Here is a 144,179-nt window from a genome sequence, read left to right as displayed (position 1 = left end):
CCTTGTTGCTGATGCTAACAGTGTTTCCTGGGAAACTTGTCTGGCATAACATTATGCCATCTCCTTGTTGCTGATGCTAACAGTGTTTCCTGGGATTTTTGTCGGTCATAACATTACACCATCTCTTTGTTGCTGATGCTAACAGTGTTGCCTGGGATACTTGTTTGGCATAACGTTATGCCATCTCCTTGTTGCTGATGCTAACAGTGTTGCCTGGGATACTTGTCTGACATAACGTTAAGCCATCTCCTTGTTGCTGATGCTAACAGTGTTGCCTGGGGTACCTGTCTGGCATAACATTATGCCATATCCTTGTTGCTGATGCTAACAGCATTTCCTGGGATACTTGTCTGGCATAACATTATGCCATCTCCGTGTTGCTAATGCTAACAGTGTTTCCTGGGGTACTTGTCTGGCATAACGCTATTCCATCTCCTTGTTGCTGATGCTAACAGTGTTTCCTGGGATACTTGTCTGGCATAACGTTATGCCATCTCCTTGTTGATGATGCTAACAGTGTTTCCTGGGATACTTGTCTGGCATAAGGCTATTCCATCTCCTTTTTGCTGATGCTAACAGTGTTTCCTGGGAAACTTGTCTGGCATAACATTATGCCATCTCCTTGTTGCTGATGCTAACAGTGTTTCCTGGGATATTTGTCTGTGATAACATTATGCCATCTCTTTGTTGCTGATGCTAAAAGTGTTGCCTGGGCTATTTGTCTGGCTGACACTGGTCCAGCTGGTGCAACCACTCCTCCCTGCTGTCCAGGTTGTGCTTCTGTGGATGTTTTGTCAAGGGTGCATGATCATGCAAATCTGTCTCCTCTGTAATTATCTCCTCATCTACCTCTTTCCAGCCTCTTTTATAATTCCCTAGGCTGGGGATGGGCTCCTAATATTGCTTCTGATAGGTTATGGCTCTTTCTGGTTTGAATTCAGAAACCTGACTGCAGCTCTTGTGTTGGTAACCTTTCTGATAACCTTTACGGTTGGTAATGAGAGCCGGCAAGGTTTAAACCTGTTTGCGGCATGCAGCACCATCTTGGAAATCCTCACAATGTGGAGAGCGGCTGTGTGGTGGTCAGAGGCTGCTCTGGTCTCCTGGTTTTCTGTTGAACTGTGAGTGCTTCCACATGCGGTCTGCTCGTCTTCACTTGCCTGCTCCCTGTGATATAAGCGATGGGCATTCTTACCTGGTGGCTGGCAAACACTGGGGTTTCACGGATATCACTGTTTTTAGAGTTGCGAGTCTCTTGCTCTGGTTCCTGTGGTGTGGGGACCCTTTACAAGTCTTCCTGGGAGTTGGAGTTTTCTAAGTCACAACATCTTAGCAGGGCTCCTCAGAGATACTACCATCTCTAGATCTCTATGGGGGTCGGTAGCCTGTGCGATCCCTCCTTATCCATTCGGTGGGAGGCACATCAGGGAGAGGCTGTACCAGCTCGCTTCCTCCACATCTGAGGATGGGGGGTTCAGACTCTTCACCACACCACGTTATGCTCATTCAACTGTCTGGTAGGTGTGCATTGTGTGTTGTCTGTGCTGCTTCAATGTGTGGTCTGTGCTAAGATTCACTCTGAATGTAATGTTTTGTGGGTGCGTGTTGTCCAGTCATATTGGCTTCAATTGCACTCTAGTTTGTGCCTGTTGCCTGTGGACATTGTACATTATTAAGCACAGAGTGTTGCATTGTAATTGTTTATTTATGCAGCGCTTAGACACAGGTGGAGAGCTTCAAAGCGCTTCAAGGCGGGAAGGGAACAAGGGAATACAGTACTAATTCTTAGACCTTGAAGCTTCGGAATGATGTTAACACTAAACTAGAATGCCAGGCCTGACGTCGTTTCTCCTAGTGCAAGTGCATGAAGTGTAACAGTTTCAACACAGATAGGGAGGGTGGACAGAAAAAAGGTGGGGGGACCGGGACAGACGAACATTACTAGTCCTAGTACATATAGGTAACGCATGTGTACAGACAGAGGTGCAAGGAAGAGGGGGTGGGGTAGGAACAAACGCGTCCAGCCCAACAGGGCCCTGGGTTGATGCAGAGAGGTTGACTCGCTAATAGAGTGTGAGCAGAAAGTGTAGTAATGCTGAACATAGTGCACTGGCCCAGAGGCAAGTTTAAGACTGGTGGGGGTGCCTGACAACCAGTCAGCAAAAACTGAACGGAGTTAGGGGGAGAAGGAGGAAGGGTGGTGGAGAAAAGAGCATAGGTTAACAGGGTAGAGTGAGAGAGAAGGAGGAAGAGAAGAGGAATGTCTTGAGGAGTTTCCGGAAATAAAGGTGCTCTGGCTCTAGACTGAGAGAGTCCGGGAGGCTGTTCCAGAGTGAGGCACCTGCAGAGGATAAAGACCTGCCCACCAAATCTATGTTTGTTGAAAGCGGCTCACCCGTAGAGAATTGGAGGAGGACGAGCGAAGGACGATAGAGGGAGAGTATATAGGAAGAGAGCGACACCAGAAAGCCTTGTGGATTATACAGAGGGTCTTGAACTTGATCCTTGTAGTCACGGGAGCCAGTGCAGCGATTTAAGTGCTGGAGATATATGGTCCCTGGGCTTGAGGCCAAGGACAAGTCTCGTGGTTCTGTTCTCGATGAGCTGTAGAGGACGGACAGCAGAAATAGGAATGTCAAGAAAGAGGCTGTTGCAATAGTCCAACCTGGAGAGCACCAGGGCTCTTGAGGTGGTGAGCCTCTGGGAGAAAGTGAGAAAGGGTAGAATACCTCTGAGGAGGTGCAGTTGGTAGTGGGACTTTTTGGGGGTGTCTTACATGGGGAAATAGGAGGAAACAGTGGAGTCGAAGATGACTCCAAGAATTCATACCTCATCGGTAGGTGAGGGCACAGGGCCAAGGCAGGCCGGCCAGTGTGAAAGTGGGACAGCGGGAGCAGGGGTCCAAATGAGGACAATCTCTGTCTTACTGGCATTCAGGCAGAGAGCGTTAGCAGCAAACCAAGACTGACCTCCAGATAGACAGTCAGGAATGAGCGAGGAGGAGGCCAAGGGTAGCTTGAAAGAGAACTGCGTGTCATCCGCATAACACTGAAAGTTAGAGGTAAAGGTACAGATCCTGTGGGCCAAGGGGGCCATGTAGATATTGAAGAACCAGGGGGACAAGTTAGATCCCTGGGGACACCACAAGTAGAGAGAGTGACAGAGGGCCGGTCAGAGAGAAAGGAGGCGAGCCACGCCAGGGACCTGATCTGTGATGCCCAGGGTGTCATGGAGGCGGGTGATCAGGATGTTGTGGTTTACCGATCGAAGGCAGAGGAGAGGTCGAGTAGAATGAGGACAGAGGGAGAGTTAGAGTCAAGATTTGAGAACAGGTCTTCACGGGTGTTCAGAAGAGTAGTTTCCGTTCCTCTGGATGCTTTAAAGCCAGACTGATGGTCATGGAGACAACCAGCAGATTCAGTGTGCAGGGTAATTTGGGTGATAGCCAGCTTCTCCAGGAGTTTCCGCAGGAAAGGGGTGATGGAGATTGGGTGATAGTTTGTCAGAAAAGACCGGTCATTAGAGGGTTTTTTGATCAGAGGGTGCACAATAGAGTGCTTGAGAGGAGAGTGGAAATCTCCAGTGCAAAGGTGAGGTTAGAGAGTGTCAATATTGTCCTTGATGGTTTTGGAGGGGCAAGGGTCCACCTGTTTAGAAGAGGCTTTCATAGACTGGTATAGTCTAAAGACCTAATCAGGTGTGACTGGGGAGAGGGAGGAGAGATGAAAGGAAGGGTGGGGGCGGCTGAAGGGGGCTCAATAGATGTTAATGCAGGAGGGGGAGTGGAAGAGAGTGAGGACAGGATGTCCTTTGTTTTGGTGGGGATATGTGCGGCCAGGGTTCATCCAGATGTTCATTCCACACCTGCTTTTGCTCTGTATTGTTGTTGGCTATTTTCTGCATTTATGGTGGGTGCACGCATTTGCTCCATGCTGGCTATAGTTAGTTTTGGTGTTTCTTTGTGCATGCCTCATCTCCACCGTTCATATTGGTGACTCAGGATCTTCTGCCCATGTAAAAATCTATTAATTATTCTTTTTTCTTAAAAAGTGAATATCTTAAGTTCTCACAGAGTCTGCATTAATACATACATTCTATGCTTGTTCTACGTTGTTCTACCTATTCATTGTTGTTCCTTTCTACATATTGATGTCCGTAGCATTCTGTGCATATGGTGCGTGCATGTATTTGACCCATGCAGTTTTTTTCTGTGGTGGTGGTGTCTATTTTGGTGACCATGCCTCACCTTCAACCAGCATATTGTTGATTTTATGACAAGACGGAGGCGAGCATTATGCTTTAACTTCTTTAATTACTGCTCCCACAGCAATTCAACAAAATAATATATATATTTTTTTTTAACTTGATAACACTGTTGTAAACTTCCAGACTCTCTGGAAGCTTCCCATAAACATAGGGGTATCACAGTCAGAAAAAACAAACCACAGTCCTTCTGAACTACCAATACCCACAATCCTGTGTGCCTAAGTAGTCCTGTAAGCCTCTCCTTTGTCCAATCAGGACTAACCCAGGGCTATAAGAGGAGAACCAGACTGTCCCCAAATCCTCTTTCTTTGTTGCTGCTCCCATGAGATAAGTACATTTCATGATGCAGCGTTCTTTGTTATTTCTATAAGTTTATAATACTTTATACCTTAAGCGCGTTTAGCCTGCTTATATGGATAGTTACATGCGCTAACTTAATGGTACCGAGGGCGGGAAAAATGCTGCCCGCCGTGTAAGCTTCGCGTGAGAACGTTCGGTTTCCACAACATCACTGCCGCGGCCCGAGAATTTCCTTTTTTCTCGTTGTTAGATTGGAGGAGCCGGGGTCAGAGCCGCAAATGAACGCACTCGCACAATGCCCCCGGCCCCACCTCCTCATAGGCTGCATATACGGGCGCTCGTCGAGCGCCCCGTCCCGCGGTCTCTAGGACCCAGTGGGAGCTTTTGAGCAGGCAGGCACGCCCCAGCAGCCCCCGCGCGTTGCGCGAAGCTTCGTATTACGGGTAGAAGCTCAGGAGGAGTACGCACATTCACAGTGGACAGAGTTTCTTAAGAGTTTCTTAAGAAAACTGCAATTTAGAACGGAAAGTTCCAGGAGAGTCGTTTGGGCATAACATTGAAAAAAAAAAAAAGAATTTTGGTAAACGGGCTCATTAAAAAAAAAAAAAAATCTATACAGGGAGTATAGAGGCCTTGAGGTCCCATTGGCATTATTATGGCACACTTTAAGGAGCCCAGATCCAGGTCTACATCACCAGAGTGGTCCTCAGAGGAATGGGTGGAGGAGAACATTCAAGAGGATCAGGACCTTAGTCTGAGTTTTAAAAGGGTCCTAAGGGATTCGTTATCCCAGGCGGTCTCGGAGGGGGTTTTCCCTCTCTCTCAGAGACTTGATCAATTGGAGGCTATGCTGAACAAGCAAAGAGCCGAGCAAGACCAGTCCATGAAGAGAAGGGCTCTGAGCCCTGGCTAGGGGACCTCAAGGAGACACCCCAGTCCCGGGGTTGATCAGAAGGGCTGTAAGAAGGCTCGGCAGAGCAGAGACTCTGTGACGCCCCCGAGCAGACCAGAAGAGATAGGCGTGATACCTCAAGAGCCAGTTGACCCAGTCAGTAGACTGAAGGAGGCTTTTCTTAAAAGGTCAACAGTGCCAGGCTCTCGACCCCCAGCCCCAGGGGTGTACAATCTAGGGGACAAGGAGGATGCCGGATACACTCCAGACAACGAGAGCGGGGATGAGGAGATCACCCCATGTCAGCCCGGACCGCAGGATCAGCTCCCAGAAGAGGAACCCTTGGGAGACATGTTCGACCCAGAGTGATAAGGCATCCTAGGTCTACAGACTGGTACCATCACCCAGAGTCGCCCAGTATATGACTCTCCACATCAGAAAACCTCTTGATCGAGAGGTAAGATCAAAAATGCGGGCAGAGTGTCCCAGACCAGAATTGCCAGGCAAAGTCACTGATACACTGGACCTCGACCCAAAAATGGTCACGTTCGTAATGAAAACTGGCAAGGATGTCAGAAAAGGGGTGGACAGAGCATGGCGAGGTTGCCAGGATAAGTTGCTGGACCTCTCCGGGCCCCTCGCAAAGATCATGGACTTGGCTGAAAAAGCCATGGACACAGGCACTCCGGTGGATCCCCAGATCATAGCCAGCTAGGCTCAACGCGCGGTCTGTTTGCTAGGTAACGCAAACTGCGCTCTCTCTTCAGAGAGGAGGCGCGGAGTTCTATTAAAGGTCGACAGTAAGTTGAGTGACCTGGCTTCTTACGAAGCAGGAGAAGGGGCGAAGGGTATGTTGTTTGGGGACGGGTTCACGAAAGAAATGAACCAATTCGTAGGAACATACTCAGTCCTTGAGAAGGCGCAAAGCTCCATCAAGAGGATCTTTCCCGGTCGTTTCCCCTCCAACAGAAGACCTCAGAACCAAAGGTCGCAGTACTGGGAATCACGGCAGCAAGACAGTTTCTTCCCAGCGAGGAGCCGATTCCCGAGAAGCAGGAGAGGGAGAGGAGCATACAGACAGCAGGGAGCCCTGAGTGGTGAGTTTTAAATCAGTTTCCGGTTTCCGTCAGAATAGGGGGCAGGACAGCCGAGTTTTGGCAAGCGTGGCGTGCGATATCCAGCGATGCGTGGGTTCTCCAGACAGTATTGGGCATGCTCCTAAAGTTTATAGGAACTCCCTCTCAAGCGCAAGCTCCAATTCCTATGTTCAAGTCCCAGAGCGAAGAGGCTCAGCTCTTCAGTGAATTGCACATCCTAGCGGCCAAAGGGGCTATAGAAAGAGAGCTACAGGTTTGACCGGGCTTTGTCAGCAACATGTTTCTCGTGCACAGAGGAGAAAAGGTCAGGCCTGTGATAAATTTGAAAAGTCTAAACGAATGGGTTGTATACAGACATTTCAAGATGGAGGGTATTCATTTCCTTCGAGATCTTCTCAGAGCGGGAGATTGGCTCGTTAGGCTAGATCTCAAAGACGCCTACCTGACAGTGCCGATTGCAGAGCATCATCGGTGCTATCTATGCTTTCGGTGGGGAGCCGAAGTGTGGAAGTTCACCTGCCTATCATTCGGTCTTGCGTCCGCCCCGTGGGCCTTCACCAAGCTTATGCGCCCGGTAGCAGTACCATCCGCAAAAGGGGCATAAGAATTATTATCTACCTAGACGATATACTGATTCTGGGTCAGAGCGCCGCACAGCTACAAGTCCAAGCAGAGTGGGAATGCACCCTAGTGACATCCCTCGGCTTCATAGTCAATTCCGAGAAGTCAGATCTCCGCCCCGCTCCGAGAATAGAATTCCTGGGTTTCTTGATACCAAGAAAGCAGTCCTGGAATTGCCATTGCAAAAAGTGCGAGCGATCCGGAAGGAACTGAAAGGGGTTGCAGCGAAGAAAATTATTTCGCTTCGCAATCTAGCTCGCATAGTGGGTCTGCTAGCAGCCTCGATCCAAGCCATATTTCCAGGTCCCTTACACTACAGGGCCCTTCAACGTCTAAAAATCAGGCACCTTCGGGGAGGGTTAGGCTATCATCAGCTAGTGTCCCTAGACCAAGAAGCCATAACAGAACTCCAGTGGTGGTTGCAGAACATGGAAGCCTGGAACGGCAGAGCAATCTTCGGAGATATCCCAGATTTAGTAGTAGAGTCAGACGCCTGCAGAGCAGGCTGGGGAGCCTGCTGCGGAGACCTCCAGATGGGAGGGAAATGGTCTCAAGAGGAGCTGAAGCTCAACATCAACTGTCTGGAACTTTTGGCAGGTTCCTTTGCAGGTTCCTTTGCAGTAAAAGCGTTTACCAGAGACCGAGTCAACTGCTGTGTCCTTCTCAAGATGGACAACATTTTGGCGGTTCGGTATATAAACAAGCTGGGCGGAACATCTTCCAGAATGTTAGCGGAGTTAGCAAAGGATTTCTGGTATCACTGCTTACTCCAGCAGAAATCGATATCAGAAGAATACTTACCAGGAGCTCAGAACATTGTAGCGGAGTGGAATTCACGATATCTGGTAGACTCCAGCGATTGGAGGTTACTCCCATCCATCTTCGACAGGCTTCAGCGTCTGTGGGGTCCGCTGAGCCTAGACCTGTTTGCATCCAGGCTCAACACGCAATTACCCTACTTTCTACAGCTGGAGGATAGACCCGGAAGCAGTAGGGACGGACGCCTTCCTCCAGCAATGGACGGGAGGAGTCCTTTACGCCTTTCCCCCATTTATCATGCTGACGAGAGTGTTAGCGAAGGTGAGGAGAGATCAGGGAGAGCTGGTTCTAGTAGTCCCAATGTGGAAATCTCAGCCATGGTTTCCAGTAGTGATGGACCTTTCTACGGATTTTCCGAGAGTGATTCCACACAGAGCGAACCTACTGCAGAGCCCCGACGATCAGTCTCATCCGCTCTTAGCGGACGGTACACTGACGCTACTGGCGTGCAGAGTTTCAGGCGACGTTGGGAGTTGCCAGGCATTTCGCAGTGCGCTGCAGATTGTATCAGGAGCTCATGGGTGCCTTCCACCATTAGGAGCTATGGTTCCGCTTGGGATCGGTGGTCGGCGTACTGCTCAACCATCGGTTTTGATCCCGTTTCGGCCCCTGTAGTGCACATGCTGAACTTTCTAGCTCAGAAGTTCAGCGAGGGCTGTGCTTACAGGACGTTAGGAGTGCTCAGGTCTGCCATATCAGCGGGTCATGACAAGGTAGAAGGACACCCGATAGGGGAACACCCCGCAGTGATTAGGCTCTTGAAGGGAGTGAGGCTAAAGAAGCCACCAGAACCTAAATACTCAGTTTTATGGGATGTACGTGCTGTATTTCTATTATTTACGTCCTGGCCAGATAATAGGGATCTGTCTCGTTCTCAATTGTCAGGGAAGCTAGCCATGCTTCTATGTCTCATAGCGTGTAAACGAGATTCAGACATGAAAGCCTTGGAGATAGATAGAAAGATCTTCTACCTGGACGGAGTGGCTTTCAGCATAGCAAATAGAACGAAGTCAGACTCTTCCGTTATTTCATATCCCTATTTTCCTAATAATGCTAAGCTTTGTGTAGCGCAGTGCATCAAAGACTATGAATCAGCTACAGCGTCTCTGAGGCCTAGAGGAGTAACGCAGTTACTGATTGCGCGTAGAAAGCCTTTCCACGCAGTAGCGACAGCCACAATTGCGAGATGGGTTAGAGAAGTTATGCAATGGGCCGGAATAGATTTGTCTCAGTTTGGCACGCATTCAGCGAGAGGCGCTATGCAATCCAACGCATTTGCAGCGGGCGTATCCTTGCAGGACATTATGAAGTCAGCCGATTGGTCTAATGAACGCACTTTTAAAACGTTCTATTTTAAGCCTGTATCAGAAATTGCTAATAGAGTAATGAATGACTTTGAACAAGCATAATGCTCGCCTCCGTCTTGTCATATAATGAAGATTGTCCAGGCTTAACAGCTCAGGCAGTCTTGATTCTATTAAAGACAAGGAGGCGAGCATTATATCCCACTCTGTGGGTCATGACAGGGCATGAACTGTTATATGATCTTGTGTTGAGTAAGAACCCCCCCCTTTATGATCTTGTCTCCAATTGATTGCAGGGGCAGACCAGAAGCAGACATGAATACAGTTTGTGGTTCGAGAAGAATAAAGTTTGTGAGTGAAAATTGTGCAGCATCGTCTCTGCGCCAGAGGTTCGGAGAGAGGAAGGATTGCAGCCGCACTATTTGTTGAGTTCGCATTGACAGTGAAGTTTGGACTAAAAGACTGGTCGCCAGCCAAAGAAAGAGGATTTGGGGACAGTCTGGGTCTCCTCTTATAGCCCTGTGTTAGTCCTGATTGGACAAAGGAGAGGCTTACAGGACTACTTAGGCACACAGGATTGTGGGTATTGGTAGTTCAGAAGGACTGTGGTTTGTTTTTTTCTAACTGTGGTACCCCTATGTTTATGGGAAGCTTCCAGAGAGTCTGGAAGTGTACAACAGTGTTATCAAGTTAAAAAAAAAAAAAATGTTATTTTGTTGAATTGCTGTGGGAGCAGTAATTAAAGAAGTTAAAGCATAATGCTCGCCTCCTTGTCTTTAATAGAATCAAGACTGCCTGAGCTGTTAAGCCTGGACAATCTTCATTCAGGACCTACTGCTTTTATGTAAATGTACTGATGCAATTCTTTTTTTTTTAATTAAATGTCTCGAGATTAGCCAATCATTTTTTTAAATGTTTTGCTGTGTGCAACAATTCAAGGTAAGGGCTAGGTGTGTGATAAACATTTCAGAATTCATAGCAGACAATTTTAAGATATGCATCCTCAAAATGGGTTTTCATGAGTCTATTTAAAAAAAAAATGTTCATGCAAGTTCACTTCTTGGAGCGTTAGTGTTTGGATGTGTCCAGATCAGATGCTTTCTACATTTGTTGAACTTTAACTTTCATGGATGAGATTAGAAGTTACAAAGGAGAACTGTTTTTGTTGTCCTATTAATTTGGCAAAATACATGTTCATAGCTAGTTTCTCCTGCCTGACATTATACACTTGCCATCCTTAAGACATTTAAAGGAGCAGCTGTCATTTTTTAATTCACATTTCTGGTCATAGCAGATACATATGCATATATGTCTATAATCCATTGAAAACAAATACACTTTTCTACAAACATTCTGAGAACCTATGGACTTTTAAAATATCCCAAACCTCCCCCTTTGCCATTTAAACAATTGAAGTGCGGTCAAGGAAAAAAACAAAAAAAGATGAATAACTTATCTTCCAGGTTCCTTTGGTACTTCTCCAGACTGCAAATCATTCTAAATCACATTCTAGAAAACCGCTCGGTATACTGTTGAAAGTTTAGCTTTTCCTCTGCAAACCCATTACAGTTCTCTCAATATTGCAAACAGAGAACATTTTCTCCAACCACGCATCCTTAGTTGGAAAGATTGTAGATTTCCAATTTGTTAGATTGATACTTTTTGCCACCATTAAAGATCTCAAAATCCAAGTTACTTGATGGTATGACATTTCCTCTGGATCTGCATCTTCACCTAGGATAAAAGTTCCAAAGTCGCATTCCCTGTCCACTCCTAGGACTTTATTCATCACACTTGTTATATCACTCCAACAAGATGTAACCTTATAGCAATCCGACATCACATGCTCCAGAGTTCTTTTTTTCTGACCACATCCCCAACAGGCTTCCAAAAGCTCCTCTGCTACCTTCCCTTCTGCCTTCAAGCATGCCACTATCATCCCTATCCTGAAGAAACCTTCTTCTAATCAGCTTCTTGCATCCAATTTCTGTCCAATCTCACTTCTTCCCTTTCTCTCTAAAATACTTGAACGCCTAGCCTAATCTCAGCTCTCAGCTTTTGTCACTAACCTTTCCCCCCCCTCTCAATCTGGTTTCCACCCTAAACACTCCTCTGAGACCGCTCTCACTTACATTCTTAACTCCCTCCTCACTGCTCGCTACTCAAAGCAATCCTCAGTCCTCATCCTCCTCGTCCTCTCTGCTGCATTCGACACTGTCGATCACCCATTACTTCTCATATACTCTCTCCTCCACTGGTTTCAAGGGCTCTGTCCTCAACTGGCTCTCCTCTTACCTATCTCACCGCTCTTTTGCTGTCTCCTGGGGTGGTCGAACCTCCCCTACTCCCCCTTTGTACTACGGCGTTCACCAAGGCTCTGTTCTCAGACCTTTCTTATTCTCTCTTTACACCTCCCTTCTTGCCCCTATCATCTCTTTCTTTGGGATTTCTCACCATTTCTACGCCGATGACACCCAGCTTTTCCTTTCCTTCTCTTCCTTTACTCCTGACCTATACCTTAATCTCTCTTCCTGTCTTACCGCCATACAAAATTGGAAGTCATCCCACTATCTCTCTCTCAATACTGGTAAGACTGAAGTCTTATTCTTTCCCTCTAACACGCTTCCTCCTCCCTCTCCCCCTCCTTCTATTCATTTCCCCCCTTCTAATCTTCCCATCTCTAACCATGCTCGTAATCTAGGCATTCACTTTGAGTCTTCCCTCTCCTTTAACCACCATATTTCTCTTACCTCTCACGCATGTCGCGACCACCTTTTCAATATTCGTAAAGTCCACTCTTCTCTCACCTTCCATGCAACCAAACTTTTAACCTCCTCCCTCATCTTCTCTCATCTCTTCTATTGTTCTTCTCTCCTCATCGGACTCCCTACTTCCCATCTCGCCCCCCTCAAATCCCTCTACCACTTTGCTATCCGTACCCTCTTTCTTCTTTCTCCTCACAACTCGATCTCCAATTCACTCTCTTACCTCGGCTGGCTTCCCTTCCACTCCCAACTTAAATTTCACTTCCTCTGTCTTGTCTTTAAATCTCTTCATGACCTTGCCCCCCCATATCTCTCCTCTCTTCTTTCATTCTACACCCCCTCCTGCTCCCTCTGATCTGGCGATCTCTTCCTACTTTCTGTTAACCCGCCCCATGTGCTTCTTCTTGTTTCCGCTCCTTTCAGCTCCTTGCCCCCCTACACTGGAACTCCCTACCTCTTTCTATCCGCTCCATCCCCACCTATTCCTCCTTCCGTGCCTCCTGGAAATCACTCCCTTGCCATTCCCCACCCTGACCCTCTTATCCCACTTTCACTGTTCTATCTCTCCCCCCTCTAGTATCCCCTTCATACTTCTCTTTACCTGCCCCCTTTCCCTCTTGCGTCCTCCCCTCCTCTTGCTTCCTCACTCTATTCCCGATTCTCTCTCCCTCTTCCTCCCCTTCCTCACCCTCTCCTTTATTGCTTATCCTCATAGGCAAATTGTTCTACATACTGTTTTACTGGTTTGATTCATGTTTTGTAAATTGCTTCTACTGTTATTATTTTCTATGTATTCTTGTTGTTAAATTGTAAAGCGCTTTGGAGTAAAGCGCTATATAAACACAATAAATACAAATACAAATACAAAAGACTCAGGCCTTGCTTACACATAAGTTCTGGTGTCCAAAACACTCTGGTCAGCAACTTCACCTGTCGAGCCCTTTCCCCTATGTTGATCGACATTTGTGGAATATTTCCACATAATGCCTCCCATCTTGATGGTTCATCCCCTCCTGAAGGCTATTTGTTCAGGAAACCATGAGATTTGTATTTTCCTTTGAACCATTACTCAGGAGTTTGTACATTGTCAATGCCATATGCTCCTGGCTCCGCATGCGAGCAATGGTCATCATTAGATCAGAGCCGCTGAGCTCCGTCAGAGGTATAGCAGCCCTGAGCGAGCAATACTCTCCAAATGAACAATCCACAAGTCCATATTTGTTCTTCAAGGCTTGAGAGGAGAGCCAGGACCATTCCTCAAACAGGTCATCAATTTCTTTACACCTTCCAAATACCAATTTGGCCAAAACAAGGTTTTGCTGCTGATTTTAATCAAAGGATTTAGCCATAAAGATGCAAAGCCCATCAAGCCTGGTTCCATGTTTAAGCACAATGCAATATACTTCCAGGTAGACCTTAAATGTTCTGATAAAAGAGATTTCTCACCCACCCTTTGCTTGTGGTGGAAAGCAAAGACAACCGCTGCAGTGGACCAGCCACACTCGTTTTTTGCAATCGACCAGTCATGAAATGGCTCTCTTAAAAATGGGATAAAGTGCCTTATCATAAATGCCTGGTGATATCTTGTAAAGTCCGGGATGCTTAGTCCCCCTCTTTCATTCTGAAGCTGTAGCTTTCAAAGTTTCAATCTCATTGGTTTGTGACCACATAGAAATGATTGTAGCATACTATACAGCTTTTTTATCAACAGTTTACTTGGCGGAAGGGGGATCATGCGCATGAGATAACTGATCTTTCGTGCTGCTATCATTTCCAATGTACTCACGTTGCCCTCTGACGATAATTTGAGTGATTCTCACTGCTCCAAATCTGCAGATAATTTTTCTATTGCTAATCTTAGGTTCAAGTCCATCATAAGAGCCACATCTCCTCTAAGGGATATACCCAGATACTTCATCCTCGTTTGGCACCATTGGAAACCAAGGCCTGAGCTATTGCTGACTTGTGAGCAGGGCAAAGCTTCCCATTTTCACCAATTGATTTTTATAGTTTGAAACTCTACCATACTTCTTGATTAGATCCATCAAACCCAGAGTAGACTCTGTCAAGTCCTGTAATACCAGAGTAAATCGTCTGGATAGAGCCATAGTTTCTGTGTTACTCTGTGGAAGTTGATCCCAACTATCTTGTCCTCTGACCTGATTGCAACAGCCAATGGTTCCAAAGACAGGACAAACAGCAAAGGTGATAATGGACACCCTTGACAAAGCCCACAATGTATTTCAAACATTGCTGAAATTGTGCCATTAATTAACACTTCCGCTGTAGGGCTCATGTATAGTAGCTTCACCCAGCTCATAAATTCCCAACCAAAATGAATTCTTTCCAAAGTCCCAAACAGAAAATCACAGAGCACTCTGTCTAATGCTTTCTCTGCGTCCAGTGAAAGGATAGCCACCCCTACCTTTAGCTTCCTGGATTCAGACAACGGGCTTTATTATAAGTTTGGCAGTCACGAAATAAGGGTGCCGGTAGCAATGTACCAGCACCCTTTCCGGACGACCATACTACGAGTCTGCCGGCAGGGGCACCATACACCTAGCAGGCCTGACCTGCCGGGAGATCAGGCCCCTCCCGGCAGTGTTTTCACTGAAGCACCAGCACCGTTAGCAACGGTGCCGGTGTTCCAGTGTCCCCATTCCTGTGGTTTCCTACAGGACTCCATGGAATGGGGATTTACCGTTCCACCACCGCTTATGATTTCCCGGTGGCACTGGGATGTCAGGTGGTGTAAACAGTGTTACGAGGTCGGCAGTAGCCTACCAACCTCGTAATGAGGCCCAATGTCAACAAATGTTTTCTCATATTAGTTGCGGAGGTACTTCCGTTTACAAATCCTGCCTGAATGGGGTGTACCAGTCTTGATAAAACTCTCTCCAATCTGTTTGCTAGGACTTTTGATAAGATTTTACAATCCGAGTTTATCAAGCTGATTGGCCTGTAGCTTCCCAGCTCTAAGGGTGGATTTCCTGGCTTATGCAGGACCGAGATAGTAGCATGTCTAATTGAGGTTGGAAGTCTACCCTTGTGTTTGCAATATGTGTAGGTTGTTTTTAACAGATTAAAGACCCCCTCAGGCATTGCCCTATGCAGTTCCGCAGGCATCCCATCAGGACCCGGGCACTTCCCAATAATAAAAGCATACATAGCTCTCTTGATCTCATCCAGCGTCAGCTCTCCCTCAAGTAACATTTGGTCCTCCTCCGACAGACACACCAAACATTGATTTCTTAACAATTCATCAATTGATTCTCTATCATCCAATACTGTTTCCTGATAGAGCCTCTAACAGAAGTCTTTGTTAATCTCCACAGGGTCATATGTAACACGACCTCCACTCTTCTCAATTGCACAAATACCCTTACTACCAGCAACCACTCTCAGCTGATGTGCCAGTAAACAACTAAATTTTTCTCCGCCTTCATAATAACTGCACCTTATTTTAAGAAAGTGCACTTTCAGCAAACTCATTTTAACTGCAGGATTTACAGGAGTCTAAAGAGCTGACGAGACCTTGGAACTAGAGACACGTGGTATTCTCTTCCAATGGCACATGCACAATGATTTAGCCTGGTCTAATGATCAAGAGGAGAGATCCCTAATATATAGAGTGAGATTACATTGTGTGCCCTTGACCTCGGTACCTGCCCTTTGGACAGGACATGTGGCTGAGGGTGGGTTGTTTATTGTGCCGCTCACTCAGTGAGGACCTATTACACTTTGCGTTCTTGTGTCCCGAATATGACCGCATTAGAGGCAACACATTGAAATCTTTTTTGCGGCAAACAGCGGTTATCCATTGTTGTGTTGCACTTCATCATTTATTTAAGCTGACACTCCATTGGCTGGTTGGACTTTGTTAACCTACCATAGACATGCTGCAAAAACCAGGACTCGTTAATTTTCTCTTTTTAACTGATTTTAAATTTGCAAACATCTCTATTACCAAATTTCATTTTAAATGATGTTTTATGGATATTTTAATCTGAAAAACACTTGAACTTGTTGTTCTTTGTAATAATATTAAGGTGCTCTTACACGGGGTGAAGGATGGAAGGCTAATGTGGTCCTGCTGCAGTATTTAAACTTGCAAAATGCAGGCTGCCCACATGTCAAAGACCAACACTTTACTCGTGTAGCTATTTTCCCTTGATGTAAAGCCGCAACACCATAATAGAATCTATAGAATAAAATCACAAGTGGAACATCCTTCATAAAAGTTCAGGAAATGTGCAATAAGCCCATATATCAGCACCTGGATTCAGTAGAATTCCATTACACATCCAGCTCATTAGCCAAATAGAACAGAAAAAAGTCACTTTTGAATGTTTTTTAACTGGAGAAACCTTCTTTATTGAGTTAGTGGGACCATATTACTCTCCATTGCCTGCAATTAAGTAGGTGAGTTATAAAACAAGCTATCACATTATATTTATAAATAGGCAACTTTAGTTGTCAAATAAACAATGACAATGTCAAAGAAATACATTTGTTTCACAATGCACACTTCCACTTCAACACAATGTAACACCACCATGAGTACACCACCTGTTCTTAAACGAAAATGGCATTTGGTGGAAAAGACTAGGCTTGCCTCTTCCATCATGGATTATTGTGGTTCAATTCCGCCTATGAATCTTTCTTCGCTAGTTCAAGCCTTTGCTGTTACTGCTGAATGTTTAGTTCCACTCTACCTGAAAATGAATCACTGTCATCCATCGAGCCCTGGTTTTACAGCAATCTGAAAGACCTGCCTCACAAATGCAGGCAGGGTGAACACAATTGGCCTTCTTTGTACTACCCAAATGCTAAATTCGAGGTTAAGGAAATCTCTAAGTACTACTATGGGGTATTCGCGAAGCTAACCGCCTTTATACAATGCAGGTAGAACCCCCCCTAGTTCTGGCTGCCGTAAAACAAGTGCTGATAGTGCCACAATTAACCAAAAGCCTTTGGACCCTATGATCGCAGCCAATTTTCATCCCGTCTCTCTTTTGTTATTTCTTATGAAACTCATGGATGCTCTTATTTCCCTGCTATTGAGTTCTTTTCTTGAAAACTCTCTTTTCTTTGGCTCAGTTTGGGTTTAGGCCTGGCCAATGCAAAGAGAGTGTCCTTGTGTCGGCTGTGGATGACCTCACACAGATGGCAGACCAAGGTGGAGGTGACGGCTTGATTTTGTTACATCTGTCAGCCGGCATTTAACACTGTTGATCACTCCACCTTACTAGACCGCCTATCCATGGCAGGTCTCTCGGGGCTGGTTCTCACATGGTTTTGACCTTTTCTGTCTGATAGAACCCAAATTCTTTCTCCTGCTTCTTTCTGCTTCTGCTCTGAAGCTCTCACTTGTGCTGTTCCCCAGGGGTCCGCCTGGTCTTTGATTTTGTTTATTATCTACATTCAGCCTCTTGCCAGTCTCATCCCCTTCCAGGGCTTTCATTGCTACACCTATTATGACGATACCCAGGTTATTGTCCAGCTTATTCTGAGGGACTCTAATTATACATCTCAGTTTAGGGGTTGCTGGAGGCCTTTTGGTGTTGGATGGGCAACGTTTGCCTGAAGTTGAACAGCAAGAAGATCGAAATCCTTGTGGTTGGGTCTCCCTCTGTCACGTCTTTGTGGTCCCTTGCTTTCTGACCCTCTACACCTGGTCTCCTTCTTGTTCCTGCTCCTGAGGTTAAGGATCTTGGGGTAAAGATTGTTTCTTCCCTTTCAATGGAAGCTCAAAGCAGAGCTGTTTGCCAATCCGGACACTTTAATCTCAAAATTCTGAGGAGAATTCTGCCTTCCCTTTCAAAAGCATTACATGCTCCATTGGTGGCGGCACTGGTACTGAGTAGAGTTTACTATTGTAATTCATTACACTCGGCTCAGCCCACATATTTGTTACATTGTTTACTGCTTTTGCAAAATCTGGCTGCAAGTGTTGCTACTGGCACTCGTTTTGGGTCTCAATATCTCTGGTTTTCCATAAGCTCCATTGGCTCCCAGTTGAGAAACGGGTTGCCTTCAAATCACTTTGCATTGTTCATCATGCATTTATGGGCAAGGCGCGGAGTATCTGCAATTAGAATTCCTACATTATGTTCCTGGTATGTGCATTCACTCTCAAGATAAATGTATAGTTCAGGTCCTTCTTTTTAGATTAATGAGAACTGGGGGTCCAGCTTTTTCTATTGCAGTTGCAAAATTATGGAATCCCATACCGTATTCGTTAAGGTCTACAGCTAATCACTTAGAGCTTAGACGTGCATTAAAAACGTTTTTGTTCTAGTTTTAATCCTAGCTTCTGTTCTAGTTTTGTGTGGTTTAGTCCTGCTTATTCGCTAGCGCCTTGATACCTTTGGTGAAAGTGCACTTTATGAGTATGATTAACATAACATAAAATAACTGATCAAAATCTGCCAGTGATACTGTGAAAGTTTGAGATCATCCCTCTTTACCTTCACAAATGTTATTGAGCAATCAGATTATTTTTCAATAATGTCTTGCACTATTATGCCCTCCAACAGTTTCCGAAAACATGGTTAATTTGGTACAGTAAACATCATGAACATCTATGAGGCCAAGATATTGTCTATCTCCTATACATGTTTTGTGATCCCTAAACACTGACCAGAAAAGGGGATGTGACGAATCTGGAGGTTTTGACCCTTCTTTCTTGGGGGGATACACCCCCTTTGAGGTTAGGGCGGTGAGGAGCCTGATAAGCAAAGTCTTCCCTAGGGATTTGGGAAAGTGGGACCACACTGGCAGTGACTCCCCACCAGGGGACAGGGACTCCATTATGGTAAGGAACTCCCTACAACTGAGACATTGTCTGCATATATAGGAATACCAGAAGTGGATCTGATTATCAGCTGTGGAACTCCAACTAATGTAGAAAGTGCATTTGAACAGTTGGCTCAAAGCAATGCTTGCCACTCAATGGGCTTGACAGTTAAACACACCCCATTGTTGTCTGGTAGCAAGAATAAAAGGACTTTCCCCCTAGAATAGAGGAGGAGAAGCGATATGCAGAGATGAGTCTCAACGTACCAATGTCATTGGGAAGCAGAGCCGCGCTGCCGAACGGAGCCGGCTGTGGCATGGAGAAGGACCCAGAAGGCGGTCCAGAGTGAGACCCAATGAGAAACCGGGAGAGAAGCCCGAGAGAACGAGAAATGTGGCCGATGAGGTACAAGGCTCTGCCCGAGTGAAGACGTGGCCACACAGAGGATGTGGTGGACCTGGAGCCCAGGAAACAATGCCGAAACCAGCGAGTGAGAGAGGAACGAGTCTCCCCCTCGCACTAAGTGAAACCAGAGAGAGAGCAACATAGCGCTGAGTAAAGAAACAGTCCCGCTTGCATTCACAAGAAGATGCCCATTTTCACTGGGCTGAAGAATGTATGTGGGCTGCTTACAGTAGAGGGAGCACAGAGACCAGACTGTTAGAACAGGAGAAGTTTACGAAGCGTCTAGATCCCAATGAGGGGCAACCGGCTCCAGAGAGGGAGACAGACATAAATAATAAGAGTCATTATGGGAGCACTAAAAACCAGAGACTTCGAGTCATCCAAACGGCTCAAAACCACACTCAAAAACCAAAGAGAGAGTCAATTTAGGAGTGCATACACATACCCCTATGAATCAAATGAGAAACTGAGATAAAGAGAACCAAGGGAGCTAGGAGGGCCCCATAAAGCAAGTAAGGAATCAGGAGGGCCCTATAAAGCAAGTAAGGAATCATCCCAAGGGGAATGCAGAATCAAGCAACATTGGAATCACGTGGGGAGAGACCCATGTAGTTGGTGGAGGGTTAAAGAAATATCCCTTCATCTATGACCACTGAGAGAATTTACTTTTTCTGTAACTTGAGAATTTATGCTATATACCTGACAAAAACCTTTTCTTTATTCAGAACTCTGACAAGATGGACATGACCTGTCTCCTATTAAATACATGTGGGAACTGAAACTAAGAGAGACTCCTGGAAACACTGGGAGATGGCAGAGTAAAGAACACTGACAGCAACCTATATTGCCCCCTTTCCCTTTCAAGTTACTTTTCTAAGTAGTAGGGCCAGTTTATAAGTTAGGATTTGTACAGAGGACAAGGTTTCTTATTTTGACTAATTTTGACAAGCACCCTTACTTTAGTTTGTTACGCAGTGGGCTTCCCTATTAGTCAATAAGGAGTTTTCTTTAATTTAAATAAAGCTCCTGTAGTAAAAGTATGTCTTCTGGTTCGAGTCTTTCTTCTGGTACACCAGAGAGGCTAAACTGATTCTCTCTTCTTCATACTCATAGCAGTCATGTATGGGCAAGTTGATAAAGAACAACAACTATGAGTAAATGCCCAAGAGAAAAGATTTGCAAAGTCCAAATCAAATCATTAAATTAAACTTTGGCTCCAAATCTTGAAATATTACCACACATTTTGCAACTAGGAATCTAGAAAACCTCATTTACCTATCATTCACAAATGCTGACCTCACACATGTCATCCCAGACGATTTCACAAATAACACAATTGATGGCATCAGAAAAGGCATCACAAATAACATCAACAATGGCATCATGGATGGCAAAACAAGTGAGATCATCAATGGCATCGCTGATGGTATCACTCTACGCAGTTCCTATTTGTAGTTTGCAAATGTAAATATTCTTCGACTTAACAGTATTTAATATCTACTACTGACCCAGCTTTGCCATGCAAAACTAGCAAAACCTTTGAGTGAGGAGAATAAAATGTTATGAGCAGTAGAATCAAAAAATGTGTATACTAGAGCTAGTGCTAGCAAACATGTACAAACATTCCAATTTAGAGACCGTGTACAGGTGACAGGTGAAATAGATGGAAAAAACATATCTGAACAAAACAAGCAAACAATGGGCCTCATTATGAGAATGGAGGTAGCCATGGTGCTATTAGCGCCATGGCTGCCTCCATACCGGGCTCCAATACCGGGTTCCTTCAATGAGGAATAACCGGTCATTCCAACATTGGAGGACCCGGTAATTCCTCCTTGAAGGAACCATTCCCCATTCTCATTTGAGCATCCATAGGGCTCAATGGGAATGGGGAGGGAGGTAATAACGGGCACGTTACTAACGGGCTGTTATTACCTCCCTCTACCCCTCGCGGGACCCGGAGAGGACGTCTGGTTTTACCAGACGTCTGTTCCGGGTCCCGCAAAGGGAACCTCGTAATAGGCGCTCCCGTAATGAAGGGTGCCGGTTCCGTACCGGCACCCTTGATTACGGGAGCGCCAGGGTCGTAATGAGGCCCAATGAGTTCATATCAGGTTTATCTGCAGAGAGCACGTCAGTATTTCATATGCATTCATAGATCTGGAGTAATATGAGCTTCTTTGGAGGCCTTTTAAGTGATAAGAGAGGTGGAGGAAACATGAGTAGGATTAGTGAGAATGCAATGCACATTCAAGAACATCTCTTGAAAAGCCTCCCACATATGCATGAGCTTCATGGTTCCACCCGTCATCAACTGATTGAGGATGCGATTCTCAAAACTGGAGGTCTCCCAAGGTGCAGCTCAAGCACATTGTTTGGCTGCAGGATTTGTTATTTCTTGCATTGGTCGTTTTCTTCCACAATCAAGAGACTACTGAATTATTTACATTTTTACCAGCAGGATTGGGTGATTTTCTCCTCCCCAGTGACCCGACACTGACATTTCCATATCAGATGTCATGTCTGTCATAGCAGAATCTAACTTAGGGCCACAGATCTTGTGAATCAAGGGAAGGTTGATAGCTTAATGAGTCTATCCATACCAGGAACGTCCCTTAAGGGGACAGGGCCATGATTTTGCTCCTTGTAACAAGCCACTGCAGAATGACTGGGTGCAAGGAATTGCCATCTTGCAAGGGCATGGAAGCCCTGGCTTTTTTGATTTTTGTTAAGTAATAAAATGAGCAGGTAATTTCGTTGTGAAGTACTTGTTTGTGAGTGTGTTTGGTAAGGAGGGAGATGTGTTGTGAAGTACTTGTTTGAGTCTGATGTGGCTTGTCATGTGATTGATGATGTCATATGAGTGCCTGTGGAATGTTGATGTATGAGTGGGAGAATGCTGTGGTGAGTGTTCTATGTTAAGTCAGTTGGTCCCTCCCTCCCTGGGTGTTGGGTGCCGGTGTTATATTGTCTTATACCTGATATCTAGACCTTGTAACATGTAACTCAAGAACCTGAAGTAAACCTATAAAGAAGCAACTAAAGCAGACTGAATTGTGCTTTATTACATTGGCGACGAGGATGTCTTAAGAGAAGTAGAAGAATCCATGTGCAATAGGATGCTGGTGACCTCTGCTGGCTGAAAATGGTTTGAAGGACAGAGATTCAAGAGAACTTCTGCGGGGGGTGCAGAAGATATCAGGAACAGGGAAGAAGAAAAAGACAACACCGCCCCCAAGTAAGAATACCCATCATCCAGGGCGGATAAGGGAGGTTGAAAGCGCCATATCAGACAGGACCAGCAGCCCTTATGTACTTGGGAGTGCTAGGTCGTGGGTTCCCAGATGATAGACTGGTGTCAAGTTATGGGAGCTTAACTCTGGAGTTGCTCTTTTAACATGATCAGAATAAAGGATGACTATAAATAAATAACAGAATAAAGGACTGTGATACACAAGCAGTAGCAGCGCCAAACGTAATCAAAGTATAAGGGATTGAAGAGGTCGTGTAAGCAACGGGAATGCCTGTTAAAGATAGTGTACTTTAATGCGTAACAAAAGTATTCCCCAGGATGTTACATAAGCAGCCCAAGAATGGTTTTTAGCACTGTCCAAAGGCGGTACTGGCGGAGTGACCATTATTCCAAGAGACAGTGCAGCGGTACCTTCATCATCTGTGGCACATTCAACATCCACCTGGATGCCTCCTGTCCCCCCTCTGGACACTTTCGCGACCTCTGCAACTCTCTCTCACTCTCTATTCTTCCATCTGGGCCGACTCATTCTGCAGGGCACACTCTTGATGCTCTGATCTCTTCTGACCTTCCCCTCTCTGTCCCTCTCTCCACTCCTCTCTCCTGGAGTGATCACTTTCTCCTATCCTCCCACCTCACCTTCCCGACCCCTCAGGCAAAGCCACCTTTATCACTGCCACCCTCCTTCTCGGTCATCCGACCCATGAAGAGCATGTCAGTTGAGTCTTTCACCGCCACTTTCTCATCCCCCCTTACCCCTTCGGCTGACTCCCACCCTGTCACAGCCCTCTCCACTCTGCTATATCTGATACTCTTGATATCCTTGCCCCTGTCATGAGAATCTGCCTGAAGCCCAAAGCCAAATGTAACTCCTGGTATGAATCGGATCTCGTCACCCTAAAATGCAAGTGCAGGGTGGCAGAGAGGAAATGGCGTGCTTCATGTTCATTCTCTGACAAACTGGCCTGCCGCCTGCTCCAAAGGCAATACCGGCTCTCCATTCTCACCAAGAAGAAAGCCCTTATCCAAGCCCGCATCTCTGGGGCATCTAACAATTCAGCTGAACTCTTTAAAATCTGCAAGGAACTGGCCAACCCTGCTGCAGTCTCCACCTCTCCTGCCCCCCCCCCCCCCAGGCCCTCTGCACGGCACTGGCCTCTCACTTCATTTAAAAAACTCAGGACATCCTGTCCTCACTCTCTTCCTATCACATCCCTCCCTCTATTCCCTGCTCTTCCTCTGGCCCTTCTGCAGCCACCCCTCCTCCCTCCTTCTCTGCCTTTCCCCTTTTCTCTGCTGACGAGGTTTCCAGAGAAGTCCAATCTATGAAAGTCTCGTCAAAACAGGTCCACCCCTGTTCCCCCAAAACTATCAAGGACCACATCGACTCCCTGACTCCTGCCCTGGCTGACTTCTGCAATCACTCCTTCGCCTATGGAGTCTTCCCATCCCCCCGTAAGCACTCCCTTGTGCACCGTCTTCTTAAGAAACCCTCTTCCGACCCCTCCTGCCCGGCTTACTATCGCCCAATCTCCATCATGATTCTATGTGGAAAGTCATGGGATAGCGGTTGTGCAACGTGTGGTTGAGAATATTTACTGTAGTTTAAGCATCACACTCTAATGTGGAAGTAAAATACGTTACAAATGCATTTTGAAAAATAGCGATGTAATGTAATAGAGGGCACAATGGCACGTGAAGTTGATTCAGTATGAGTGAGTGTCAGAGTAATTTTACTAAATGCTTGAAGGACGGTTTGGCCAAGTGTGCTGTGAGTGTTAAGTAAATGGAAGATGTAAAGTTAAGAAATTAACAACTTGTTAGAGTTATGTTGTGGTGTGACTGGTAAGTAAAACTATGCAATATGTTAGGGACTTAACATATTTCAAGGATTTACAGGTATATGGACGTACTAGTTAAATTGTGCATAGCTGAATGCAATGCAAAGTGCTGCTGCAATGTGAAGCCTATTTAAGTGTGATTGAGCTAATATAACATTTTGAGGATTTTTAGGTTTTAGGTTGTTGACGTAACGACATGGACTTTTAGACACGTGTAACTATCATACAGCGATATGCAGGAATATTGCATGAGCTAGGTATGAGGTGTTAGAGTTTAAACTTGTTAAATGAAGAAGAAGTAGAAATGTCACAAGTATATTCGCTTAGTTAAGAAGGATGGAAGTGAAGAAATGTCACAAGTATAGTTCTTATTTAATAAGTATGGAAGTGAAGAAATGTCGCAGGTATATTTTTTTTAGTTAATAAGTATGGAAGTGAAGAAGAGAATGAGTGGTTGTGACATTCCTTTTTTTATTTGGTGTGACCTTCAGATATTAGGGAGGTCTCCATTGAAGTTGGCAGGAGGTAGCGCCTCTGTGTTGAAGTATGAGTATTGATAGGTGGTAGCGCCGTCTATAGTGGTTTCCTCCTTTATTAGGCTTAGCTTTGTGTGGTTTTCACTATTGGGTTATGGAGGTAACATTTTGTTAACTAGGGTGAGGAAGTTTTGAGGTAATATGTGTGATTCCTGTGTAAGTTGGGCAATTTTGTCAGGAATATGACCTAGTGGAAATGAGAGATATGCACTGTGGAAGATGGAAGTAGTATGTTTAGTGATTATAGGGGTAGTAGTGGTGCATTTGTAGTAAAGGTCGACTCTTATCTTGATGTAAGGGATAGATAACCAATTTAGATGTAGTAGTGGTATTTGTAAGGGACGCCTTCGAGTAATCTTTGGTGGATGGTAAGTGGCCGTCTAAGTTGAAGAGTCAACTGTAGATTGTATTGCTTTTTGTGTTGTTTGTAAAACCTGGCCATTGTGTTTGAGGTCAGGGTTCCACCATAGGACTGGTTAGTGCTGCCATTGAGATGAGTGTTAGATTAACTCCTTGTTTGGTTCGTGGTCTTGAAGATGGCTGGCCAGCATTTTCAATTTGTTGGAGGATCTGTATATCATGGCGTGGTTAGGTTTTGCTCGATTGGCTTAGTTCATCTGTGTATTTGTGTATGTGTGGCATGCATATTGATGGGTATTTTCTAGTGGTGGTTGTAGTGTTTTACTGAGTTTTCTGTCTGGTTATGGTGATTCTGTTGTCATCCTGGATGTCTAGTGATGCATGAGATGGCAAGTGGTACTTCAGGGTGGCAGCCTGAAGGCTCGCCTGTGGCGGGGGCGGGCGGATGGACAAAAGATTCTTTTTGTAGGTTATTGGATTGTTGGGTAGGTATAGCCTTGGATCTCGGCTGGTATGTGTCTAGAGTGTTAGTCCAGAGTTTGCCCGTGGCAGTGGCAGATGGAAGGAGATTAGTGTTTATAATGATTGTGTTTGGAGAAGTTTAGGGGTAGTTTCGGAATTGCATTTTGGGATTTTCTTGTAGAATATGCACAGTAGTTTGGACTGGGTGTTATGCGTGTAGGTGTTTATGTGATTACATGCTTTGTGAAGTACTTCTCTGTGCGTATGTTTGGTAAGGAGGGAGATGTGTTGTGAAGTACTTGTTTGTGAGTGTGTTTGGTAAGGGGGAAGTTGCATTGTTAAGTACTTGTTTGAGTCTTATGTGGCTTGTCATGTGATTGATAATGTCATTTGAGTGGCTGTGGAATGTTGATGTATGAGTGGGAGAATGCTGTGGTGAGTGTTCTATGTTAAGTCAGTTGGTCCCTCCCTCCTTGGGTGTTGGGTGCCGGTGTTATGTTGTCTTATACCTGATATCTAGAACTTGTAACATGTAACTCAAGAACCTGAAGTAACGTATAAGGAAGCAACTAAAGCAGACTGAATTGTGCTTTATTACAAATTTCATCTCAGAAAGAGTAGCCTGCTAACTAGACCCCCACCCACTTTCATTAAGCTTTATGCCAAAAGCATAGTGTCAACTGTGCCCATCTGCATCGGTCTCCTAATCTGCAGTACCAGATTTCCATTGGCATAGACCATGTTCAAAATTCACAGCTGGGTGATAGCAAAGTCACTTCGGCACAGGGGTTGCCCTTAAATCCACACCTCTGTTAAAAAAATACACAATTATGAGGAATGGCTATCCTAGTGGAAGTTCAATCTTTAAATATAATCTATACCTGAGTTTGGGGCATGGTGACTGGTAATTCACATAATTATGAAAGCCAATCTGATCTGTGTTTTACATGTGTTAACACTGTGAGCCCAAGACAGCCATGCTCAGGCTTTGTGTACCTCCCTACACTGGCTGTCTTTGCTGCAGCCAGCAGCACCAGAGCCAATACCTCTCCGTTGACCCTTTGTGAGTTCAGGTAACACCTCTCTCCAACAGGACAGCCCTTAAGAAGGTGCTATCATGGGTAATAGGAATCAAAGGATACAACCTATACAAAGGGATTAGCCTCACACCAGGGTGTTGCATACCAAAGAGCCTTTGAAGCTATAGGTCTGAGAAGGGGGCGCAGTGAGAGTAGTCAAAGGGAGCTCAGCAAAATTGGGAAAGGATTTCACCATTGTGTGTGTCTCTGTGCCGCTCCTTCCTTCCTGTGTCCTTCACTTCCTTTCGCACAAAACACTTTGGGTATGATGCAAGAATACAAAGACCACTTGTCACAAGGACAGGGATTGAACCCAATAAAGCATGCATGCTTTTGCCTAATCACCTGTGGAATTTTCTTATAAAAGAGGGGGGTCTCCCACCCCTTCTTGGATTCATTCCTGTACTGCAAGAAAAATTCCTTTTGGACATCTTTTGGGATAGGTGACCTTTCCAGTGCCCTCCGTCAGTAGGGTGAAGATTGAGTGTTTCAAGGCAGAGGCAAGCTCTGCTCCCAATGCCCTCCCAGGGCACATTGAGGATGACCTGCTGTTGGACCAAGCCCTGCATCATCTTGGGAGGATAGCTCAGGGGCAACACGCTCGCCTTGGAAGCAAGATGACGCAGAGCAACACAGGTCCAATTCCCGGGTCTGTGCTTAGAAACCTCTGAGTATTAATTGTGCTATAAATAACCAATTATAATTATTATCTCTGTCAGCTACACCAGTACCCTGCACCTAACTGGAGGTGAAGGACCACTGCATGTGTTTCGCAGGCTCCTTCTGTTGGGAGCAAAAGAACAAGGAGCTTCTCTGGTCCCCGAACCCCTTTACTTGCACTCACAGCAGCTGACTGATAGTCAGAACAGCCAGTATCCCTGTTTTTCAAAGTCCATCTGGTTCAAGCTTTTTTCATATATGCTTGAAATCCTCCAAACCAACAGGACCTGTGGGATTTTCTCAGGAGGGGGTAACATTAGAGGGGTGTCTGAACATTTTTAGATAGCTTATCATTTGAAAACATCTGGAAAACACATTTTGGATCAGTTGTTGGTGGAAAGATGTGCTGGGAAGTGTGGGGAAGTGGAAAAAAGATGATATGGGGCTGTTTTTGTAGGTTGAAAAAGGCTGGGCAGGTGCTGTAGCTGTGAATGGGGTAGCTTGCAGGCAGCGTGCTGAACGGAACAGCTTGGGGAAGACATTTGGGTTTATTTGATGGCTGAAAGAGGCTATAGGAATGGCAGGGAAGTGGAATGAAGGTAATGTAGAGCTGTTTTATAGGCAAACAAGGGTTTGGAAATGCTGCAGGGTCAATTTCATGGTCCGCGGGCACCATTTCTGTTGCAGGGTGTAGGGGTGAGTTTCATTAGTTGACCGTGTATGATACGTACTTGTTATGCATTTAATTGTGTTGTGGTCGGTGGCTAGATTCTGGGGCATGGCCACATACCATGCCCCCCAGAATATGTGCACTGGGCACAATGACTGCAGTAGTGTATATTCTAATTATAGGTAATGTACTAGGATAAGGCCAGAGCGATTATTGTAGGAATATGTGTACAGTAATTGTCCGTAATGTAGTGGGGCATAAAGTGTTTGTAATTTGAGGTATTATGAAGTTGAGTCATTGTGAGAAAAAAAAAGTATTGGATAAAATATAAACTAAATAGAAATATTACAGATAGTTGCAGGTAAACAGTTGTGAGACACTTATGTAAGTGCACTGCATGTTCAAACATATAAGCGTACTGTTACATATTAGTGTGCAATAATACATGCATTGGTCTATGGCACTCGCCTTACTCTACGTACCCTCCCATGTAGTATCAATAGCAGTTGGCACCTGTGATGGTGTGCTTGCAAGGGGACTGGGTGGATGGAGACGTTGAAGGTGTGGCACACCTTGTGCACCAGAAAGGTATCTTATGGACTGTGACTATTCTGCAAATGGACACCACATTGTTGGTGGCTGCAGACTCCCCTTCGAAGACCTTGTTTCTGCAATGAACATGTTTATGAGTCCATTGAATGTTGTCCTAGGCCTATTGTGCTTACCGCATTCTCATCGTCCTCTTACTTTTACCTAGAAGCTGAACGTGTGTAGAGCAATGGTACTTTGTAGGCTGTACTATTGCAACAGCCCCTTCTTTAATGTACCCACTTTCTTTCACGGCCCACTCCAGGTAGTTTGAATTAAGGCTGCCAGACTTATCATTGGCCTAAAGACCAGGGACCGTATATTTGACCCTTGGTATTCAACCTTTAATTGGCACCTGTTGCACACCTAATGTCTACATTTCTATGCAACTTTAAGTGTTATACGGATGACAAGCTTCAAGCTGTGTGCTCCATCCTCTCCTGTCCCACATCGCTTATTGCTGACTGTGTATGTTTGAATTAGGAATGGTGGGCATCCAACAATGTGCGCCTTAATGCCAGTAAGGCTGAGATAATGTTTATTAGACGCCTGCTACTGTTTTCCCTATTTTACTCTGGCTGTCCTCTTTGGGTCCAGTACCTAGACGTTCTGGTGAGAAAGAAAACCTTGGTGTTATCTTTCACTCCACCCTGTTCGTATGTCCTCACATTATGGATGTGTTGAAGAAGTTACACTACCAGCCGCAGCCACTAAGAGGTATTGTTGCTTTTGTCACTTTGTCCCAGAACCTCACTGTTACAAGAGCTATAGTTTTGTCTAGGCTGGACTATTGCAACAGCCTCTTTGTAAATGTCACTGCCTCTACTCGTTGACCTCTGCAACATATCCAGACAGCACTGCCATACTTGTGCTTGGCCTTAACTGAAGGGAGGATATATCTCCTGTCCTAAATCTTTACACTGGCAGCAATTGGTAGCTGCAAGGATCAATTTTAAGACTGTCTGTATTGTTTACGAGGCTTCAGGGGCCAGGGACCACAGTACTTGCAAGTTTATCTTAAGTATTTTTGTTGTTCAGCTGGTTTCTCCTGCACGCCCAACTCTTTGAGGGTTAGGGCCTTCTGTAGGTAGAGAGTGGGGGTGGGGGGGGTTCTAAACTTGGGTGGTGAATTCCTCTGGATCAGATTCCCTGCCTCTCTGAAAGTAAGACAGGAACACCTCAGGGTCTGCAAGTAATTGACGACTTTCCTTTATACTTCGGCTTTTTGTGTGTCTCTCCCCTGCTGACGGTTTTGTTCTGTTCTGTTCTGTCCTGGCCACCCGGTAAATGTTATGGGGACCACGTCACCAGCAGCTCCATGCACTGTGTCAGGGCCCACTATGCACTATGGATTGTATCTGCAAGCACATGGTGTCATGCCTATTTGCACCTTCTTATAACTGGGCACCCCGGCATCACTTACTAGAGTTCGTCATTGCACTCTGACCTTACATCCCCCTGCCACTTCTGCTCTCTTTTTCTGTTGCACTTGCATGTTATGAAAGACTGAAGGCTTAGTAAGATCATTTATTCTGTTTCTTTTTGTTGTTCCCTTGCTTGTGAAGTGAAGTTGCGCCTGGAAACACTTGTGTACAGGTGAGTTACAAATGACTTACTTTTGTGGTTGCAGTAATGAGGAGCAACATGGTTGCATATAAGTTCTAGAAAAGTACGGATGTGAAAGTGTTGCATTTATTTCTATTTTAAAGCAGTAATTTCTTCTGCATAATGGAGTGCCATGTGCACAGATTATTCATTGGTTATGGAAAATAATTTTATGTGCAGAACGCAAAGACTTGCATTGATGTATTGATGATCGGATTTGGCAGTAGACGAATACAGTTGATAGTTTCAGTAAAAATGTGAACGCTGCAAAGTTCTGTAGCTATGAAGTGTGTTTGAAAAAGTTAACAAAGTTTTCATGGACTTAAGTGAATATTTTATCGTTGTGTCAAAATGAAAAGTATTTATTACAGTCCCCACTATTGATGTTTTCTTGAAAATAAAATGTTTACATCATTTCCGTAAAAAAAAGATTAAAGTTTTGTGTTTATTGTGGATGTTTCTGTTTAAGTTCCTTGTACTGTGTAACGTAACTTTATGACATTGGTGATGACCGTGTATGTTTGGCTATGCTGCCCACTAACATCATTGAAATAGGTGGAGCTCATACTGAGTGTACAGTGATGTTAGCGTTAAGGGCGGGCAAATGTAATCAGTGCCGCATGGCCCTTTGAATTTCAGCTGATAAAATGTTATTCAGTTTATCTACTTTATTGATAATGTAACATAGATGGATTTTACAATGTTATCTTTTAAGTTCTATTTTTTAACTGTGAGCAGTGCTTCCTAAGTGACCATTCTTTTTTTGTGTGCAGGAAAGGTCACACTGTAAGGTGGGGTGGGAAATGAGGGAATAGGCACCAAGCAGTAATATGGAGGGGCAGGTGGACAGGGGACGTTGTTGCACGTGAGTTACCTGTATGCTAGGGGGCAGTGTTTTTCATGCTCTTTGATTACAGCTTCAAAAGTACTTTGAAATTGCTCCCCCCTGCAGAGTGGTGTGTTGCAGTATATACAGAGGACTGTTGTCTTGGAAAAATATGGATCAACAGCTTATTTTATTGCTTGCAAGGTACGTGGTGGGATTTTGTGTGCCACAAATGTAAGCTTTGTGGTTACAGTACTGGCTGCGCAATACGAGCTAGAGGAAGATAGCCTTGCATTTGCTAAGAGAGGATCAGCATTTCTGAGACTATTGTGCTGGTTGGATTGGGTGTGGTGGCAGATGGATTTGGTCCCGTACAAGTACTAGCCAGGCAGTCCGTGACTAAGTATAATGGTGCAATCACAGCGTAACTGTGGTACATTTTCAACAGTGGTAAAGAACTGCCACACCCATGATTCTCTCTTGGTGCTAGAGGAAGGCACTTCCTCTACCTCCTTTTCTTGGTCGTCTTTATTGCCTTTTGAAGTGCTGCGATTTTTTTTTTTGTGTTCGTCCTGCAGCTGGTAGTGGTGATGGTGGCTCTTGGGGAGGAGGGATGGCAGTAGATGATGCCATTTTTTAAGATAAATAGCAGTTTTGCTAATATTCTTCCAAGTATGTGGTGTGTGCTAGATTGTTAAGTGTGCTAGATTGTTAATGGATAATCAGTAAGAATAGGTGTAGGAGCTCTGCAAGGGTAGATTTTGAGTTTGAAAGTTCCTAGATCAGTCGAAAGTGCAGTTTCGAAAAAACAGTGGAAAGTGGAAAAAGTTGCAAAAAGTTTATAGAAGTGTTAAAAATGATGCTAGAAAGTGAGAAATGGCCGAGTTTTAAGATGAAACTTTGTAAATTGAACAGAAATGTTGAGGTAAGTATGATATTAGTAAGTTGTAGGAAATTAGCATGCACTGGTAAATACCTAAGAAATTCACTGAAAAAACGTTGTTAAAGGGACATTATGGTTAAGTTGCACTTATGAAAACCTATGAAATTCAATGTTGTTAAAGGGAAGTTATAGTTACGAGAAAAACTAAAAAATCTCAGAAATTCGCCAGTTATGGTAAGCTAAGCAACCATAACTCGTGCCAACACTGTGCACTGCTAAGACTAACACCCAGGACATGGAATAAATAGCTAATAATTCAAAACATACTACATACTTGTGTAAGTACAAACAATACATATGAAGGCCCATAATGCATACAAATCAGTAATACATATGGGGAAACTGAAGTAAGGAAGAAAGAAACAACCCACCAGAAAATGTCAATAACATTACATTTCATTGTCATATATACAAATGAATTGTTTGTTTGAGGCCTGCTTATTGCCCTATGTATGTGCACCAGGAGCTGAGACCAAACCCTAAGGAAAGTACTTTAAGAACATTTAAGATGGTTAATGTTTAGATATATAAAACATTTTAAATGTTTAAATTCTGACTGTTAGTGAACAAACAGCCTGCTGTATATATGTCAGTGAACAAAAACAAGTGGCCCAGATATGTGGTCATCAGTTGTGTCATCAATGACATTTGTGATGTCATCTTTGATGTCCTGGGTGTTAGTCTTAGCAGTGCACAGTGGTGGCGTGAGTGATGGTTAGCTTACCATAACTGGCGAAAGATCCATTCAAAAATATAAAAGTTATTAAATAAAGCAAAAATAACAAAAAGAAAGTTGTGGCCTAGTCCCCACTCATTTTACCATAGACAGAAATTGTCAATTTTTGCTCCACCGCCCAGCCCAAACCACTGGATGGATTTGGACCAGGTGTGAAACAACTTGGGCACGAAGCATTGACTGGCAGTCCTTGTGTGGTTTGTGGTTATTCTGTTCAGTAGTTTTTTAAATATTTGATGGAAAATGGGGTTCCCCCCTTCTTCAAAATAGATAGCTATATCTTGGGTAAATTGCAGAGAAACCAGGTGTTTATAAAAGAAACAGCCATCTTTTTGTTCCCTCGATGCAAGCGATAGTCACAGCTAGGGTATCGGAAAATGAAATGCAGAAAACAGGCTTTGCAAGACAAAAAACATGCAAATGCCATCAGGCTAGAGTTGGGTTGGGGGGTGATGAAATTTGGGAGATGGGTGGGGTCTAGGGACTGAGTTTGCAACACACATTATTCTGTAACCTCGACTATCGGACAGAATAGCCACAAATAGACAACATCTCAAAGCAAATGGCATCAAGGAAACAGTGTTTGTTGCGGGGGGAATGGGGGAGGGCAGGGGAGGTGAGGAGGCCATCATGCGTATGTGGGAGCAGGCACAGAGGAGGAGCACACTTGGTGAAGGCCTGGGGCACAGGAAATCATTTTTTGTCAGCAGTTTGCCCAATATTTGTGGAGTTAATGACTACAGATAGCCAAGGGTAATGTAGTTCTGTAGCCACGGCTATAGAAAAAAAGTTTTAAAAAATAGATATATTAATGCAACATCAGGGGTGAAAAATCACTGGCCCAATAGGCATTCAGGACTACTATCTATGCAGTAACGGGGACTGACCCTGCTGAGCTTCAAAGCGAGGAAGCAGCTAGCCCCCTCAGGCCATGTTGTCTAATAAATTAGCCCAAGTTATAATATCATTTAGAGCAACATGTCCTGAAGGGGCCGGCCTGAGTGGGACCTTTCCTTGCTTTGAAGCTAAGCAGGATTTTTTCATGTTTCTGCACAGATGGGAGACAGTCCACAGTCTTGGATGCTGTGTGTTTTCTTAGATTTAAATGTATCATAACCGTTAAGAAAACACAGGGCCTCTGCATTGTTAGATAAACCGTGCTACGGTCAGACCTTGCAAGTATTGCACGCTAAAGGTAAAGCTGCACTGAGGCCAACAGGAAAACAGCAGGTAATTCTGGGTATGGAGCTGTAAATACATGGAGAATTGCAAATCCAGCTTGCAGGTGCAAGGCAAACAAGAATATCCTTTTTTTCCTATATATAATCTGCCCCAATATAGTTTAAAGATATGTTGCAAGTGCTCACTGAGAGCTCTGAGAGACCATTTGTTTGCCTTTTGCTGAATTGCATTAGGGTATTTGTAGTCTGCTAGCCAAGATGGGGGAACAATGCAACATTTGTACACTTTTTTGATTGGCATAGTCCTTTAAGGATTTATATATTTCAGGGACACAATAGTATGTTTATTTTTCAATTCATCTTTATAAAGCAGTGTACTGTTGAAAGCAAGACATGGGGGTGAGGAGGAAAAATTATGAGAGGGCAAGTAAATCATGAGTATTTGCCCAGAATATGGCAAGAGAGGTTGTAATCCTGACACTTTTTTTGTATCTCTTATTGTGGCTGCTTTACAGGGCAAGGGTAAAGGACACATGTGGGTGGACAGCATAATGTTTTTTCAGAGGGCTGACGCAACACCTGGGTTTTTTTGAGGTTGGCAAATTTACTGAAGTATTTGGCTACCAGGGTTTTACTCAGGTTGTCATGTTCCCAGTGAAGATGCTTACCCACAAGACCGAAAGCACTTGTCCCTTATAGGGATTTTGTTTTCCAGGGAATATTTCACTACAGATTGCTGGGTTTAAAAGGTAAGCACATTTTATATTTTTTTGTAGCATATTTATTGGAACAGTTCCTCTCTCAGGTTATTTTTCTGGTGTTCATTACTTTTTTTAAAACGTCCAATGCTACTTTGTTTTGCGCACTTTCTACGAAGTGTAAGGTCAATTGAACTACATTTGTATATATCACTTTAATATATATGTTCACATCCTGTGCGTATATTCAAGGATGCCAGTTTTTTTTTGCTATGGGGGCAAGAGTACCTGGACATTTGTTATTCTTGCAGCCGGCCATTTTCATCCCTTTTCGGAGCTGTTTAAATGTGGTTAGTTGGGGATGTGTGATGTATCACCAAGAGACCGGTCATAAAACAAGGGGCTTGCAGCATGCTGCTTAACCAAAGTGAGTGATCCATGGCAAATATATTAATCACACTGGCCTTGCCTAAAAGAAAATTGAGTTCTTAAGGCCTGCCATCTTTTATACATGACAATACCACTGTCAAAACAGGTCAAAATCAGTCTTTGCTTGATGAACTTCTTTGAGCGATGGGTTGCAAGTGTTTTAAACTATGGTTATGGCCAAAGGCTGTGCAAACTGGGCATGGCCAGAGGCCAATGCTAGAGGTCTGGTTGTGTTATAAAATGGACTGTCAACCATGCCCACTGGCCATGGACGAAGGCCATGGCAAGTGGTCTGGTAGTGTTTTAAATGGACAGTTCTCAAAGCCTGCCATCTTTTATACATAACAATACCACCATCAAAACAGGTCAAAATCAGTTTATGATTAATGAACGTCTTTGAACGATGGGTTGCAAGTGTTTTAAAATATAGAGTGGGCATGGTGAAAGGCCATGGCTAGTGGTCTGGTACTTTTGCAAAATGGACAGTGGGCACGGCCAAAACCTGTGAGTACTGGCATGGTCTGGTGGTGTCCTAAAATGTACAGTGTGCATGGCTGAAGGCCGGTCATGGCTAGTGAACTGGTAGTCTTCTAAAAACCATGGATTGCAGAGTTGATTGTTTACATGTCGGGCATTCGTCTACCATTTCCTCTACCAGGGCATCCAACTTGGGGAACCACACCTTTTGTCGCAGAAGACGCTTCATTGACACCTTCTGTGTCCTTCATGTGCCAGCCTGACTATCTTCTCTCGTAGTGGCACTCAAATGACCACTTTGCAGCCTTTTAGGACGATGTGGCATCCTTTACTAGGTCAAGACACCGAATTTCATTCCAGATGGACTTGTTCTCGTTTCTGCCTTGATGTGTCTGATGAGAGATTCTTTCCGACTTGATGCAGTGGGTTACAATGCTGAGGGCTCTGTCCTGCTTGGATGCGGTTGTGAGGTCAGCCCAATCCACCAGGAGTGGCTGTAGGTGGTGCAAGACATAGTTGATATACGCATCTGCAATGGATGGCCCGCGTAGGCCAGGCCTGTCGGGTGATGGGAAAGACAGTCCGCTGGGTTTTCCTCCTTGCCTGGGCAATGTTTAACGTCGAACCTGTAACCCTGCAGGCGCAAACCCCATCTGGTTATCCTGGACGGCATTCCGGCATTTGGGTCCCCATAGATTGTTAAGAGTGCCTGGTGGTCTGTTACGACCGTGAATGCCTTCCTGTACGAGAACAGGTGGAAATTCTCACATGCCCATACCACCGCCAGACTCTCTTTCTCTGCCTGAGAATATGCCTGTTCCGTGGCCGTGAGGCTCCTGCTGGCATAGGCTACTATGACTATGTTATAGGGGTCGGCAGGATCTCTGTGTGTCAGGATTGCTCCCAGCTCCACGGGACTGGTATCCACTATTACTTCGGTCTTCCTTTATGTGTCGAAGTATGCCATGTCCTCGGCCCAGGCGATGTTGTTGCAAATTGTTTCAAATGCACTGTGGCAATCTCTTGACCATTCAAATGGCTGGTCTTTGTGGGTGAGTAGTCGAAGAGAGTTGTTTACTGTGGCATAGTCCTTGAGATATCTGGAGCAGTACCTTGCCAGGCCGAGGAAGGATTGCAATTCGGACATATTTTTAGGGGGTTCTGCCGTGTTAAGTGTTGCCACTTTGTCAGGATCTGGCCTCATTCCTTTTTCTGAAAAGATGTGCCTGAAGAATCAAAGCAAACCTTGTCCAAATTCGCATTTTGCTTTGTTGAGTGTTAGGCCTGCTGCCTAGAGTGCGGAACACACCCTGTCCAGGGCTACATCATGTTCGTCTTTGGACTTCCCGAACATCAGGACATCGTCCAAGTAATTGAAGCAGTTGGGTACATGTCGTATGACCTTATGGATCTCCTCCTGAAATATCTCAGCTGCCTACGAGATGCCGAAACTGAGTCTTTGGTATTGAAACAACCCTAGGTATGTTACGAATGTGGTGATGTATCGAGACTTGGGCGCTGTCTCGATCTGGTGATACCCTTTCGTGAGGTACAGCTTGGAGAATACCTTCGCTCCGTGGAGTAAATGGATCATGTCAGTGATCCTTGGTGCTTGGAGTCGTTCACACTCGATCGCTTTGTCGGCTTTCCTCATGTCTACGCATAGTCGTATAGACCCATCCAGTGACTTTTTGGGTCCGGGACTATGAGTGAAACCCCCGGGGTGGGGGCGGTGACTGGCTCGATCTCCTCCTCCACTTACCTCTGTATATTGACAAGGATGCTCCGGTAATGTTGGGCCACTGGACGAATCTCAGGGTTAATGTGCAATTGTATCTTCCTGTGTTTCAGCTTTCTGGGCCCTGACCATGGATAGTGGTCTGGTAGGTTTTAAAATGGACAGTTCTCAAAGCCTGCAATCTTTAATACATAACAGTACCACTGTGAAAACAGGTCAAAATTGGTCTGTGATTGATGAACTTATTTGAGTGATAGGTTGCAAGTGTTTTCAAATATAGAGTGGTCACGGCCGAAGGCCATGCCCACTGGCCATGGCCAAAGACCATGGCAGTTGGTGCGGCATAAATCTATAGAATATCAAAACCCTTGAAATTCAAGGAAAAACATTAGTTGCAGGGACGTTAAGGTGAGAACTTAACGCAACAAAACCCCTGAAATTCAGCTAAAGACACCTTAACTTTCGGCCACCTGTTGTGCAGCTATGACCACAATGATGAAACCACTGGTGACATCACTAATTACATCATCTATGACTTCACTGATGTAATCTCTGATTATGTTACAACACTAACTGGCCATGACCTTTGGCTGTTCCGACTTTATAGTTTAACACATTAAGGGTCCACTAGCCATGGCCTTCATCCATAGCCAGTCGCCACATCCTTCGGCTGTGCTGTGAACTCTAAGGCGCTCGGGGTCCACCCGGCACCCTACTCCCATACAGGCTCTCACCTCTGCTGAGAATAAGAAGGCAGTAGACAGAGCAGTGTTTCATGTGTCCACTTTATTAAAACACCATAACGGAACTGCCATTCCCTCTCTGCCCACCTCCTTAACCCCAACATAATTTCTCTACGATACGGGCCAAACACGGGCCGTCACACACAACGATGGAGGATGGCTGATCAGTTGCGCTCACGACATGGCATCTCCCCCCTTTTTAAGACAATTGATCACTCACAGTTTATCAGCCCATTTCCTAAAAGTCTCTGAGGCTTCATGTGACATCTCTGAGGCCTTGTGGGATGGCGAGTTGCAGGCGAGGGCGAGGGCTCTCTCCCCCAGCCATCATCATCTTCAGACTGCTCTCCATCTCTGAGGTAGAATTCATCTGAATGTCTCTCATCTGGACTGTCATATGTCTGTTCCCACCCGAGGGCCAGAGAGGCCATAACCTTCTTGAAATGTTACAAGTTTCTCATCACTGACGATTGTCTATCCCCACTGGCAGAGATCATAGGGCCCTTCTTGTGGGTCACTATCAAATGTTCTGGCGCCATGGTGGAGTCTTCCTTCTGACCCTTTGGTTGGCGTACTATTACCTGGTATCCTGGTTCAATGGTGTATTCCCGGGCCCGCGTTCGGGTGTCGGTGCGTTCCTTCATCTTGCTCTTTGCTTCCTGATCTTTGTCTCTCGCTTGCTGTTTGGGCGGTGTTTGACGAAGCCTGGGTGGGTCCTTCTGGTAGCCTCGTTTTGACGTGTCTCTGAAACACCTGATCTGCTGGGCAAACCCCTGTGGTGCTGTCAGGGGTATGGCGGCATTCCCACAGCAGCTGATAGGGTTTGTTTTGCTTGCTCAAAGGGTTTGTTGAGGATGTTAGCTATCTGCAGAGTCCTCTTGATGCTCGCCATAAACCTTTCGATGATGCCATTGGCTTGAGGCAATCGCAGGGTTAACTTCCTGTGCTGGAACCCCATGACCATGCGAAGTTGTGAAAGTCCTGGCTGGTAAACAATGGGCCATTGTCTGGTTTTATAACTTTTGGGACTCTGTATGTCGACAGCATGCGGTCCAGCACTGGGATCACACACGTGGCAGACGTGCTCTCAACCAGCTGGGCATCCGGAAAACGGGAGTGTTGATCTATCAGCACAAGAACCTTTGCATTGCGAAGATGGCCAAAGAAGTCCACCGCCAAGTCGTTGCAGACATTTTTGGGGAGTGGGGACATTTGTAATGGATTGGGGTGTGGATGCAGAGTTGATTGTTTACATGTCGGGCATTCGTCTGCCATTTCCTCTACCAGGGCATCCAACTTGGGGAACCACACCCTTTGTCGCAGAAGACGCTTCATTGACTCCACCCCCAGTGACCTTCATGTGCCAGCCTGACTATCTTCTCTCATAGTGGCACTCGAATGACCACTTTGCAGCCTTTTAGGACGATGTGGGATGATAGCGGGTCATCCTTTACTAGGTCTAGACACGGAATGTCATCCCAGATGGACTTGTTCTCGTTTCTGTCTTGATGTTTCAGATGAGAGATTATTTCCAACTTGATGCAGTGGGTTACAATTCTGAGGGCTCTGTCCTGCTTGGATGCGGTTGTGAGGTCAGCCCAATCCACCGGGAGTGGCTGTAGGGGGTGCAAGACATAGTTGATATATGCATCTGCAATGGATGGCCTGCGTAGGCCAAGGCCTGTCGGGTGATGGGAAAGATAGTCTGCTGGGTTTTCCTCCTTGCCTGGGCAATGTTTAATGTCGAACCTGTAACCCTGCAGGTGCAAACCCCATCTGGTTATCCTGGACGGCATTCCGGCCTTTGGGTCCCCATAGATTGTTAAGAGGGCCTGGTGGTCTGTTACGACCGTGAATGCCTTCCTGTACAAGAAAAGGTGGAAATTCTCACATGCCCATACCACCGCCAGACTCTCTTTCTCTGCCTGAGAATATGCCTGTTCCGTGGCCGTGAGGCTCCTGCTGGCATAGGCTACTATGACTATGTTATAGGGGTCGGCAGGGTCTCTCTGTGTCAGGATTGCTCCCAGCTCCACGGGACTGGTATCCACTATTACTTTGTCTTCCTTTATGTGTCGAAGTATGCCATGTCCTCGGCCCAGGCAATGTTGTTGCAAATTGTTTCAAATGCACTGTGGCAATCTCTTGACCATTCAAATGGCTGGTCTTTGTGGGTGAGTAGTCGAAGAGAGTTGTTTACTGTGGCATAGTCCTTGAGATATCTGGAGCAGTACCTTGCCAGGCCGAGGAAGGATTGCAATTCGGACATATTTTTTGGGGGTTCTGCCGTGTTAAGTGTTGCCACTTTGTCAGGATCTGGCCTCATTCCTTTTTCTGAAAAGATGTGCCTGAAGAATCAAAGCAAACCTTGTCCAAATTCGCATTTTGCTTTGTTGAGTGTTAGGCCTGCTGCCTCGAGTGCGGAACACACCCTGTCCAGGGCTACATCATGTTCGTCTTTGGACTTCCCGAACATCAGGACGTCGTCCGAGTAATTGAAGTAGTTAGGTACATGTCGTATGACCTTATAGATCTCCTCCTGAAATATCTCAGCTGCCTACGAGATGCCGAAACTGAGTCTTTGGTATTGAAACAACCCTAGGTATGTCACAAATATGGTGATGTATGGAGACTTGGGTGCAATCTCGATCTGGTGATACCCTTTCGTGAGGTACAGCTTGGAGAATACCTTCGCTCCGTGGAGTAAATGGATCATGTCAGTGATCCTTGGTGCTTGGAGTCGTTCACACTCGATCGCTTTGTTGGCTCTCCTCATGTCTACGCATAGTCGTATAGACCCATCCAGTGGCTTCTTGGGTCCGGGACTATGAGTGAAACCCCCGGGGTGGGGGCGGTGACTGGCTCGATCTCCTCCTCCACTTACCTCTGTATATTGACAAGGATGCTCCGGTAATGTTGGGCCACTGGACGAATCTCAGGGTTAATGTGCAATTGTATCTTCCTGTGTTTCAGCTTTCTGGGCCCTGACCATGGATAGTGGTCTGGTAGTTTTTAAAATGGACAGTTCTCAAAGCCTGCAATCTTTAATACATAACAGTACCACTGTGAAAACAGGTCAAAATTGGTCTGTGATTGATGAACTTATTTGAGTGATAGGTTGCAAGTGTTTTCAAATATAGAGTGGTCACGGCCGAAGGCCATGCCCACTGGCCATGGCCAAAGACCATGGCAGTTGGTGCGGCATAAATCTATAGAATATCAAAACCCTTGAAATTCAAGGAAAAACATTAGTTGCAGGGACGTTAAGGTGAGAACTTAACGCAACAAAACCCCTGAAATTCAGCTAAAGACACCTTAACTTTCGGCCACCTGTTGTGCAGCTATGACCACAATGATGAAACCACTGGTGACATCACTAATTACATCATCTATGACTTCACTGATGTAATCTCTGATTATGTTACAACACTAACTGGCCATGACCTTTGGCTGTTCCGACTTTATAGTTTAACACATTAAGGGTCCACTAGCCATGGCCTTCATCCATAGCCAGTCGCCACATCCTTCGGCTGTGCTGTGAACTCTAAGGCGCTCGGGGTCCACCCGGCACCCTACTCCCATACAGGCTCTCACCTCTGCTGAGAATAAGAAGGCAGTAGACAGAGCAGTGTTTCATGTGTCCACTTTATTAAAACACCATAACGGAACTGCCATTCCCTCTCTGCCCACCTCCTTAACCCCAACATCATTTCTCTACGATACGGGCCAAACACGGGCCGTCACACACAACGATGGAGGATGGCTGATCAGTTGCGCTCACGACATGGCATCACCCCCCTTTTTAAGACAATTGATCACTCACAGTTTATCAGCCCATTTCCTAAAAGTCTCTGAGGCTTCATGTGACATCTCTGAGGCCTTGTGGGATGGCGAGTTGCCGGCGAGGGCGAGGGCTCTCTCCCCCAGCCATCATCATCTTCAGACTGCTCTCCATCTCTGAGGTAGAATTCATCTGAATGTCTCTCATCTGGACTGTCATATGTCTGTTCCCACCCGAGGGCCAGAGAGGCCATAACCTTCTTGAAATGTTACAAGTTTCTCATCACTGACGATTGTCTATCCCCACTGGCAGAGATCATAGGGCCCTTCTTGTGGGTCACTATCAAATGTTCTGGCGCCATGGTGGAGTCTTCCTTCTGACCCTTTGGTTGGCGTACTATTACCTGGTATCCTGGTTCAATGGTGTATTCCCGGGCCCGCGTTCGGGTGTCGGTGCGTTCCTTCATCTTGCTCTTTGCTTCCTGATCTTTGTCTCTCGCTTGCTGTTTGGGCTGTGTTGACGAAGCCTGGGTGGGTCCTTCTGCTAGCCTCGTTTTGACGTGTCTCTGAAACACCTAATCTGCTGGGCAAACCCCTGTGGTGCTGTCAGGGGTATGGCGGCATTCCCACAGCAGCTGATAGGGTTTGTTTTGCTTGCTCAAAGGGTTTGTTGAGGATGTTAGCTATCTGCAGAGTCCTCTTGATGCTCGCCATAAACCTTTCGATGATTCCATTGGCTTGAGGCAATCGCAGGGTTAACTTCCTGTGCTGGAACCCCATGACCATGCGAAGTTGTGAAAGTCCTGGCTGGTAAACAATGGGCCATTGTCTGGTTTTATAACTTTTGGGACTCTGTATGTCGACAGCATGCGGTCCAGCACTGGGATCACACACGTGGCAGACGTGCTCTCAACCAGCTGGGCATCCGGAAAACGGGAGTGTTGATCTATCAGCACAAGAACCTTTGCATTGCGAAGATGGCCAAAGAAGTCCACCGCCAAGTCGTTGCAGACATTTTTGGGGAGTGGGGACATTTGTAATGGATTGGGGTGTGGATGCAGAGTTGATTGTTTACATGTCGGGCATTCGTCTGCCATTTCCTCTACCAGGGCATCCAACTTGGGGAACCACACCCTTTGTCGCAGAAGACGCTTCATTGACTCCACCCCCAGTGACCTTCATGTGCCAGCCTGACTATCTTCTCTCGTAGTGGCACTCGAATGACCACTTTGCAGCCTTTTAGGACGATGTGGGATGATAGCGGGTCATCCTTTACTAGGCCTAGACACCGAATGTCATCCCAGATGGACTTGTTCTCGTTTCTGCCTTGATGTTTCAGATGAGAGATTATTTCCAACTTGATGCAGTGGGTTACAATTCTGAGGGCTCTGTCCTGCTTGGATGCGGTTGTGAGGTCAGCCCAATCCACCGGGAGTGGCTGTAGGGGGTGCAAGACATAGTTGATATATGCATCTGCAATGGATGGCCTGCGTAGGCCAAGGCCTGTCGGGTGATGGGAAAGATAGTCTGCTGGGTTTTCCTCCTTGCCTGGGCAATGTTTAATGTCGAACCTGTAACCCTGCAGGTGCAAACCCCATCTGGTTATCCTGGACGGCATTCCAACCTTTGGGTCCCCATAGATTGTTAAGAGGGCCTGGTGGTCTGTTATGACCGTGAATGCCTTCCTGTACAAGAAAAGGTGGAAATTCTCACATGTCCATACCACTGCCAGGCTCTCTTTCTCTGCCTGAGAATATGCCTGTTCCGTGGCCGTGAGGCTCCTGCTGGCATAGGCTACTATGACTATGTTATAGGGGTCAGCAGGGTCTCTCTGTGTCAGGATTGCTCCCAGCTCCACGGGACTGGTATCCACTATTACTTCGTCTTCCTTTATGTGTCGAAGTATGCCATGTCCTCGGCCCAGGCAATGTTGTTGCAAATTGTTTCAAATGCACTGTGGCAATCTCTTGACCATTCAAATGGCTGGTCTTTGTGGGTGAGTAGTCGAAGAGAGTTGTTTACTGTGCCAGGCCGAGGAAGGATTGCAATTCGGATGTATTTTTATGGGGTTCTGCTGTGTTAAGTGCTGCCACTTTGTCAGGATCTGGCCTCATTCCTTTTTCTGAAAAGATGTGCCTGAAGAATCAAAGCAAACCTTGTCCAAATTCGCATTTTGCTTTGTTGAGTGTTAGGCCTGCTGCATCGAGTGCGGAACACACCCTGTCCAGGGCTACATCATGTTCGTCTTTGGACTTCCCGAACATCAGGACATTGTCCGAGTAATTGAAGCAGTTGGGTACATGTCGTATGACCTTATGGATCTCCTTCTGAAGTATCTCAGCTGCCTACGAGATGCCGAAACTGAGTCTTTGGTATTGAAACAACCCTAGGTATGTTACGAATGTGGTGATGTATCGAGACTTGGGCGCTGTCTCGATCTGGTGATACCCTTTCGTGAGGTACAGCTCCGTGGAGTAAATAGATCATGTCAGTGATCCTTGGTGCTTGGAGTCGTTCACACTCGATCGCTTTGTCGGCTTTCCTCATGTCTACGCATAGTCCTATAGACCCATCCAGTGACTTCTTGGGTCCGGGACTATGAGTGAAACCCCCGGGGTGGGGGCGGTGACTGGCTCGATCTCCTCCTCCACTTACCTCTGTATATTGACAAGGATGCTCCGGTGATGTTGGGCCACTGGACGAATCTCAGGGTTAATGTGCAATTGTATCTTCCTGTGTTTCAGCTTTCTGGGCCCTTTGAACAACTTCAGGAATGATGCTTCCACATCTTCCGGAATGGCGAGTTACTTGTGGGGCATTAGCTGGTGTAAAATGTGTACCAGCCCCATGCCGACCACCGCCCTGAAGTTGAGTATGCAGCCACTGTTGATTTCCGTCTTTAGTACATGTAGTGGGATCTTTGCCGCGTGAGTCTTATGAGTGTACCAGGCCATTGTGATGCCCTTGCATGGTAGGGGTGTGGTCAACCCATACGGGTAAATGTCAACTGCTGACTTTTTGAGCTTCGAAGGCCGGGCAAGGGCGTTGTAGGACCCTTCACTAATTTTGACTGTGTCGCTATGTCAATGAGAAATTGTAGTGGGGTGCCATTGACGTGGAGTGTGAGGACGGGGCTGTGTTGAGTGGTGGTAGTGTTGCTGAGAGCCCACATGTAGCGCTTCTTTCATTGATCGTCCCCTGATGACGGGGAATCACTGCTTGATGGATCTCTAATCTCTATGTATTGGACAAATCTTCTCCTGCCGCTGCACCTGGAACCGTCAGAGGGTCGACGGTCATCTCGAGTGTACGTGCTTCAGTGTTTTCATTCTTCCTGCCTCTGACTTCTGGGCTCATTTTCATGCCTTTTGCCTGGTGGGCTTGCTCAGGCGCTTCTCCGTCGTTCTTGAAACCTTTGCCTGCTGGGCGTGGAGACTGGTGCATTCTTGCAGTCAGCCCAAAAGTGGTTGTCTCCCCCACATGCCGCACATTGCTTTCCCAGGGCAGGACATTCGCCTGTGTGGGGATACTTGTACCTATACCGGAAGCATGTGGCTTCTGATCGTCTGCCTCTTTGGTTCAGTGCAGTGGACAGCTTGTTTATGGCATCTGATTCTGCAGGTTTGTGCTGGATGGTGATTTTCCCGGAGCTGTCAAGCCGGGACTCCACCGCCGCCTGCATCCGAGCTAACGGTAAAATGTCCTCAAGCAACCGTTGTTTCTGAAGTAGCTTCTTCCTAAATGTTTGTGACTCGCAGCCAGCAATGACCTGAGGCTGCAGGGCCACTTCGTTCTAATACCAGTGGAATTCACAGTACTTGAGTTTTATGCAGAGCCTCATGTTGAAGTTATCGAGGGACTCCCCTTTGTCCTGCCGTGTTGTATGAAAGATGTGCCTCTCATAATCGATCTTGGTGTGGGGTGCGAAGTATTCAGACAGTTTTTCATGTAGGTTGCGGTTTGATGCGGTTTCGAGATTGAGAAACTCCCCCGCAAAGTCTTGTACAGTGGGTCCAACTGCCATGGACAAGGTTTTCTTTAAGCAGGTGTCGTCCGTGAGCCCTATGGACCCACATAAAACTTGGTCCCTTAACCAGATAGCCCATCGGGCCCCAGATTAGTGGTATCTCACAGATTGAAGGCGTGGGGCAGGTGTAGTACCTCTGAGGCGCACCTGGATGGGTTTTCCAGTCCTACAGCACCTACCGGTGTGCCATCGGCCGATGTGGAGGAGACCTCCTAGTCCGACATGGCGGGTGGCTTTGGAGGCTGCACTTGGGCCTGTACTGTAGCTTCTTTTTCCTTCTGGCTGTTGTGTGCCTTGTGTTTGACTAGGACCCAGTGGATTTATGAATACACTGGTCCACTCCTAGGCCTGGGGCCCTGTGGCCTACTTTCTTCCTTCCCCTCTTCCAGCATCTCTGCCAGCTGCTGGGGGCAGCTGCAGTGTCCCCTGCAGGCATCCGTGCTGGGCATAATGTCTGGTGGCCATGTGGGGCCCGTGATGAGGAGGGAGGGTGCTTTCCTACCCCCCACTTGTCCGTGTGGAGGATGTTGCTGCTTCTATGTGTGGGGGAGGGGTGGGCCTACTCCTGGAAGGCATGCCAATGCACGTTGTAAATGCCCGACAGCACCCTCAAGGCCCTTCACTAGCTATGCCTCGCTCCGGTGAAGCTTCCTTTGTGCCCTGCGTGCGTTCATCGGCCTCATCGACAATACGAACTCTGAGACGCTCAGGGACCACCCAGCGCCCTACTACCATACAGGCTCTCACCTGCGGTGAGAACAAGGAGGCTGTAGACGGAGCAACATTTCATGCGTCCACATTATTAAAACAGAATTACGGAACTGCCTTTCCCTTAACGCCTGCCTCTTTAACCCCAACGTCACTTCCCTTCGATATGGCCCAAACGTGGGCCGTCCCACACAACGATGGAGGATGGCTGATCAGTCGCACTCGCGACATGACACGTGCCCTCTCTATACATCATTAAACTAACAACTCACTAGCCATGGCCCTTGGCCATGGCCAGTGGTCACGCCCTTCAGCCATCCCCTGTATATTATAACACATCCTGTATATTATAACACATTAAGAGGCCACAGCCATGCCCACTTTATATTTTACAACACTCACTAGCCACTAGACATGGCCTTCGGCTATAGACAGTGATCCAGTCTTCGTCCATGCCCACTGCGTATTGTACATCCCTAACCAGCTACTAGCCATGGCCTCTGGCCATGCACAGTGTCCACAGCCTTAGCCATGGCAAAGGCTACAGCCTAAATTGTTATTTAGTTAATCAAAGTTTTTATTAGCTAAGTCATAAATGATATTATGTCTGCTGCAATCATAGATGTAATCAGTGATGCCACCAGTGATTCCAACAGTGATATCATCAGTGATGCCATATATGGTGTAAGTAGTGATGTCACTAATGATGTCATCAGTGATGTCATATGTGATGTCATCGGTGTGGTCATAGGCAGTGCAACGGGGGCGCAAAGTTAAGATGTCTTTAGCTGAATTTCAGGCGTTTTGTTGCTTTAAGGTCTCACCTTAACATCCCTGCAACTATTTTAAAACAGTGATGGGCTACTAGCCATGGCTTTTAACCATGCACATTGGTACTTTTGAACACTAACCAACCACTAGCCTTTGGTGCTCGCCAGTGACCCCAGCCTTTGTCATGGCCAAGTCCACAGAGTAAATTGTTATTAAAGTAATCAAAATTTTCATGAGCTAACTTATAAATGATGTTATGTCTATTTCCATTATTGATGTAATCAGTTATATTCAATTTAATTCGTGTTGTCACCAGTGATGGCATCAGTGATGTGATTTGTAATATCATCAGTGTACTCATGCAATATGTACTTAGTGATGTCAGCAGTGATGTGATCTGTGATGTCATCATTGTGGTCATAGGATGCGCAACATGGGGTGCGAAGTTAAGGTAGCTTAAGCTGAATTTCAGGGTTTTTGTTGCGTTAAGTTCTCACCTTAACGTCCATGAAATGAAAGTTTTTTCCATGCATTTCAAGGGTTTTGTTATTCCATAGATTTTTAGAACGCTTGCAGGCGACTAACATGGTCATCTGATTGCATGCTTTGAGAACTCACAATGTTTTTAGGCAATGCGCAGTGAGATTAATCTATTTGCCATGGACCACACACTTTGGTTAAGCAGCGTGCTGCAAGTGGTACACTGCTTTTCGGCACTGTCATTTTTTCTGCATGCTGATTTGGCATGGCCATTCCACTGCAGTACCCATTTGGGTGCGCCCTTTCTGGCGTGAAAGCCATTCTGGTACAGTTATTTTGGCACGAGGGATGTTTGGACGTGGCTGACATTGCGGCCAAGTCTAAACGCCCTCCTGCCAAATAAGATCACAGGACTGCACTGCAACAAACCTCGCCACCCCCCAGTTGCGTTGCTTTTCTTTTAATTGAATTGAATTAGTTAAATTAAAATAAAAAAGATATACAGCATTGAACCCTGGCCTGCCAGAGTTCAAGGCCTAGCATTTAACCACAACAGCTTGATACATTTCATACTTAGCCTATAATTTTATATATTCAATGATAAAAGGCTAAATATGAAACTTGTGGGAATCCGAACAATAACATAATTTTAGCATAATGGTTAAGTGCCATGTCTCAAACTCCAGATAACAAGGGGGGTCCTTGGAGACTCTCTGCCAGACATAAGTCCTGGTTACAAGAGCCATACCCAGAGTCTCTAGCTCACTATCTTTCACAGAGAAGAAATATCCCAAACATATCAGTCTTTGTCCTGCCCTGGGGCAGTCCAGCACCGAAATGCTAGGCAATTCTCCTCTGAACAAGAGTACCAACAGCAACCCCAGACACGTGTTTCGGTCTGGTTGAACCTCATCAGTAGGGTGTAGCTGTGCCTCTCTAAGAATAGTGAGCAAGGGGTCCACGTCTGGATTCCCCTAGTAACTTAGGGTGAGACCCAAAGTTACTTGAAATATGCAGATAACAAGGGGGGTCCTGGGAGACTCTCTGCCAGACATAAGTCCTGGTTACAAGAGCCTTACCCAGAGTCTTTAGCTCACTATCTTTCACAGAGAAGAAATATCCCAAACATATCAGTCTTTGTCCTGCCCTGGGGCAGTCCAGCACCGAAATGCTAGGCAATTCTCCTCTGAACAAGAGTACCAACAGCAACCCCAGACACGTGTTTCGGTCTGGTTGAACCTCATCAGTAGGGTGTAGCTGTGCATCTCTAAGAATAGTGAGCAAGGGGTCCACGTCTGGATTCTCCTGGTAACTTAGGGTGAGACCCAAAGTTACTTGAAATATGCAGATAACAAGGGGGTCCTGGGAGACTCTCTGCCAGACCTAAGTCCTGTTTACAAGAGCCTTACCCAGAGTCTTTAGCTCACTATCTTTCACAGAGAAGAAATATCCCAAACATATCAGTCTTTGTCCTGCCCTGGGGCAGTCTAGCACCGAAATGCTAGGCAATTCTCCTCTGAACAAGAGTACCAACAGCAACCCCAGACACGTGTTTCGGTCTGGTTGAACCTCATCAGTAGGGTGTAGCTGTGCCTCTAGGCCAAGGTTGTCCGATGGCTGCATTTAGCATAACTGTGATTTCTTTTTAATTCAATTTTTTCTGTTTTATAATGTTGTCAGAGACAGTGTGCTCCTCTTTTTGAATATATGTGCAGTGTAAGGGGGAAGTGTGGTGTGAGGGTGTGTATGTCATCTGGGAGGGTGTGCATGCAATGTGTGTGTGTTTGATGTGAGCATGTGTGAGTACATGGTATGAAGGTGTGTGTGTGAGGATTTGTGCGTGCAGTGTGCATTTGCTCCGTGAGGGCGAGTGTTATTGTGTGCACATGCATGTGCGTCTGTGTGTGTATGTGAGCATTGTGACATGTCGAGTGTGTGTTTTCAGTGTCCGTGTGTGTGTTTATGTGTGTTTGGATGTGTGTGTGTTTGTGCATGTCTCCATGAAATTCAGATGATGCCCATCCAGTTCTTGTTTTCCTTGTCCATTTTGTTACTTGCAGTTTTGTTTTGTCCATCAAGTGTCCTGTACTACACGTCCCAAAATGTAACTTGGGTATATGAACGATTTATCCTGCACCTCTATTTGTTTGGGTTGAATAGTATTAGGGGATCTGTAAATTGTTGAAGGAGGAGGTATGTAGTGTAGAATCAGGGGATGGGAAAACAAGTAAAATATGTTTTTTTCAGCTGGGGAAAGTGAAAATAAGGGGCTGGAGAGGAGTGGTGTCTACTAACCCCTGCTGTTTTCAAAGTCTAAAAGTAGCGCAATATATTAAGGGAATAATGGGACTGTGTGGCAATCCCCACCCTTGAGTTGTAAAGAAAATCTTGTTTGCACTGACTCCTGTGCAATTAAATACACGCAACTATTATTAATCCATTGATAGTGCAGCTCAAAAGACCTTCTTAAAATCTTGCAGTGCTTGGGTGAACCTTTCCATGGAGGAGGCCATATGGATCAAAGGCATGCCTGTTAAGACTACATAGTGCAGAATACAAAGTGTTCACCAAAATATACTGTTTTACATTTCTTTAAAAAAAGTCTTGAACACTGGTCTGACAGACTTCAAGGAGCAGCATTCAACCACTATGCCACAATGGCTTAGTGCTTCACAGTGCATACATTTGATACTTAGCCCACAATTAATATGTCCAATTGTAAAAGGCTAAGTATGAAACCTGTAAGAACCAAAGCCATAGTATCATCGTAGCAAAATTGTTAAGTACTGTCTTTTAAGCTCCTACAGGCCAGGGTTCTCAAAGTGAGCAACCAGCACAAAAGTGTTTTTATTTAGTTTTTTCAGTTTTATAATGTTGCCCCGTGTAATACATGTTCCATTCTGTTTTATAATGTTGATGTTAATAAATGTGTTTCATGTTTAATGCATGTTCAATTCTGCAATGACGGTGTAATACATATCCCAATTTGTTTTAAAATGTTGCAGTAAATAAATGTTTTCACGTTTAACACATATTACAAAATGCAAAGTGCCTTCAGGTTCATGCTGCGCAAATTGCGACTTCTCTTGGCAAAACATCCTTGTGCCAAGAGGTCCCTGTGCCCAACTGGCTGCATCTAACTGGGGGCGCCCAAACAGGACCTGTGGCAAAACGATTGCGCCATAACGGCGTGCGCCTAACTGGTCACGCTGAAATGTCCTGTCCCGTGCTCCAAGAACCTTGTTTTATGTCCGGTCTTTTGGTGACTGTTGTGCTACATTGCACAACCCCATCTAACCACATTTAAGCAGCACCGAAACTGGAACAAATTACCAGCTGCAAAAATAACATATGCCCATGTATTTTTTCCACCCATAGTGAAAATCAAAAGCTGGCACCCATGAATATACGCACAGTACTGTTTAGCTCCAAAGTGAGGAAGGGTCCGGCCCCCTCAGGCCATGTTGCTCTAAGTGGTCTTGTAACTCTGCCTCACTTATTAGGCACCATGGCCTGAGGGGGCTGGCATCTTTCTCACTATGAAGCTAAGCAGGGCGGTTCTGGTTACTTCATGGATGGTAGACTTGTGTCACCAGTGATTTTTCACCCCGATATAACAGCAGCTGTAAAAATATCTATTTTTTTATTATGAATAAAAGATTGCAGACTTTGTGAACGCCCAATGTTTTAAGTTAATGCCCTGTGTGAATACATTTTTTGCTGAGGATCCCACACTTTGGTTAAGCAGTGTGCTACATGCCCCTTGTTTTATGACCAGTCTCTTGATGACTATTATCATGCATCGCAAAACCCCAACTAACCGGATTCAAGCCACATGTAAAAGGGAAAGAAATGGCCAGCTGTAAAAATAACATATGGCCACGTAATTTTGCCCCCATAGCAAAAATCAAAAGCTGGCACCCATGAATATATGCAAAGTAAGCAAACATAAATCTTAAAAAGAAATATACAAATGTAGTTCAATAGACAAAAGTGCGCAAGCCAAAATAGCATTGGAATTTTAAAAAACAGTAATGAACACCAGAAAAATAACCTGAGGGAGGAAATGTTCTAATAAATATGCTGGCAACATATAAAAAATGCTCACCTTTTAAACCCAGCAATCTGTAGTGAAATATTCCATGAAAAACAAAATCCCAATATGAAATAAGTGCTTGTGGTCATGTGAGTAAGCGTCTGCACTGGGAACATGACAACCTGCGTAAAATCCTGGTAGCCAAATACTTGAACAAGTTTGACAACCTCAAAATAATCCAAGGGGTTGTGTCCACCCTCTCAAAAAAAGTTAAGCTGTCCACCCACATGTGTCCTTTACTGGTGCACTGAAAAGCAGCCACAATCAGGGGAAAATAACTGCACCAGTGTCCAGAATAGCAAACCCTCTTGACACATTGAGGCCAAATACTCATGACTTACTTGCCCTCTCGTCATTTCCCCTCCTCACCCCCATGTCTGGCTTTCAACAATACTCTGCTTTATAAAGCTAACTTGAAAAGTACACATACCATATTGTCACTCCAATATATATAAATCCTTGTAGGTCTATGTTAGCCAAAAAGTGTACAATTGTTGCATTATTCCCCCCATCTTGACTGTGAGACTATAACTACCAGAATGCAATTCAGCAAAAGGCAGAAGAACTGGTGTCTGAGTGAAAAACATTCAAAGTATGACAGTAGCACGGTTTAAAAAAATGTGGATGCCGTGTGTTATGAGATATTGAAAACTAAGAAAACACACGTCATTTGGGACTGTGGACTGTCTCTCGACCCTGCTTACTTTCAAAGCGAGGAAGGATCCAGCCCCCTTAGACAATGTTTCTCTAAGTGGTCTAGTAAGGTGGGCTCATTTTTTAGGCAACATATCCTTAGGGGGCTGACCCCTTCCTTGCTCTGAAACTAAGCAGGGTTTGTCTCAGTTACTTCAGGCATGGGAAACCCACTGTTGCTGAAAAATGTATTTTTATTTTTTATTATTGACTGTGAAAGTACAAATATCAGAATGCAAGTCAGTAAAAGGCAAAAGAAATGGTCTCTGAGGGCAAAACTTTCAAGGACTGACAGTAGTACAGTTTAAAACAAGAAAATAATTTGGATGCCTATTTGTTGGCAATCCATGCAGTAACTGGGACTCACCTTGCTTAGCTTCAAAGCAAGTAACGGCCTGCCATGTTTCTCTAAGTGGTTTTGTAACTTTGGAACATTTATCTGGCAACATGGCCTCAGAAGGCTGGCCCCTTCCTCACTTTGAAGCTAAGCAGCATCTGTCCTGGTTACTGCATGGATGGGAGAACTGGATGGCATGGCCAGTCATTTATCACCCTCAACATCAATCACTATAGCTCTAAAAATATCTTTCAACAAAAAACTGTAACAGCGGGTACTGATCTACACATACCCTGGGCTATCCACAGTCCTTTATAGCCACGAATATCAGCAAAACAGACACACAAAAAATGATTTCCTGCCCCCCAGGCCCTCACCAAGTGCCCCACTCATCTGTGCCAGATCCCCCCACTTCCCAGATGGCCTCCTCCCCTCCCCTGCTCGATGCCCTTTACGCCCACAACGCACACTGTTTCTGTGATGTAGTTTGCTTTGAGATTTCAGCTATTCGAGGCTATAGAAAGCTTTGTGTTACAAACTCAGTTCCTAGACCCCGACCAACTCCCACATTTCACTTGACAACGTCAAGCCACCCCCCGACCTCTAGCCTGCTGGCATTTGCATGATTTAGTACCTGCAAATAGCTCTTTTCCTGTGTTTCATTTTCCCAGATTCTTGGCTATAACCTCAAATATCTCTCGCATTGAGAGAAAAAAAACAAGATGGTGGTCATTTCATTTCTAAAAAAAAAACAATTTCGGATAAATCCCAGCGAAATCCCAGAGAAATAGCTATCTATTTATGAGAAGGGGCACCCCCTTCTCTGTCAAATATTCAAATAAATACTGCACGGAATAGCCTCAAACCACGCATGGATCGTTAGCCAACGCTTCATGCAAAAGTTATTTTAGACCTGGTCCAAATCCATCCAGCAGTTTGGGCTGTGCACTTTTGCAAAAATGTACCTTGTTTACAAAAGTTATTAGTAATAGAATTTCGAGGGATTCCTATGGGAGTCCAAAAGATGTGTGATTTATCAACCTCCCATTCACAGGGAATTCAGGTTACATGATCACAAATATTTTATTATCCTCAAACCACTTTTAAGTAATGTACTGCAATACTAATGCCTAACATACCTAAAAAAAAGTGTGTTGCAAAACAACAAGGCATAAACACATGCCAACGTCCAAATAAGTAAAAGGGGAAACCATTTCTGAATTAATCTATATTTTAACCAGGACCCTGCCCAACAATGTATTTTCATAGGCAATCTTATATATAACATATCATAGTTCTTATTCCCAAACTGGTTTCCAGTAATAATGATACAGCTCACAAGCGAGGATTAGTTATAATGTCTTGGAATATAGTAGAATCTTGTGGTTGAAGAAAACCTGATATTTCCAGGAAACATGTGCCACTGAACTAGTGGAAGGTTATTCTAATTCCAACGTAACAGAATTGGCCTTTAAGAATAAAGACCTCGACAGCATTTTGCTTTAAATTGAACCCAGTCACAAACTGCTTTTATCGAATGCGTATAATAGGCCTTACAGAGAAGTTGGTATGTTAAATTTAGAACTTACAACTAATCTAGTTGATAACGTGGTAGATAAGCTTCACCAGCTTGTGGTTGCATACAAATAGTGATGGGAAAATATAGCTCACAATTTGAATACTTGCATATACTTACGGGCCTTAAAGAAGAGGAAGACTTGGCCTGGTCCATAAATAATGTTATGGGTTGGCCACTAAAAAGACAACATAAGCCTGCGTTTAGAGTGGCTTAGTTGTGACCTAATGCCGGCCTCTGGGTCTGCATTGCAGGTCCAGAGAGGACAGCCTAGCAGCACCCACATTTGTTGGTGACAACTTGAAGCGTTATAATGACCATACCCATGTCAATTTGAGTGAATGGACTATTATTCAGGATATCCTGGTCACTCCCGAAATCCAAACGTGACCATAATCCAGTGTGTTTATATAGAGCCCTAGGATCAAGATGTAAAGATCGAATGAATCATGTTACCAGGGCCACTGAAATTATAGTGGAAAATAGAAGAAAGATCAAATGAAACCTATTGGATTTACAGAAGGTCAACTATGACATCTATGCTAAAGTACTTCTGGTGCTAGAGAAAATTCGAAGGGTCCCGAATGCTGCCCCTCCGGGTAATATGTGATCATACGAAGACATTATTGACATTGGTCAGCAAATTATTACTAAACCTGTCTGTGTGGTAAAGATCAAAGGCCTAAAGCCAGAAGGCAATTGGTTTAACACTGATTGTGACATTGGTAAGAGACCACTGATAGGTGCACTGAAAGGTGGGGATGGCCAAGGTAGAACCCACGTCATTCTAGAGTGAATAAAGTACTTAAGAGCAAGAAGAAGGGATGTATAGACAGGAAATTGAATTATTTCCTGCGGGCAGTAGACGCACAAAATAGTAGTGAATTCTGGAGCATAGCAGTGGCTGGCTTTATTATGGAAAGTCCAGTGAGTGCTGCTCGTATTACAGAATATGATTGGTTTAACCATTTTAAACAACGAAGAAAGAGACACTTTTATATTGGAATCTTTATAAGAAGATCTAAAATATGGTACGAGGAGGGCAATCCACTTTTGTTTTTCAATTTGGGAGAAGTAATATTGGCCTTAGAACATATGAAGGTAGGAAAAGTCTCTGGCCCAGACAAAGTTACAGTCAACTTGTTACGGGAAGAAATTAATTTTTGGGCACCATGTCCATTATTATTATTATTTAACACAGTGCTGGCCATGAATGAGTTGCCTGTGTGATGGGTGAAAGCAGAGATTGCTGCTCTATATAAAAACGGAGGAAGCTAAAACCCATCCAACAATAGACCCATCGCCTTACTGGGTGGGATTGAATGGGTCCGGCTGACCAAGCTCGAGTCCTGGATGAAGGAGGGCAATATTATTATCATACTCCTAGGAGGTGTTAGAAAGGGTATCAGCACCTTGGATCCAAGAATTAGGTTCTACTTATTTCTCCAAAAAATTGTTTTGTGAAAAGTAAGCCTTATACATTTTTTGTGGTTTAATGGATGACATTCAACATGGCCCCAAGCTATGAATTGCTGCATACCATAGTGGAGGAGGGCATATACCCTTTGCTATTAAATACAATTGGTGAGTTATATACCGATAATTTAGCAGCAATGAAATGGGGTCGGGGAGGAGGAAAACAGAATACTTCCAGGTCCAGAAATGGGGCAGACAGGGCTTTGTGCTGGCACTGGCACTATTCTGTCTGCATATTAATAGCTTAGTGGACTAGGTTACTCATATACCTGTAGATATCCCAAGCCTAGATAGTGGCAAAGTCAAGGTCCTGCTTTTTTTTGCAGAGGATGTCATATTGGCTTCACAATCACCAAGTGAAATAACGAAATTTCTGCACAAATGTATTGAATGTTGTGTCGACAGAGGGCTAGAAATAAACTATGACAAGACCAAATGTATGGTCTGCCACTCTATAAGGAGGAGCAAACAGACCGAAAAGTTACCTTAAGTCATCAATGAGTGCTTAATAAAATAAGTAGACACATAGGTTCATTTGGGGATGAAATTCACACATTCCGGTTAATGCAAAAAACAAATGGAGACAAGTGCAGCTGCTTTTGTAAGATATAGCTTGGTCATGCATATGTTCTCCAAAAACTATGCAAATAAATCAGTTTCTCCAACTTTTGGGTCCTGTGAGATTCAGGCAAGACAAGCGTCTGTGTGTGGAGAGGAGACTTGGGTCGATTACCCAGCACAAAATATAGAGGTTTCTGAGAATCATGTTCATAAAAGTAGATCCTGAATCTCTCTGAGAGTACCACTAGGCTGCCACTTTGTTTGAAGTTCAATATATAGCTATTCAACTCTACAAGTATGAAATAATTGCCCTTTTTATGGGTGAGCCCTTACTTCATGAAATAACAGAAAGCCCGCGTCCGTGTATAGCATCCTGAATCCAGTAGGCTCAAATTCGCATCAATGGTTCAAAAACATAAAGAATATGTTATTTACCTTTAACTCAAGTGACATGTGGGGAAAGCCAGAAAGCATGAATTCAACACCTAAGTGAAGAACTAAATATGCTATTCATTAACAGCTTACTCTCCTCTTGTTGCCTGGGCATTATTGTCATATGTATACAGGCTTTTAAAATAAGACCTAATCATCCTGCACTATAGTCATTTTTAATTGTCACATGCAGGATTTGAGCTCTTTTAACCATTGTTTTCTCATTCTAATTCTACTTTAACCAAATGTGTAATTTGTTTAATGAATTGTATTGTTTTATCGAATATTTACTTCAACAATAAACAAACTAGAGTATGATATGGTAAATATTATTTGCATATTCAATGATATTTACAGCAGACTGGTGGTACAATGCTCTGAGAGCACTCAAGCATGTGATTTTTGTTTGATCAAGGGAGAGCTAGATTACACAAGTTACCACAAAGCGGTGGAACCCCATTTTGCAAGATCCTTCCTTATTAAGGTAGGAGTATCCATTTTTCCATTGACTAACTTCATGAAGAATTGCGATCCACTGCTTTCAATTTCCTGCCCGCAGTGTCTCGGAGTGGATGAAACTCTGCAACACTCTTTGTTCTTTTGTCACGTATATGATGATTTAAAACAGTGACATTTGAAACCAGTCCTAAAATAGGTTGTGGTGAGGCACTTCATTGATGCTGAATATGTATGTAGAACAACTAACTACCACTGTATCATACTGGCTGTGGCAAAATGCATATGCAAGGCTTAGTATCATGGAGAAAACAGATAGACAAAAATCAAATACCCCCAAATAAGATGGAACACACCCAAGATGATTGAGGGCACACCATGGTGTGATTCCTATGGTATTAGTTAGCGAACACTCCTTTTAACATGAAGTTGTCCAAATGTATGTTTTTAATTTAGTCGGGAAATGGCAAGTACAATGAATATTCTATATTGAATATTTGGAGCATGGCTACAGGTCTGGAAAGGATTTTGTTTGTTTGCACGAAATAGAACTTCTCCCTTCTTCGACTGCACAAATGTTGCCACACATTTATTTGTATTGCTTAAGATGGTTTTAAAATTGTATTTTTAAGAAACATATATATGGCTTTAATAATTAACATGTTGCAATGAACTGTTGATTAACGTCAATCATTATTACTACTTGTAACATTGCATAAAAGAGTTTGAATTTTTTTTCGAATACAAGCAAAATGAACTGAACTGTATTAACAACTCCATGAACGGTAAATACTTTTTTTTAAAAAAAGGACTGGTCTGCGGGCATGTAATGACTCTTCAGTTGCCCAAAGGAACATCAAACACCTGTACAAAATCCAGTGAAGCTAACCCTGATTTCTCCCACATGATAGAATGAACATAACAGAAGACACACGGCAACCATTGAATGCCATACATGTTAATATGTAGCAACGCAAATTCAAAATCCCTTAAATCTCACCACCAGTAAGCGCCGCTGCAAGCTTTAAACCTCATTTATTTCAAAATATTGATGCAAATAAAGTCTTTTACAAAGAAATGTGTAAGAATAAAACTAGCTTTGGGTTTGGTGCCATATTTGACTTGCATAACATTATCCAGGGACAAAACTCTGTATATAAAATTGCATCTTGGCTTTCTCCCCAATGGGTCTGCTTGTGCGCAACAAACGCACTGTCCAATCTGTAATGCAGCAAACGAGGACGAGTGACACATTTCATTTATTTGTTCTGTTTTAATATATCTAAGACATAAATAGCTGATTCCAGCTGTGAAAACCAATAACGTTACCACTGTGGCTGGAGCTTTGGACTTCTGCAAGCTTCCCAAATGTGCTCAAAATATATGTGTGAACACAAGCTATCTCAATAGGGCTGGGAACTGACGAAGAACCTTTCTAAAGTAATAACTACCAATGTGTTATTGAATTTATAGCCTGAAAATTATATTTATGAATTATACGAATCTGCTTTTTACTTTTAAGTGATGTGTATTCCTCACTTCGTGCTGCATCAATGTATTTGCTGTAAATGTTTTTTCTCGATGGAGTTTTTGCTTTTTTAATGTATTGAGGAATCTGCAAGAAACGTTTTTTTTAAATCTCATCTCTTAATGTACTACCTGCTTTTATGGTTTTCAACCGAAATAAAGCAAATCAGACACTTTAGAAATGCAGTCTTCAACAAAAAAAATTCAGTGCATGGCATTTCCATGATTAATAGAATTATATGAATAGGAATATTCAAATTGGCAAAGAAAAGAATATGTGGTAACACAACAAAAAACGGTTTTGTGGGAAGGTAGGTATTCAAGGTGCATCAAAGGATTGCAAAACAAATGAATCAATTAGAGTGCTCGCACTCAACACACATGAAAAGGGGGGAGGACCACCCGACTCGGCGTACCTGACCCTAAGGAAGAACACCCTGAACCTGGCGGGGGTGCCTGTCCCTGGGTGGCGTGTGGTGTATCGCCTACTAAAAAGATATAGAGGAGAGTGCTGTCCCTCAACCTTCTATACTAATGGCAGTGTCTGGAAACAGACACGGGTCGTCCAACAAAAAACATTTAAAACAGTGGTAGACTCCAGAGGGTAAAGCAGCATACACCAAGACAATGAATAAGGTCTTGAGACTGCTTAATTTTGAACGTGGATCCAACCTGGGAATCAGGTCAACTGCTTACGTTCCGTCCAGAGTGTGCAACTTTAATGGTACCCGTAGGTCACTATGGTTTGGGTATGTAAGAGTACTGGTGGAGTGACCACTGGTGGGTAAATAAAATGACCAGCCAGGGGGCTGGAGGGCTAGACAAGGCTCTTATAAAAATGTGTGGCTCACTCAGTAATAATGAGTGTGCTACAGTAGGTCGTTTCCAGAGGATTGCGTCTCTTTGGTTGGTGTATAAGAGATCAAACATGGGTCATGAGAGCCCTCATGACCGAAAGGGGTCGACCGGTTTCAATGGCGTAGGAGATTCAGGCCATCTTCTTCAGGACCGTGATTTGGAATACAAACGAGTTTGCCAAGTGTTCAGTGAAGTGCTGAACAGGAAGGAAGATGCTGGTGTCTCCTGGAGGGAGACAAAAAATGGGGGGGGGAAAGGAAAAAGGGAGAGAGATGGAGAACAGTCAATGAGGAGGGTGGGGGGGTGTGGGGGGTGGGGGGGCTGTTTGGGGGCACCAGGGATTTGGTGCAAGACGCTTAGGGGTGGTGCTTTAGACATGCCTTGAATGGAGCATGTGAGAGCAAGGACATTAATTAGTCAAAAATTTCAGGTCTAGTGAGGGTGCCTGTGCACCAGTGGTGGGACTCGTCGCCATAAGGAGGGGGAAAGGGGGTTGGGGGTGCCAGACAGGGTCTCTATAGGTGACAGGTGGGCTAATTCCAGGGAGTGAGAAAGGGACGCTGGTGTGCACTAAATTGGATAGAATATGTGCACTACAGGGTGGAGATGGTGAGCCCCTAACTCGTGAGCAATTTAGGGGGAAGTGGGGACACCCAGCTCCCAACTAGGCGTAAGAGGGGTGCCTGAGTAGTGGGGAAGCCGGCCGAACATACCTCAAAACCAGCATGTTTGCTGGAATAACAACGGTGGATCAGGGTTACTCAGATCACCGAGCTGCTGTGGGAGAACCAGGCACCTGTACAGCAGGTAAAAAATACCTGTGAGAAGTAAACAAACCATATCAGGTATAGTAGTCTGTGCTAGGCATACGGCAGAGGTAACATAATGATAAGGCCATGGTGCCTAAGGGTGGTCTGTACCTGTGAAGGGGGCAGCTGCTCTCCTCCGTGTTGTCTAGGAGCTGTGTCGCGCTTCTACTGCTCGAGACTGGTGTTTGCTTGAAAAAAGGCCTAATGCCTATAAAGACAACGAGCAACGCGCTCGCGCTGGCGACTGCGTGCCTTCGCTGGCTCCTTGTGAGCCGATGAAAAAGCTCGAGCGCCTCTAGAAACAAAGGCTGAGCGCGCTCGAGCTCTGGAAGGGTCAGGCACCGCACTGGGCCTTCTCCCTCTAGGTCCAATGCCTGTAAAAACAATGAACAACGCGCTCGCGCTGGTGAATGCGTGTCCTTGATGGCTCCCTGTGAGCTTCGAGCGTCGGAAGGCGGTGAACAAGCTCGAGCGCCTCTAGAAACAAGGGCTGAGCGTGCTCGAGCTCAGGCAGGGTCAGGCACCGCTCTAAGCCTTATCCCTGGTGAAAGAGACGGGGTCTGGAGAGAAGGAGTGCAAGGGGGGGGGCAGCGAAGAAGGGATGGGGTGGGATGGGGTGGTATGGGGGAGGGATGGTGATAAATCTGAACTTAAAGTAAAAAATAATAAATATTAATAAATCATAAAAATGAAGCTATATGTATGTAAAAGTATGTATACTAGAAATGAAATAGAAAATTATACAAAAATCTGACAAGTGGCAGAGCAGAGAAAGAATGAAAGGGTGATAGAACAAGGTTAGTTGGGTGCAAAGGGGAAGGGAAGTCCCAATGAACCATGATGGAGAATGGGCATCCAGGGAGCGTTATGCCTGTTTGGGAAAAAGGTGGACAAGTGGTGGGGGACATGGATAGCTCTTGGAAAGGTGGAAAGTCCAGGAGGGACAAGGCGCGTCGTCGCGTAAAGAACCTGAAAGGCACGTACTTGCAAGCACGTCTGGTATGTTATCTTTAGGGCAACACTGCTAGTTCATGCCACTGGATTTGTTCATTCAAACCTTCCAAGTAGGTGTTGAGTCTATAAATCCACATCTGTTCTTTTTTGAACAGCATGTTGTGGTAATTGCCGCCTCTGCGGGGCGGTGTGACTTTCTCTATGATAGTCCACTTGAACTGGTCAGCTGTGTGTCCTTTATCCAAGAAATGGGACACCAAGGGTGCAGTAAGTTTGTGCGTTCTTATGCATGATTTGTGTTCGGTCATGCGGGTCCGGACTGGCCTATTTGTCATGCCAATGTATCTCAGGGTGCAGGGGCAAGTTATCATGTAGATAACGCCCTTGGTATTGCAATTGGTAAATGTGTTCTGTATCCATGGTGTTTTCCAACCGATCTCTATCTGTGTAATTCTAGAGGTCTGGGCGCACATGGAGCAATTGCCACAGGGTGCATGACCCTTAAGGGGTGGAGTGTTCCAAAGGGTCCCCTGCGTGGGCTCATCCCTAGGAATATTTGGTGTGAGGGTTTTAACAACCTTATCTCTAATGTTGCGACGTCTCTTGAGGGCAAAGCGTGGAACAGAGATGGTGGAGGCGCCTGTGTTGAGAATTGGCCAAAGTCTTTTAACTTCCCGTTTGATTTTGCTGAGAAGGGATGAAAAACTGAACACCGCTGTGAAGGTGTTCGACTCACTTGGTTTGGTGTGTTGTTGTAAGGTGATGGAACGTGGAATGTTCCAAGCTCGTTTACAGGTATCCTTGATAATCCTCTTGGGATAACCTCGCTCCATGAGTTGCGTCTGGAGTTGTTTGGATTGTCTGGTATAATCCGTAGTCTGGGAGCACAGCCTCCGGTAGCGTAAGAACTGTCCAAAAGGGAGATTGTCCCTGAGGGCCTTAGGGTGGTAGCTGGAATAGCAAAGCAAGGCGTTTCTGTCTGTGGTTTTTCTGTAAACGCTCGAGGAGAGGCGCCCGCTTGTTGCTGAGATGGCCAGGTCGAGAAAGTGTGTGTTGGATCTATGTCTCTCCATAGTGAACTTGAGATGGGGGTTGAGGGAGTTGAGCCAAGAATGAAAAGCCTCTATCTCCTGTTCTAAGCCCCTGAATATCACGAAAATATCATCTATATATCGCCGCCATACAGTTAGATGGGCGAGATATGGATTGGTTGCGGGATGAATGTGTTGGCGTTCGAATAAGTCAACATACAAATTGGCGAGGCTGGGCGCAAAGGTTGCCCCCATCGCGGTACCTGAGATCTGTTGGTAAAACGTGTCTTCAAAAAGAAAATAATTCTTAGTCAGTGCTATCTCTGCCAGTGATAAGATGAAGCTAGGCGGGACTCCATATAGATCCATACCTGAGTGTAACATATCGCTAAGCATCTGCAGTGTCTCTTGCTGTGGTATCCGGGTGTAGAGGGATTCTATGTCGATAGTGACTAGCCATTCTGTTTCTGGATCGTATGCAATGGTGTCTAGAAGGGTCAGCATATATGTCGAGTCTTTCACATAGCTAGTCATTTTTGGAACCTGGTCTTTGATGAAGAAATCCACATATTGTGAAAGGGGTTCCAAAACAGAGCTAATGCCAGAGACAATGGGACGCCCTGGTGGTGGTGTGAGCCCTTTGTGGATCTTGGGGAGGGCGTACATTGCAGGGATCCGAGGGTGAGGGGGGGCCAGAAATGCAGCTTCCCGGGCGCTGATATATCCCTCGTCTTCTGCCTCGTAGATGATGGGTGCTATCAAAGCCTGCAGAGATGGAGTAGGATCTCTAGGTAGAATACTGTAGCTATTGGGGTCGTTGAGTAGCGTGGTGACCATTGTGATGTATTTGGTAGTATCCATAATGACTATGGCTCCCCCTTTGTCAGCAGGTTTGATCATGATGTCTGGATTGTTAGCTAAGTCTGTCAAGGCGAGTAGTTGAGGTTTTGTACAATTGTTATGGATGAATGGAATATTTGATTTGAATACTGAGATCTTTTTGAGCAATGCCTGTTCGAAAGTGACTGATTCTGCGGTGTTTGCGCTATGGGGTGGAAAAAACTGTGATGGAGGGCGTAGGCCCGTCACGTCATTGTCTTCATAGGTGTGGTTGGAAAAGTACTGCTTCAATCGTATTTTACGCATCATTTGTGTGACTTCGACCCGAGTTTGGAACGGGTCGTAGCGGGCTGTGGGTATAAAGGATAGTCCTTTTTGTAAAATCTCTTGTTCAGGTCTGGTGAGGATATGAGTTGATTGGTTCACGATGAGTGAGGGAGGAGCGGTGGTATAGCTCCTAGCCCCCGACTGCGTGTGACCACTGTTGGCTGGGGGTGGTTCTGCCAACGTGTGCGGTTCTGGCCTCTCCCGAGTTGTCCTAAAAAAGGGACCGCAGGAGGAGTGCCTTGACTGGCGCTGTTGAAATGTACTCTCTTGTTCTGCCATTTGTTATTATTGGAGCTGTTGCTCGAGTTGCTACTCGAGCTGTTCCAGGATCTATTAGAATTTGATCTTTGGAGGTTTTGGAGCCAGAGTTGTGCAGCCTCTCGTCGTGTTTGTTTGGCTTCCTCAGTGAAGTACTCCTCTGCTACATAGGGGTAGATTTTCACATGAGTGAAGGCCGCGAGGTCTTTTTTCAATTTAATAATCTTTCTATTCAAGTTGTTATCTTTAAACTCTTTAAGTGACGTTTCTAGGAGAATGAGTTTAGCCGAATAGGTGTCTGCAGCAATTTTTGTTTTAAGTGCCTCACTTTTATCATTCAATTCTTTCAGTAATTGATCTGTTACTGTTTTGGCAGTGTTGATGATGAGTATGAGCCAATCTCTGGTACATTTATTGGCTATGAAGGACCAGTCTTTTCTGAATTTGAGGTTATCTAAAAAGATGCGTGGTTCAATACGTATGATAAGGCCGTTGGGTGCAGCATGTGCCCTCAGATATTCAGTCATGAGTGCGCCGTGTAATTCGGTGCGAATGATTTTCTTTCTAAGGATCTCAATGTCGTTCCATTCATCGTTATTAGTGATGTTCTGTGGTGTAAGATCTAGTCCCAGTAGGGATGGATTGGCTAGAATGCCATCAACTAGTTCCTCTGCGAAGGCTAGAAAGTGACCGTCGGCCATTTGTCAGAGTTAAGGGAGGGTGGGATAGAAAAAATTAGAGAAAAATAGAAAGAAATAAATAAAGAAAATGGCGGGGAAGAGCAACCACAAAATTACTGTGTACAAATGGCAGGAGGGAGAAATATCCTTCCTCTTGCGTAGGTAGAATACATCTATCCCAGCAACTGGGGACAGTTGCACGAAGTAAGTCTAGAAAACAACAGGGAAAGCTTATACAGCTAAGGTGCATGGTACACTGTGTTCATCCTTTAACCGTTAACAAGGTAACGTCTGGTAACACAACAAAAAACGGTTTTGTGGGAAGGTAGGTATTCAAGGTGCATCAAAGGATTGCAAAACAAATGAATCAATTAGAGTGCTCGCACTCAACACACATGAAAAGGGGGGGAGGACCACCCGACTCGGCGTACCTGACCCTAAGGAAGAACACCCTGAACCTGGCGGGGGTGCCTGTCCCTGGGTGGCGTGTGGTGTATCGCCTACTAAAAAGATATAGAGGAGAGTGCTGTCCCTCAACCTTCTATACTAATGGCAGTGTCTGGAAACAGACAGAGGTCGTCCAACAAAAAACGTTTAAAACAGTGGTAGACTCCAGAGGGTAAAGCAGCATACACCAAGACAATGAATAAGGTCTTGAGACTGCTTAATTTTGAACGTGGATCCAACCTGGGAATCAGGTCAACTGCTTACGTTCCGTCCAGAGTGTGCAACTTTAATGGTACCCGTAGGTCACTATGGTTTGGGTATGTAAGAGTACTGGTGGAGTGACCACTGGTGGGTAAATAAAATGACCAGCCAGGGGGCTGGAGGGCTAGACAAGGCTCTTATAAAAATGTGTGGCTCACTCAGTAATAATGAGTGTGCTACAGTAGGTCGTTTCCAGAGGATTGCGTCTCTTTGGTTGGTGTATAAGAGATCAAACATGGGTCATGAGAGCCCTCATGACCGAAAGGGGTCGACCGGTTTCAATGGCGTAGGAGATTCAGGCCATCTTCTTCAGGACCGTGATTTGGAATACAAACGAGTTTGCCAAGTGTTCAGTGAAGTGCTGAACAGGAAGGAAGATGCTGGTGTCTCCTGGAGGGAGACAAAAAATGGGGGGGGGGAAGGAAAAAGGGAGAGAGATGGAGAACAGTCAATGAGGAGGGTGGGGGGGGTTGGGGGGTGGGGGCGCTGTTTGGGGGCACCAGGGATTTGGTGCAAGACACTTAGGGGTGGTGCTTTAGACATGCCTTGAATGGAGCATGTGAGAGCAAGGACATTAATTAGTCAAAAATTTCAGGACTAGTGAGGGTGCCTGTGCACCAGTGGTGGGACTCGTCGCCATAAGGAGGGGGAAAGGGGGTTGGGGGTGCCAGACAGGGTCTCTATAGGTGACAGGTGGGCTAATACCAGGGAGTGAGAAAGGGACGCTGGTGTGCACTAAATTGGATAGAATATGTGCACTACAGGGTGGAGATGGTGAGCCCCTAACTCGTGAGCAATTTAGGGGGAAGTGGGGACACCCAGCTCCCAACTAGGTGTAAGAGGGGTGCCTGAGTAGTGGGGAGGCCGGCTGAACATACCTCAAAACCAGCATGTTTGCTGGAATAACAACAGTGGATCAGGGTTACTCAGATCACCGAGCTGCTGTGGGAGAACCAGGCACCTGTACAGCAGGTAAAAAATACCTGTGAGAAGTAAACAAACCATATCAGGTATAGTAGTCTGTGCTAGGCATATGGCAGAGGTAACATAATGATAAGGCCATAGTGCCTAAGGGTGGTCTGTACCTGTGAAGGGGGCAGCTGCTCTCCTCCGTGTTGTCTAGGAGCTGTGTCGCGCTTCTACTGCTCGAGACTGGTGTTTGCTTGAAAAAAGGCCTAATGCCTATAAAGACAACGAGCAACGCGCTCGCGCTGGCGACTGCGTGCCTTCGCTGGCTCCTTGTGAGCCGATGAAAAAGCTCGAGCGCCTCTAGAAACAAAGGCTGAGCGCGCTCGAGCTCTGGAAGGGTCAGGCACCGCACTGGGCCTTCTCCCTCTAGGTCCAATGCCTGTAAAAACAATGAACAACGCGCTCGCGCTGGTGAATGCATGTCCTTGATGGCTCCCTGCGAGCTTCGAGCGTCGGAAGGCGGTGAACAAGCTCGAGCGCCTCTAGAAACAAGGGCTGAGCGCGCTCGAGCTCAGGCAGGGTCAGGCACCGCTCTAAGCCTTATCCCTGGTGAAAGAGACGGGGTCTGGAGAGAAGGAGTGCAAGGAGGGGGGGCAGCGAAGAAGGGATGGGGTGGGATGGGGGGTTATGGGGGAGGGATGGTGATAAATCTGAACTTAAAGTAAAAAATAATGAATATTAATAAATCATAAAAATGAAGCTATATATATGTAAAAGTATGTATACTAGAAATGAAATAGAAAATTATACAAAAATCTGACAAGTGGCAGAGCAGAGAAAGAATGAAAGGGTGATAGAACAAGGTTAGTTGGGTGCAAAGGGGAAGGGAAGTCCCAATGAACCATGATGGAGAATGGGCATCCAGGGAGCGTTATGCCTGTTTGGGAAAAAGGTGGACAAGTGGTGGGGGGCATGGATAGCTCTTGGAAAGGTGGAAAGTCCAGGAGGGACAAGGCGCGTCGTCGCGTAAAGAACCTGAAAGGCACGTACTTGCAAGCACGTCTGGTATGTTATCTTTAGGGCAACACTGCTAGTTCATGCCACTGGATTTGTTCATTCAAACCTTCCAAGTAGGTGTTGAGTCTATAAATCCACATCTGTTCTTTTTTGAACAGCATGTTGTGGTAATTGCCGCCTCTGCGGGGCGGTGTGACTTTCTCTATGATAGTCCACTTGAACTGGTCAGCTGTGTGTCCTTTATCCAAGAAATGGGACACCAAGGGTGCGGTAAGTTTGTGCGTTCTTATGCATGATTTGTGTTCGGTCATGCGGGTCCGGACTGGCCTATTTGTCATGCCAATGTATCTCAGGGTGCAGGGGCAAGTTATCATGTAGATAACGCCCTTGGTATTGCAATTGGTAAATGTGTTCTGTATCCATGGTGTTTTCCAACCGATCTCTATCTGTGTAGTTCTAGAGGTCTGGGCGCACATGGAGCAATTGCCACAGGGTGCATGACCCTTAAGGGGTGGAGTGTTCCAAAGGGTCCCCTGCGTGGGCTCATCCCTAGGAATATTTGGTGTGAGGGTTTTAACAACCTTATCTCTAATGTTGCGACGTCTCTTGAGGGCAAAGCGTGGAACAGAGATGGTGGAGGCGCCTGTGTTGAGAATTGGCCAAAGTCTTTTAACTTCCCGTTTGATTTTGCTGAGAAGGGGTGAAAAACTGAACACCGCTGTGAAGGTGTTCGACTCACTTGGTTTGGTGTGTTGTTGTAAGGTGATGGAACGTGGAATGTTCCTAGCTCGTTTACAGGTATCCTTGATAATCCTCTTGGGATAACCTCGCTCAATGAGTTGCGTCTGGAGTTGTTTGGATTGTCTGGTATAATCCGTAGTCTGGGAGCACAGCCTCCGGTAGCGTAAGAACTGTCCAAAAGGGAGATTGTCCCTGAGGGCCTTAGGGTGGTAGCTGGAATAGCAAAGCAAGGCGTTTCTGTCTGTGGTTTTTCTGTAAACGCTCGAGGAGAGGCGCCCGCTTGTTGCTGAGATGGCCAGGTCGAGAAAGTGTGTGTTGGATCTATGTCTCTCCATAGTGAACTTGAGATGGGGGTTGAGGGAGTTGAGCCAAGAATGAAAAGCCTCTATCTCCTGTTCTAAGCCTCTGAATATCACGAAAATATCATCTATATATCGCCGCCATACAGTTAGATGGGCGAGATATGGATTGGTTGCGGGATGAATGTGTTGGCGTTCGAATAAGTCAACATACAAATTGGCGAGGCTGGGCGCAAAGGTTGCCCCCATCGCGGTACCTGAGATCTGTTGGTAAAACGTGTCTTCAAAAAGAAAATAATTCTTAGTCAGTGCTATCTCTGCCAGTGATAAGATGAAGCTAGGCGGGACTCCATATAGATCCATACCTGAGTGTAACATATCGCTAAGCATCTGCAGTGTCTCTTGCTGCGGTATCCGGGTGTAGAGGGATTCTATGTCGATAGTGACTAGCCATTCTGTTTCTGGATCGTATGCAATGGTGTCTAGAAGGGTCAGCATATATGTCGAGTCTTTCACATAGCTAGTCATTTTTGGAACCTGGTCTTTGATGAAGAAATCCACATATTGTGAAAGGGGTTCCAAAACAGAGCTAATGCCAGAGACAATGGGACGCCCTGGTGGTGGTGTGAGCCCTTTGTGGATCTTGGGGAGGGCGTACATTGCAGGGATCCGAGGGTGAGGGGGGGCCAGAAATGCAGCTTCCCGGGCACTGATATATCCCTCGGCTTCTGCCTCGTAGATGATGGGGGCTATCAAAGCCTGCAGAGATGGAGTAGGATCTCTAGGTAGAATACTGTAGCTATTGGGGTCGTTGAGTAGCGTGGTGACCATTGTGATGTATTTGGTAGTATCCATAATGACTATGGCTCCCCCTTTGTCAGCAGGTTTGATCATGATGTCTGGATTGTTAGCTAAGTCTGTCAAGGCGAGTAGTTGAGGTTTTGTACAATTGTTATGGATGAATGGAATATTTGATTCGAATACTGAGATCTTTTTGAGCAATGCCTGTTCGAAAGTGACTGATTTTGCGGTGTTTGCGCTATGGGGTGGAAAAAACTGTGATGGAGGGCGTAGGCCCGTCACGTCATTGTCTTCATAGGTGTGGTTGGCAAAGTACTGCTTCAATCGTATTTTACGAATAACGCTCCCTGGATGCCCATTCTCCATCATGGTTCATTGGGACTTCCCTTCCCCTTTGCACCCAACTAACCTTGTTCTATCACCCTTTCATTCTTTCTCTGCTCTGCCACTTGTCAGATTTTTGTATAATTTTCTGTTTCATTTCTAGTATACATACTTTTACATACATATAGCTTCATTTTTATGATTTATTAATATTTATTATTTTTTACTTTAAGTTCAGATTTATCACCATCCCTCCCCCATACCAGCCCATCCCACCCCATCCCTTCTTCGCTGCCCCCCCCCCTTGCACTCCTTCTCTCCAGACCCCGTCTCTTTCACCAGGGATAAGGCTTAGAGCGGTGCCTGACCCTGCCTGAGCTCGAGCGCGCTCAGCCCTTGTTTCTAGAGGCGCTCGAGCTTGTTCACCGCCTTCCGACGCTCGAAGCTCACAGGGAGCCATCAAGGACACGCATTCACCAGCGCGAGCGCGTTGTTCATTGTTTTTACAGGCATTGGACCTAGAGGGAGAAGGCCCAGTGCGGTGCCTGACCCTTCCAGAGCTCGAGCGCGCTCAGCCTTTGTTTCTAGAGGCGCTCGAGCTTTTTCATCGGCTCACAAGGAGCCAGCGAAGGCACGCAGTCGCCAGCGCGAGCGCGTTGCTCGTTGTCTTTATAGGCATTAGGCCTTTTTTCAAGCAAACACCAGTCTCGAGCAGTAGAAGCGCGACACAGCTCCTAGACAACACGGAGGAGAGCAGCTGCCCCCTTCACAGGTACAGACCACCCTTAGGCACCATGGCCTTATCATTATGTTACCTCTGCCATATGCCTAGCACAGACTACTATACCTGATATGGTTTGTTTACTTCTCACATGTATTTTTTACCTGCTGTACAGGTGCCTGGTTCTCCCACAGCAGCTCGGTGATCTGAGTAACCCTGATCCACCGTTGTTATTCCAGCAAACATGCTGGTTTTGAGGTATGTTCAGCCGGCCTCCCCACTACTCAGGCACCCCTCTTACACCTAGTTGGGAGCTGGGTGTCCCCACTTCCCCCTAAATTGCTCACGAGTTAGGGGCTCACCATCTCCACCCTGTAGTGCACATATTCTATCCAATTTAGTGCACACCAGCGTCCCTTTCTCACTCCCTGGTCTTAGCCCACCTGTCACCTATAGATACCCTGTCTGGCACCCCCAACCCCCTTTCCCCCTCCTTATGGCGACGAGTCCCACCACTGGTGCACAGGCACCCTCACTAGTCCTGAAATGTTTGACTAATTAATGTCCTTGCTCTCACATGCTCCATTCAAGGCATGTCTAAAGCACCACCCCTAAGCGTCTTGCACCAAATCCCTGGTGCCCCCAAACAGCCCCCCCACCCCCTACACCCCCCATCCCCCACACCCCCCCACCCTCCTCATTGACTGTTCTCCATCTCTCTCCCTTTTTCCTTCCCCCCCCCCCATTTTTTGTCTCCCTCCAGGAGACACCAGCATCTTCCTTCCTGTTCAGCACTTCACTGAACACTTGGCAAACTCGTTTGTATTCCAAATCACGGTCCTGAAGAAGATGGCCTGAATCTCCTACGCCATTGAAACCGGTCGACCCCTTTCGGTCATGAGGGCTCTCATGACCCATGTTTGATCTCTTATACACCAACCAAAGAGACGCAATCCTCTGGAAACGACCTACTGTAGCACACTCATTATTACTGAGTGAGCCACACATTTTTATAAGAGCCTTGTCTAGCCCTCCAGCCCCCTGGCTGGTCATTTTATTTACCCACCAGTGGTCACTCCACCAGTACTCTTACATACCCAAACCATAGTGACCTACGGGTACCATTAAAGTTGCACACTCTGGACGGAACGTAAGCAGTTGACCTGATTACCAGGTTGGATCCACGTTCAAAATTAAGCAGTCTCAAGACCTTATTCATTGTCTTGGTGTATGCTGCTTTACCCTCTGGAGTCTACCACTGTTTTAAATGTTTTTTGTTGGACGACCCGTGCCTGTTTCCAGACACTGCCATTAGTATAGAAGGTTGAGGGACAGCACTCTCCTCTATATCTTTTTAGTAGGCGATACACCACACGCCACCCAGGGACAGGCACCCCCGCCAGGTTCAGGGTGTTCTTCCTTAGGGTCAGGTACGCCGAGTCGGGTGGTCCTCCCCCCCTTTTCATGTGTGTTGAGTGCGAGCACTCTAATTGATTCATTTGTTTTGCAATCCTTTGATGCACCTTGAATACCTACCTTCCCACAAAACCGTTTTTTGTTGTGTTACCAGACGTTACCTTGTTAACGGTTAAAGGATGAACACGGTGTACCATGCACCTTAGCTGTATAAGCTTTCCCTGTTGTTTTCTAAAGAAAAGAATATTTCATTTTGTGTTTGATCAGGAAGATGAGGTAAGGAGAACCCTGTCCCATCCACTGTTTCTTTAGCTTCTTCCAACTCCTTTAAAAAACAAAAGCATATAATTTAATAAGTCGGAGCAAAATGTCTTAATATGAGAATTTCTTAGGTAGATATTTAGGGAGAGCTTTCCGTTAAATACCAACTAACAATCATAGATAAGGTTAGCAAAGACTACTGTCGCAATAGCATAGCAAAGCTTCCCGACTAGCCTTGCCACATTTTTGTTTCCCAATATCCCCTGGACTCACACTCAGTTTATTCCCTAAGTAAGTCCCTGTCTTGATGTTATTATGACCTGCTTATTCAAGATCATTTCCCACCATACACTGAGCGTTAATGACTTTCTGACAATATCCTGTACCTGAAACCAAACTTTGAGCACAGGCAAAATGACTGGGGATGAAACTATCATGATTTGACGAACATCTCATGCTATCATTGAGGTATGCAGCAAGTTTAATAATTTCTGCATCTACGATGATCTTGTCTGCTAAAATGACACAATGGTTCAACACAAGCAGCAAATACTAAGGGTAAGCGAGGCATCCTTGCCAGGCCTCCCAAGCCACTGCAGTCTCATGTAGTTGGAATGCACTGGAGAGATGGGCTGCCTGAAGCCTTGATAGCATGCCTTGACACGAGCAAGAACGCTTTGAGGAAATCTCATTGTGTCCATGATTGCACAGAAGAACTCAGAGGGGATCGAATCAAAGGCGTTTTCTGCATGGAGGAATGTACATGAAAGCTGGGATTTCAGACAGGCAGCAGGGTCAAAACAGGGCAGGGCTAGATTTCTGCATTTTAGGGGGATTTCTCAAGTACACAACTATGGTGGCTCAACCCATTTGCAGCTTTTAGGACAATGTTGACACAATAAAACTTACGGTAGTGCATGCAATCAATTCGGAATCATTTTAAATTTATTTAAAAATCCTCTGCCCGCAGCCTCCCTTCACACATGCTATCCTCGCGGGAGCATGTTTTACTGCGAGCTGTATTTCTTATTTTCTCTGAGAGAACCTAAATCGTATTGTGCCATTTATGGGAGGGAGTAGAAACATTAAAAAAGCAAAATGTGCCTATTTTCAGCTGGAGAAGCTCTATGTACATGTTCCTAAAACCGACTGTAAAAGTGTCTGCATTCTTAAAAATAGCTTTCTTTCTCTCACAATTACTGTGCATTTTTTTGGAATATCCTTGCTGCAGAAATCCAGAGCAGGACTTGCAAGAGCCTTGACAATGTTATCATCCTTTTCAAATATATTATCATGTTAGGACTGACGCCTAGATTCAAGCCCTGTCACCAAGTGTGACTGAAAATCCTAAACACTGCATCTAAATGGAAACCGAAAGCATCATAAACTTTACAAGCAATCATCGGGGCTTAGATTGAGACTCTGCCTTTGTTGCTCACGTGCAATTTAACTGTGTTCTTAAAACGGATAACTACATTCATGTATGTATTGTATGGCAATTAACTACATGAAATTAAGTGGCAAGGCTGTTTTAGTTGATTTCATCATTAGAGAGGCGCAGGGTATGCATTGGCCAGGCATTGCTATAATACACCCTGGCACTCAAATCCTTTGCCATCTTTGAATCTCACCCTACGGCCAGGTGGTACCATATCTTGCAATAATATGGCCAGGAGCCAGGGGTGTTATTAGGTCTGGAATAGGTCCGGGCCTACGCTAATGTTGACACTGTCGGGACCCGGGGCTAGCAAGCCTTTTGGTTGCAGCTCCTGGCCTTCTATCCGGGACTATAACCAAAAGGATCGTGGCTATAGCCCTCTCAGCCCTATCCATCTATCTATCTATCTATCTATCTATCTATCTATCTATCTATCTATCTATCTATCTATCTATCTATCTATCTATCTTAATTTTTATATAGAGCCGTTTGCCCCCAGGCCTCAGAACGCTTACAAAGACAGAAACATCATACAGAAAAACATTGGTACTGCCGGGTTCTGATATCCTGGAGTCAACGGGTTGAACATTAACTAAACTGTTCCTTCGTCAAACAACCATGTGTTAAGTTGTTTCTTAAAAATGTCAAAAGACACACAGTTTTTCATGGGAAGCGGAAGGGAGTTCCAGACCGAAGGTGCCCAGAAGTTGAAGTTAGCACCACCAACGCTTTTCAGGGTTTGTTGGGGTTGATACAAGTCATGATTGTTATTAGACCGAAGATTTCTTCTAATGGGAGCTTTCCTAATCTTTTGAACTAAATATTTTGGCGCAGTACCTGCTAAGCACTTAAAGACCATTACTGCACCTTTAAATTTGATCTTTTGTTCAATTGGAAGGCAATGCAACTTTCTCCTTGCCTCTGTGATCTTGGAGCCCCGGCTTAGACCAAAATCGGCCCTAACTGCTCCATTTTGTATTGTCTGCATTTTTGTGATGTTTGACTTTGAGGTACCCATTAATATGCTATTACAATAGTCTACCTTGGAGTTTATTATGGCACCAGCGATCAGAGCAAGATTTTGTTCAGTCAAATATGGGCGGATTTGCCACAGTAAGTTAGAATAAAAAGTACACGTTTGTTTTTTAGGTGTGACGCATGCCTGTGAAAAGAAAAATGTGAGCCATGAGGACTCCTAACATTTTAACATGATCTGATACGGGAATATTATTATCATTGATATTGAAGCTTCAGTATTGGGCATCCAGTTTTTTTTAACTTTTGAGGGGTACCAACAATCAATAGATCTGTTTTTGCTTATTTAATGCTAATGAGTTTGTCGCCATCCATTTTTGTATACCGTGAAACACCTCCCTGACTCTTCGAGCATCGTTTGCATAGTCACCTGATAGCTCAAAGACCAGTTGGGTGTCATCGGCCTAGTTTGTGAAACTCACATAGAGAGTTTGTAGCATGACGCAAAGTAGCTTAATGAAAATATTAAAAAGCAGGGGGGACAAACATGACCCCTGAGGGACACCACATAACAGCAGGGCTTTTAGGGAGGTGAAATTCCCCTTTGCCATTGCCACCATTCTAGGTCCCAAAAAAGGACTGGAACCACTTTGCTGCTGATGGACAGCATCCGCCAATGTTTATCAACCTTTCTGCTAGAAGATCATGATCAATCAAATCAAACGCAGAATAAAGATCTAGCAACAAGAGCAAAGCAGTGTTTCCTGTTTCTAGGATAGTGCCAATATTCACCTGAAGATCTAGGAGGGCCGTCTCAGTGCCATGGTTGGTGCAGAAACCTGATTGCTCAGTTGCAAGTACATTAATATTTTCCACAAATTTCTGATATTGCAGATATGCGATCCTGTCAATTATTTTTAACAGGAACGGCACATTTATAATAGGCCTAAAATGTCCTTGAACTGAAGGATCTAGGTTGTCCTTTTTGATGAGCGGAGTAATAAAGGCTTCTTTTGTATTTCCAGGCACATGCGATTCATCAAAAGACTGATTCACAAAGCGAGTAAGCCAAGGAGCTAGTGTATCCGCAAAATCCTTAAAGAGTTTGGCCGGGAAAATGTCCCCTTTACATGAAGAGGTTTTCAGATTATGAATGACCTCTAGGACCTCGGTCTGAGATACCTTTTCAAAAGTGAAAGCTTTGAAATTGTTTTGCTCAGGAAGGACTGCAGACTTAGGTGTTATTTCGTTGTCTGAGAGTAGGTTTATCTGGTCTCTAATTGCCTGCTGGTGTTTTCCGTTTTATGGGTGAAAACATCATGTATGGCTTGACACCATGCATTGCTCTCTTGCTCCTGACAACTAGCTGGGGAATTTTTCAGTTCGTGTAAAATTGTGAATATCTCTTTTGGCTGAGATTTAGCTTGCTGGATTCTCTCGTTAAATATTTCGGCTTTAACTTTAATGATTGTTGATTTATAGTTTTTTACGGCCTGTTTATAGTTCAAGATTGATTCAGCTGATGGAGATTTCCTGCAAATAAGTTCCGGTTTACGCTTGGTTCTTCTGTTCTTCAGAGAACCCATTTATTTTGGACTGTAGATTTGTTGGCCTTGGCGGGTTTCAAGGGGCGGGGGCAGAGTATCAAACGGTTGATTGGTGGCCTTTCTAAATAGATAAGTGAAATTATCAATAGAAGTATGGTCCTGTAATGAAGACAGGAGCGGAATTACCTTCTCTGTAAACGCTTCACAGGTCACATTTGTATAATTCTGCCAAGTTTTGAATGGCTTGTTCCTGACTGGTAGTGATACCTGTGGTAGTTGTGTGGAGCAACCAAAGTGTATCATACAATGGTATGATCAGTCACATTCCAAAATTGAAGAGACAATTACTTCTTGATTTTTTGTCACTATCCAATTTAGGATGTTACCACCGCTATGTGTTGGGGCTTGGACTTGTTGTTTGAAGCCAATGCATTCCATTGACAGTTTCAAATCTTTGACCTCCTCATCTGATGGGTTATTATCCCAGGGATTAAAATCTCCGAGGACAACACACGCAGCAGAATCTTTCGAGGTGTTACCTATGTGGGCCAATAACTGTTCCCCAAACAATGCACCTAGCAATGCCTCTGCGAGGGACCTACATTATATAGCATGTATACCTATAATATGTCATGTAATTCTGCTATTTGGCAGCCTCTTTGCACATGCTTCCGGAAGACGGGTAGAGGGGACGGGAAGGTTGGCGGGAGGAGAGAAAGAGATCAGGTGCAATTTCTGAAGGGTTGATTCAGGCAGATTGGAAGAAACTACATTCTGCGCACTTGCAGGTTTCTAAATGGTTCATGATGAGGAGAGGTGGGATATATGTGTTCAGATGTGTAATTACGGTGTTAATCTGAATGTTGGGCAATGTTTGTGCAGTAGACTGGTAGAGGTGGTGCAGTCTGCAGTTAGTGTGAGCTGGTGAGGGTTACTAGCAGGTGTTCAGATGTAGCGTATGTGGTAGGTTGTGTGTCCAGTGGAAGCGGGAAGAAGAAACTGTGAGCAGGCACATAGGGAAAGGACATGATACAAATCTTGGATTGGGGATAATCATATGATTGATTTAATCCTATTGTGATAGTGGGAAGAGGGGTGATGATGTCCCAGTTGTCCCTGTCCCAGGCTGTGCAGGTGCTCAATGAAATAATTTCGTATTATTCAAATTCCTAATTTTGTGTATGAAATACTGTGTCTGAGCATTGCAAATACACACAGATGGGTTAAGTTATGGAGCCTATTCATGGCTGTGGGATTTGCATCACAACTATTGTCATCAGAGCACACAATGCTGCTCCATCAAGCAAGATTATTTTATATTTTAAAAAAAATATTGAACGATCACGCCGCCAAATGATCTCCACGTTTTAGCTCACTGTACCCCTCATACAGGAGATAAACCATTGGCACATCAGTCCGATCCCACCAACTCGGGCAGTTCAGCACCGAAAAGCTAGGCTGGTCTCCTCTGAGCAAGAGTACCAACAGCAACTCCTCCTCTGAGCAAGAGTAACAACAGCACCCCCAGGCACACGTTTTGGCCTTGTTGTGTAGGTGAAGCTGTGACTCTATAAGCACATTGAGCAAGGGGTCCATGTCTGGATTACCCTGGGTAACATAGGGTGATATCCCAAGACCCTAAACATATACAAAAAAAGGTCTGGGAGCCCCTCTACCGAGAACAAACCCAGCCAAATAACCTGTTCTCTGTGTAGGTTCCCACCCGAGAGGGACTAAAATCACGGTTGAGCTCACTGTACCTTTCACTGAGGAGAAATATTCATTTGCATATCAGTCTGGTCCAACCAACTTGGCATTCCAGCACAATATGCTAGGCAATTCTCCTCTGAACACGAGTACCAACAGCAACCGCAGACATGTGTTTCGGTCTAGTCGGGCCTCATCAGCGAGGTGAAGCTGTGCCTCTCTAAGCACAGTGAGCAAGGTGTATTTTAGCCTGCAAAACTATTTAGAATTTCTCTGAAGGTTTAAAAATAGACCAAGTTATTTTCCAAGAGGACTGAATCAAAAGTTAAACCCCATAGAACAGAAATCACTTGCATCACATGTTAGAACTATGACATATTCCAAAACAACCAGTGCAGTTTAAAACAAATCCAGTAGATTGGCAAAACGGAATTACTGTTAATTCAGTAGCCGCACATGTTGCAACAAGATGTTTTAATGTTTACTGTTATGTAACTAATGCTGCATGTTTTCGATAAGATACGCTTGTACAAGACATAGTGGACTGTTTTGTTAACTTAGAAACAAGTAGCCAGATTACAGAAATTTTGCACCGGTGCAATTGCAACGTTTGCACGTTATTATCACTAGGGTAAAGTTTGCCCTATTTATAAAAACACTGGGACACATTAGAAAACCATTGCACCTTGACAAGTGCCGTTTGGCATATTAAAAACACCTGGGCAAAAATTACCCTAGTGCTAAAAAGATACATTTTTAATGCATTTTTGCATCGGGGCAAAGTTTGCTCTAGTGCTAATACCATGCTGTATTAGCACTACATAATACCATTCCATATTAGCACTAGGGCAAACTTTGCCCTGGTGGAAATATGTAGTGAAAATGCAACTTTTTAGCACGTGCGCAATTTTAGCCCTGGTGTTTTTAATATGCCAAGCTGCACTTGTCAAGGTGCAATGGTTTTTTAATAGTCCCAGCGTTTTAAAAAATAGGGCACACTTTGCCCTAGTGCTAATACCGTGCAAACTTTGCACTTGCACTGTAAAATAACTCCAGTGATAAAACATGACAACAGCCAGCCGGGACATTAGCCTCGTCAAAGGAACTTTAAAGCATCTTGTGGCCCATTAGCTGGCAAACAATAGACAATGGAAAAGCCCTACATGAATAGGCTTTATTCAAATCTGTGATTTTTACAAATAACTGACTTATCTCCAGGGGTTTAGATCAATGGCCAGTCAAAGCCAGAATCTGCCACTCAAAGAGTGCTTTAAATACAAATACAAAATACAAAATAAATACAAATACAAGGAGTTATAATCAGATTGGATATGTGCCAGCCACTTTCAAAATGGTGGGAAATCATGTTGCACTTAGGTGGAAGGACAATGGTCACACGTGTCTCAGGGCATGGCATGTAGCCAAGCCTGTTTACTTATAAAACAGAGTTCAGTTGATAAGAGCAGACACAGAATCACACAGCAGCACACACGTGGAGAGGCCCCTGGATGAGGCCAACCAAGGTTGAAATGCAGGGAAAGGGAGACCTACCCACCATACAAGTGACGCTGAACTTGAAATGCTGTTTTACATATTGCCAAAGGACAAGTACAACTTTTTGAATGAAGAAATGTGGTAACCACACTTTTTACAAGTCTTGGAAAACTGGCTTGATGTTGCATCTCTTATAAGTACAATATCAAACATTTGTCTAAAAAGGATGTTTAATGCAAAGCAACGCATAATACCACAAGTGGTAAGCAGGCTGTTTTATCTGAATTATCTGAATAGTAAGTGCTGAGGAATCTGTGAACAATGAATAGTGATCTATCAGTAAAACAAATAGTTATTAGCAAAAGAGAAATGTATGTAAATGTGTATTGTAGAAAGGTGCAATGCATAGATTGTTAAATAAATAGGCAGCATCTGAAATACCAAGATATATATTAGAATTGCTAGAGCAGCATAGAAAATACAGCAGAAGACAATACAAGTTAATAAACATTTTTGAACAAGGGAAAAGCAAGGACCTTTTTAGAATGTATGAGAATTTGCAGAAGATGTGTTTATATATTGTGAACACAATATTCTTGATAAAATAATGAAAAGTCCTACATGTGTGGTTTTATGTTTTCAAAAAAGAAGTTTTAAAACTCAATGCACATAAAATGTTTTTGCATATTTTGAATACTAGAAAGACTCATGAAATTCCATATCAAACGAGTATGCATGCCAATGAGGCCTCTTCAAAGAAACAACATTTCTCTATACAATCTTGTATCCACCACCATAGAAACTGGTGTGGTCGCAGGAATTGCACTGAACGCTAAAAAAGGGTTAGATTTAAAGGTGCCTAGAATGGTGCCTTGTGATTACTCATAAATTGCTATCCAGGGCTTGCGTATTTGTCCCAGGGTAGCGGTAAAACAAACTGGCTGGGGTGTTTTCAGAAAAGCCGAATGCACAACAGGTGCGCCGTGTCATTGTAGAATTACCTAGGCAAGAGCTACACAGTTGGGCCCCAAACCCTTAGCAAGTGTATAAGTGTGGCCACCTTCATTGCGGCTATGTGAAAATCCAGGGTTTAGCCATGCAGTGATGCAAACTGCAGAGTTACCTGGGCCTGGGTTGCTTGCTAGGACAGTTGCGTCCTTGAGGAAGAGTGGGGCATTTCCTAGAGCTGTGCCGCTTCTTTGAAGCACCATGCCATATGTGTACGGGTGAACTTCTTTTTGGTAATTTCTGGTGCCCGGCCACCAAAGGCAGGTGGGAGAAACAGAGCTTATTGAAGTGGATTCTGTTTTTGACAGGGAGTAAGTGAAGGTTCCAGAGTGTCAGGGTGATGTGTTCCCATCTTTCCAGTCTCAGGAGTAGTGTCACTGCACAGGTATTGGTATATTTAAGTCTTGAGAGTACTAGGTTCGAGGATTGTGTGGACACGTTAGGAATTGCATCATTCACTGAATGTATCTTAAACAAAGAAACAGCTGCTTGCAATTGTTATTGGTCCAAGAGACTTATCAAAGAGGATTCAAGATCAGTTGAAGGCACATTCCCATTTCTTCCAGCCCAGGAATAAATGGCAGTCATTTATATTGTTGAGGATCATGAGTTCATTTTTAGGTAGTTTGAGTTTCTGTCAGATGGTCATCATCCAAGAGTTTTTTCATGAAGGCCAGCTGCCGAGATATGGTGAATTTTGTCACAGACAATTATGTTGTAGGAAACATGATTGGCATAACTGTGGACAGTTATACTTGAATAGCTGATGAGCTCCAAGACTAGGCTCATGTAGGTGTTGAAGAGTAGGGGTGAAAGGCTGGAATCTTGTGGTACCCGCAGTTAATTCTGTGGGGAAGATTTGAAAGGAGAAGTGTCTTGAGATGTTTGAGGTTGGCAAGGTAGCATCTATCTACATGCTTTTTGTGGGAGAATTTGGATGGCTTCACCAAAAAACTTGTTGAGAGCTTGCATTATCCATTGATGAAACCGACCTCATCTGAGATTCCTAGGTAAAGAAGGTCAAGAATAAGTCAGTCTACCCTCCAGAGGCTGGTTACATATTGTAGCAATGTGTCTGGGTGCCGTGGGTGACATCATAGGTTCTATGTGTAGAATGTTAGAGTGCTCAGATTATGAATGTTACTGTTGGGGCAGTTGATGTGAGTGTACCTGCCTGGATGGGTGTGGGCATCCAGTGTTCTTTGTACTTATGTACCCGTCTGGTGTTCCTTCTTTCCCACCTGTGTACCTGCGAACCCGGAGTGTGTAGCAGACCAATGGACAATAAAGCATGACAGTGCATACCTTACAAGTAGACCTCCTTTATTTCACATATGTCTGTGCTGTGTTTGGATATGGAGCAAGCCTGATGAGGAAGATGTTAGTCTTGTGGTTGCTTTCTATCCAGTCAGTGGATCTGGGGGGTGTTCTTCTGGATTGTTTGTTAGATAGAGCGTTGCTGATAGAAATCATGTGCGCTTTGAGTTTGGCCTCTAAGAAGCTCAAAAAGTTCTGCTTAAAATTGTAAGCATTTTCCTGGCTCGAGTGAGACAGTGTTTCCTTCTGAACAGTGGGATCTGAGGATATGGGGTGAGTCAAGATATAGAGCAGTTGGGCTAATAGTGGTGTCCTTGGTTCATTAGACTTGGGTTTGCTAGAGTCTGGTCATTGAATTCCTATATGTAATGAGGGGCTGTGTATTTGAGTGTCAAAATTCTGATTCCCAAATCTTTCATTTCCCTGCAGTTTCATCTTAAGAGTTCTGTAGATATTATGCTTGAGATTTCAATCCTGGTTGTTGCTGATATCTCCTGATGTATCTTGAGATGTTCATGGTGGGCAGTCTGGCAGGGGAGTCTCAGAAAGACACCTACAATCAAGATCACAATGGGGCACACTGTAGCAGTACAATGTAAGGTGGAAATTAGAATGATGAACATCTTAATAAGGGGTGCAGTCAGCTAGACGTCACATACAGCAAAGCATGACATGGCACAGCAAGGCAGGAACGAGACATGACAAGACTTAAAAGGCATAGCAAAGTAATACAAGTCAGAGGAAGGCATGCAAAGGTCTAACAATGTGAGGAAATGTGGCCACCTACTCCCCCACTCCCTCCACTGGCCACTGCAGACAGTTCTTATTTCACTTTCTCACTTTGCCACTGTAAAACCATGTCTCCCTCCCAAATAGATACATTGCACATTTTTTTTTAGCGAGGATCAGGGAATTGGCAGATAAGGGGGGTGGTCTTACAGCGGATTCCGCTCATTGTTGTAAGCGAAATGCTAAGATTTTGGGGAGGCAACATCTTTTGGTTCATAAGGAAAGCCCCCCCCCCCCCAAAGGTATGAAGACTACTCATGATCATTTTACCTTCTTCAGTATGTTGGTTGGCAAGCTCAGAGCCATCTCAAAGCTCACACTTACTTGATCATTTGCTATGGTCAGTGTGGCTTGCTGGCACTTTTGCCCACCTGGGCAATGACCTTCAGGAAAAGACCAGGTTCTGTCAGGCGTTTTTCAGGTGATCAGGAAGGGACCTCAATCCCTGACAGTTTCTACCAGATGTGTAGCCCAATGTCTCCAGCGGGTCTTAAACTCCTTTCGCAAAGCTACAGGCCACAAACGAATCCTCCCACCTACCACACTTACCTTCCGTTGAGGTGAACGAAATGCAATATTCACTTCATACGTGTAATATAATGAAGGGGCAATATTTGGGTGTAATAATGTAACAATCATGCTATGGGACGCATAAATGAACACTTGGTATGCAATAATCAAGAAGCAGAATGAGATGTATGGGATGCAACAGTCAATATATCAGATTCAACAATCAAGAATCAATCTATGGGATGCAATGATTATTATTGTTATTATTATTATTATTATTATTATTATTATTATTATTATTATTATTATTATTATTATTATTAATAAATACTTTTAATGTGCAGCACATCCATAGGCCTCAGTGTGCACAAATAAACAGTCAGTAGTACGTTGAAAAACATGATTGAAGGTCGGGCAGGGAATCAGCGTTCAGAAGTAGAGGGTTAGTCATTGGAGTTAAAGAGGTGCGCCTTTATTGCCTTCTTAAATTTTAGAGACCAGGAAATTTAACATAAATCCGGAGGGAGGGAGTACCATGGGGCAGGTGCACAAACATCAAAACTTGTGCCCCCAAAGCTTTTCAGTTTAAAGCAAGGAGTGTGAAGTTTGTTGTTGCTATTCGAGCGTAAATATCCAACCACCAAGGCCTCATGCAGCCGCTCAGACAGGCAGGCTGGTGTTTGACCTATGCAACATTTATGAGCAAGGGAGAGGATTTTATGCGAAATTCTATCCCGGACAGGCAGCCAGTGGAGTAGCCTTCTGGACTCTCTGACATGATTAATTCTGCTCAGTCCGCACACTTCCCTTACTGCATTATATTGAGCAACCTGTAAGGTCTTGGTTGGCTTCCGTAGTACCTGCCAGTAGGCGGTTGCAGTAGTCAATTTTAGAGTTGACCAGAGCACCAGTCACAAATGTCAGATTGGTAGAGGACAGCTAAGGCTTAATCTGCCTAAGCAGTTTAGTGTTATAGGCGTAAGAAGATTTCACAGGTGCAACATGTTTCTTCAAAGATAGATTTGAATCAAGGTGGACTTCAAAGGTTTTTACCAATGTAATGACAGGGATAGAACAGTCGACAATCCTCATCTGCCCATACCTCTCATCCAGTTTGTGAGGCGTTGGTCTGAGCCCATAATCAGCAGCTCTGTTTTTCCGTCATTGAGTGCCAGGGAATCAATGGCCGTCCATATTTGGATCAGCACATAGGTTTGATTTAAGCTGGGCTCATGAAGAGCATAATTCCATGTCAACTCAAAGATGACCTGAATATCACCTGCCTAGTTGATGTATTTTACTACAGCACTGCCCAATTCATCTGGAGAAAGGCAGGCACCCTGTGGCACACTGCTAGAGGGAGACACAGGTGGTGCTTTACAATCACCAGATGAGACTCTGGAAGACTGCTGTCCCAGAAAGGACCCAATCCAGGCTGTGGCCTCTTCCGTACAGTTGGCAAGTTCAGTTAATCTTTCAATTAGCGCAGAGTGGGTAATAAGATCGAACGCCGCTGACAGGCCGAGGAACATAAGCATAGCAGTATGACCTCTAGCAATGATCTCGACCAAATTGGCCTTTAGGTCAAGTATGGCAGTCTTGATTCTGTGCATGTCATTAAATTTCGATTGGCGATTTCGATTGGCGACTTCCAAGCACATGGTTATTGTCAATGTACCCTTGTAACTTCAGGTAAGCAGTCCTGTCCAGAATGTCCAGCAGTAACGGGGTGTTTGTAATCGGACAGTAGTTACCCGCAACCTCAGGATCCAATGTCTCCTTTTAAGGAGAGGTGTAACCCAGACTTCCTTTAAACATGCTGGGACAGTCTTGGTATAGAAGGATGAGTTGACAATATTAATAATAAGTGATGCAAGGCATATGATAGATCCTTTGATAATACTTGCAGGGGACAAATCACCATTCCATAAAGATGGTTTCAAGCTAAGCACGATTTTTATTATTTCATTTTCTGTAACTTGCTTGAAATTAAACTTCGATGATAAGGGACTATCATTGCTAGGGAGACAATGTTCAGGTAAGTAAAAGGTAGAGGAGTCTCATAAGGCAGTCTGGGGGGCATTAATGATGGTCTGATGTTGGTTGAATTTGTCTGGAGAACTCATTCTGAATAGTGAGGCACCAGGTATCACTGATGATACTGACTTGTTTTCCTAAAAGTTCCCTAAGAATTAAGAAGAGTTCCCTTTGACTTGACTTAGCACCGGTAATCCTATGATTGCGCCCAGCCCGCTTAGCCTGGGGGATGGCATCGCTATGACCTGCAGCTGCAAGTTGATATGCGGTAAAGGTTTCCAGGCATGGGTATTTAGGGCAAAACCTTTTAGCGTGTCTCTTTATTTTCCTGTGCATAATGGCATCATCATTAACCCATGTCTTATCTCTTACTTCACTCTTTACAATATTGACCCTTTCTGGTGATGAGGTATTCATGACCTTTGATGCAATCTCATTATATAGGTGTGCTAAGACATTGGTATCATTGGACATCAGTCTGTTCACCAGCATAGGTGTAGTTAGTTCACTAAATGCATCAGGAGTGACCTTTGTAAGGTTTCTTGACCTTCGTTCTATTCTCAGGTTGCTAACCATCTTATTAAGAGTAGAAGGGAGAGAGAGAACAAACGAAATTAAATAATGGTCAGCCGAGGGACAGATAGTAATGATAGGAATAGCAAGGGAAAGATTATGCAATAAGACCAAATCGAGGGTATTGCCCTCCCTATGGGTGGGGTGATCCACATGCTGGGTGAACCCCATCACCATGAGTGTGGACAGTAATGTGGTGGCTTCTTGTTCTATTTTATTATGAGCCCAGGGATTAACGTCACCAAGGATGACCATAGGTATGGTGGGATTTAAAGAGTCTCCAAGAAGTGCAATAGGTTGTTCTTCAAATAGAAGAGCTCCTCCTAAAGTAGAAGGAGGCTAACCGTAGTGTTATTGTCAATACTTAAATTCACCAGGATGTGCTCACAACCCTCTAGTGTATCAGTGCTAAAGACATGCAGATTTAATGAGTCTATTGCAATAACGGCAACACCCCCCTACCGGTTCCAGTGCAATCTGCCCTGTGAATCTGAAACCCCAGGGGAGTGGCTAGCATTGCTGCCTATTAGAGGCATCTTGTAGCCAGGTGTCAGTCACACAGAGTATATCTAAGTCCAACGAGATAATTAGGTCAGCGATATCTGTATCATGCTTCACTATCGAGTGAGTATTCAGAAGAGCAAGTTTTAAGCTATTTTGGGGCATAGACAAAGCTCTGAAACCTCCCATATTCTATGGTAACCCATTTTTAGTCAATATGTTAGATGGAGTGGCAGGTTCAATCTGTCCACTTCCATGACTTACAGTCTGCTGCTGTAAAATTAACTGGGGGCTTAATAGTAGTCAGTAGTTACATTCCCAATATCCACTTGAATTGCGCCATCTGGGGTTATAGAATCTACAGGTGATCAAGTCCCTACACCCACCAAGGCCATGTACCGAGCCAGAACATTGTGCTTCATTGGAAGCCCATTTGGAGGAGAATCATTAGCAAGGTCACTATGCATCATCTCAGTAACATTAAGCGGGTGCATATCGGCTGAGGCAACTTCAAAGGTAGAGAGCCAGGACCGTGCCCAGACACAGTTGGACCTAGCAGTAACTCCTACCTCGAAGGGAAATTAAGAAGGAAAGAGGGCTGTTGAGAGATGCAGTCCTACATATCAAAGCACGGCTGCACTAAGGCAATACTGTACAATCTAAATTCACCAAAAGGAGCACATTAGTGTTCCTGTGGAAACTGAGATTAAATACACAAGGCAAAAAAAGTATTACAGGCTCACAAGGAGAACAACACACACACACACTCACATGTGCGTGGGGATCAAAACAAATGCACCAGCTGAAAGACAGTGTTTTTATACTGGCTCAGATCGGCTTGTCACCGATGCGCCGGCGCTGATGCACCGGAAGTGAAATTAAGAAGGAAAGAGGGCTGATGGCAGATGCAGTCCTAAATATCAGTCCTAAATATCAAAGCACGGCTGCACTAAGGCAATACTGTACAATACATATTCAGCTAAAGCAGCACATTAGTGCTCCTCGGGAAACCGAGTTTAAATACACAAGGCAAACAAGGTATTCCAGGATCACAAGCAGAACAACACACTCACGCACTCACGTGTGTGGAGATCAATCTAAAGGATGGACACACTAATCTATGGGAAGCAATGATGAATATGGATGCGCCTATCAAATATGGGAGCAACAGTCAGTATTTGTGTATCACAGTCAGCAGAGGTATATGAAATCCAGCAATCTCTTTATGGGTTTTATAAAGTATTAGCAACATGTGGGATGCAGCAATCGGTTAATGGGATGCAACAATGAAGGTGCTATCTATGAGATGAAATGATCAATATATTGGTGACACTGTTTGGATAAAAGATATGAGCTGCAACTACCACTTCACATGATGCAGTATTCTAGGAGCAATCTGAGGAATGAGGCAATCAATGAGATACGTGTGGAATGGAGACATCAGTGTATGTCATTCAATGATCAATCTATTACTCACATTAGGTTGGTATGGTTAGGAGGAATACACAGTCTGCTGCGGTCATAGATCCCTTACGTTATTGAGGCTTGGTGAGGTGGGGGAAAGTGGGGCTGGCACAGGCAAAGGAACATGCCCCTCCACCACTGCCCTTCATAGGATGCCCTGGGCGGCCAGACTTTCAGAGTGAGGCCTGTTAGGCAGAATCATATGCAGTGCCCTTAGGGACCACTGCACATAAATTAAGACTACAAGTGGCAATACAAGTTCACCTTTGGTACAAGCATGTACTACACAGAAATAGTGGTAGCAATGGCTGAGCAGCCAGACTCATCTCAAGAGCAAATGAGCAGTAGTAAAGATTACACAAAGGACAACAATTACTGTGACTCAAACAAACACTGACTCAAGGTTTCTGGTTAAAAAAATATAAGTACATTTATTTTTAAACCATCTGTTCATAAAACACTTCACTTCTAGTAAAATAAAACCACACTTCAAATATACTACACACAACCAATTCCCCTTGTGCAGAACAATTCAAGGTAAGTACCTTAGGATTTGACAGACCGGTGTTGGGAAACAAAGACGTTACCGGGAATACATATGCGATCACTTTTTGACAGTAATGACAGTTTGGTCTTACTAAAGATAAGCGTACCCGCGGGAAGAAATGTAACCGTAGTCAAACAAACTCAGCACATGAATTTACACAAGAAGATTGGGGATAAAAATCATAGGCAATACTTTTGTCAAGGTAGATAGAATCAGAGGACACTTTCCTACAAGTGAGTAAAAGTCAATAGGCCTGCGCCAGTGTCAAGTGGAACAGGGTTCCTGTTGCCGAGGATCACTCGGTTAGTACAGGTCATAATTTGAGATTGCCAGGAGTACTTAGATACTGTCACAAAGGGAAGCGAAAGTTGTAAGAGGGAAGGAAGAAAAGGACAAGCCTTTGGTGAGGAAGGAGGGTTCACCCCAATTCCCCGAAGTCGGACACAGTACCTTATTCGTTGAAGAAAGCTGGTGCCACGGCAGTTGTTCCTGGTAGTTTCCTGCAGACTCACAGTTCCTGGAGCTTCAATCGTGGGGACAAGAAGGAGGATGCCTGGAGCGATCTGCACTACCCAGGGATGAGGCCAGCAGCAGCGAAGCAACAGTGAATATAAGGTGCATTCCTTTAAAACAGGAGAGGCTCTTTGGATGGCTATCCGGAACACTACAGCTGTGTGCAGCGATTTTGACCAAAAAGAAGATCCTCTGGCTGTGGAGAATGAGCTGGTTGATCCCAACAGGCTCAAGGGAAGAAGACCCCGGACTGGATCTTCTCTTGTCATTGAAGAGTTGATAGCTCAGGACTGCATCAGGGCTTCACCGGGACTCGGGAGTTTCAGCAGCTGTCTTCTCCACTTCACTTCGGTTCTTTGCAGTTCCAGTGGCGACTCTGACTTCCAGGCCAAGAGTCCTGCCTTTTATGCCAAAATCCCCCATTCACACAGCCTGGCTGTCAATCACTCAGCAGGGGGTTGTCCGGCCCGGACAACCACCTCAGCCAATCAACACAAAGTGCGACTTGGGTCTCCAAGGAGACCCTGTGCAGGGGGTGACCAAATCCCTCCCTCACATTCAGCCCACCTAGACACCCAGACGCCAAAGGAGGGCTTCTGGACAGAAGCCCACCAAAGGTTGGCGAACAAAGTAGGCAAACCTGGTTTGGCGTGAAAAGTAAAACACAAGAAGGACCTTAACAAAAAGAAATGGCGACTAAACCCGACCAGTATTTGGTCAAGCGGGTTTATGTTCGAGGCTAATACAATAGCCTAAAACAGTACCACGTTTACAAAGTATGATCGCGGTAGAAATGTTAGGGTTGATACCACTGCCACCAGCCAAGTCCAAATGTTAAGAGAGCAAAACAAAGCTCCAAGAGGCACAGACAAAAAGGGGTAGGAATTAACCCTTTTCAATACTCCATGTAAGATGGGGTGTACTGGGTCTGTAATTTAAAAAAGACTACACAAAGTCAATGACAACTTTACATGTTTCTGCGGGACAGTAGTCAGCCCCAGAGAAATGGAGTCGGTGGGAAGTCTCAAAAACAACCCTGTGTCACTGCACTGAGGGCTCCTTGATTATTGTGTTAGGTGGAGGAAGAGAGGGAATGTTGGAAGAGTGGCCATTCAACCTAGATCTTGGTGGGCTGTATCATAAATCATGTATTGCCATCATAAGTGCAGGTACAATATCATTGACTGTTATTGCCATTGAGATATACTCACATCACACCAGTGGCCCAGGAAGTATTTATGCACATTACAATGGATGTTGTAGAATGAGCTGATCACTATTTTACACAGGTTTGACCAGGCTTAAATGGAATAGTTCTGCAGTGTTTGCCTCCTCTAAAACAGAGGCCGTAGATCCAGATGCGTCTCAAATGATTGAGGAGCTTCCCTGCAACCTACCGAGTTTCATTAGGCTCCATCCTGTCCTCTGTCATGTTCAACCTCTACATCGTAACTCTAAGGGTACCACTCGGCTGGATGGATGTCAAGATTCACCCATAAGCAGATTCCATGCAGCTTTAACTAAATATCAATTACATAAATGACATCCATTGACTCAGGCACTGTCAGTCCCTCACCCATGCCTTGATGTTAAGTGCCTACTAGAAGCTTACCTCGAAAAATGTCTACTTAATTTTCCTAAAAAGCCCCACTAAGCAAGCCAAAGCCATGAAACTCGAATAATTCATATCTGAAGTCTCAGTGCAAAATCTCTTAGCTTAACCATCTTTAGCAACCTCTCATTCAAAACACATATCATCAGGAAGAACCAAACAGCATAGTATTAACTCCCACTTCCCTGCAAAGCTAGATTGAGGCAACATCCTTCTCTCAGGAGTCTCAAAGCCCATTGTGGCTCAGTTGAAAGCTGTCCAGCAAGCTGCTGCATGCCTCATCACATGACGGACTGGACTGGGAACCAAAAGAGGCACTGGATATAGTTTTCAAAGTGACCCCATGTTATACATTTCCAGCAGTAAGCCCAACCATTTTCCTATTAGAACATTTGGAAATACCACACAACAGCCATGGAAACACTTGACTACAGGGAAATCTCCAGAGTTCCCTATTTGCCGGTCCACCCTTGATCACATGACTAAGAAAATGCAGCCATATTACCCCCATTCTCAAGGAAATGCACTGGCTACCCCTCCAGCACACATCATGCATGCATCACCTATTATCAGTACCAACCAAAACACCACACTTCATGGCTAAGAGACTCACCATCTCCGTAGGCCAATGCGCCGCCAGAAGCCACAACATCACCAAAATGGAAAAAAAAGAAAGGGGGAAACAAACTATGAAACATGCATTTTCGTGCTGTGAATCCTGTATCTGGAATGAATTACCAATGTAGATAAGATTGCCTCCCACCATCCTAGACTTCAGGAGGGCCTGAAGATGCTTTTCTTCAAAGAACATCTGACCAGTCACTGATTGCTCCACTGAATCCTAATATCCCCCTCTGGAGCCCCTGCCCTCCCCTGTTCACCCTGCCCATTCCAGCTACCTCTGTTATCCCCACACCCTTCCTGTAACCCCTATTGTGGGTCCTCCATGTACAGTGTTACATTGCTCCCGAGGTAGATGCATGCTTCACACATCACATATGTGCATGCCTACACACACTGGGCCTCAATTCTTCAATAATAGGTTTACTCTGTAAACCCTCACAAGGCATTCAAATATAAGCATAAACATCAACCAAGAACATCTGTTTGTGAATAAATGAATAGCACTGATGCTGTGGAGGTGAAAGTACCCTTTTTTAATTAGCTCAAACGTTCCGATATGTTCGCGTTCAGGTTGTTGCTCTGATAGAAACGTTATCTAACCGCTTATGTCACTGGCACTGATATCTGATCACTTGTCTATGCCTGGACAGTACGAACAGTGGGCACCAGTGAACTCGGGCAACTGCCCTGTCAAACTCTGGGATTGTGTTTTTTAGGTTACAAAACTATCCAGGCAGTCTGTGCATTAATCCATTAAGTTATTTTTCTTGCTTTCCCTGACAATATGCCCACCTTACCGCTGTTGGTACTCTTGTTCAGAAGAGAATGGCCATAGCATTTCGGTACTGGACTGCCTGTGTGGGTGGGACAAAGGATGTTATGCAAATGGATATTTCCCATCTGTGAAAGGTACAGTGAGCTAAAGTGTGGCTGTGGACTCTCGAGTGGGTACCTTCCCAAAGAACAGGTAATTTAGCCGTGTTCATTCTTGCAGCAGGCACCTATGGATTGTTTTTTGGTTGTTTAAGGGACTTCGGTTTAGTCACCCTAAGTTTCCTAGGGTCATCCAGACGTGGATCCAGACGTGGACCCCTTGCTCACTGTGCTCAGAGAGGTACAGCTCCACCTCACTGATGAGGCCCAACAACGTTGAAATACCTGTCTGGGGTTGCTGTCAGTACTCTTGTTCACAAGAGAATTGCCATTGCATTTTGGTGCTGGACTGCCCATTTGGGCGGGACAAAGACTGATATGCAAATGGTTATTTCCCTTCCGTGACAGTTACAGTGAGCTAAAGTATGGCTGCAGACTCTTGAGTGGGTACCTTCCCAAAGAACAGGTCATTTAGCTATGTCTGTTCTAGCAGAGGGGTGCCTATGACTATATTTTGATTAGTTAAACTATGTGCAAATGCTTGACTTCCCAGGGCTAACAGCATTTTGTACTATATCGAACTAGCTTGAACCGCGGCCAAATATAAATGAGCCTGGGAATATATACAACATGTTTTCACCCTCTCCCTTTCTTTGCCACACTGCCAAACCCCAGAGCTCATTCCCTTTAACTGTGACAATGATATGGCAATGAGGGACACAGCAAGATCCCCAACTATCAAAAAAGGAATGTATCACCTGGTTTAAAAAATGTACAGTTAATCGGGGGAATCTCCCATTCTTTGTGGTTGTCTTTTTATGCCCTAGAAAGACTGCAGGGCCTTCAGCTCGAGAGATAGGCCTATTTGCAAACACTCCTTTTAAAATGTACATTACCCTTTGTGCCTTAATTGAGGAGCCAAATTCCGGCCCTACCCCTCCCCCCTCCAACCAGGCCTCCTTTTAATTAGAGAGAGGTAGGGATCATTGCACTCTCTGCTCAACAGTTCACACTGTTAAGAGCAAAGGCTTGTATTGTATTTGTACTTCCTAAAGGCTTGGATTGTATTTCTACAACCTAAAGCTAGTTCTCTGACTTTGCTGAGTAAGAAGCACATGCTTTCAGTAATACAACCTACCACGAGACATTGTAAAGTCGGCAGCATAAGGGTGCACCGATGCATACCGTTACTAGATGTCCATGCCGAGCAACTAGCAAAAGGGTGCAGTACCTCAGTCAATTAATAGATGTCCTCCAGTCAACAGCATGGAATGCTGTACTACTGATTGCTACTAGATGTCACCGTGGACACTGTTAGGGAGAATTCTCTGTTAAGGCTAATTTCCCAAACCTAGTGAGTCCCCCAGCAGCTTTGCTGGATTTTTGGGTTTAATTTTTTCTCCTGCTAAGAGTGAGACTCTTTTTCTCCCACTCTTAGACATGATTTGAGATATCCTTTGACTTTGTAATGTGTTTTATGGGCTATGGGGTCTTTTACTCCATAGGGTTTCATGTGGTATTTGGTAAGTGTGTTACACAGCACCCTCAGTGCAGTAACACAGGGGTGTCATAGTTACCCCCAAACATAGACTCCATACCCTGGGACTGACTACTGTCTCCCAGGGCATGTAAAGTCACCATTGACTTTACTAGTCTTAAATTGGGAACAGAACCAGTACAAACCATCATATTGTGGAAGTACTGGTAGGGGTAATTAGATTGCCCCAGGATCTGTTTTTCGAGGGGGCACTGTGCAGTCCCCCCTCGTTGAGTTTCTGGCTGGTGGCAGTGGTTGCCACGCGAAATATTCCACCGGAATATTTCCTATGGGATTTTCCCATTCATTTTAAACGCACCACTTTTTGGTGCAATGTTAAAGATACCGCCGGGTTATTTATTTAATATTTATTCCCCGGTTGGGTCTTTTTGCCAGGACTCGGTTTTAAAATGGCGTTTGTGTTCGCCTCTGTAACTCCAACCCAAGTCGAGCCCTTTGTTCCACTTTTTGGCGGGCTTCTCCACAGAAGCCTCCAAAAGTGGTGCCACTCTGTCTGGGTGGGTTTAGGCAACCTGGACTGAGTTGCCTTGGCAACTCAAGTCACACTCTTGTGTGATTGGCCCAGTGGTAAGCCGCCCAGCTCACCACTGATGAATGGGGGTTTTCTGCATAAAAGCAGGGCTTTGGGGACTGGAACTTCAGAAGTCACCACAGGACCAAATAATCTGAAGAGGGAAAAGCTGAGCCGACCTGCAACGATGACACCACCGGTGGAGCCCTGCTGAACCGCCTCACCACTTCTTCCAACGACAGAGGAGATCGTCATCCCGAAGAGTCTTCTTCCTTTGACTGGTGGGGATAACCAGTTTGCCCGCCTTTTCGCCTTCCTGGATCATCTCGTGGCTGTCTTGCCTGTGCCAAGCACCCCGGCAACCGGGATACCACGTTTTACCACTACCGCGAATAAAAGGGTAGTACCTTTTAACTGGAGAACTCCACGGCTGGTTTCTTCCCTGGCAGTGCAACGACCTTCAACTTTCCTCCACGTCGAGATCTTCTCTTCCTCTGGACGACGCCGTGACTTGCACCCGCTGCCAGGAACAACTGCCCCCGCTGGAGGATCCTCTCCACTATCAAGGTACTGTGTCCGCCTGGCCTCCCTCACAATGGTCTGTGTGGGGTGTCTCTTAAATCCTCAACTTACCAATTGGGTTGGCCCTAGGCTGGCTAACTGAACTTTTCTGAGCTGAACTAATTCCTTTTTGAACTCTCTGCAACACTTTTCAAGCCTCTTAAACTGTGTGATCTTGTGCGCATTGGTGTTCTTCTCTCTCTAAGAGGGAGCCTGGCCTCTGAACTTTTTGCTCACAAGTAGACTTTGACTTTCCTGCCTTGCTGGGTGCTTCTAAAGTATTAGTGTTGTGTGCTTTTCTAATTTCTGCCCTTTCCCTCCCTTTTTTGATAACTTATTAGAGTGCCATCTTTAGTTAAGCGCTCACCTCTGTCTGAAAATAAGTGGTGTTAACTAAGACTTGTCTAATAAGGAATAAGGGATGTATATATATTAATAGTGACTGTGTTTTGAACTTGCTTACAATAATAGTGCTGGAGTGTTTCTATAAGTGTGTCTTTAAATAAATAATTATATACTTTGATACCAAAGCTCTGGTCAGTGTTTGCTTGTGCTACTGTATTTTGGTACCTATCTTGTATACTCTATATACTGTCTAACTCTTCTTGAGAGAAGTCTGGCTGCTCAGCCACAGCTACCAGGTAAATCTGGGTGGTACAGACTGCTACCAATTGGGTTTACTGCCAACACCTGTAGTCTTAAGCCTTTTGCAGTGGTCCCTAAGGGAACTGCACAGGTTTCTGCCTAACACTGGTGTACAGCGGTGGGATTTGTATTGAGTATACATTTTAGTGTGCTTATAGATACCTTAGCGCAACTAACCACAAAGTTTAGCACTAAAAAAAGTTCATTCCTAACCTGTCAACTATGGAAAGTTATAGTCAAGAGTCCCTTGCTACAAAAACTGCTGATTGTTTAAGAGTTGTCTTTAAGCATAAGAATCTCCTGACTAAAGGCAAGAAAATGGAGCTGATAGAAAGGTTGTTAGCAAACCAAGGTCTGGATGGTGGTTCAGAGGAATCTACTACTCCAGCAAATGTAGATAACAGTAATGATATTGATCTGGATCCTAGTATTGATAATCTTGAGTCAGAAGCAGAAGAGGAGGGTGAGGATGATATAGTTGTCTCCCCTAGGCCTCTACCTGCTCTGCCAGCTGTACCTACTGGACCTTTACCAGGTCCCACATTTAGTCCTCAATGTCTTGAACTAGAGAAAATTAAACTTGAATTGGAGTTTAAGAGACTTAATGCTCAAACAGAACAAAGGCACCAATAACTAAGGCTCAGAGAAATGGAGCTCCAGGATGAGCTAGAGATGAAGAAATTGTCTGTTGAAAATGCTTCTCTCTCCGGATCCTCTAGGAATTCCAGTCCCAAAAGACCCCGGATGCCTAAAGAGCTTGTGGGCATGTATGAGCCTAAGTTGGATGTGTTGGATTGGTTGAGTTAGTTTGAGTATAATCATGGGCTCCAGAACATTACAGGAAATTAGTTACTTTCCTGGTTGTTCTCTAGGCTCCCCCCTGTTGCAACTGATGTGGTAATGGAGTTGGGGGAGGAGGATAAGAAGGATTATGAATGTGCGAAGCTAGCTTTGATAGCTAGATTTGGGAAGACCCCTTCCCAGTACCTTAAGAGGTTTAGGACCCTCAAAAAGCATGATGGTACCCCTTGGGCTACCTGGGTGAGTGAAAGTTTGAAGAATTTAGAGGGATGGATTAAGGGTTACAAGGTGAACACTTTTGAGGGAATGAAGAATCTTGTGATGTTGGAGTCAATTTATGATGCCTGCTCTCCTGAGCTCAGACAGCACTTGGCTGATTCAAAGGAATTAGATTCCAGAACACTAGCTAAGGCTGCTGACTTGTGGGTTGCCAACAGGGCTACTCACAAGGACTCTGGGGTAACTCAGAAAAAGGATGAGGGGAAACAGCCAAAAAAGGACTCCAAAGAGAATTCTAATAATTCCAATCCCAATGAGGGCCCCAAACAAAACAATAAGGGTAAGCCACAAGGGAAACTGAATCAGGTTAGTGCACCTTCTGGTGCCAAACCAGAAGGAGGTCAGAGCAAGCCACCATTCCAGAAAGCATTTGGTAAATGCTATGTTTGTGGCTCGCCTCACCATGTGAAAGGGGATCCCAGATGCAAGGGTAAACCTTCAGGGATCCACACTGTCTCCTTACCCTTCGCTCCAGAGGAGTAAGTGCAGATGGCCAGTGGAAACTTTCTTTTACTAGCTGATGAACCCATTGGAGTCTCAGCTAGTGTTTCTTTAGTGTCTCTGGGGTTGTGGGAACAACAGAATTTAGATGTATGTAATTCTATCCCTGAAAATACTAAAGTGTATTATAAGGACAGTGTCCAGGTGAATGGTCAGGAGACTCCTGCCATTAGGGACACTGGGGCCAGCATCACGACAGTGGATAAATCATTTTTTCAGGCAGAGGATGTTGCTAAGGCACCCAAACCCCTCACCAAGTTAGCTGGAGGGCCTTTGCAGATGCTTCCCCAGTTACCAGTTCTCATCCAGTGTAATGACATGACTGTGAAGATACCTGTCAGCATACAAAGTGAGGTACCAGGAAGGGTTCTGTTGGGTAATGACCTAAAGACTCTTGGAGTTGTGTCACATACCCCCAGACCTCTTAGTAAAAGGTTACAGGAGCTCACCAGACCTGCAAGGGAGAGAACCATGAGAGGTACTCCCAAGGAGATGATGAAGAAGGATATCACTCCTCTTCCACTGGAGTTACAACTTGCTATCTCGGAACAACAAGAAGCAAAGGGGAAACCCAAGACTTCTAGAAAACAGCCAGCAGCAAGCACTCCAGTGCTTCCAACAAGGACTTCCCATAGGTTGTCCAAAGTTACACCTGTAACTCCACCTCCAGCTGAGGCTGAGAGGGAGGTACATCCCTGTGTGGTTGAACTAGACTCTGAAGAGGAGCTAGTGGAAGGCCAAGAACACATTGGAGATCTGGACCCTGTTGACCATCCTGAGCTGCAGTCTTTACTGGCAGAAGGTGGAACCAACAGGGCACACTTCAGTAAGGGACAGAGAGAATGTCCAACTCTGGAAGGTCTTCCCCAACAGGCAGCTTCTCAGGCTGATGGGCAAGAGCCTGGGAGTGTAGGTTGCACTGGGAAGATGGCCTCTTCTACAGTGAACCAACTGAGTCTGCACCTGGAGACTACAAGCGGCTTGTAGTACCTCGAGGAAACAGACAACAGTTCTTGCAACTGGCCCATGAGATTCCTTTGGCTGGTCACTTGAGTTTCAAGAAGACCAAGGAAAGGCTCTCACTCTACTTTTATTGTCCAAAAATGGGGGCTGAGGTAGATAAGTTTGCAAGAGCTGCCACACCTGCCAAACTTCTGGTAAGGTTGGATCCAAGAATTTGGCACCTTTAGTGCCTCTCCCAGTTGTGGGAGTCCCATTTGAGAGGGTTGGGATTGACATTGTTGGTCCCCTTGATCCCCCAATCTCCTCAGGCAACAGGTTTATCCTTGTTGTAGTAGACCATGCTACTAGGTGCCCTGAGGCAATTCCTATGAGGACTGTTAGAGCTCAGGCTGTGGCTAAGGCCCTCCTTGGTATTTTTACCAGGGTTGGGTTTCCTAAGGAAGTAATCTCTGACAGGGGTCAAATTTTATGTCCCACTACATGAAAGCCATGTGGAAAACCTGTGGAGTTACTTACAAGTTCTCTACCGCCTACCACCCTCAGACAAACGGGTTGGTAGAAAGGTTCAACAGAACCATGAAGAGCATAATAGGTGCTTTAGAAGATCCCCTTAAAAGAAAGTGGGACCTTCTATTGCCATGCCTTCTCTTTGCTTATAGAGAAGTCGCTCAAGAGGGAGTAGGTTATTCTCCCTTTGAACTTCTTTATGTCCATCCAGTCAGAGGTCCATTGACCCTGATTAAGGAGGGGTTGGAGAGTGTTCCTTCCCCCAAGCCAGTCAGAGTGACTGACTATGTGATAAGTCTCCAGAGGAGAATGTCACACATGATGGCAGAAGCTAGTGATAACCTGAAAGCTGGGCAAGCTTTGGTCAAGCACTGGCATGATCAAAAGGCTAACATGGTTGAGTTCACTCAAGACCAGCTAGTTCTAGTTATGATCCCCACAAAGAAGAGGGCCTTGCAAGATAAATGGATGGGACCTCCTCAAGGTTGTGGGTAAACTTGGAGAGGTCAACTATCTGGTGGACTTGGGCAATCCCAAGGAGGCTCCCAGAGTCTTCCACACCAACCGACTAAATGCATATGTCTCCAAGCCTGAAGTAGGAGCCTTGCTTCTAGCTTCAACAGAAGAGGAAGAAGAGAGTGAAGCTCTCCCTGATCTCCTCAGAGGCTTACCCTTGGATGAAAAGATTGAAGGAGAAAATCTATCTTCAAATCTGACACCTGAGCAACAAGAAGAGTGCAAATCTATGTTAAATCAGTTTGCCTCCTTGTTCTCACTTTCACCAGGCTTGACCCCTTGGGGCCAGCATGATATACTCACTGGTGACTGTCTGCCAGTCAAAAGCAGAGGATATAGAATGTCAGAAAATGTAAGGACCCACATCAAAGGGGAGGTCAAGAAGATGCTTGATCTCTGGGTAATAGAGCCCTCTACTAGTCCATGGTCTAGCCCAGTTGTGTTAGTACCAAAGGCAGGATCCAAAGAATTGAGATTCTGTGTGGATTATAGAGCTCTTAATGCAGTCACCAAGACTGATGCACACCCTTTGCCAAGGACAGATGAGTTGGTGGATAGACTTGGTTCAGCCAAGTTCCTCAGCACATTTGACCTTACGTCAGGCTATTGGCAAAAAGCCCTGACTGACAATGCCAAGGAGAAAACTGCATTTTCTACCCCAGTTGGCTTATACCAATTTAAGGTTAAGCTTTTTGGACTGAAAAATGCACCTGACACATTCCAGAGGATCGTAAATCAGGTTCTGGCTTGGATGGAGGACTTCTGCATGGCATACTTGGATGACATTGCAGTATTCAAACAATCCTGGGAAGAACATGTTAACCACCTAGGACATGTTGTGCAGGTTCTTGGACAGGCCAATCTGACAATAAAGGCAAGTAAATGCCAGATTGGTCAGAGTAAGGGGGTCTAGCTTGGGCATGAGGTAGGAGGTGGAGAAATAAGGCCTTTGCTCAGTAAGATTGAAGCTGTGCAAAATTGGACAACATCTACTACTCAAACCCAGGTGAGAGCCTTCCTAGGCCTCACTGAGTATTACAGGAATTTCATAGAGAACTATGGGACCATAGCTTCTCCACTGAATGTAACCTCCTCTCCAAAATTCCCTAAGAAGGTCAAATGGAATGAGGAGTGCAATCAGGCCTTTGAAAACCTGAAGAAAGCTCTATGCCAAGCACCAGTATTGAGAGCTCCTGACTATCACCAAACTTTCATTGTGCAGACAGATGCTTCTAATGTAGGTATAGGTGCAGTCCTTAGCCAACTGGATGAGAAAGGTAGGGTGCACCCCATTTGCTTCATCAGCAGAAAGCTGAAGGATCCTGAGACAAGGTGGGCAACAATTGAAAGAGAATGTTTTGCTATTGTGTGGGCACTGAAGAAGTTTAGGCCATACTTGATTGGTTCTACTTTTGTCATTCAGACTGACCACCAACCCTTGAGATGGTTGATGCAAATGAAGGGGGAAACCCCAAAACTATTGAGATGGTCAATCTGCCTGCAAGGGTTTGATTTCACCATTGAGCACAGGTCAGGGTGTCACCACCAAAATGCTGATGGTCTCTCTAGGATGTATGTCATCGACTAGAGGTATGAGATTCATCCAGGAGTGGATTAAATCCTCCTGTCCCTTAGTCTGGGGCGGGGGGGCGAGTGTTAGGAAGAATTCTCTGTTAAGGCTAATTTCCCAAACCTAGTGAGTCCCCCAGCAGCTTTGCTGGATTTTTGGGGTTTAATTTTTTCTCCTGCTAAGACTGAGACTCTTTTTCTCCCACTCTTAGACATGATTTCAGATATCCTTTGACTTTGTAATGTGTTTTATGGGCTATGGGGTCTTTTACTCCATAGGGTTTCATGTGATTTTTGGTAAGTGTGTTACACAGCACCCTCAGTGCAGTAACACAGGGGTGTCATAGTGACTCCCAAACATAGACTCCATACCCTGGGACTGACTACTGTCTCCCAGGGCATGTAAAGTCACCATTGACTTTACTAGTCTTAAATTGGAAACAGAATTAGTACAAACAATCATATTGTGGAAGTACTGGTAGGGGTAACTAGCTTGCCCCTGGGTCTGTTTTTTGAGGGGGCACTGTGCAGTCCCCCCTCGTCGAGTTTCTGGCTGGTCGCAGTGGTTACCACACGAAATATTCCACCGGAATATTTTCTATGGGATTTTCCGATTCATTTTAAACGCACCACTTTTTGGTGCAATGTTAAAGATACCGCCGGGTTATTTATTTAATATTTATTCCCCAGTTGGGTCTTTTTGCCAGGACTCGGTTTTAAAATGGCGTTTGTGTTCGCCTCTGTAATTCCAACCCAAGTCAAGCCCTTTGTTCCACTTTATGTCGGGCTTCTCCACAGAAGCCTCCAAAAGTGGTGCCACTCTGTCTGGGTCTACAGGATGTGTGGGAGGGGGGTTTTGGCACCGTGGACTGAGTTGCCTCGGCAACTCAAGTCGAACTCTTGTGTGATTGGCCCAGTGGTGAGCCGCCTGGCTCACCACTTAGCATGTTTGAGTGACAGCTAGGACTGATGAATGGGGGTTTTCTGCATAAAAGCAGGGCTTTGGGGACTGGAACTTCAGAAGTCACCACAGGACCAAAGAATCTGAAGAGGGAGAAGCTGAGCTGACCTGCAACGACGACACCACCGGTGGAGCCCTGCTGAACCGCTTCACCATTTCTTCCAACGACAGAGGAGATCTTCATCCCGAAGAGTCTTCTTCCTTTGACTGGTGGGGATAACCAGTTTGCCCGCCTTTTCGCCTTCCCGGATCATCTTGTGGCCGCCTTGCCTGTGCCAAGCACCCCGGCAATCGGGATACCACGTTTTACCACTACCGCGAATAAAATGGTAGTACCTTTTAACTGGAGAACTCTGCGGCTGGTTCCTTCCCTGGCAGTGCAACGACCTTCAGCTTTCCTCCACGTCGAGATCTTCTCTTCCTCTGGACGATGCTGTGACTTGCACCCGCTGCCAGGAACAACTGCCCCCGCTGGAGGATCCTCTCCACTTCCAAGGTACTGTGTCCGCCTGGCCTCCCTCGCAACGGTCTGTGTGGGTGTCTCTTAAATCCTCAACTTACCACTTGGGTTGGCCCTAGGCTGGCTAACTGAACTTTTCTGAGCTGAACTAATTCCTTTTTGAACTATCTGCAAGACTTTTCAAGCCTCTTAAACTGTGTGATCGTGGGCGCATTGGTGTTCTACTCTCTCTAAGAGGGAGCCTGGCCTCTGAACTTTTTTCTCACAAGTAGACTGTGACTTTCCTGCCTTGCTGGGTGCTTCTAAAGTATTAGTGTTGTGTACTTTTCTAATTTCTGCCCTTTCCCTCCCTTTTTTGATAACTTATTAAAGTGCCATCTTTAGTTAAGCGCTCACCTATGTCTGAAAATAAGTGGTGTTAACTAAGACTTGTCTAATAAGGAATAAGGGATGTATATATATTAATAGTGACTGTGTTTTGAACTTGCTTACAATAATAGTGCTGGAGTGTTTCTATAAGTGTGTCTTTAAATAAATAATTATATACTTTGATACCAAAGCACTGGTCAGTGTTTGCTTGTGCTACTGTATTTTGGTACCTATCGTGTATACTCTATATACTGTCTAACTCTTCTTGAGAGAAGTCTGGCTGCCCAGCCACAGCTACCAGGTAAATCTGTGTGGTACAGACTGCTACCAATTGGGTTTACTGCCAACACCTGTAGTCTTAAACCTTTTGCAGTGGACCCTAAGGGAACTGCACAGGTTTCTGCCTAACAGACACAGAACCCATTCTCCACTACTGCTGGAAAGGAGAAAAGAATATAGCTGAACATGCTCTCATTTGTTCACACCTTAAGGAAATGCTCACCCTAATTAAAACAGGAAGAAGAAACACTGATGGCCATACCATTTCTCCTCCCCATTTAGGGCAGTTTTTTTCTTTTAGCAGAAAAAGATAAAGCACCTGCAGCAGGTGAATTGAGAATATGGCAGGCTAACCTTTCGGTGTGGAGAAAAATGCCCCATTTCCATAAATGCATTCAGACCTTCTCACAGAACTACTGAATACTGGTCCCTGCAGGCAGAATGTGGAAGAAGGATGCATGTTAGTGGGAGCCAGAGAGGGAGGCTCAGAAGATGATTATGGTGTCTGCTGTAGCTAAGAACCCCAGCCCGGTTAAAGCACTGGGTAATGTGTGCTAGGAGGGAGTAGGAGTTAAGGAAGGGAGAACAAAGAAAGAACCAGCAAGACAGGGTAGAGGAAAACATGATCGACAAGAAGGCTACAGATATAGGGCAAAAACGAAAAAAGGGAGCAGCATATGAGCTGACTTGCAGGATAATGGATAAGAAGCGTTGAGATGTGCTTAGGGTGACCAGACGTCCAGTTTTGCCAGGACTGTCCAGCTCTGTCCCTCTTTCTCAAGAATATTTTTTCATTGGAAAACGCAGTGGTCCTGGTTTTTGGTAGTAGGTCTTCATAGCTGGCAGGCAGGAATGCAAAATCTTGCACAGAAGAAATGCTGCATTTTACAAATCAAGATAGTGGTAGTTTATTCCACCAGTAACTCTTAAACCTCCTTCTCCAACTGCCACTGAAGTCTAGGGCCTTGACACTGGCCGTGGTCGAAGTGTACGAAAAGAAGTAGTGGAACTATGTTCCCTACTGGCCTGCACCGCTCCCCACAAACCCCATTGATGCACCACCTCCCATGCACAATACAAACCCCAAAACACATGCGCCTGATGTTTAAGGGAACATCCAGTGCAGTGCACTGAAAGTGCAAGTTTCAATGTGTTCCTACAACTTTATTTTAAAATGAAACCGTTCCTGAACAGTTTCTTTTTCAAATAAAAGTATAGGAATGGTAAAACCTATTTTAAAGAAGTATAGGAGCACCGCTCCTGACTGCTCCACCCACTTCGACCACAGGATGTAGTCCTACTTTTATGTTAGTTGCCCTGTCCGGGCGTTTTACTTTTGAAATCTGGTCACCCTAGGGCATCAGGTATATCGCTGGCAATTTTGTACCAAGAGAACGGGTCAATCTGGGATAGTTTGAGATGTCTCTGTTGCTATGCAGAGAAAGCAGCGCTGCAGCAATTGGGCATGGACGGAAGGCCACCAGAGTGCCCCCTGCTTGCACTCGCCTGTTGTCATGGTGGTGCAGACCTCGGTCGGCGATCGGCTGGCTTCCGTCACTCTTCTGAGCCACGAAACAGAATTACGCCTTTCTGTATCCTACAAGTAGAAATGAGCAGAAAGTAAGCTATGAGCCCGGTCAAGCAGTAAAGCGGGTAGAGCAAACAAGCGGACTTGGGATGTCAAAGTACGGGAACGTCAACAAAGATTTCTGTAATAAGTGAGAGAGCTTTGGCACCGGAGTAACATGGCACAACGTTGTGTTTGCCTTTGTTCTGAAATGGGTGTATTCTGCATGCAGAAGGTTTTTTATTTTTTGTTTAAATGTTTATTATCACAACAACAAGTATAGAAGCAGAAACAAGGCTAATGGTGAACAATTAATCATATAAAAAGTCAATTAAAGGCAAGACATATTAAACAACTCATCAGTAATTAGCAGGATACATCATACAGAAAAGAGAAAGCTTAGGAAAAAGAGAGAAGGAGAAAAAAGAGAGGAAAAGAAGAAATACCAAAAGCCAGCACTGAAATCAACATTCATAACAAACCATACAGCAGACATAGGAATTCATCAAGTCCATGGCAGGAAGATACAGGCGAGTAAACATAACATCAAGTAACCTCAGTAGGGATGCACAGTTTTTGAGGCAAAGTTTGAAGTTAACCATACACATCAAGAAAATAGCTCCAAATGTCCCAAAATGTGTCTAGTTCATTTTTTTGTTTATAAATGGCTTTTTCATACGTTGAAACTGTAAGAAGCTCTTCCACTCAATCATCAATATTAAAGGAAGAATTCGATTTCCAGGACCTCAGTACAAACTTCTTAGCAACCATGCATGCACGTAGCAGCCAAACTTTCTTACCAAAGTCAATGTCCTCCAGCTGAGAAACATCACCCAGAATGAGCAGAGAGGTGTTCATCGGGATGGCAATTTGCAAAACTAAGCTCAGTCTTTCACAGACCTTTTCCCAGAACTGCTTTGTCTTAAGACAGGACCACAGCAGATGACCAAGAGAGCCTCTCAGACATTTACACTTCCAGCAGAGATCGTCATCCAAAAGTCCCCCCCTAAACAATTTCACTGGCGTCCAGAATACCCTAAACAGTAGCTTTGTTTGTGATGCACGGAGGCCCCAGTCCAAGCTTGCCAGACGAGTGTTCCCACAGCATCTCCGCCAACAGTTCATGTCGACCTCCTCTCCCAGGTCCCCTGCCCAAACCTCCAGTAATCCTGCATCACCTTTCCGTGTGGCCTTTATGATTTCATACATGGTGGCAGCAGGATGGGATGCACCAGAGCATACAACCAAAGCTGTCCAAGCTGCACTTCGAGCCTCCATTTGTGATACCTCAACACATGCTGAAATTATAAGTTTCAATTTTCGATATTCTGAATAGGAACAGTTTGTCATGTCATATTTCTGGCCAAGTTGGGCGTATGGGATCCAATTACCTTCCATAAACAAATCCTTAAAGTATTTGACACCAGCCAGAAACCATTCAGCCCAGAAGAGAGTCTTACCTCGATATTTCAAAGCTGGGTTGTTCCATAGGGAGGCATCTGGATGCAAGTAGGGATCACTACCCATACAATTTCGATGGTACACACCAGCAGTCTTGCAAGAACGAGGTTAGTGCACTAGAGCTTCTCAACTTACATCTCTTAGTAGGTAACAGAGCTCCCGGGTCTAGCTGAGAGACTGCCCCACACTCCCACAAGGTTAGATCAGACAGTACCAACCGCTCATGGGAATACCCAACAACCCTGCACAAGTGGCGAGTGGTGAACGACAAATGATAGTCTAGAAAGTTAAGCAGATTTATCCCCCCTAGATGTAATGGCAGTTGAAGTTTCCAAATCGCAAGTCTTGGAGGTTTCCCGTCCCAAAGAAAGTTTTGTATAATTCTATTGATCTCTTTGAAAATGTTTCCTGGAATCCTAACAGGGAGCAAACTCAGAATGTAGTTCATCCGAGGTGCCAGGTTCATTTTAATACAGTTAATTCTCCCCCAGGTTGACAACTTCAAAAGTCTCCACCTCTCCATGTCTGATTTGACAATCGGAAGGAGCCATGCAAAGTTCAAAGTCGGAAGTATCATAATATCAGCACCAAGCCACACACCAAGATATTTCAATTTCTCAGCAGAAGGTTTGCATTCCACTGGGGATGACTGAACCCATTAACGGTTTTACAGCACTTAGAAACGGGAGAAACACACAGCACAATCAGATGGGGGAAATAGATACGTGTTAACTAGTATTATAATATCATGAACACACTCATTTTTAAACCAACCAGCATTGCCTCCCACTTGGAGAGGAGATTAGGGCACACACGAAGATGGTGAGGTCCATCGCATACTTATGTGGGAGGACCCCATAAGGACTATGAGACACTCCATTCACTCTCCTTGTAGTGGCTCTATGGTGGGGCACTAAATGTTGCCACCCACGGGTGGCGATCATGTACTACCCGCTTCAGTAAGGTTAAGACGCAGACACACACACAGACACAGACACATCTTTTATTTTAATGGAATGCCCTCATGCAATTGAAGGAATGCCCACATTCGATTGTGAAGGCGAAAGATTTGCAACCCCTAACCTTTATGACGCAGTATGCATTTACTGAATGTTTTTGATTCAGTTAGCTATGTGTAGTCATGGTGGTGTTTTATAGTTTTATGAGTGTGAACTTGCTGAGTGTTCGTTACAGTTTAATGGTTTGCCAACCAGAATAACTTTATAAACATGATGGCCCTGTGTCATAGTTAAGACTTCTGGTTTTATTTATTTATCCATATCTATTTTTCGCCCTTCTTTTCTGTATTTATCAACATTTATTTTTTGTCAGATAAAAAGATAATTTGCAACCAGTATTTTTTTGCATTAATTCTAATTAAAAAATGCATTTATTAAAGCACACATGCAGCCATATAGGACATGCCAGCTAAATGTTTTCCATAACAACAAACGGTTGTTTGTGTGATTGCTGCTGCCTTCAGATATATGCTGTTAGCAATTTGAAGAAATTTAATGCTATTTTCATACAACTTTTACACTCTCCATGCTGCCAATCTGCAGTACGATTGGCCTGCGTGGTATTAGTGCCATCATAGACAACTAGACAGAAAAACCTGTTTTTTCATTTTCATAAATAAATACAGACAGAAAGCAGATTGATTTCCGTCTCTATTTATGTGTAAAAATCAGTGAAAACGAAAGACTGGAAGCCTAAGTTATTGATAACTGATTTTTGCTGTTATGAGGATTGTCCTGAGGGAATGTGCTGGCCATATGTTAATGGAAGAGTAATCTGATTTGGTTGTGTGGTGGGTGGAAATGGAGAAGGCTTAGACTGTTGAGTGTGTGTGAGGATTTTGAGTCTTTGGCAGTTGGGATTTAAATGCTGAGCCTGATATAGACTGGGAAAACCTGCAGGGCTGACTCCTCAGGAAGGAGCCTAAACTTGGGACGTGCCTCTGATCCTAGGATGATGAGAGAGGACCCTTGTTTTTTTGCCAATTCCACGGTTCTTTGGAAATAGCTGGCAAGGTTTAGAGGCCAATGGCGTGCCCATTAACGTGCTTGAACTGTTGGGATGAACATTGAGGCTGATGTTACTGAGTTGATACTAACTGAGGCGGTGAGATGACCCTACTGGTAAGGGATTGCTGCACAAGTTATAGGCCTGAGCGAAGTGATGGTCGCTTAATGTGGGCAGCAGTGCCATTACCGGCAGAGTTGGCCCACCAGCAAAGTTGATATCACGATTACCACCCACAAAAATGCACTGCTGAAGCTGAAGGCTAAACCCAAAGAAAGAAATAAAGACTGCCTACCTTTGGTTCCCCGATGCCAGTTCTGTGAGAGGAATTTGTTTTCAAATGTTGATTACAATCACCTAATCAACACTAAAAGGGGACTCCTTCTCACAGAACCGTCGCATCATGAGAAAAAAGTGAGTTAAGTTTTCTTTTTTTATAATTTGTTTTAAACTTTAGCACCCACTTGTGCTTTTTACCATGTGCCACAGTAGTGAGGGGGAGCAAGTGAGGCGCAGGGTGAAGGCCGCGCAGCACTGGGGAAGTGCAGAACGTGGATTTAAACCATTGAACACAGCCCATATTCCGAGCTTCCTTTTGGCTCTCATCCCTTCCCGGGGTGCTATTGTGAATTAAATGCCCTTTGAATTGTCGATGGAAGAGTGAGTTGATGATAGCGTGGGATATGTTTATTTAGTTGTGTGTGACTACTAAAGAGCAAGGCTGGCAGGCGGGGGATACCCAGTACGCCTTGGTGCTAGGATCGTTAGACTGAGACCGATCTGCAGAAAAGCGTTCGCGCCACCTGCATGCCACACTCTTCCCAAGTATCATTGATTGGAAACATCAACTTGGATCCAGTCGCAATAAGTAAATAATAGGCAAGTCATAAACGCAATGACCCTCAATCCTCCATGTGTTCATTCCCACCTGTACCAATCGGTTCAAAGCTGTTTTGCAGTTTGGACATAGCTCTCTCTTGGAATTCAGAGCATAAGGAAAATGTGTCTGGATTCTCAGATGCTCGAGGGAGCCATTTATGCAGCAACACATGTCTAGACTGTACTTCATGGCAAAGGACCAAATTATCCCCTTGAGATGGTGCGCCGATTCAGGAGGAAGAGCACGTTGCCCTAAAGAGAAATTGTCACAACTAGGTTTTAATATCATGAGTACATCTGGGAAATTTGGGGGTTCATCCGGTTACTGAGTGTCACACTCATCTCTGCAGCAGAGTCGTTACCGCAGCAGAATTGTGGTTTATAGCTCTTGATAGGAATATATATTTGTAGCTCCATAAAAAGTGTTGCAGCTTGAAAAACCCAGGTAATATGCTATACACCGGAGGCCTGATTCTGAGCTTGTGATAAAAAGTATGGGGAAATAGGACATTCTCGCATCCAGTTTGAGGCACCATTATTCTGAGGTCGGTGGAATTATTGGAGGCAAGATGTCGTGCTTTCCACCAGCAAAAGCTGAAAAAAATCACTCATTGTGGGCGAAACATATGCTCCAGTGACATTTCAACCATTTTTTAATAGACTGAAACTTTTCAAGTTTAAGAAAGTTTTCAGTAAAAAAAGACAGCCTTGATCCTGATTGGGGTTATCCTTGTACATGATCAGATTCCAGAGAACTAGATCCAGGCAGCCAGGCCTAGGCATGAGGGAGTCTCGCCCAAGGTAGGCTATGCAGCATTTTAATTGATCATGGAAGGAGGTGAAGAATTGTATGAGTGCTATATTGTATTGCACCCAGAGACACATGGCAGTACAAGTACCACACACTCGCCCCTAACTGTGCAGCTGCTGTATGGGCCCTATGTTGTAGCATCAAGATGCATAGGACAATACAAACACCCCACAATTACCTCTAACTGTGAAGCAGATCTATGAACCATGTGGTATAGTCCCCTGAAGCACAGCACAGGGCAGGTATTCAAGAAACTTTGCACTGGCACAAATGCAATTAGGTATTCACAACAATTAAGGTATTGACTAACACAATATACCTCCCCTATTTCAAACATATCTCATAACACATATGATGGGGAAACTCCTTTTAGTCATGTCTAGTGCCTAAGACACTGTCACTTTCCCTCTGGAATAACTATGTTTCCTTAATTCCATAGAAGGTAGCAGCCCCTAGGCTGCAGTGGTGTGCTGCTGGTCTAAAATGGTTAGAAAGTCGTTGTTCCTCTAAAATCTAATGACTAACTTTAACACTTCTTTATTATGTTTTTTTATATTTTATTAATTGTATACTTCCTTAAAAGACCATTTGTTCTAGCATATTTTTTTTAGAAATAGTCTGAACAAGTGAATACAGGAATAGTATACTCCTACTTGACCCTCATCTGGAGTGACATCATCACTTGAATGTAATTATTTTTAAACCTAGGGGATTATATATTCTGATGGGGATTTGTTTGTGTACTTTATTCCACCTTCAACTGAATACGTATACCTTTTATAGATACCAAAGAAACACTCTTATTCTTTAGTAGAGTATCTCAAGCAAATAAAGGATATCCCACATAATTGGTTGACCAGTTTCTGCAACCTACCAAGCTATGTTGCATTCTTCAGGACCATCAACGTGTATTTTTATCAGTCTTTTCAGGGTCAACTGCCTCTTTCTTCATTTCGTATTATAAACATTGAGCTACATGCATGAAATTACTAGAAGCGGTGAAAGTGGGTGCACTTCTAAAGATCGCCATCTAAGATTTGTATTTAATCAGCAGCTCACAGCTGCAAATGTTGACAAAGATGATTCAGGTGTCTTTCACCAAGGCTTAATAGGCAGAGAACTACACGAGTTGTGTAATAGAGCAACTGGAGTTGTTTTAAAGAACCTTTGCATTGTCAATATACAAAGAAACAAGGGCGATATTACAGACATTTGCTTTAGTGCAAACAAAATTAGGATGGAATTACAACAACTTTGCTTGCACCAGTGAAAAATGTTGCCTAGTGAAAATAGCATATCATTTCAATGCATTTTGCACTAGGGTAATGTTTCCACTTGTCCTAATCCGTTGTACTGGTGAATTGAAAGAGTATGTTTTTTGCACTAGGGAAAGGTTTGTCCTGGTGTTAATTGCACTTGTCACATAACACATACGATGCAGAACACTACATTTAGTCATGTCTAGTGCTTAAATCACTGGGCCTCCTTACGACCCTGGCGGAATGGGTTAACGAGTGCCGCTAATAGTGGCAGACCCGTTAAACCCATTCCGCCTCATTACGAGGTTCCCTCGCGGGACCCGATGTGGATGTCTGGTTTTACCAGATGTCCTTACCGGGTCCCGCGAGGGAACCAGGGAGCTAACAATGGGCCGGTCGTAATCAGCCCGTTGTTAGCTCCCGCACCCATTCCCATTGGTTCCCTGTAGGGGAATTACCGGGCCCTCCAAACTCGGAATGACCTGGTAATTCCCCATTCAGGGAAGCCGGACCCGGACCCGGTTTTGGTGGCAGCCATGCCCTTTTTAAGGGCATGGCTGCCACCAAAGACGTAATGAGGCCCACTGTCACTTTCCCTCTTGAAGAACTACACTTCCCCTATCACTAGGATTGTTTCCTCATTTTAATATCTATGGTGTATGCCTGGGGTTTGCAACCTGTGGCTCTCCAAATATGTTGAACTACAACTCCCATGATCCCTTACCATTTGCTATGAAGCGTAGAGAGGATGAGAGCTGTAGTACAAAACAACCAGCGAGCTGTAGATTGCAAGCCTCTGAATATGTAGTGTTTGACACCCACCATGCAGATCGAGGCACCCTTTTGTGTATTACGGCCGTATAACAATTCCCATAAGTCGTTTACATTGTAAGTGCACCTGTAGCAGTGGCAGCTCCTTCTATTGGGCGAAGGAGCACTATCCCCTTGTTTTAGTTCTTGATGAAAGATGTACATGCTAATTTAAATCTAATACCTTTACCTAGAGTGAATATGTGCGGAGCTCTGAGGACACAAGCTGTAGCAGGCACAGTGGCATTCATGTGCATGCGTGGTGGTGCGGCTGGCTGTTTTGCTGGTGGAGGATTTGGCAGGGGCGCTTCCTGCTGGAGAGTATTGTGTTCATGTTTTTAAAGAGCAATCAAAGGGATCAATGCATATTGTGGACACTTTAACATTGGAGGCTGGCAGGGCATCGTAAGTATGGCCCCTCTGTCACTGTAAACTCTGTGAAAACAGCTCAAACATAGCCTTTTGACTGTCAACAAATGTGGACCAATCTGAAACCAGGGATTCATGAATACGTGGTTTCAGGTGGTGGATGATGCTCTCCAAATCATTGATAAGGGCGACTCATGCCTCCTCGTTCTCATTGACCTCTCAGCTGCATTCCACACTATCGACCACCACATCATTCTCTCCCTCCTTGCTGACACGATGGAAAGTCTCTTGCATTGTCCTGAATTGGTTTACCGCCTACCTCTCAGACAGACACCAAGCTGTCCAGATGAACTTGTTGCGCTCTAACTGACTCCAGGTCTTCTGTGAAGTCCCCCAAGGCTCCATCCTCTTACCAATAATTTTTAACCTTTACATGGAGCCTCTGGTCACTCTTCTCAAAGATCCCAATATAGCCATCCACCAATACGCAGATAATACTCAGTTGTACATGCGAGTAAATAGCGCTCAGGGCATAAATCGTCTCTATGGTTCTCTAGCCATCATCCAGTCCTGCATCTTGACTACTTCAAACTAAACCCATCCAAGACTGAATTCATCCTCATCGGTCCGCCTGCTAAAAAACAACTTGTCCAACAATGGCTCAATGATATGCGCCAAGAAGGATTTGATCCACAACTGTCAGACTCAGCAAAATCCGGAGACTTCACGATTGACAGCCAGTTCATCTGCAGTTCTGGTGCAATGTTGGCCACATGTCAAGCCTACGTGGTTCTACTTTTCAGGCTTCTGAGGTTGGCAAAATACATACCAACTGTGTATTAAAGAATTAAGAGTAGTGCAGGGAAAGCAGCGCACTCACAACACATCTCGTACTCTGGGCACTCGTTACCTCATACATGCAAACAAACATCCTAAACAGCATGCCAGGGAGATAGGAAACATAGACATATTACAACAAAGCGTTAATTGTGGCTCAGTGAAATCAAGGGCCACTTGATGTGCTATGGTCAAACATTTCTACACTGTACACAAGCTTTTAGGTACAAGGATTTGTCAAGTGATCGAGGACACCGAGATGGAATGTCTTGTGATGATCGTAACAGAGACAATGGCAGAAAAAAACATGCTTTAACTGCAACTTGTGGAAAGCAAAATGCACATTGTTTTTGTCTGCATTGTGAATTTGAGTTGTTTAAGAACAGACTAAATCAGACTAAATCAGGGACTCATCTCCTGAAGTGTGCCCAAAATTAACCTTTAATGAGTCTAGAAATTATTGTAAAGAATTCCAGAAAGATTATTTGTTATTTCGATTCTTTCTAATTTTGAGTCACTGCTCAAAGTTTTACACTTGTGGAACCTCCCTGTTTTTTTTTGTTTAAGGGGCCTGAACAAGAAAGCCAGCCACTTGAGAAACAAAGAGTCATATGGTGCTGGCCAGAGGCCAGGAGCTTCCATTAAAAATATATATATATACATATATGTTTTTCGTTTTTTTTAGGGGTAGCAAGGGAGACCACAGGGCTAGCAAGGGAGACCTCAGAGGTCGCAGTTGGGACTCCTGGTAACCCCCAAATGACAACCCCCTATAACTAGTCTGCACAGTAGATTTGATTTACTCCAGTGTTTCAATGCAAACATGGTGAAAGGATGTACAGCTATGCACCCACACGAAAGCAGATAAGCAATACTTTCAGCTAATCTGCTCACCTTTGGCCTCTCATAGTCCTCTGTTTCATAAATACTGACGACTTCCTCTGATAAATAAAGCATTAGGCCGCACCGGATGCAATCTCTGTGGACAAACCCATTTTAAAATGTTCAGCACTCAAAACGACACAACATGAAATAATTGTTTATGTCGAGTGTTATATGGACCCGTGGGCGCATGTTCTCAGCAGCCACATACTTAAGGCATGGTCCTTAAGTCCTGGGTTACTCACTAAGAGTGTAGCTGCAGTATTATTTATTAGGCCAGGAACTAGTCCAAATAAATGAATGTCACTCCCTTAGCAGCTTCTCATAGGGCATATAGTGTTCACGGAGGACTTTGGGTCCGATTCATGGAATATTTGCCCGGTTCAAAGTGACTTTGCACTGCTGATAAGTGACTTTGCACTGCTGATACAAACCCTGATTCCTGGAACCGTGCAAAAGTTTATTTTGGTGCTAAAGTCCGGGCAAATTCAGCGCATAGTCATTGTTGCAATACAAAAAATACACTTTGCACTTTGCACGGTTCTATGAATCAGGGTATGTCGGCAGTGCAGTGCAAAGTCCTTTTTCAGCAGCGCAAAGTCACTTTGAGTCGGGCACATAGTCCATGAATCAGGCCCTTTATCTCTTTTCCTCTGCCACTCTCTAAGAAAGCCCATCCGTACGGGTTGTCTGATGCCTGGGACATTACACCCAGGTGCACGTGGATGTCAGCAACTTCCCCAGCAAACTGAACACCTGTTGAACATCAGATGAATGCCAAGGAATGATTTCACATTCTCAAAGGAAAGGGCAAATATTCAAAACAAACCGGGGCGGCCTTTTTTGTGGGAACTCAAAAACGTTTGAATAAAAAGATTAAAACATCACAATGAATAAACACATGCCAGATTAAATATGGGAAAGTGGCCCATCGATCAGGTATCTGTAATTGCTTAATTGCACTGGTACTCTTTCCCAAAGCAGTCATCATGGTCATGTTCAGCCATTGTGTGTATGTATCCAACAGGCCTCAAGCTCGGATTTCTAAATCCATACCAAATAGGTAAAAGTTACATATTGTCCGGGGCAACGTGCTCGCTTTGGAAGTAAGACTACACAGGGCACAACAGATTCGATCCCTGGGTCCGCACTTAGAAACCGTTATAAATAACCTAGCATATCATACATGTACCAGAATCCACTGTTGCTTGAAAATACAGGATTCCCTTAAGATAACTCTCCTAACAGGGTCTAGATGTAAATAATAAATACAACTGTATTTCCAACGTGAACATGCATATACTGTGCTACATTCTAAAACGAATGCAGCTAGAATAATAATTGTACTGTAATTATTGACCCTATTGTATTTTAGCCATACGTTTTGCTAATGAAAGGTTTTATGTACAGTGAGACACATGCAAGAAATCCCCTGTTCTTTTCAGACTGCCCCGTTCTAATAGCTTTGTAGATTGCTGTCTTTCTAAGACACATCTGGACTCCTTGGCCAATGCATTCAGTCAGCATTTTGCACACGAGTGCTGTACATTTGGAATACGTGGGGAACATGTGGTGTCAGGTGTGTATTGTTTTGTATTTGTAGCTTATTTATTTATTGGGTATTTATAATACGTCCATATAGCAAATGGTACTTCAAGGCGCAACCAGACAAAAGAGATGACAGGGGATCAGGGATGAAGAAAAAAACAAAAACGGTCCTATTAAGCCTTGTGTCCTTTGGATCGTGCAAGTGCAGTAACAAGAGTGCCAGGGAGTGGGAGAGGTGGGGCGAGGTGCCGGTTAGAGCCGAACACACTAATGCTAAGATGGGAAAGGAAGTGCAGGTGGAGGGGGGGCATGCTAGTGCTGCAAGGGAGGAGGAGCGGGGAAGAAGGCCCCTGGTATAGGTGAGTACTAAGGGGAGGCCAGGTGGGCAAGTGCCAGAGGAGTGCAGGGAGTGCAGGGAGAGAGGTCCACATGACGCTAAGTGCAAGGACCGGCCTGTATGGGCTCATTAGGGCTGCAGGCCCCACCAGGTTAGTACCGGGGGAGGGACCCTGGTAGGACAAGTGCAGATTTGGGGCATGGGGGTCAGGGTAGACTGAGGTTCTGGTGTAGACTGGGTGAGGAGGGCCTGGTGCCCTGTATGACTCAGAAGGAAACCAGGCAGACAGTCAAAATGTGGCATATGGGACGTTATCAGGGGAGGGGAGAGGGAAGGAAGAAGAGAAGAGGAAAGTCTTGAGAAGCTACCGGAACGTAAGGAGATCCAGCTGAAGCCTGAGAGGGGCAGGGAGGCCATTCTGGAGGGAGGCTCCTGCGGAAGAGGGAGATCTACCCCCCACTCTGTGCTTGGAAAAGCATCTGATCTGCAGAGAGTTGGAGCTAGAAGACAAAAGGGCTCTACCAGGCAGGTATTTAGGGAGAGAGTTGGATGTAGCTGGGTCCCAGGCCCCAGAAAACCTTGTGGATGATGCAGAGGCTCCTCGCAACAACCGGTGGAGAGATTTTAGGGCTGGAGAGATGCGATCCCTATACTTGAGGCCAAGGATAAGTCTCGTAGTCCCATTTGGGATTAGTTGAAGGGGGCAAAGGGTGGCTTTAGGCAGATTGAGGAGGAGGCTGTTACAGTAGTCCAGCATAGAGAGGACCAGAGCTATGGAGAGATTGAGTTTCTGGGGGAGGGTGAGGAAAGGGAGAATACCACTGAGGAACTGCAGCAGAAAGTGGGCCTTCTCGGCAAGGCCCTCGATGTGAGGAGAAAAGGAGAGAGAAGAGTCGAAGATGACACCATGCTTTTTTGCCTCACAAGAGTGTGAGGGGAGGGGGCCAGGGTAAGGTGGCCAGAGAGCAGGAGGGAAGGCGGGAGCTGGGGCCCCAATGAGAAGGATCTCAGTCTTACTGGCATCAAGGCAGAGATTGTTAGCAGCCCACCATGCCTGAATAGCAGTCAGACAGCCAGGAATGAGAGAGGAAGAAGCAATGGCAGTGGAGGGTAGCTTGAAGGAGAGCTGCATGTCATCTGCATAGCACTGGAAGTGAGGAGAGAAGGCAGAGATCAAATGGGCTAGAGCGACAAGGTAGATGTTGAAGAGCCACAGCGAGAGGATAAAGCCCTGAGGAACACCGCTGGTAGAGAGTGTGATTCAGTAGTTATTATTCCTGACACACACTGCACTTGCTGAACCCATGCACATTTTACAGAATATTGAAGGACACAGACACCAAATGCAAACGTCTTCTTATTGCATACAACAAACAATTCTACCAACTTAGATATTAATGTAGAATTGTTCTAAGAACAACTCCTACATCTTTTCATTTTTGGTTCCATTGGAAGAACTATTTAGTGCCCCCTGACAGGAATGGGTAGCACATATATGGTAAGATAGTTCAGCGGGTTGAGCACTTGCTGCTGCAATCTGTGTTTGATCTGCAGGGCGCAGGTTTGAATCTCGGCAAAGCCAACTCAGCTTTTGGTCCTCCCGTGGTCGATAATTGAGTAACAACTTTAGTTAGGTGATAATTGTATTTATATGTTCTTTGTAAAGCACTTTAGCTAAAGCTCTATATAAATAACGAATCGTTATCACAACATTTCTATCTTTTCTTTGCATTGGACAAAGGATTACAATAAAAACACCAGAAGGCAATGACTTAAACCACCACTGGATAGGCTACTGAAACCTCATGTAGGTCACATTGAGAGGGCATGCATTGCAAGTCCTTCCGCTCAGTGTTTTCTAGCACTTACACAATGCCCAGCCAAGATACGCTTGCCCGTGCTCCAATGACGGATCCTATTCCCAAGAAGAAGTCCTCTGCAGGAGAGATCCTTTTGACGTGGCCGTTGTACCCAACTGTGCACCCTTCACAGATATCATCACAGAAGTCCACCGGACTCCATCTCCACTGAATGCCCCATGCACCTCCCCTTTGAAATTTCCTCTGTGCCAATACTAGTAATGCCAAGCTAGACTTGTGTCACCACACAGTGCATAGGGCTACTCCTCCAAGCCCAATATGAAGCACCATCGAATTCTATGACCCTGTACCTACCAGTCGTCTTGTGCATTCGGCCATAATGGTTTCCCCTCTGCCAGGGGCTGCTAATCATGATATGTTTATGCCTCAATATGCCATAATGGGTTCCTCTCTGCCAGGGGCTGTTGGTTGTGATGTGATTATGCCTCAATCCGCCATAATGTGCTCCACTCTGCCAGGGGCTGCTACTCGTGATATGTTTATGCCTCAATATGCCATAATGGGTCCCCCTCTGCCAGGGGATGTTAGTTGTGATGTCATTATGCCACAATCTGCCATAATGTGCGGTCCTCTGCCAGGGCTGATAATCATGATATGTTTATGCCTCAATATGCCATAATGGTTTCCCTCTGCCAGGGGCTGTTAGGTGTGATGTGATTATGCCTCAATCTGCCATAATGTGCTCCCCCTTGCTGGGGGCTGCTAATTATGATATGTTTATGCCTCAATCTGCCATAATGGGTTCCCCTCTGCCAGGGGATGCCAGCCCTGATTTGTTTCTGCGCAAGATCGCCATCTATGCTCTCAACACTCAGGTTCCATTGAATGCTATATCACCTACTAGTACTTCTCCCAGGCCTGTACACGCTGCACCCCTTAAGTGTGCTTTGATTAATGCCCATTCCCTCTGAGCAGATGCATTGGACATCCATGATTTCATCAATAGGAATAACACTGACTTATTGATAATCAGTGAAACCTGGCTGAGCGAAGCTTCAGGCCCAACCCTTGCCCTTGCCATGCGTGTGGGTTACACCATCTTTAGGCAAGACCGGACCCTCCAAAGAGGGGGAGGGGTAGTCCTCATTGCGAAAGAATATATCTCGATTAGAAGGGTGGAAGGGGAACTTGGCCACAATTGTGACTACCTTTGTTTCAAAGTTAATCCCTCACCTAACTGTACCTTTCCATTCCACCTCATCTATCGACCACCAGGGTCAGCCTTGGACTTCCAAGACACCCTGGTTCCCACTCTCTCAGATAACCTAAAGAAAACTTCAAATCAATACTCTTAGGTGATCTTAACTTAAGCCTCCATGACCCTAAAGATTCCCAAGCAGCTGCCCTGGATAAAGCCTTAGCCATCCTAGGGTTTACCCAAGCTATCACTGAGCTGACACATATTAAAGGCTGTATCCTTGACTGGGTGGCCCACCATAATTGCTCCATTTTGGTCACAGACATTTCCCCAATTCCCTGGTAGGATCACTATTCCATCCAATTCGACCTGGATATTAAGAAAGTTTCCACTAGGGTAGTGCCTCCGCTCCCTCCGGCACACACCAGAAGCTCTCGGCAGCTTACTAAGGAGAAGCTTACTCCTTACCTGATGATACATACCCTTCAGCCCCCTTTCTCGAGTGACCCAGAAGCTCTCGCCAGTATGTTCAAATCCATTATCTCCCAAGCGGATACTATTGCCCCTCAGCTAAGCGGTCAAAGCATTCTAATGCCTGGTTCTCGCAGGAGCTCCTTGAGCTACGCGCCGAGAAGAGGACAGTGCTGTCCACCTGGAAAACCAAACCTAATGATGCCTCTAAGGCAGCTTTTAAAATCATCTCAAAGGAGTATAAGGCATCCATAATCAAAGCCAAAGCCACAACCTATAATACTAGTAGTGCAAAAACTAAATCAGGGACTAAAGAAATGTTTGCAATTTTTTACAGAGCTGTAGACTCCCATCACCCCACCCCAGACTCTCCTTAAGGATGGAAATTGGTGCAATCTTATCCAATCTGCTATGCTGGACAAACTAGATACTCTGCAAGACAAAATCCTTGCACATCAACAGGCTTTAAGCCACCAAATAGCTCACCTATAGAGTACCATGGCTAGGGAACATGAACCTGGTGAATCCAGGCCTTTCGACTTCAAGGACATGGTGGAACCAGAAGTCTTTGCCCTCATTAAGTCCATTAAACCCACTTACTGCAAGGGGGACGCCTGTCCTGCACAGCTCATCAAAGACTGTGCCCCCTCTCTGACCACTTCCTTACATCATTCATTAATGCTTCCTTCCACTCTGGCCATGTCCCAACCAGACTCAAGGAAGCTTGGGTACGTCCTCTCTTGAAAAAACCCTCACTTGACCATAAGGTCCCAGGGAACTATAGGCCCATTACCACAGCTCCATGGGACCTTATGGTCAAGTGAGGGTTTTTTCAAGAGAGGACGTACCCAAGCTTCCTTGAGTCTGGTTGGGACATGGCCAGAGTGGACAGAAGCATTAATGAATGATGGAAGGAAGTGGTCAGAGTGGGGGCACAGTCTTTGATGAGCTGTGCAGGACAGGCGTCCCCCTTGCAGTAAGTGGGTTTAATAGACTTAATGAGGGCAAAGACTTCTGGTTCCACCACGTCCTTGAAGTCGAAAGGCCTGGATTCACCAGGTTCATGTTCCCTAGCCATGGTAGTCTATAGGTAAGCTTCATCGAGGCTAACCGTCTTCTTGGCCTCCGGCAGTCTGGTTGCCGTCCAGGACATGGCACTGAAACTGCATTGTTAGACCTAAAAAATAAAATGGATGACTTCCAAGATGTAGGCAAACCTGCACTCCTGCTACTCCTTGATTTATCTGCAGCGTTCGACCTGGTGGACCATAAGACACTTTGCCATCATCTCTCTACTGCAGCAAACTTCTCCCCCAAGGCATGTGCTTCGATCACCTTGTTTCTTCAAGAAAGGGTTATAAAAGTCTTTTCTGACTCAGCCTGTGCCCACCCAAGTGACAAAATATGGAGTCCCACAAGGGTCCTGCATAGCGCCTACTCTTTATGAGCTTTTCACAAGGCCGTTGTTCAACATCCTGGATGCCCTAGGCATCTCATGCACAAACTATGCTGATGATGCACAGGTGCTTAACCCTCTTTCTGGTGATTACAAGTCCGACATGAACACCATCAATGCCATGTACTCAACGATCCAATCCTGGATGGCAGAAAACTGGCTATGTCTAAATAGTGAGAAAACCGAACGTCTGCTGATTGGATCTACAGACACCCTTGGGAAATTGGACAAACAATACAGTTAATTCTTGTTTGATAATACACACATCAAGGTATACCAGTTGGTCAAGACCCTGGGTGTATATCTGGACTCCAACCTTACCATGAATAGGCAGGTCAATGCCATTGCTTCTACCTCAGCATATCATTCTAAATTGCTGAATGCAGCCAGACCCTTTCTATCAGAACAGAACTGTCTTACCATTGCAAGAGCAATAATTGGATACCGATTGGATTACTGCAATGCACTCCTTGTAGGGACCTCAGGAGGGAATATGTCCAAGCTCAAAATAGTAAAAAATAATGCACTAAGAACTGCTAATGTGATTTCTAGAAAGGACCTCATCTCTGAGACCAGGAAACAGGTTCACTAGCTTCCCGTCAAAGAGAGGATCATCTTTAAAACTCTTGCCCTTGCGCACAAATGTGTCCATAACCGGGCACCTAACTACCTGGTTCAAAGAATAGCCAAACCGATCCCTGCTAGACCCATCAGAACGACCTACACCAATCTAATTGCTTTCCCTAAGACACGTAGAGTTCGAGCAGGGGGCACTAGCTTCCCCACCATGGCAACTACCCACTGGAATTCTCTACCCCCATCACATCAGGAGGATTGAGTCACACCTAGCCTTTCGTAAAGCAATAAAAAACATGCTATTTGTATAACATCATATGGAATGCTCTCGCTTATACTACAGTTAGAGACATTAAAACTGTAAACAACAAAATATGTATCCACCTCCAACACCCTCAGAGTCAGTCGCTTCTTCAAGCAACGAGTTTGGGGTAGATCTCTTTTTTCGGCTGGCGCTTCCTCTGCAATAGCCTCCCTGCCTCTCTGAAACTTGAGCAGAACCATCTCCGGTTCCGGAAGCACCTCAAGACCTTTCTCTTTGCTTCCGCCTTCTCTCTTCCTCTCGTCTGCTGATCTCCTGTCTGACACTCCACTGGTCACCTGGCTACCCTCTGAATTTGGGCCCAGGTCCCTGCCTACCTAGTTGCACACTTGCACTGCCTCCTGGCAACCCTTCCACTTGGGTCTGTATCTGCAACCCTACAGTCCTCTTACCTGTACGTATTTGTCACCGCCTGACTGCACTTTAACCCTTGCACTTGCCTCCAGCTGGCGGCATTACTTGTTTTTTTGATCCGTCTCCCATTCTCCCCTTCCCCTGCACTTGCACGGTCACAATGTCACTAGGCCTAGTTAGATTGCTGTGTTGGTCCTCCCTCTGTTTCCCCTCACTTGCCTCGTTGCGCCTTGAAACACTTGTGTATAGGCGCGTTATAAATACCATATCATATCAGATCATAAAAATATACAAGACAAAAGTCATATTGCTGACTGGGTGCTAGGGTACGATTGCAAAATATAGCCAGCTCTGGCGTCAACTCAGGTAACAACACTTATGATACAGAGGCTTGTTTTTTAATTTTCTTTTGAGGAATTTGACCATCCTCCCGGTGGGTGTGTGCTCGCCTGGGCTTTTTTAAAATGTTTTATTAAATGGAATGATAGTAGATCAACCTCAGACAAATGTGTGGGGCTAATCCAGAGAAATGTTCCTATGCTCACACCAGGAAAAAGCATAGACCGTTGTATTAAGGGATGGACAATCCCTGCAGGCTCCATCCGCTTCTGTCATATTTAGTTCGAATGTGACAGCTGGAGTGCCCAAAGTCATCTCCAGGAAGGGGGAGGGCCAACCTTCCCCCTGCCATGCTCAACCTGATTACCTGACAAAGGTTCCCTGGATCCGACCTGCTCTTCTGTTAGGCTCTGCTGCTGGTGGCAGCGATTAACATACCAACAGAGGGTACTTCAAACAGGCCCCGAATCTGGCTGCAGAGGATAACAAAGAGGATAGGAAACCCAACTTTTCATATGCAACTGTGTCAACCTGAAGCCAGCTCCCACCTCTCAATATCAAGGGCAGTAAACTGTCAAGTTCACAGTAAGCCACCCCGCTAGGGGGACCCCATTCATAAGGTATGGGAATGTGGTTTGCAGGAGCCAGAAAGTCTGGCCTCACCGCAATTTCAAGGGAGACCTGCCACCTTAACAGGGATCACACAGAGAGACTTATGATCAACAACAGACAGGAAGATGGGTGGGACTTATCAAAAGGGAGTGCGGCCAGAGCTCTATGTTTTGAGGGAAGGTTTCAGCAATGTTAGTTCTGGGGCACACCTTGTTCCAGTTTTCACCCCTTTACCTTTCCTGTTTCAAAGCACTCTGGTTATGACCTCATGCATACAGGAGATTGTTGCTAGGGAACCCAGGATTGGTTCATTAAGGTAGGCTTAGTCTACACCAATCACTGTGGCCCACTTGGCTTTAAAAGAGGGCCAATCATCTGAAAACCTCACAAGAAGTAAAAAACTCAACCTTGGACCATGACTGAAGGTACATTCTGCCTTAAATCTTCTGCCAGTGAAGGAAAACCAGGATATCCAGCAAGGGAAGCAATAACTCTCCCCTATACTTCTACCAGGGAACAAAAGGAGAAAATAACCCCGATGAACCTTCAGCCGCTCCAGAACCGGTACCCTGCCAGCACACAGTGTGCCCTGCTAGGCTCTGCAGCAAGCTTCCTGGATAGGAAGTGCCAGAATGTCTTTATAAACCAAAACCAAGAACAAGGCAGCTGCCTGCAACGCACTCCCAAGCTTTGCGACATCCAACCTAAAGGTTGACACAAGTCCATTGAAGAAGCTGGGAGAAGTGCCTCGACAACCAACTACCGAAGTCCGCCTTAAGGAACATTTTTGAGACAGTCAAGTTCCTTGAGCTGCAACCAATTGCAATGCTGAACATTGTGAAGCCGCAGTCACTTAAAGACATCCAAGATGTCTTGACCAGTGCTTCAGAACCGCTGATCAGCACTGAAGCAACTATTCCTGACCATGAGCGGCCATGTAGACCAGCCTGCCGCCGTTCATCCAGCTTCACTCACTGAACCATCTTGATGCCTAATACCCACATCTGACTCCCATCTTGATCTCTGTCACAGAAGCCTGAAAAGTGCCCTGGAGCCAACTCAACCCTGTCAAGCATCAGAAACACCTACGGCACAAGGTACGATGTGGTTCTGTCTCCCCGGTCCTTCCCAGAAGGCTACTAGAGACATTTTAAGACCCATTGCTACCTTTGTGCTGAAGCCAAGAAACCTTAAACTGTTGTGGTCATTAACCATACCAAATTCCCTCCTGTCAGTACCCAGAGTGCATCAATTTTCCTTTTTTGAAACTGTCTGTCCTCTGCATTCCTTTACTGGGTGGGTTGTTGTTCAGAGTATTGCTAGAACTGTCTGTTGTGATATAAATAAAATAGATATTTTTAATTCAAACTTGACTGGCCAATCCCTTTTATCATTGGGTAATAATTGTAAACAATACCCGACCTTTTGAAGCTAAGCCTGCTGTTTCGTCCACGTTGTCAAAATTGGACAAGGTTTATAATTTGCTTGTTATTCCAATATGTTCGAATCCCTTCTGGTGTATTAAAGGTGTGGGGCAGATTGATGGTTTAGAAACCGATATTCACCCCTGGCCCACTGGTACCACGGAAGTTGATTCGTCACACTTCCACAACATAAGTATGGGTCAAACACTATCGGAATACAAAATATTGTTTGTCAAAAAGACAATAGTGGTTTAACGTCTATTACTTGGCTGGGAATGGACAACTCTGGCTTTATTTTCAAAGGCTTTTTAACCAAGCAATGCTGGGCTCATGAAGCCTAGGGGCAACATATGATAATGTACAATATCCCAATTCATCTGAAAAGCTTGTTAATTTAGAAACTAATTGGGGAATATTACGAATTCATCCTGACACTTTCCCAGACTGGCCATTGTTAAATGATTGGCTGTAAGAGCACGCCATCAGTGCTTCAAACTCAGTGTTTTTTTTGGCAATGTTAATGTGAAATTCTGCAGCAAATTACACAGTTTCCTGTTTTTTCTCGGGGTTGGTGGTTGACAGAACCTCCAACTATCCAAAAAAACCCTCTAAACTAGGGTTTTGGCTCACTTGGCGGTTCGAAGTTAAGCATGCACGCCCGACCACTTTACGATTTTACGAAGTCACCAGCTGACACTGACCTATAGGAGGATGTCTTCTGCCCTTTGTCCTACCTTGGACAACACCTCCATTCCTGGCTTTTTGGCGTGCAGAATCCTTAAGCAGACAGTAGTCATAAGGCGAGGTATGACGAATCATGTCTCACAATAATGAAGATGAAGTAAGTGGTGCTGGTAGTTCCATTTACCACATTGCAGATAGAACCAAGAGTGGAAAGTTGTGTCACCAACTACTTGCACTGTGGGGATGGTTAGCCTCTTTCCCAGTGTTTGTTTGTTTGTTTATTTATTTGTAGGGTGCGCCAGACCCGAAGGTATCAGGGCACGAAAACAAGAATACTTTAAGCTTACATACATAGTTACAAGGTTACATAGTCACTTTACGAGAATACTTTAAGCTTACATACATAGTTACAAGGTTACATAGTCACCGAGCTACAGGGCTACAGGTAAGTACAACAATACAGCATGTAATACATATTCAGTTATCGGTATGGATCCACAGTTGAAGCGCAGGGTCCAATCTAGGTTACAAGGTCAGGTACTAGGAGTAGCCGGTAATACTGGAGCTACAGATTGTTTTCTTTAATCCACTTGATGATGTTTAATCGAATGTGTGGGTAGGATTGATCAGTCCTTAAGGTAGGCGGGAGGGAATTCCACAGTTGGGCTGCTTTAACGGGGAAGTTCCGATTGTAGTCATTTTAAAAGGGGAAACTGATATGCGGTTTGTGTAGGCTGCTCTGGTGGGTCTGGTCGTGGCTCTTCTTTTGAATCTCTCTGTCAGGTAACTAGGGGCTACATTTTTGAGGCATTTAAATGTTAGAGAAGCAGTTTTAATTTTGATTTGATCAATAGTAGAGATCCAGTTAGATTGTCTTCTAATCGTTGATATGTGTTCTCTGTTGGACATTCCTAGGGCTGCTCTAAGGGCATTATTTTGCAATATTTGGATTTTCTTAGTAATGTATTTATTAGCTCCCAAGTAGAGAGCGTTGCTGTAATCCAGTTTGGACAGCACAAGTGCTCTTGCCAAAGTGGTGCAACTGATTGTGTATAGGTATGGGTTAGCTGATCTGATCAGCTTGCAAGTATAGGCTGTGGATGAGGCCATAGCGTTCACTTGTTTTGCTAGTGTAAGGCTAGAATCGAGGTAAAAACCTAGTGCGTTTACCTCCTTAGCAACTTTGATTTTATGTCCATCTATAACAAATGCTGTGTAGTCCTGGCTAGGTTTCTTAACGTTAGATGTCATCCCCAGGATGCTGAGTTCCGTTTTGTCATCATTCAGGCATAGACCATGAAGTGCCATCCATGCCTGGATTATGAAATATATCCTATTCACCAAGGCCAAATCCTGTTCGTAATCCCCCGAAAGTGGGATGAGAATCTGGGTGTCATCTGCATAGTTAGTGTAGGTGACACCCAGAAGGTCCAGATCATTGAACAGGGGCTTGCTAAAGGTGTTATACATGGTAGGGGAGACGCATGATCCCTGGGGTATACTACACGTGATCGGAGCGGGGTCAGTAGCTGCTGTGGTGGAGAAGACCCTCATAGTTCTTTCACTTAGAAAAAATGTGATCCATGCTATGGCTTGGGGAGAGAATTGTGCTGTTGATTCTAAGTGGTTACAAAGTATTTTATTGTCCACCAGGTCACACGCTGCTGAGAGATCCAGGAGGAGAAGTAAGGCAGCTTTTCCCTGATCTCTAAGCTGGTCGACCTGGGCCTTAAGATCAATAAGTGCTGTTTCAGTGCTGTGCTGTGGTTTGAAACCTGATTGCCGGTTGCCTAGGAGTTGGCACATCTCCAGATACCTCTGTATCTGTAAGTAGGCCACTCTAACTAGTGTCTTTAATAGGAATGGTACTGTGCTGATTGGCTGATAATTTGTGGGTATAGTTGGGTCCAGCGATGGCTTTTTAAGAAGAGGGAGGACACAAGATTCCTTAAGATTGCTCGGTATGGTACCTGAGGTAAATGAGGCATTAATAAGTTTAGAGATAAATGGAGATAAATCTCTTGCAGCGTCTTTTATAATTTGTGCAGGGCAGTTATCGCCTCAACAATTTGATGGCTTGAGCGATAGTATTATTTTTTCAACCTCTAATATGGATACTTTAGTGAAGTTGAATCACTTTTCTGGTTTGGTAGTGGTATGTGATTTGTTGACTCGGCGGTAGTGGGTGGTATGTTTAGTTTTTTTTGTCCATTTTAACTTGGAGGGTGGCATTTTTGTCATTAAGAGCCTTCCGAATGTGTATGTTGTATAGAATTGGCTGGTTTGAGACTATATGAGGTGAACTATTATATGTGTCACTGTATCACTTTATTTATAAGACATAGGCCCTCATTACAAGTTATGCCGGTAGCCATGCTGCAATTTGCGGCATGGCTGCCGGCAAAACCGCATCCGTGTCCGTGTTCTCGGAATGAGGACTTACCGGACCATTCCGAGTTCGGATGGCCCGGTAATCCCTCACTCGAGGATACGGACACGGTTCATCCCCATTGCCATTCAGCCCCCATAGGTCTGAATGGGAATGGGAGAGGGAGTAAACAACGGGCCATTACGAGATGGCCCGTTGTTTGCTCCCTCTTCCCCTCGGGGGACCCGATATCCACGCCTGGTTTTCCCAGGCGTGCTTAACGTGTCCCGCGAGGGGACCTCGTAATGTGGTGGAACGGCGCCGCAGCCTTTTACGGCGCCATTTAACCCGTTCCGCCAGGGTCGTAATGAGGCCCATACTCTAGTTACTAGTGCAGCAATATGTTTAACAATCACCAGTTTGATTCTGGTTCACAAAGTAAGTTGCAAATTCAAAAGTTTGCAAATAGAAACACAACTATACATCAAAGGAAACCTGCCTTATCTTTATGCCCGTGCAAACTTTCTGCATATATGGAAGAAACACCTAATCCTAGATTTAAGAATGAGTCACTTAAAATGCAATGAATGACTCTGATTAGATAAAAAATGCTTATGAGGAGATAAATGCATTTACAAGTATGTGTTAAAAATTGAGTAATGTATGCATTGAATACTTGCCATTTAGCCAAAAGAAAAATATTTTTTAAGGCTTTATTAGAGGTTTTATAATATATGACAATAAAGCAAATCAGAGGTCTTATTCAACAACCCCCAGATGCGCAGAAGGCAGAGAGTGGACTGAGTGCGGATGAAGAGGGGAGGTGAGATGGGAGTGGGAAGAAATGTGTCAGAATGGCTAGGCCCCCAGATATCCTATGGATAAACTTCCTAAAAATATGCCTGTTAAGAACTTAAATATTGCTACCCAGTTACTTCTTTCATCTCTCCTCTAGGGACATATGGCGATACCCAGTCCAAGCCGCCAAAGTTTGGAAGAGTCATTAATTGATTCTGTGCAGAGCTCCATCTCTCTCGTCATTCTGATCGCTCTAAAACCCTTACCTTTCACTAGACACCTTGACTCACTTGTACTTTGGGCATATATAGTAAAATTCTAAGGGCGAACCTTACGGTTAACATTTTTCAAAAGAAAATGTTGTTTAAAAATGTTACCTTTATTTTGTTTCAAAATGAATACGTCATTTTCCAGAACAATGTCAAAATGTCTATGTAGGTAATACGTCTCCCATCTGCAAAATCCTTTCAGGGAAGTCTGTCGTAGAGATGTGTTTACATTTTGTGAAGTGTATCAATGGCATTTCAGATGACGCATGTAAAGTCGAATTTAAAGGCATACTCTAGTAAAAAATGTTATTTCAAAAATAGATAGGCCACATTAAAAAAAAAATACTAGCAGCCTCCGTTTTAAAAGTTCCTATGTAAAATTTAGAGATATTTAAGCTCAAAAGCAAGCACAAGGGCGCCGCCATTTTGTGAAATGGAGGCCCTCCTGTGCTGGCTTTTGCGGCACTAATGAAGGAAAAGCCAGCCAGCTGTAGTAAACAAAGTCTTTTGCTGGGTGGCTTTCCCTTCGTTAGTGCCGGGACTCGGAGGACGCGGACCGGAGACCAGAGCAGGAAAGCTGCAGCTGAATCTCGGTAAGTGCTATTTTTTTTTACAAAAAATAAGCACTAGCTGCGTTTTTTTTGAGCCCGGAAAACTTAGAAATAAAACCGCAGCTTTAAAAACGTTGTATTTATGTTTGCGGTCGCTTTTGAAGCGACCGCAAACATAAATACAACGTTATTGTGTTGGAAAACGCTGCGGTTTTTCGTTCCAAGTTTCTCAGGCTCCTGCGGCTCAGAGGAGCCTGAGAAACTTGGAAAGAAAAACCGCTCCCCCACCCCTTCCATCGCCCGGCCAACCCTTGAAATCCAGATATTTCACCCCACAAACCCTCCATTAAAGCTGCGACACTGGCCCGTCATAACCATGGCTACCAAACACCCGCCTCTCATACAAATACACGCAATTCCCGTGAGGAGAAGACACTTTCTTGCTGCTGCTGCTGTATTTTGTCAACGTGCGCTGGGAGTTCTAAGAACTCGCGCATTTCGCATTTCCATCTCGCCTGCTCGCTCGCTTCCAGGAGGAGGCGGAGCGCTGTGCCGTCACGTGACTGATCACCTGACCTATCCAGGCACATAAAACAGAGCTCAGCACAGCCGAGCGGCGTGTGCAATTCCCGTGAGGAGAAGACACTTTCTTGCTGCTGCTGCTGTATTTTGTCAACGTGCGCTGGGAGTTCTAAGAACTCGCGCATTTCGCATTTCCATCTCGCCTGCTCGCTCGCTTCCAGGAGGAGGCGGAGCGCTGTGCCGTCACGTGACTGATCACCTGACCTATCCAGGCACATAAAACAGAGCTCAGCACACCCTTGCGGCGTTAAGCCCGACAGGCGTAAAGGCCAACGGCTGTTGAGCGGCTGTTTGGCGCTGGTGGCGCGATTATCAGGGAGACTGCGGAGGAACTACCTCTTTGATCCCTTCTGAGCGCCCACTCCCTCTGTGCAGTGCGCACAGGCCACATATTGAGTACTTTAGGTGGTTCCAGCTAGTCTGCCTACGGCTAGCATTATTGTACTCTCTGCAATGACTGCCCAATCAGGCCAGGGAGGCCCCCAAACAAGGAGGAAAACGATTCAACAACGACGGATGCAGAATCCGTGGACAGCCTTTAAGGCAGACGCGGCTTCAGACACTTCAAAGGTAAGCACTGCTTCACGAAAACACGCGTCTAAAGCGCAACCTGAAACGGTTGATTTAACAGGAACAAAGCAATCACTGTTAATTGCTGTGTCCCCTTCCGACCCCTCTATGACTTCTCCCTCGCACGATAAATCCCTTGATGCCCCAACAACGAACACAACGTGCGCAGCAGGCAGCAAAGAGGTGTCAGAACGAGTAACAAATGACTGTCGTTTGTCACCAGGAAATTCCGAAAATCCTCTTACCCTGACAAGTTTTGCTCAAGCTAATCCTACTGCTCCTGTGCCACCTCCTGCGCTGCCCATATCGCCACTACAAACCATTGGTAATCAGATAGCTGACGGAGGCGCACACACTACATCTGACGCCATCCTAAAGGGGGCAGTGGGAGCTGCGGGGTCTGAGGGATCTGTGCCGGCACTCACGCCTGGGGACGGCGAAACAAATGATTCATTAGAGAAGGCTGTTCCACACATAAATGTACCTCAACAAAGGCCACTACTAACTCTTGACAACTTACTTCCGATTGGCCTAAACTTGTCAAGAACATTTTCATTCAACAACACATCTCAAGCCACGCCTAACCAGATCACCTCAGAAACAGCTGATGCATTTTTTTCCCCTTTTGAACTTACGGATGCAGAACTAATGGAAGCCTCACAAGATGAGGAGGGAAACGGGCGCCTACTTGAATCTGATGAAATAATACTAACTACACAGACCTTAGACACAGACCACGCAACTGTAAGAACCATTCCGGCAACTGTTGACACACCGCGGAGAGCTCCTCGGTTTCTACAATCCAAGGAATATACGACGTCTAATACCATTCAGTCTCTCCATGGCTACACAACTGCAAAAGGCAGTCAGCAACATACATTCCAACGATATAGTCGCAATCACATCGACCATGCTGATCTCCATCATAGATTGTGTGACAACATGGGACACAAGCAGATGGGGAACTTCAACAAAATTTGTTCGCCAATACGTGACAAACGAAATGGCGGTGGTACAGGAGAAAGTACCTCAAGTACACCTCACGTCAAGCCAAGAGGTCCAACATTTAACATGGACCCCTCCAGTAAATCGAGAAATGAGAACTTAAAGTCTACAACATTACAATCTTCTCAGGAATTACCTATTACCACGGCCGCTACCTCGACGCTGGCAAAAGATCCCAATTTGGAGAATTCAAACAGTTCACATTTAAGTCTGTCAGACAAAACCAGCACTGAGTCAAAACCAAGTTTGTCCTCAGCAGCTGCAATGCAGATCTACAATAATGTTCTAGCAGCCTCGTCTGCGGCACTCCGTCCGTTTTTGAAAATGTATGAGTCACTCCACGAGGCCTACAAAGACCAGACGTCACTCATAATAACGCTAAAAGAAAAAATTGATAAATTCGACTCTGTGACACACTTCCTGCAACTACGGTCGATACAAGAAGCAGAACAAACATTAAGATGGCAAGAGTGCCGTAAAATGGATGAGACATTCAGCCATGATGAACCGAAGCATCGAAACTACAAAGCTTCAAGTGCCCTCAAGATCGAGCAAAGATCCTCACAACCAGCAAGTTCAAACACAGAATACAAATGCAAATGTTTTAATTTCGAACAACACTGATGCAGCTAGTGAATCTTCCACTACGACCGGCCAGCAAGAAGTTAGAGTCCAGGACGCGCAACCCCCCGAGTGTGGTTTTGTGTCTTTTCCGAACGAACAAGCAATCTGTTTCAATCCAAAACTGACTTCCAAAATATCTACAGCCTCATTTGGAATCTTCGAAGGTCTGGCAAAATCACTAAAGGTTTCCACGAGGCAAGTTCAAACAACCCAGAAACCGAAAAGCAGGCAGTCAGAGCCTGGGAAAAAATTGCCAGACCCTGAAAAACATGTACAGCATTCAAAGTCACAGAAATTCATCAGAAACGTAACACACGACTGTAGAGTTGGCTTATTCGAAAGAGCTGAACAGCCAAAAATTGATGACCAAAAAATTGTTCAGGAAGTCACAAACCACAGTAGAGGAGGCCGTCATGTCTCTCCGAGCAGCAAGAGACAAAGAGTTGACGCAGACCGTGAAAGTCCCATGAGCAAGTCACCGGGATCAGCAATCGATATATCCAACTTTTCTACTTACTCTGATGAAGGCACAGCCGACCGTTCAATCGTCCCTTCCAATATGGCCACCGATGACATCCAACATGAATCCTCGCATAGGCTAAATCCAAGAGCGGGACAGGTGGCAACCTATGATAATAGGTGGACAAAGCCTGAGGACTGTCTAAATCTGCCTATATGCCTTAACCCAAAAAATCCCCGACAGCATGAAAAAAAGCAGGTCCGATACTCATCAGAAGCATCCACATCTTCGAGATCTGGAGCTAACTCGCTAATCTGCAAATCGAAACTACAAAATCTACATCGAGAAGACCATGATTTGAACCTGAACCGCAAAAACGTACTGAAACTATTTTCTTGCATTCCATCCCTCAGAACGATTTTGTCGGAGGACATTCAAATAGTTGAGTATGCTTCTGAAAAGTGTTGTGACCAGGTACTGCTACACATTTCCTCAGGATCAGTTCGAAATACAATTCTGAATGCACTAGAGGAATTGTTAACATTTGGATTCGACATATCGGTGGAACCGACGAGCTCCAGGTCCGACATCGAAATGTCCAATACAAAAGACACCTTTCAAGGGACCCAAGAATAACGACGTGCTGAGCTTCGTAGAGAAATGGCAATCTCAGTAACCTCATGCACAAATCTTAATCATCCAGTGAAAAATGGCAGCCACACTAACATCTCTGGTCGACGTTAGCCATCAATCAGCAGTAAAAAGTGTACTCGTGAATTTATTTCATGGAATACTAGAGGATTCACTCACCTATTCAACAAATTTGAGGCTGACCTGGAAAGGGTCTTTGTCATTTGTCTTCAGGAGACATGGTTGTGCGAGCCACCATCGAGGGACGAATTCCAGACTCTATTAAATCCTGCAATCAAAAATGTAAAGGGGCGACCCTCTTCTGGTTTGGTCATTATGATCAAAATAAACACCAGGTGGCGCCTTGTTGATTCCTCCAGTCCTAATCCGTTCGTACAAAGTGCACTGCTCCAAACTACAGACGAAGACCAAGAAACAAGGAAACACCTGCTTATTATAAATAGTTACTGGAATCCGGCAAAAATAAGCACCAAAAAATTCATAGACTCAATAACAACCTGCATTGATCAGACATTGCTAAACTACAAGAATCTATCAATAATCTGTGCAGGCGACTTAAACTGCTCCTGGTTCAAATTCGACCATGCAACCAAGCAGTTCAAATTATCATCATACGATGAAGTAAAAAGTCGGGAGTCCAAATGGAGGCAGGCGCTATGCAATAGAAATTGCAATATGGTAAATGGACAAGTTCCGGGCGACAAACCACCCCAAAAAACCTGGTCATCCCCATACGCCCAATCAATAATTGATTACTTTTGGGTATCAAAAAGTTTCTTTGAAAGTGACATAAGACTATCAATAAGCTCAATGTCAAGTAGTGATCACAATCTGCTTCGGTTGGCCTGTATGGTAGAATGGACGATTGAGCAAAGAAAATACGATCTCGTAATTTCCGTAAACAGTGGCGGAAACCGGCTGAAGATGGATAGACCAACGATAGAGAAAATAAGCCAGAAATTACGGCGGACCTCTAAACAGTCTGTAAACTACGCACAGTTACTATTTGATTTCATCACAGTCAAATCCGCTGATCGTACAATGGGCTCCAAACATAAACACCTCTCATCTTCAATCCTGACACAAGCAAAACAAGTTATGAGACGAGATATAAGAACCTTAAAGAAGTCCCACAAATCGGACAGCGACACAAATGCAATCAACAACGCCATACGTCGCCAAAAATACCGTAACTGGTTAAAATCGCAAAAATCGATAATTGAGCAAGATCAAGCTGAGTACCTGATGAGGCATTTAGTCCAAAAGAATTCCCGAGAAATCTGGGCAATTTTGAACGCAGGAAACTCGAAGCACCAGTCACTACCATCGAACGAGATTGATGCCGACTCATGGGAACAGCATTATGGCAACATCTTTTGTAAAACAGCTAATGAGGACGCTAGAAAACCTGCACAAGAGACATTATCTTGGGAACCTCGAATAACAGGACCAGACATAAGACTCGCCATTCGATCCCTGAAAAATTCCCACGCAGCAGGCCCAGATTTAATATCAAACATGATGTTGAAAAAGAACGAGGAGCAATGGGCAATCTTCATCGAACTATTGTTCGCCCGTGTGCTTACATCAGCAATGATACCTGACCCCTGGCGGGACTCAATCATAGTGCCAATCTACAAAAAGGGCAATCGGGCAGATCCAATCAACTATGCCCGATTGCCCTGCTGGACACTATAGGTAAAATCTTTGCATCTTTTTTACGTCAAAGGCTGGCTGCGTGGTCTATGTCAGAACAAATCCCTGATATCCGGCAAACAGGTTTTACCAAAGGCGTGGGGGTGGAGGTGAACCTGTTGCTCCTAAACATTCTCAAATTAGAAAGCCAAAAGGCAAAGACGAGACTATTTCTCGCCTTCATAGATCTGAGGGGTGCTTTCGACAGTGTAAACCGAAACAAACTGTGGCAAAAACTGGCAAATTGGAACTGTCCAAGAAACCTCATCGCGCCAATTAGAGCACTATATACGCAAACCACCGTCAGCATAAGACTAAACAACGAAGGCACCCTATCCAAGCGGATACCAACCAGCATAGGTGTGAAACAGGGATGCCCATTAGCTACTGAACTCTTTAAATTATTTATTTCTGACATCCCTGCTCATCGCAAAGATGTGCGATGTTTTCCACCAAAACTGAATAACATCAAAGTAGGATGCATAATATATGCTGATGATTGGTTTTACTGGACAGAACCGAGATAGGCTTGCAACGCCAATTAACAAACCTTCATGACTACCTGCACAAAAATGACCTGGAGCTAAATATTGAAAAAACTAAGATCATTATTATTAGCCAATATTGTCCGAAAAGACAAAAAACCTTCAAGTGGAAAATCGATGACATCTGTCTTGAAACAGTCAATTCAATCAGATATTTGGGAATCATCTTTAACAACTCAGTCCATGAACATCACTGGAAGGTTGACATGGTCAATCGTATGACTCAATTTGGCATTCAGGGACAGTTGCTGAACAAAACGTTTGGCAAGTTCACTTTAACACCGGTCTTGATTTTCTATACCCAAAAAGTAGTTCCAGCAATCACCTTTGGATCAGAATCCGGTTGGAACATAGATGTCTCGTTTTGGCAAAAATTGGAAGGAATCTTCTGGCGGCGTGTTCTGAAGCTTCCAACCTACATATCAATGACCCAAATCAGATACGAACTTTCACTGAATTCTCTACATTCGCATGTAATGTGGAAGTCCTTAACAGTAATGCGAAAGATGAATTTGTCTCCGACAGCCCCTGCATTCCAAATTTTCTCTACGACAAGTAACACAGGGAATTCAAAACTTCTCGATGAGTGGAAGCAAATCATGCTGAGAATCTTAGCCACTGCTGATCTCAACCTGAACGATCTACTAGAGAGACCACAACTAGCAAAAAAAAAGTTCGAACAATGGTGCTGGATTTCGAACAATGATTCACGTCTCTTGAAACCGACCACCTTAGACGCTGGAGTTGGGGCACTTAAGCTAAATGTTACAAGCAACTACCTAAAACACTGCCCGTCTCGACATCATCGTGAGCAGTTCCTAAGGTTTCGTTTAAATGCCATAAAAACGAAAGAAATGATGTGGAGTCTTCACTTTAAAGAAGTGAGTAACAATATATGTCGTTTCTGTCACTGTGAAACCGAAACTTCTGAACATCTCCTCACTAGATGCAAAGATACCACCGCCAAACGGATGACGCATCTGGGAGACTTCATTCCTGTGGACTGTATTAGTCGAGATTGGTGGTCATATGCGGCAGCCGGACACTGTATAAAATTAAGCTGTGCCGTAGTTGAGTACTTGGACTCTCTACGTCTCGACACAAACTTTATTTGAAACAACGTTTCATCCAGGATTTTCAGAAGTGGCTCGAGCGGACGGTAATAGTCTGATGGACCTTTGCTTGTTTTGGAGAAGTCCTCTTCTCTTTTTCTTCTTCTTCCTTCTTTTTGGATACATAGGACCACATTGTAATAAAAGTCTGATGTCACAATGCTTGCAAAAAAAAAAAAAATACACACAAACACACACAGTCACACACCTTCAAGTGTTAGGGGCACCACTCCGTGCAGCTCCCCCAGGAAGGAGTCCTTGGTGTAGTGCCACCAGCAGTGCAAATGACACACCAGCGGCAAAGTGATGAGGCCACGTACTAGCGGTGCAGGGCGACACTGGTGGCAGGCTGTCCGGTCCTCGCCATTTCCTTCATCTCGGCACCACTGACCTGCACATCTGCATAACACGCTGTGCAGGTGTGAGGCACACCAGGCTGTGGGAGGTATCTTGGTACTGGGTCAGTCAGGGTGCGCTCAAGGTATCACCCTTGCACTTACTTGTTCCTGGCGTACCGAATTGCAGAGAGACACCCATGGGCTAGTGCAGTCTCATTATTTCTTTTCCTGCGATTCTCCGCCTGTAGAGTTCTTATGTGTCAGTGCCACAGCTCTGTTCAATGGCATGGCTTATTGGTGCAGGCAGCGGGAGACCTGACATTGGGTTGGCCCACACTACTGTCATGTGGGGCAACACTTTCCCGGTTTGATGCTCCGTGGAGAGCAGGTAGCCTCACAAACGTTCATCCCCATTTGTCCTACACGTTACACCACCTCTCTGGCCCGGTATATTGCCAAGGCTTACATTGCTCCCATCTTGGTGATGGAATGTGGGACAGGCACCAGGACACTGCTATCAGTGGCGGTAGGCTGTGCCGTCCATGTTCACTCTGTCCTGAGCTCTCATCTCTGGGTGCCCACCCACATGGCTGTTGTCCCCTTCTTGTGTTTCCCATGTACCGCCTCATGGCCGGGATTCTGCTGAGGACCATTTGCCTCCACTTTCGCCTCTCCGCTGGTATGTAGCGATTTGCTTTCCTTTGAATGTGCTGCTGCAACACTCTGCTTCGTTGACTCATGCCTGCTTTAGGTTCAAGCGCAGAGTCCTTTTGTTTCCACTTCTCCGGCATGGAGCACAAATGTCAGTTTAACTGCCGGTAGGGCCCGGTGTTTGACATCATTGCTCAGATGATAAGCGCACCTTCACTCCCCCAGGCAGGATGTCGTTGGCCTGATACTGCCAGCAATAGGGCGCACACCCTGGTTGGGTGACACTGGTGGTGGGGTGTTAGCAGCCACTTCCCTCTTATTTAGCTCACCACCCTGTGCAGTCCAGGATTTGCAGAAGGCTGTATTTCCTTTGTTGCATGGGCTCGGACACGGGGCACATCAGATACACATCACCGCCTCAGGGCCTGGGTACAGACAGAGAATGCTGGCATGAAGTGTCGGGATTTACATTTCACTCCGACATGGAGTCTTCACCATTGACCGCCTTGACAGCCCGGGATCTGCGAGGGCACTTTGCTTGTATCCATTGCTCCAACATGCAGCTCTTTACTTTTTACCGCCTGCCCGTTCCGGGATCTCGCTGGGACCAGTGAGCACTGCACCATTTCCAGCACCGGGCCCGGTAACACAAAGGCTCCTATCGCGGAGCATCATATCACGCGCGCAGGCCTAGGATCTCAATGAGGGATCCGGCGTGAATGACTTGTTCCACCATCATTTTTTTTTCTTTGTTGATAGCTCAGATCCCAGAGCTTCATTTCACCGTTGCATGGCCAGGATCTCCCTGGGGTTCTGGCAATGATGACTCGTTCCATCATCACTTTCATTTTTTTTTTGGACAGCTCTGATCCCGGAGCTTGATTTCACCCCCACAGGCCCGGGATCTCACTGGGGGCTCTTGCGGTAGCACAGCACAATGCAGGATGGGGCTGTTGCTCTCTGGCAATTCCACAGGGCTGGGGGCTGCCCCTCTCTGTGGCTGGGCGAGCACCCTTTCTGCAGAAGGCCACGACTGGGGAGGGGTCTGCCGGTTAGCCACTGGGCACACTCCACCTCCTCCAGTGAAAACAGGCACTCCCTCTCCATCTTTTGGCAGATGCTGGCTACCAAAGCGTGGACAACCCGTGTATCCCCTGCTGCTTTCGATGGGGTGGGGGCGGGTTCACACTTCTGCTCCACCGGAGCACTTCTGATGCAGCAGATGCCGCAGGGGGCGGAGGGGGAGGGCTGCGGTCAAACTTCTAAACCTGCTGCACAAGCATCCTCCTAAGAGGGCCGAGGCAGACGACTCACCAGCAGGGCTTCCACATTGACCTTCATTGCTGCTCCTCCTCCCTCGCGGCGATGAATGCTGCCTCCTCCTCCTTAGCGAGGACAGCTCCTCTCCTACCACAAAAAAAGGAAGGGAGACACAAACTCCAGAATGGTGGGGACAGGGAGCCCCACAGAGTTCTTCTTCGTCGCCAGTGTTACAGGGGGCCCGCTATGGACATCCAGCGGGCCGTAGTGGTGCAAACATAAGCACTCTGGAGGCCCAGTGCCTCTGGGGCTTGGGGCCTGATCTGAACATCCAGCAGGCCCCGTGGTGCTGTGGGACACCAGCACCATCAGACGTGGGGGCACAGCCAGCCATGCCCCTGACCAAGTGGACCTCTGCCACTGTACTGGCACGAGGGGCCCATGGCAGCAGGCCTGTGCTCCCACGTGTAGGCCTGCAGGCCTTCATTAATGAGGCATATACTCAGTCGTTCTTCTTGGGAGTCTGCAGCTGTTCTGGTGCACGTGTCTACAGCGGTTCCTTTTATTCACTTGGGCCATGTAATGGCCCATGTTAAAGGGCAATACACAGGGGAGGGACACACCCCCTTAAAGGGGCAACACACTTGGCAATGTCTCACACCATACCCACCCACTACAAACATTACCCCACAGCACAAATACAGGCATGCAAACAGACAAACACTTACCTGACAGCCGACTTCCGTCTTCCTCTGCCTTTCCCAACCCACCTTCAAGCCCCTGCACGCACTCGTGTGCAGCAGGGGCGTGACAGTTCAAATTAAGAAAGACTGCTCTGAGCCTTCTCAGAGAGGTCTTCCTAAATCTGTCTTTTTAATTTTCGGTACAATTCAACTTACTTTGTCATGCCATATGCTATTTTCCATGCATGCAATAGAATGGTTTCTGCGCAGCAGGTGCGCAGTGGGAGCAAGAAGTAGGAGCAGACAGGCTTAGGAGAAAGGAAGTGCGGTACGGCACGCACAGGGTGGGTTGGCAGGTTTCGGCACAATGGTGAGTGAAAGCGGTAAGGAGCAGGGGGAAGGGCTGTGGGGGATATCCCTGAACGCATAATCAAAGACATAGAGGAACGGGTAGTAGAGGAGAGAGGTTATGGGGTTTCTCCCACACATTGAGCAGGGGTAAGGGGAAGTCAGGGAGTGGGAAAGATGTGTAGCACAGAGTGGGGACACACCGCGAGAGGACGTGGCACACTGCTGATTAGCTGGCGTCAAGCACAACATTGAAAAATATGGGGGAGATAATTTGGCATTTTGCTAAAAATTAAATAGACCCACAATGAAAGTGGCAACAATTTACTCTGCAAGTTTATTTTGTGGACTTTAAACAATGGGTTGGAGACTTTTCTGAAGACTAGATGATCGGTCTGAAGCGTAAATTCGATGAAATGCCATTCGATGTTACTGCAGGTGTCCAATCCCTTCATTTTGTTGGTAGGCTGGGGGCAGGTGGGTTCATGGCCAAAATCTATCTGTGCCTTCGGACCCAAAACACCCACCCTGTAGTTTTAAGTAAATTGTAGCCCCATTCCTGTTAGGATTCAAAAGCAGCTTTCTGCAGAGTTTAGAATTAATCCATAAAAAACATTAAAACGTGTAAATATTAATTCATGCTGAGTAGGGAGTGAGAAATACTCCTCTTTCAACTTCCCCCATAAACCCGCACTGCATCCCCTTATGTTTATATATAATTGTGCCAGTAGCTGAAACGCAGGCAAGTGGCATGTGCTACTAGTGCCCGCTGTGCTGCCAATGCAATATTCATGATAATGGCTATTTGAGAACGTTGAGGTTATTTCCTTCATTACTACCACCCTTAAATGGTTATGAATATGATTAATCATGTATTATCTCCTCTTATCATTCCAGCCACCTCTGCTGCCCCTCACCCTACCTGTAACTTCCTAGGTGTGTCCCTTTTATACAGCACTTGGTTGCTGCCCAGCTAGGCGTGTGCTTTATAAATCCCATACATGCAGGTGACCATTCAGGTCATCCCAATAGGTTAACACAGAGCAGGCATGTTACCATTTAACTGAGGCATGGTATGGCCACCTCTTATGGACTAGGAGAAAACACATCCACAGGCAGTGTCTTGAAATGAAGGACACTTGAGAGCACTTTAAGGCAGAGTAAGCATGCAGGCATGCAAGCAAGTCAATAACAGAAAGAGAGAATACCTTGGGGATGTAGAGAGTGGTGAGTTAATGACGCGCATCGGAATGCAATCAGAGGCACTTCACCACTCTACCCAATTGAAAGAAATGCATTTGTGCTTGCTTGATTTAATCAGCTACCCATTCCACTTGTAAATCATGGGTAGGGTGTCCAAAATAAAGAATGCAAACATATTACTGATGTAATTCTTAGTGCTCTATTTAAAAAGTGTTCTCCGGGAACAGAATGATGGAAGTGGACCAAGACTCGCAACAGTCATTTGCAGTTTGCGCATAGACCAGGCACTGCGTCGTCTTGCAGACAGACAGGCGACGGTCCCTTTAAATGTAATGCGTGTGACATTCATATTTTAGCAACAGAAGGGACAGCCCTACAAAGGGAAAGGACTATGGGCTTTCTGAATCTCAACACAGGGGAACGGGGGTGCCCTTCCCTTGGTATTCTATTGTTTGTCTTTCATTTAAGACACCAGCCCCATGTTTTTGTCATGTGGTGCACACATTAGCCTAGCTCCAGTGTACCATGCATATTATTTGCAACATTTCAGAGCAAAAGACACCATTAACTCATTCAAAATAAACCAGCATTTATTAGTTTGCTGTAGATTTTTGGTTGTTTCTTCTTTCTTTTGGTCTTTTTTTAACTTATTTTCAACAAAGTACTTGTCAGCAAGATCCATGTCCAGGTTTGGGTCTTTACCACAAGATTCATAAACTCAGTAGTGCATAGTGGTATTTGTGATGCACCTTCACCTCCAGTGACTTGTGAATATAATCAATTGTCCACAAACAAGTAACAGTCACAATTCAGCAATCTATACAGATATATAGTTGCCACGCCGGACATTCTGCACCATTGTATTTTATAGCTACATTTTTTTTTTCTTAAACACTGCTCAAACGCCAGAGTCCATTTTAACACCTTTACGGAATCTAACCTCAAAATGCAGCTTTTTTTTGGGATAAAACATTTTTTATTGTTTTATAACACAGTCAAAACAACCACAAAAAGAAAAAGAAAAGCAATCGAAGACCAGCATGTCCAACCATAAATTAACATTAATACTTGTATCACCAGTTACCAAAATCATTTCCCATAACCTTCTGTGTATTTGTTCAGGTTTTCATCACCATTGTCCGTGGGCCTTAGGGCCCGCCCTCTTCCCACCTCCCCCATATTTTGGAGGCTTTGGTAAGACAGCCTCTTGCGTTGTATATCCAGCGTTCAATCATAGCGCATGTGTCCATGTCCAATACCCACTGTTCCAGCGTCAGGGACTCTGGCACTCCCCATTTTTATGCGATATTGCGCTTCATCAGGCCCGCTGCTGTGTTCGGTAGCAGCTTTTCCCATTTGTTGAAATCACTCTCGTCTGGTACTCCCAGGATTAGGACCCTTGGATCCAGTTGTATAGTGCGAGTGAGTATCCTAGTAAGTTCACTACAGCAAGCGTTCCAGAAGGCGCGAATCCGGGGACATGTCCATAGGATATGAAAGAAGGTTCCCTCTTCCCCTCCACACCAGAGACAGTTCGGGTTCGATGCTCTCTTCCAGCCATGCAATGTAGTTCTAGGGTAGTAAACTCTGTGCAAGATTTTGAGTTGCACCAGCCGGAGCCTAGAGGAGATTGACACTTCCCGTGTGTGCATTAATACCTGGATCCAATCCTCTGGGTCTATCTCTCCTACATCTCTTTCCCATTTGATTTTTCGGCTCGTCAGTTCAGGGGTAGCGAAGGATGTGATGGCGTTATAGAGGATGGATGTACATTTGGTGGGGGTGTATGCTGGTAGCATGTTACGTTCTATTGGTGTGTAGTCTGGGCCAGTGGCACCTGCAGGTATATGGGTTCTCAGGGCATGGGTCAGTTGCATGTGGTGGTTAGTTTTCCGTCTTTCAGGATGTCTTCTACTTTCAGAATCCCAGCCCTCACCCAGCGTGGCCATGGTTCGAGTTTCTCAATTTCCTTTAAGTTACTGTTTTGCCATAGGGGTTGTGCTGCGGTTATTTTGTTTTTCCACCCTACAAACACGTATGCATGTCTCCAGATAGTAGTAGTATGTGTCATAGTTGTCGGCGGGGGTTTTTGGGGGGATTGGTATAGTAAGCGTAGTGAATCAGTGTCCTGCATGGATGCCACTTCAGCCCTGATGTGGGGTAGTTCCCGGTCCCAGTGAAGCAGGTCGTTAACCACCGCAAGTTGTGAGGCCCAGTAATAGGTTTGGAGGCGGGCACCCCTATCCCGCCCTCCCAGATTGACCTTTGGAGTGTAGTCAATGCTATTCGTGATTGGCCTCCACCCCATATAAGTTCCCTAAGGAGGGTCTCCACCCGGTCAAATTCAGAGTTTGGAATCTTAAGTGGGGCATTCTGCAGGACATAAAGGAATCTTGGAAGGGCCATCATTTAAAAAAAAGTGCGGCTCTACCCATGAGGGTCAGGGGGAGAAGTTTCCAGTGGTGAACATCATTGACAAACCAGTCAATGATCGGTTGAAGATTGTGCGTTGCATAGCTGTTGAGATCTGCTATTATCCAGATTCCTAGGTACCGGAAGCCATGCTGCTCCGTTCGGGACGGGCAATCCTGTGGGTTGGCTAGCCTTCCACCCTTCACCGGGAAGAAAATGGATTTCCTCCAATTGATTCTTAGTCCACTAAACTTCCCGTAACGGATGAGCATCTGAGTTACTATAGGGCAGGCCGGGCTGGGTCCACCAGGTATACCAGGAGATCGTCCGTGTACAGGGAGGTTCGGTCTTTGTGTCCCTCTGGCCATCTGAATCCCGGCCAGGCTGCGCTCTGGCGGAGCCATAGGGCGAGTGGTTCAATCGCGATGGCGAAGAGGAGGGGGGAGAGAGGGCATCCCTGTTGCGTACCCCTGCCCAAGTGAAAGGATCGGGAGGTCCACCCGTTCACCCTGACCTCTGCCTGGATGTTCATATAGAGTAGTTTTATCCAGCCCAGGAAACCGTCTCCAAACCCCATGCGTTTCATGATCTCCCAAAGGCTATCCCACCGGATCGAGTCAAAGGCCTTTTCAAAATCAATTGCCAAGAGAGCAAGTGGAGTGTCAACGATAGGAGCCCATTCTAATCCCAGGTGAAGCTGACGCAGATTCATTCGCCACATTGGTCCGGGTGTATCAGAGTGTCAGCAACAGATTGCAGCCGGTTAGCTAAGAGCTTGGCAAGGACCTTGGCTTGACCATTAATTAACGAGATTGGCCTGTAAGAGGCACATCTCTCCTGGGGTTTGTCGGGTTTAGGGATAACTACAATAGCAGCCATGCATAGGTCCGGTGGGAGTGTGAAAACAAAAAGAAGATATCGAGGCTGAGTACCCCAAAAGGAACTACACCAAACGTGGGTTACAAAGAAAGATACAAAGATCTTTATTCTATACTGAACAGTTTCAAAGGACAAAGTAACAGATAGCTATCGGCCCGCAGTACAACACAACAAACTCCAGCTCGGTTCGGTGTGCTCAGTGAGTGGGGCTGTACATTAGAATAGTCGCACCTTTTATACTATCAGAAACATGATGTTCAGCCCACCTACAAGTTAATACAAGTTAATACATCATGGATCTAGGGTTTGTGCCGAGTTCATGCATCTATACATGTAGGGTTTACCTTTAATACATTCATCAACAAGTCACAATGGCAACAGTATGTCTTAGGATTCCTCGTTAAGCCTTCTCATACATTTCTGTACAATACAGTTAAACAAGTGCACACATTTCAGTATTTGAATATATTGTGTTCAACATGTGCTCGCGGATTAGCTTCGTTGGCACAGGTAATCCCCTACACACAGGTCAGTAAAACAAGGTCTCAGTTCATGACCCTAACATGTGGCCTGCAGGCAGGTTACATATTAGTTTGTACACAGAGGTCAAGACGGCCATGTTACATTCGGAATGACACTGTCCACCATTTTGGAACACAGGGTGACTTTAGGGAGAGAATCTAAAATGGCGGATAGACCTAAAATGGCGGCTTACTCAGATCTAAGGTCAAGGCCTTGCAACGCGGATTCTTCGCAAGTGACTTGTAAGCAGCTTGGCGTAGGCCAATATACATATATTCATACAGTATAGGAAGCACAATATAATTTCCTGTTCGACAAACCCTCCTTTTGGCCTATGCCAAGCTCTAAACTACTTTTGGTCATTTTACGAACAACTCCACGTCTCAACGTCCATACACCCTGAATCACTGTTGGAAATATCTATTGCCATTAGATCGGTTATCAGAAACTCTTTCAACACATACTCTTGGAATTCTTATCTGGAGCATATACCTTGTGTCCTAATGTACCTATTGCCTGTGCGCAACATCCCCCTAGCATCAAACATATACTAGGTAGACACTGTATACAGCAACAAAGGAACAACAGAATTGTCAAAATGATCAGTAAGACCGAAAGTACCTTCCAACCCCAAGA

This window comes from Ambystoma mexicanum, chromosome 4q (assembly GCF_040938575.1).
Source record: "Ambystoma mexicanum isolate Mex_15411 chromosome 4q, UKY_AmexF1_1, whole genome shotgun sequence".
Lineage (NCBI taxonomy): Eukaryota > Metazoa > Chordata > Amphibia > Caudata > Ambystomatidae > Ambystoma > Ambystoma mexicanum.
Note: the sequence above shows the minus strand (reverse complement) of the source record.